Here is a 144,179-nt window from a genome sequence, read left to right as displayed (position 1 = left end):
TAATTTTCCAACTCTGTAATTTAACCAATAGTTCCAATTATATTCCAATATCCTGATAACTAAGGGTCACCCAGCAAGGACACAATGCAGTGGCTGAGAGCTGATGGTCTCCATAACCATGCCATGTGGGTGAATTAAAACACCCCTGGATATCAAGAATCTGAACCCATATTTTAAAAAAAAAGTTGGCTCCAGCTTTTTAGTTACAATGCCAACAGCTAGAAAGTTGCTAAGTCCTTCATCATCTGCTACTCTAATTACAGAGTTCTCTGCTCCCTGGAAGATAAAGCCATTTTAAGCAGGAAACTGTGCAGACAGACAATCTTCTGAAGCAGCAAGCTTGGGGTTTGGTTGGTTGAGGGTGCATCTATTTTTACACAAATTTCTAACGTTCTCTTATGCACATAGAAAAAAGAAAAGCTATTATGTTTTGGCAAGTGCCAAGGAGCTGAAGGCTTTTCAGATTGCCAATGGCAGGAGTTCTCACAAAGAACAACTGTGAGACCCTACAGAGAGATTCAAGCCATAGAACTGTGGGAATCTCTCTAAGATTCAAGAGATCTTTAGACCCCTAGAAGTTATAAGCAAACCAGTGAAGTGTGTGTGTGTGTGTGTGTGTGTGTCTGCATGCAAAAGTCCATAGCTTTCATCAGATTATCAAAAGTCTAGTTTGGGTTTTGCCAAGTCTTTGGACCTTTCATCATGTAGAATCTTAAGAGAAATAGGCAAGGAGAAAGTAAAAGGTGTATGAATTAAGAACATAGGAAAGGGTTTGGCACAAGCCTGGGACCAAGGGATTTTGGAAAACTGTGGTATGTGAGGGAAGATGTGGCAAAGGAAAAAGGAGATTTAAGAAATATTTCTATGGACTATTAGTCCCCTTCATAGTGTGAAATAATTACAAGTGACTGTGAGTTACTTTGAAATTATTGCCAGGATTATTAGGCTGTGTTCTTATGATCTTCACAGCTCTCTAGACTGGGCAAAATGGTTCCCCCTACTATAAGTATTATGTAGACACATTTTATCAGGTGTCATCTCTCCTACCTGATGCTAACCTCCCAGAGGGTAGGAAATTCAACATCATATCCTCCTCCACCACTAATGCTGACACTCAATAAATACTTGCTGAAGGAATGATTGTGCCTGCCTTCAGCAGGGGCTTTGCATCCACGTGAGCATGGATTCAAACTATTATCTCCATCACACAGTCAGAATGTTATCTTCATCACATAGTCAGAATGTTTTGGGGACAAGTTACTTATAATGTTCATCCTCAGTTTCCCATCTGATAAGTGGGTGTGAAGATTCATTCCGATTTTATATGGTTATTGAGATGATTAAATGAGTTATTGGGTTTCATTTGCTTAATCCTATTCCCAACACATATAAGACATGCAGAAAATCACAGAAATGCAATTTCTTTATTGCTTTTAAAGAAATTTGTTTGCAAAACTAATCCTACTTAATTGTTTAAAAATAATTTAGGGTCAGCAACATAAATCTCAAGCTGCCACTAACTTCAACAAAACACCATTTAGTAAAATATTTTCTGAGAGTGTTGTATGTGATTTCTGATGATATTCTTGCCTTCCTTGAGCTCAAGAAGTGGCAAGCTCAATGCCTGCTACTAAGAGGAAGACCTAGATGCCATGGGAGAGAATAACAAGGAAAATGACCTAGATGTGGGGTCATAGAAGGCTTCCAAGATGAAAAGGCATTGAATAGGGAGCTTTAAAAAAATAATTGGAGTTAGCTAAATAAAGTAGGTGAAAGAGTATTGCAGGTGGGAGGACACCATATCAGAAGCCCTGGGGAAAGAAAGTGCTTGGTGAGTTAGAAGAATAGGTAAGTATCCCAGTGTTGTAGGACTGGACTTCTTCAGTAGTCTCCTACGTGGTCTCCTTATTACTGATCTTGGACCTCTCTTCTCATTTTCCTGTGGCATTCAGACAGATCACTGAAAAATACTTGGATGCTGTCACTCCATTTTATGGTTCTCTGCTGCCATTAGGATAAAGTTCAAGTTCCTATTCTTGCCCTAACAATACTCTCTACTAAGCCCTGTCCAACCTCTCTGCCCTACCAGCCCCCCCAACCCCCTGCCCTGTGTTCAAAAGCACTTTGCTTCTGCCTCAACTGCATTGTTTCTGTTCTTCATCTATGCCTTGCACATTCCCACCCCAGCACTGTCAGCACCTGGAATGCTCTTCTTCCGAGTGCTGTGCTTGCTACATCCTCCTAACTACAAGCAACTCAGCTCTGCGGTCATCCCCTCAGACAGGTATTCCCTGACTATTTTCTCTACACAGATCCCACTGCTGCCCTCTGACATACCACCCATGATTCCTTTATGTTACTTACGATTTTCTAAAAATAATTTCTCTTATTGGTCTCCTTACTTCTTTTATTTCCCTATTAGAATGCAAACCACAGAGGAAGAACATTGGCTAATTCACCATCTTGGGCTTACAACATTGGTTTTCATTGTGGGTTCTCAATAAATCCCAAATGAATGAATGAAAAAATGAATGAATGGTTGCTATGAAAACAAATGAATATTGACCAAATCTGAGGGGTGCCACTGGTGAGGATCTTCAGCTGCACAGTGAGTCTATTACCTTTGACAAGGGCTCAGCTGAATGTGCCCCACCCCACACCTTTCCCCTGCTCTGCTTCCCTCAACAAAGCAGCTCACTTCTCCATTCACATGGGCTATACCGGGGCTAGACCTTGATAAGTTCACCTCTCAATAAAAAGAAATGGGTCTATTGAAATGGGAATGTGGGACCTGTTAACTTAGGTTTACACCCTCATAACCAGCAAAATGCAAGTCAGAGCCCTCACTCTGGAGCAGATAGCACACACAAGTGAAAAATCTTAAAACTCTGGTCATTGGCACATACTCTGGTCTGTTGAGAATTTTGCACTGCACTCATGCATAACACAGAGCTGTTTACTGAAAAGGACATTTATTGTTGATCTAATAATGTTGATCTAAATGTTGATCTAAATGTCGATCCCCTTGATATCTCTCCCAAGCAGCTAGAAAAGAAAACCAAAGTCAGAAAGAGGAAGAGAGAAAAGGGAGAAATATTTTGCCAATGTTTTGAGGTCATCGATTCCATGCTGGCTCAGGAGTGTGAATGAGCAGTTCACTCCTACTGTGTTTGAGTGAAGTACCTGATTCACATTCACAATTTTTAAAAAGCATGCTATCATTATCCTATTAATAGAAACTTTGCTTTTCTGACTCCTAATAAATAGATGATAGGTAAATACTTAAGAATAATTACATGAAGGATGCCAAAGTATGAGCCTACCCAGGTAACCCACAGGTCTCAGTGGGCTCACTAGGATTACCTGTGACAAGGTCTGAATAACTGTGAGCAGCTATTGTTACTTCAATAGTAGTGATGGTGGCTGTCTGCCCACCCCCATGAGTCTTTCTCTGTATTTAAAAGGAATAAGTCCTGTGTCCACAGATCCAATTTCTTCAGCCCATGTGAGCCAATGGAGAAAGTGCAGCAGGGGCACAAATACAGAGGCTGCTTCTCACTAAGCAACTCTTGTCCCGTTTTTAAATTGAAAATACTTAAGTGTTCTGAACCAGACCTTGGTTTAACAACACAGCACAACTTTCTTCTGTAAATTATGGTTGCTTCACTTCTTCAGCAGCATCAGGGAAGCCATGGCACTTGCCCCAGTTGCCATGGAAAACTTGACCTTTCTAATCCAAAAAATCCTTGACTAATCAATCTTAAGGTCAAGGAATTGGAGATTTTGAAGAATTGAATTTTCCAGTCAATTACACTCTAATCAGAAAGTCTTTGGTTTCTTAATCCCTTTGGTTGGTTATCTTTCAGGGAGTGTAATGGTTCCCTCTTGTTATGAATCCAGCTCTATCACTGAGGACTTATACAGCCTTGGGCTAACTACTTAATGTCATAGTTATCTATTGCCACACAACAAGTTACCTCAAACTTAATAGCTTAAAATAATACATAATAATGACCTCATGGTTTCCATGAGTCACAAGTCTAAGCATGGCTCTGCTGTGTCTTCTCAGTGTCACATAACACCATAACCAAGATGTCAGTGGGCTGCTTCCTGACCTCAGGATCCCCTTTCATGCTCACATGGCTATTAACACTGCACTTCCTTACAGTTGTAGGAACGAGGCTCCCATTGTCTTGTTGGTTGTCAGCTGGGATTGCTCTAGGATGCTAGCAAACATCCGCAGTTATTTATTTTTTGTTTTTTTGTTTGTTTTTTGTTTTCTGTTTTTCTTCTTTTGTTGTTGTTGTTTTTGAGACAGAGTCTCACTATGTTGCCCTTGCTAGAGTACTGTGGCATCACAGCTCAAAGCAACCTCAAATTCTTGGGCTTAAGCAATTCTCTTTCCTCAGTCCCTCCAAGTAGCTGGGACTACAAGCACCCGCCACAATGCCTGGCTATTTTTTTTTTGTTGTTGTTGTTGCAGTATTTTAGCTGACCCAGGCTGGGTTCGAACCCGCCACCCTAGGTGTATGTGGCTGGCACCATAACCAATGTGCTACAGGCACCAAGCCCCAGAGTTCTTTGTTAATGTGCCCCCTCACAAGATGTTAACTTACTTAGCATTAACTTTTGCGTTCACCATGATCTTCTGCAGTAGATGCAATTATGATTGCAACTTAGCAGATGGGGAAGCTGATGCTTAATGAAGTATTGTGAACAGTACAAGGACCTCTGTCTAACAAGTTGCAGAGACCAAATCAAACTTAAATAGGTCTGGATTCAAAGCACATCTGCGTAACCACTATGAGATGCTGCTTCCCATTTGTCAGGTCTTATGAAAATTTTGTTGAGTTTTATTTTGTCTTTATTTCAGAGTATATCACTCATTCACTCTGGACATGAAGGCTCTTGGGAAAAGGAGGAACTTCTTAGGCATGTGTGTTCCAGGTCCATTGCACAAGCTCTGGAATGTAATGAGTAATTAGTACATGTTTGCTTAATGGATGAATGGAGGAGATGGGTGGTGAATGTTTGAATGAATGGATGTGTAGATGGGTGCCTGTGTAGAGAATGGTGAATGAATGCTGAGTGGATGGGATTGGAGGTTGAAGGTTAGTGGATGGATGGGTAGAGTGAATGGATGATGTATAAGGAACATGTGGATGTCTGGAAGACTAAGTGGTAGATGGTGAATGGAAATTTCGCATATGGGATAGGTAGCTGGATGGATGGAAATGGATGGAATGGAGGTTTCATAGTTGATGTGTAGGTAGTGAATGGATGGGGTTAGTGGGTGGTTTCAAAGGGGAATGAGGTGGATGGAAGAATAAATAGATGAAGAATGGGGTGCCAAATAGGGTAGGTGGTGGGTGGAGGCATGAATGAGTAGCGAGCTTGGTGGTGGATAGGGATGGGTGTGAAAAGTGGGTGGAAACAAACACTAGGTCCTCTTCTGTTTGAATACCTTCCTAGATAGTCTCTACTTTTCTTCTGCAATCATCATATATTGTACACATCATTTATCTGCAAGAATCAGGCATTCTAAGTTCACCATTGAATTGATACACACAAATGCACATTCAGATTTAAGAATTCATAAATCTCAGGCTATTACAGAGATTGTAAAATATCATTTTCTCCAGAAGGGAGTGAACTGAGTATCCATTTAATAGTTTGATAACACCAGAGCAGAAACCACCAATAGGCTAATCTTAGGATAAATCCCCTCCCCAGTATAATCCAGTGTCCTAGAAGGCTGAGGGATGGCTTAGTTTCTGCCTGCCTGAGAAGAAGAATTCCACTGACAGAATGATGCACAACCTTCCCAATACCAGGCTGCTGAGGCATCAGTTAGAGCATTCTGAGCCACTCCAGCACCATTCTAGATTCAGTCTTTCCCCTAACCTCATTTGGGAAATGTAAAATAATGAGTTTATTGAAAATTAACAAAGAACCATGCTAAGGGCATTAAAGCATACCCCACTTAATTCTCAAAAGTGGCCCCAGGATCTGGTTCTAAGATTATGTGCACTGGTTAAAGAATTACATAAGGTCATCTGCTCGAGGTCATTCAGCTGCTAAGAGAAAAAGTTGGGCTTTACAACTCACTTCAGTCTTGCTTCAAAACTCTTGCTCTATACCGTTGTGCTGAACTGGTCCTTTCCAGATCCCTTGACTAATTATATACAGGTGAGCAAAGAATGGAGCTGGGGTTCTTGTGAACAATACCCTAGAAGATATGGCTTTGCTAAAGACACTGGGAAACAACAGGAGGAGAAAGTAAAGGGAACAGATTGAAGAGAGTATTCCCTAAATCTCCCTCTCAGCCATGATTATTTTGAGAAGATCTCCTGTTTGGCTGATGGATGGGGGCCAGGGGACAAAACTCTGAAATAATTATAGGGTGACTCAAGGAGGTCCTGCTGGATAACTCCACTGAGATTCAGACCTGAAATAATGTTCCCAATGACAAGTGAGAACTAAAGAGAACCAGGAGTTCAAGGCAAGAGTCAGGCAAAAAATGCTGGAGGGCTATTGATGGTGCCCCTGTGCAAAGCTCTTAGTGCAGCGAATTGTTAATACAAAGGTCCCACGTACCCTCCTTCCTTCTTAACTGAACTGGTTGATTCCCATTTACCCCTCTGCAACCACTCTCCATCCTTCTCCACCATGTGCTGAGACCCAAGGGGCTGTGTTCATTTTGATCTTAGGGACACTATCAGACTCTCCCTCCTTCAGCTAGTGAAAAGCAGCAACAGCACAGAGAAGGGAGGGAATGAAATATGGGGGTGCTATTTACTCCCCTCTATGGAAGGCCACACCTCCTTTCAAATAGCCCAATGCAGTAACTGCATAGCCCTCCACCTCTTCCCATCTGCCTCTTTTAATTCTCAAAAGTGGCCCTAGGATCTAGCAGGTGTTAGTTTTCACCATGTTACAACCTCAAAATCTCAGTGCCTACAGGAGCAAACATTTGGTATTTTGCTCAAGGATCACTAGCTGGGTTTGGTGTTGTTGGTCTCAGGTGATCTTGTTCAGGGCTGCCAGCTGAGTTCAGATCTACCCTGTAGGTTTCCTCATTCTGGGGCCATCAGATACTAGGAATGTTTTTTGCATGGAAAAAATGACAGAAGTACAAAAGGGTGCGCCAAGCCATGCAAACATATTTCTAAACCCTGCTGGGATCATTTCCTAATTCATATCCTATTGACCTAAGGAAGTCACATGGTCAAGTCCCAGACAAATGAGATGGGAATGGGAGATGTTCACTCTTCCTGTTCTACTGGGAGGCATTGCAAGGTCATGTGGTTCAGAAAGAAAGTGCTGAAACAAATATCTACTCCACGTGGTAATGGCTCCCTTCTGACATAGCTCTGACATTCAGCACCATCCATGTTGGTTATACAATGTCCCATCCACACATTTGTAAGCAATTTATGTAACTTCAATTTTCTTGGCTATTTTACTATTTAAATATGTCTTGGCATCATTAATTTTTTATTAAACTCTTCTCAAATTACCCAATTGGGATAGTCATCTGTTTTCTGAAGAACACATTAACCCTGCAGGCATGTGAGTCAATGTTCACCAACAGCCTTCTCTGTGCCCAGCTTGGGACGGGTGAGAATAAGATTGATAAAATAATGCCCTCTTCTTGCTGACACTGTGTTCTGTGCACTATGCTAATTTATTTTTATGTGCATTATCTAATTTAATTATAACAACCACCCTGGACAGCAGCTTCTATTATTATCCTACTGTAAGGAAAGTGAGACTCAAAGTGTTGAACCTTACCCAAGATTACTCAGCTAGCAGGTGGAAGAGGCAGCATTTGACCCCAGGTCCACCTGACTCCACCACCCTTTTGGATTAAATGGACTTGTCAGCCTCACACTGCAATGAAACAAGAACTTTGCGGATACTGCAGTATCTTCCTCTTTTGCCCATTTTACAGATGAGAAAATAGAATCTCAAGAAATTGAGCTCAATTCCCTATGGTAGAGGTTACTGGAGGCATCAGTGAACAGCATAACCAGCAGATTTCACGGCCTGCCTCTGACGAGAAAGAAGATGAGGAAGAGAAAGATGAAAGTGACTCCACACGTCAAGATGCCCACTATGAAACAACTGCAGAATCTGGGAAGGATGGCAGTTAAAAACATACAAAAAAAGAAATGTAAGGTTACACCTGTCTCAGTGTTTTTAGCAATGTTTGCACTTCTGGTTACCACAGCCAGAGGGAAGGAGTATCATTACTGGACCTGTGTCCCTAATCCACTGTTACTGCGAAGGGTTAGTTCAGGGGTCCTCAAACTACGGCCTGCGGGCCACATGCGGCCTACCAAGGACATTTATCCAGCCCGCTGGGTGTTTTTACCACAGCTGCCTGTCCTGCTTAGCAGCCGACTTGTCCGGGCCCACTGGGTATTTTTGCCGCCCTACCTGTCCCACTCATCAGGGCAGCAGTGCGCATGTGTGGAATGTGTGCCAACTCTCCACCTCTGCTCCTTCTCTCTGTCTCTCCCTGCCCCTCCTTCTCTCTGTCTCTCCCCACTGGGTGTTTTTGCTGCCCTGCTTAGCAGCCCATTCATCCTGGGCTGCAGTGCATATGTGTGAAATATGCCCCAAACTCTCCCACTCCCCTCCTTCGGTATGTCTTTCAACTCCTCCTCTCAGTTTCTGATGTAATCGGAGGAGTCACCAGGTTGCCTTGCAAAGCTTGCTGCTGCCTAAGGACCGAGGTAAGAACAAGTTAGGATTTCTTTTTTTTTTTTAATTTTCTATTTGTGTGTGTGTGGTTAAGAGGGGCCTTTTTTTCCTGAAGTTAGGAGGTCCCCTTTTTTGTGGATAGGGGGCGCCTTTTTTTTTGAAGTTAGAAGAGCCTTTTTTTGAAGTTAGGAGACCCTTCTTTTTTTTAAGTTGGCTAGTTGGTTGGGGATGGTTTCTAGGGGAGTTGCATCACAGTGATAATGCAAATAGCGCTCAGTGCTAATGCAAATTGTCAGTGCTCAGAGGTAATGCAAATGGTCAGAGCTCAGAGGTAATGATAATTCTAAGCACTCAGTGTTAAAGCAAATTGTCAGCAGTCAGTGTTATCGCAAATGGTCAGCAGTCAGTGTTAATGCAAATGGTCAGTGCTCAGTGTTATCACAAATGGTGAGTGGTCAGTGTTATTGCATGGGGGCCCCATGGGAACTTAATCAGGCTCTACAGACAGCTGAGGAGTAGGAAACCCAATTTAATTGACAGTAAGTGCATTTATATTCTGATTGCTATTCAGTTGTGTATGATGTTGTATGTTGTGTGCTGTGTAAGCCCCAGTTCACACTGTTATGATCTCTGAGCAGTGCGAGTTCAGCTATGGCCATACTCGTACTGCTCAGAGATGGGTGAGAAGACCCATGCAGATTCCACTGCAGGAAAAGGGAAGGCACATATGCCTTTTTTCTTCTGAAAAAAAGGAAGTCTTCTCACTCATACGATCAGATTCCTGTGAGAGTTCACAGATTGCAGTGCAGTTCGCACAGAGTAGTGTGAACTGGAAAAGTGGTGGAGGAACAGGCTCTGTAATCATGCCTGTTCCCACACTGCACCAGTGTGAGCCTGAGTTAAAAGTGGAGTTCCACCATATGGGCACTGGCAAGGCTGATATGATGTGGACTGGCAAGACTGCATTGATGGACACTGATCAGACTGCATTGATGGGCAGTGCAGTTTATATGTCTCTGTGTGGGCAAAGTTATTGGTGGTATATTGTTTTTGCAGGGCTGTATATATATATTGGTATTTTACTAATAGCAATTTGGAATCCCTAGGAAACAATGATATCAAGAAAGAGAAAAATTGACTCGGAGTATAGGATATTCAAAGAACAGTGGACTTATGATTACTTTTTCATGCAGTACAAGGAAAGAGCTGTGTGTTTGATATGCCAGAATATAGTGTCTGTGTTCAAAGAATACAATTTGCGTCCACACTATCAAACTCAACATAAAGATAAATATGATTGTTTGGTCAGAGAAGTGAGAAAAGATAAAATATTAAAACTGAAATATACATTGACAACTCAGCAAAATACTTTTGTGAAGCAGAAATGGCTAAATACTTCATCACTGAGAGCAAGTTTTCAAGTTGCCAAGCTAATAGCATGCACTGGCAGAACATTCGTGGAGGGAGAATTTGTTAAAGAATGCCTTCTTTCTGTTGCCAGAGATGTGTCCAGAGAAGGCCAATTTATTTAGTACAGTGAGTCTTTCAGGACCCTCAATTACAGGAAGGATTGAAGAAATGGGAGACAATTTGCATCAGCATTTGCAAAACTCCACAAAAAATCTTTCCTATTTTTCCTTGGCACGCAATGAAAGTAAGGATGTTTGTGATTCTGCATAACTTCTAATTTTTATTCATGGGATGAATGACTATTTTGAAGTCACAGAAGAGCTTGCTGCACTGCAAAGCATCAAAGGAACAACTACAAGAGAGGGTATCTATGAAAAGGTTTGCCAAACTATGAATAGTTTGGAGCTGAACTGGGCAAAACTAGCCAGTGTGACAACTGATGGTGTTCTGAGCATGGTGGGGTCTAAGAAAGGAGTAGTTGCTTGCATTAACCAAGAGATGGACAAACATAACCATTCTCATCCAATAGCCATACACTGCCTTATCCACCAACAAGCGCTGTGTAGTAAATCACTGAAGTGGGACTCTGTTATGAAAACTGTGGTATCTTGTGTTAATTTCATTAGAGGTAATGCACTAAACCACAGACAATTTCAGGAATTTCTGTCTGAGCTAAATGTTACCTGTGAAGATGTCCCATACCACACAGAAGTCTGTTGCCTGAGTCAAGGGAGAGTTTTGAAACATTTCTATGACTTACTTCCATAGATTACAGTTTTTCTGCTTTCAAAAAACAAAGAAGTAGCAGAGCTCAATGATGCAGAATGGAAATGGCACCTTGCCTTTCTGACAGAGGTAACAGAGCTACTCAACAGTTTCAATGTGCAAATTCAAGGAATGGGGAAGCTTATGTGTGATATGCAATCACATATGAAAGCATTTGAAGTAAAATTAGGCCTCCCCATCAAACAAGTGAAGGAGGAAAATTTCTGCCATCTTCCCACAGCTCAAAATCTGTTAGCAGAAAATCCATTGGTTGCATTCCCAAATAAAACGTGTGGATTCACTGGAAAAGTTGCAAAAGGAGTTACAATTTAGATTTAAAGAGCTTCATCTCCATGAGCAGGACATACAACTTTTCCATAACCCATTTTCTATTGACATTGAAAATGTGGATATGATTTACCAAGTGAAACTGGCTGAACTGCAGAATTGTGACTCTGAAAGATGCATTCAAGTCAAGCAGCCTTCCTAATTTCTATGCATCTCTCCTCTCTGAGACATATCCTAATTTCAGGAACCATGCTTTCAAAATGGCAACCATCTTTGGCAGCATTTATGTCTGTGAACAGACTTTTTCCAGAATGAAACATCTGAAATCTCCAACCAAATCTAGACTAACTGACACACATTTGCATCACTTGTTGTAACTAGCAGTGACAAATACAGAACCAGACGTTGACCATCTCATTAGCCAAAAGCAGGCCCATAGTTCCCATTGAAATACTTGTAAGTTTGTCAATTTAACTTTATTTATTCTTCATTTTAAATATTGTATTTATTCCCCCTTTTTTTTTACTTCAAAATAAGATATGTGCAGTGTGCATAGGAATTTGTTCATAGTTTTTTTTGTTTTTTTTTTTTTAACTATAGTCCGGCCCTCCAACGGTCTGAGGGACAGTGAACTGGCCCCCTTTTTAAAAAGTTTGAGGACCCCTGATCTAGAAACGACAGTTTTAGTACCATCCTTCCAGCCTTTCAGTCCCCCTGGTCTAGGTCCCTGGTTTAAGTCGCTCTGGTTTGAATCCCTGGTCTGGGTACCTCTGGTTTAAGTTTCTGGTTTGAGTCCCTCTGGTTAATCTGGTTAATTTCTCTGATTATCAGTTTAGCTTTTATTGGTCCATTGTGGTGTTGTAATTGTGCCTTTTTGTGCTTCTCTGTGCTTCACAGATGATTTTTGTCCTTTTAAAAATAAGTTCCTCCTCTTCTAAAGCAAATACCCCACTGGGTTATTTATTAAGAAATTTGAAAGACATTTTCTCTAATAAAAAAGAAGTTCAGACTGACAATTGAGCAGCATAAGAAATATCCCAAACCAATAGAAAAATCTGTGTTAAAGAATAAGCTTACTTTCCCTTTAAAACCTCCCAGTAATTGATTAATAAAAGAGAGAGAAGGTTGAAATTGTGTACATGTGATTACTTAAACACTGACTGAAACAATAATAATAGGTGGGCTTTTGCTCCCTCATCCTTCACAGAGGGTGAAACGATTGTGTTGAGTGGTGCCTGTCTGTATCTCAGTTTTTATCCCAGCTAGAACTTATCTGTGATTTATCTGAGGATAGAGAATAGAAGACACAGGGAAACTGTACTAAAACATTTTAGAGAAGAGCTTATAGGAAACTGCTGTAACTGTGTCTCCAGAAAAATAGAAAACTTTGAACAGAAATAACTCAAAAAACTTATTGTTCAAGCAACTATAGTTTCCTTTAAAATAAAATTAGTTTTGAGCCTGTTATTAAAATCCAAATGTTTAAAGATTATAAAACTTTCACCTCTGTAATATTTCTAAGGTTACTAGATTCAACTGTGAACTTATCTAAAGAATATGGTCTGCAGGGTACAGCCCACTTGTGACTAAAAATAAATTCTTAAAAAGAAACAAAGAGTCAAATGTCTGAGTTCACCTGAGCCTAAAAATGAGAAAGATCTCTGTCTAGCCCTAAACAAGAAAATCCTGATGCCATAAACTGTCCCTCATTTGTAAAATGTAGTAGTTTAACTGTTTAACTTGTTTGAGAAACTCAATCTTTACCTCACCACCCCCCAACCCAAAAGAAAATCATGCCTTTTAAACTTTTAAAATGTTGGTCTGGTCAAGTAAATAAGTAACTTCATAATACATTGTAATCCCCTGTTTTGTAAAAAATGAGTTTTTGAGAATGAAAGAAACTTTGATATTTAACAAACCTTCCATGATCAAAATTCTAAATTCAGTCTTTTTAAAGACATATTAGGCTTATTTAGTATATTTAAAGGTATAGGAAACATTATCAAATATAAAAAAATAATTAACTTTATAAAATATTAGTCTGTCTTAGTGTATATTAAGAAAAACTGAAGCAAACATCTAGAACTTTAATTTAAAAATTAACATGTTTATGAGTATTGCTAACCTAATTTCAAGCAAAATAGAAGTAAATGACATGAAAATGAGTTAATTTGTTATGGCTTTTTGTTTGAAATATTGCCAATTTTTCTTATGGTCTGTTTTCTAGAAATTAAGAAAACTATTTTCTATCTTTTAAACTATTTGTAGCTTTTCAAGCAATGTATATACTTATGAGCAGAATTTGAAATATGTATTTTTTTCTCCTTGATCTCTCCAGAATTTGAAAGGCATTTGTAAGTATTCTTAATTTCTAACAACACAGGTATTTGCATAAGTTCAATAAGAATCTGTTTTGTCTATTGGACATGATAAAAGCACTGGTTATGTTACCAAGGCTTTAGCCGGAATAGCAATTCCAGAAGTGTCCAGACTGTGTTAAGGAATTCAGGTTGACTTTATAAAGCCAATAAAAAATCCCTTTAGAAAAACTGGCCAGGTACCCATCAATAATATTTCCTGATCTGTTGTAAGTGACAAAAGTTGCTTTCTGACAGGTCTAGGAATTGAAATGTGCTTGGGGACCTCAGGAAGAGAGAAATTTGTCCAATGCATACAGGTACCTAATGGCACAGATGAAACTTGGGCTCATGAAAGACTTAGTCTTAAGTCTTAGACTTAAACTTAAGTCTAACCTGAAAATTCCTTATAGAAAGTTCCAGCAAGCCAATTTTTTTTTAAAAAAGAGCCTAAATAACTAATAATTAATCATTCTTACTACACTTTATGCAAATAATTAGGCCCAGTATACTGGCAGTACAGTTTATTTTGGTAACTAACTTAGTTCTGCTATAATTTATCTTTAGTAACAAGAAAAATTGGAGACAGAAATGATTTAAAAAAAAAAAAAGGCTGTGGCTCACCTGTATTAAATTCCAGCCTTGTTTGTAATGTCAACTCATAAAACATAACTATTTTACTAAACTAATCTATTAAATGGAATTAGGAAACTGGCCAAGAAGTATAGAATTATAGACAATAATCATATTTGCTCTGAAACCCTGAAACTCAACAAAAATTACCTACAGGCCACACTAGAAAATTTCTGCAGTATTAAATATTATCGATTATGTAAAAACTCTTAAAACTATGTATTATCTTAAAAACTGTGCTAAGTTTATAAGAATACTAATATTCTCATTATGTAAACCTTAGCCTCGAAATCCAGAACTTGTAAATATTTGTAAATAACTACTAAATAGTTTCATAATCTTAAAACAATCAACATGCCCTGCTCCCGCCACATACTGGAAGCTGGCTGGTCCATGCACAGCTGAACCCTGAGTAAATTCCTCATGGGACTTATCTTAATTAAGTTTTAAACTTTAAGAAAAGAGAAAAAATGTAATCTATGAGTCCACACCACTCCACTGCCTCCTCCTCCTCCTGGCAGTAGGCCCCTGCATTTTACATCAACTTACTGCTTATGTTGAAAAGCAAATAAGCATTGTCAAACTTATGATAATTAAGAAATCAATATGACCTTTTGCCCAACCTTATACCCACCCATCAGTCAATGATTTGACTAATTAAGAAGAAAAGGGGGGACTTGTTAGTTCTAGGCTAAAGTAGAAATATACCCGTTAACTCCTGACAAATTCTGAGGCTGCAAGCCCTCAACAAAATGGAGTAAGTCTGGTTCACTCCCCAGGTAGATGAGAAAGTACTCACTAACTTCTTGCTTGACTAACTCCTGGGCCTGGGAAATGAACTGACTATCCCCAGACTGACCTTTAAACAATGCCAGGTGGAGAGACTACTGAGACAAAGATGTATGGAGAAAAGTACTGGAACTAAAATGTATGGGAAATATTAAAACAAAAAATGTATGACGTATGGCTAACTAACTGCAAAATTCTGCTTCTGTACAATGCTTACTTGCTGTCCCCCCACCCCACCCCCAAAATGCAACTGGACAGCCTGCATGCCAACCAAGATGCAGACCAAGCCTTAAAAACCTGACTCCTTAAGCACTCGGGGCTGGTCTCAGAAACCCCACGTTGGGACACTGAGCCAGTTGCCAGCTGGCTTTTCAATAAAAGGACTCTCCTATAAATTTGGCTTGTTTAGCAGTGTGGTCTTTGTGGAACTCCTGGGCACTACACCCAGACTTATCTCTAAAAATCCAAAACTTATAAATGTTTGTAAATAACCTAAATTCCTCACAACTGAATAAAGAGAATTTCACTACCCTGTAGAAAGCAAAATGGTCAACATGCCCTGCTCCAGATACACACTGGAAGCTGGCTGGTCCACGCACGGCTGAAGCCTGAGGAAACTCCTTGCAGGACTTCTCTTAATTACTTAAAAAAAAAAGTAATCTATGTACCCACACCACTAAAATAGACAGATAACAAGCAACCCACATTCAAGTTAAAATTAATGATTTAATTTATATCCTAGACAAGGGGGTAGTTGTTAGGCCCAGTGGGCCCAAGGGAAAGTAGAAAAATACCTGTTAACTCCTGCCAAATGTCTGGCCCTTAACAAAATGGAGTAAGTCTGGTTCACTCCCAAGATGGATGGGAAAGCACTCACTAACTTCTTGCTTGACTAACTCCCCTGAGAAATGAACCAGGAATGCCTTTATCCCCAGACTGACCTTTAAACAATACCAGGCAGAGAAGGTACTGGAACTAAGATGTATGAGAGAAAGTACTGAAAACAACAATGTATGACATATAGCTAACTATCCACAAAAGTCTGCTTTTGTACAATGTTTGCTTGCTACGGCCTGCAACCAGGATGTAAACCAATCCTTAAAAACCCAACCCCTTAAAAGCACTCAGGCTGCTCTCAGAAACCCCATGTTGGGACACTGAAGCAGTTGCCAGCTGGCACTTCAATAAAAGGACTGTGCTGTAAATGTGGCTTGTTTGGCAGTGTGGTCTTTGTGGAACTGCCAGGCCCAATACCTGGCTACTTCCATTAATCTTATAAACAAAATGACAATAATTTTTACATTTTCCTGCATATAGAGAAGTTATTTCTTTAAAGATTCCAGCAGATAACCTTCAATTTGTTCATACAAAAGGACATATGCCCATCCTGCTAGGAACACATTACAGGAAAACCCCCACTAGTAGCAAAATCCTACTTGGCACATTTGCTGAAATCATTCAGAAGCATCAATTACTCCAGGGCTCAGTAGGCCAAAAATGTTCCCTCAGCCTGCAGCCACCACAGGAAGACTCCAAAATGTCCCACCAGAGAAAGGACATGTTCCATTTAAGTTGCTGCTCTATGGCAGGCACTTTTTAATGTAAAGGAGATCAAATGGGTTATTTAATAGAAAAAGGCAAGTAAGATAGATGAGACAAAAATCCTACAATCAACTATAAATGGCAATTTTAACAACAAAAAAGTTTTCAGTTGGAAATGTAACATAAACCTACATAGAATACAATTTTTTTTTTTGATACAGTGTCTTGTTCTATGGCACTGGCTACAGTGCAATGGTGTCATCATAGCTCACTGCAACCTCAGAATACTGGGCTCAAGGGATCCTCCTGCCTCAGCCTCCCAATTATCTGAGACTATAGACAGCATTCACCAATTTTTCCGGTTTTTTCTCTTGCTTAGGTTGGTTATAAACTCCTGGCCTCAATCAATCCTCCCACCTCAGCCTCCCAAAGTGTTTGGATTACAGCATGAGGCACCACACCCAGCTGAGAATGCAGTTTCATAACAAAGTAGATCCCAAAGCAAATATGGAAACTACTCAGATTAAATACAGAAATTAAGTATTTATCATTTCAAGGTAGGATATGGCTGAATTTTTTCTAATTTTCTTAAATGAAAAATCCACCAGTAATACCCTTATATTTCATTTTTTTTAAATCACACATTTCTTACCACATCCTCTTCCTCAACTAACAGATTTACAAATGTGACATTTCAACAAAGGGGACTACCTGATTTACTTACTTGAATAGAAGCTATTTAAAAGGAAGAAAATAATACCATATTCAGAAAGTCATATACACAACAAACATCCTCACACACAGCAGCTGTGGATACACTGAAATTAGAGTGCTGTTAAAAAATTTTTCTTCTAGAAAACTTGCTGACTAATTGAAATAACAGACTGCAATTATGGCATCACTAGATATTAGTTAAATTTATCTGAACACCAAAGATGGTAAGAGTAAGAAAAAGAATTCATATGCATTATATCCTTTGAAGTAGTTTCACCCCATTATTCATCCAGGTAATAAGTAAAATGCCAAAAATGAGGCACACCAATAAAAAATGCAATTTGTTTCCTTTCAATAAGCCAGTATCATTTAGTTTCAAAATATCTCTAGAATAGGGCAGCACCTGTCGCTCAGTCGGTAGGGCGCCAGCCCCATATACGGAAGGTGGCGGGTTCATACCTGGCCCTGGCCAAACTGCAACCAAAAAATAGCCGGGCGTTGTGGCAGGCACCTGTAGTCCCAGCTACTTGGGAGGGTGAGGCAAGAGAATGGCTTGAGCCCAGGAGTTGGAGGTTGCTGTGAGCTGTGTGAGGCCACGGCACTCTACCGAGTGCCATAAAGTGAGACTCTGTCTCTACAAAATATATATATATATATATATATATATATATATATCTAGAATAAAGAGGAAATGCAAATGAGATCTACCAGGAAGCATCCAGGCTTGGGCCTTATGGAAGCCTAGAGTGGAAAGGGTTCCCAAGCTCATCAATTCTAGGCCAGGTTTTTCAGCCTGGAGACATCATCTGACTCCCACAAAGATAAACAACTGACAGAAATGCACTAACCTCCAACCTCAATGTGCAGGGCAGTGCAACAGTCTGCTTCCTGAAATTTCATACTTTTCAAATGACAAATTCCACATCATACATACAATTCAGCTTCCCTGTATCAACCAACGGTACTCAGAGCTCTGCCATGGGGGTGCTGACTCAACAGCACACGAGTCCACTTGGCCAGTTTGCATAATTATTAAATACATAATTGAATTTGCCTATACTTTATAAATGTAAGTTAATAATGAAAGCAAAACATTTTTTAAAGCAGGAACTAGTTGTGAATATTCAAAAATGCTGAGACAAACATTGGAGAGAATTAGTTATTCCAGAGAAAACAAATCTTTACTTGTTTGAAAACTCTCAGGCTTAAGGCAGAGGGCTAAGTGCTCAATTGTCCCTAAAGAAAACAATATTAAAGAACATGCATAAACACTATACTCAGAGGGTGCAAAATATATGTATACACATATTAGGAGCTGTTATCTATGTATTACTTTTTTTTTTTGAGACAGAGTCTCAAGCTGTTGCCCTGGGTAGAGTGCGTGGTGTCACAGCTCACAGCAACCTCACACTCTTGGGCTTAAGCAATTCTCTTGCCTCAGCCTCCCAAAGTAGCTGGGACTATAGGCGCTCACCACAATGCCTGGCTATTTTTCGTTTGTAGTTGTCATTGTTGTTTGGTGGGCCTGGGCTGGATTCGAACCCACCAGCTTTGGTGTATGTGTCTGGTGCCCCAGCCACTTGAGCTACAGACGCAGAGCCTACCTATTACTTCTTGAAGTTGAATTCAATTACCACAGCAAGGCATAATATGAGGTTTGCAGCGCCTCTAGTAACTGCAGAAGACAAATGTGAGTTGTATTCATCTTGTGTTATGAGTATATTAAGCATTACAATCTTAATACAGTTTTTCTTTCTTAAAATGTGCATACATTTCTGGGCACCCTCTGTATATATACAAATACATTACTATATACCTTGCTATATATCACAATCTATGCCATTAGATATTACTAGATATCACAATATATATCACCATCTCTATAAATCACAAATATATATCACAATGTGCAATAGAACCTCCGTAGTTGACCACCTCCTTAAGTTGACTTAATTTTCACAGACCAGACATGCACCCCATGTATGTATCAGTACAGAGAGCCTCGTTCTTTCTGTTGACCACCTCTTTATTCTGAGCAGTTTGTTACAGTCCGTTGGGGGGGTCAGCTTACAGAGGTTCTACTATATATCAGTCTCTACATAGCAGAGGTCTCTCCCTCTCTGTCTCTCTCTCACATGGACATGTCCTCCTCCAGGAAAGAGGCAAGCAGTGATGCTGTCCAGTCAGTGCATCAAAGGATGAGGAACAAGAAGCGTCTGGTTCACTCCTTGGCACACCTTACCTCTGGCCAACATCCCTAGGAACCATCTCCTCACTATGTGAAGGTGTCTGAGGAGGCAACCTAAGGCCATGGAAAATCATGCCAAGAATACTGCAGGCGCCTCCAAACTGCCGCCACAGGAAAGAATGCTTTGGAAGCCATCACCCCGTCCCCAACAGGGCCAGACGGTGAGAGGTGAACACACCCACTCTCCAGAGGCTGGCGGCACCCCGCCTACCTCCGAGCCCTGCCCACAGCGCACCCCTTGGCAGCTACCTGCCTACCCCCAGCACCACCCACAGTGGCGCCCTCTGACAGTGCTGAGCTATTCAGGTGAGGGGGGGAAGTAGACGGTGCTCAAGTACGTGCTGCACTCTCAGGTTGTGGGTCTGGTTGAAGGGGCACTCTGGTGGGTGGGGAGGGATAGAGCCACACCAACTCCAATAATTTGGCAAAGTTCTTAGAGCACTGCCCACTGAACCACTAGGCTCTGCAGGAGCAAGCTCTCCAGCTTCACAAGGATTCCTCCAGAATTTGTTAGAACCCCTCAAAACTCCAACCCCAGCTCCTCTGAGCCCCGCCCACTGTCCATCCAAGCCCTTAAATCAGGCTCTGGGTCTCCACCCGCTCCTCAGAAAGTACCCACTGGTCCTGCAAAACCCCACCCTATTCCAGACGTCCCACACAGGGACCTGTAGTCCTGTTTTCAGCGTCTCAGGGCCAGCTATTGCCCATATAAAATCTGTAATTCCACTATTATTGACTCCTCACCTGTGACTCCCAAAAGTTTGTCTTTTCTCCCTTTACACCCTCCTGCCACTTCACCTCCAGGCTGTTCTCTCAAAAGTTCATAACCCCAGTCTACTTACAAGAAAAACCCACACGGAGGCACATTTTACAGCTTACCTGATCAGTAAGTACCCTTCAAAACTGCTAAGGTCTGAAAAAACAAGGAATAGGGAAAACTGTCTCAGATCAGAGGAGACCTTGCAGGCCTGACAATTTATGCAATCTGGTGCACTGGGTTGGACCTAGCCAAAGGAAATCAATTAACATTAATAGAATGTATGGTAAAATCTGAATCAAGCCTGGAGTTTAGTTAATTATAAACGTACCCAGTGATGTTTCTTAGTTGTGACAAATATACAATAGTAAAGTGAGATGATGGTAGTAGGGAAACCAGGTGAGGGGTTCAGGGAAGCTCTCTGTATTATCACAGCAATTTTTCCTGTAATTCTAAAATCATTTGAAAACAAAAAGTTTATTAAAAAGAAAAAAGTAATTATATGCCTTATATTACAAAGATTTTTAATATACTTAAGTCTCTAAAAACCAGAAGAAAGAAACTACCAATAAGCCCGTGGAAGCTTGTTAGAGACATAAACCAACAGTTAAAAGAGAAAAAAAAAAAAAAAGACAAACAGCTCTTCATCTCATTCAAAAAAGAAAAATTTAAATTAACTCTACTGAGATACCATATCAGTGACAAAATATCAGAAGTTTCACATCTAACTGCTTGTGTTTGTGCTCAGTGTTGCTAACAAAGTGTGACTCAAACGTTATGAGGACAAACTGGGCAATACTTAAAATACTGAAGAGGCACTTTGACTCGCAACCCAACAGGTCCAAATCCATCCCAAAGGTAGACTGCAAACTATGGAAAGGCTCCCCCACAAGGCCATTTGGTACAACATCAGAGATTTAAAGTATACTTCTAAAGTTAAATGTCTATAAAAATGGTAATGAAAAGTAGTCAATACTTACTGATAAGGAACATTGTGCAAATTGACATTTGGGAGATGCAGCAAAGAGCATTATATGAGAACAATCTATGGTAATTGTTGCATGACCAGAGACGCAAACAAATAGCAGCTTTGCCGTGGGTATAAACTCGCTCCTGTAATTATTAAGTCAAGAAACAGACTACACAGTATGGGATGGCATGTAGCAAAGTTCTTTCTTCAGGGTTTTGATTTTATACCTTTTTAGTCATGTACACACTTAATCTATCATCTGTTAGTTTCAACATTACCTCATTTTACCTATCTGCAATTAACTTGTAAGGAAATATCCTGTTACCATATCAACACAATCACTTCTGCAGTAAACATTCTCTTCTAGACACTGACTAATCTCTGGGCAGGTATCTAAATAAAGATCACAAAGAAGAAAGTAGTCACAGGAGAACAGAGTTAATGGAAGAGTATCTTCAAGCAACAAGCATTCACTCAGTTTACTCAGTATGAAGTAATGACTGTATCTTTCCTCAGGACAGAGCAGATATAGACCTCTCACAATATGTTGTTAACATACGTCAACCCTCTGGCCCATGCCTCTGAGGAAGGGCGGCATGTCCTTTGATCTCAGGCTTCATGGGATGCACAGCTTCAGAGAAGTGGCTTGTGGAATTTTTAACTCCAGGCAACCTCACTCTGCATGTGTCCCAGGGGGGCCCAGGTCCCTTAAGCCTCTGGAAGAATAGAAAGTCATTTTAAACTCACACTGAGTTCACTTTGTGTGCTTGATGTAGGATATGTTTATTTCTAAATATTATCCTACATTTCCCCTTTCTGTTTTTTGACATATATTATTCATATCCGTCATCATTAAAGCAAACACTTGCGTGTAACGTTCATTTTCTCTTTGGGCATGCTTCATTTTCTTACAAATTAAATACAAAATGAATCCAATAATTAAAAATAATGCTAATGATCCTACTGAACTTCCTACAAGTCCCTGTATTTTTGGAATAGGATTCATTTGTTCAATTCCATCAGCTATGCCTTGTAAAATCTGATCTCCATCTATTTTTTGTAACTTATTTTCAAAAGTAGAATATACCTCATGTTGTAAATTTGCAATTTCCTTAGTCTAATTATCATGGTTTAACAAATGCTTTTTAACATTCTCCCAAGGAAATTTGCTCTCATTATATTTAACAGGGGTTATACAAAAAGTAGTTACATTCCAATCACATTTTAACTTCATTTATTTCTTTAAACTAACTAACTCATCCCCCAACGTAACAACAGATTGTTCTAAATTATCAATTTCATTATATAATTCAGTGTCAGTCTGTTTTTGAGTAGTCCATAATTGTTCAGAGTCCTTATGCCAGTCAGCCACAATATTATGTGTTCTGATTCCTTGAGTTAAAGTCACCCCAGAAGTGGCAGCAGAAGCTGTCACTGCAATAATTCCTAGAATGGCAGCATCAAAAGTCCAATAAATCTCTTGGTTCTTTTCAAGACTCAATCAGCCAGAAGTTGAAGGACTGTCAGGGCAGGAGATTCTTGCCACGGCTTGGTTAAATTCACTGGCATTCACACACCTGTCCTGGCTCTCAACAAATATAGCTGTTCCTTTTGAGGATCAAAACTTAGAGAACTATTAATACAAGTAAACAGTTGACACACAGGACAAAACAAGTCTCCTGTTTTTTCATTCCACTTTATGATGCCCTTAAGCCACACAAAGGGTAATTGAACACAAGCTTGAATGTATCTTTCATCATGGAATGTAAATTCCCTACTATAAGTATGGGGTGTGGTGGTTTGATGATAAAACAATACACCAGTCCAACCTTTCATAGGTTTTAGGGCTGCTGCTACTTTCCACAAATGATTTTGTTTAGGAAAGCTATAAATTCCAGGTGCGGGAAGTGTAAACCCTACATCTGTCCAACTCATAGGTGTTATCATATTAATATTAATTTTATTTTTACTTATAGGATAGATAGTCTCATCTCTTGGCAACTAAATGTTAATAGGTATTTTATTACTGTCAAGTAAAGTTGCCTTTGGATTCCAGTCCACTATAGGACCTTTAGAAGTATAAGTTAAGAAAAAAGTTTGATCTCCTTTACATCGAGTTCAATGCACCCATTCTTTTTGTAATGTAAAACTGTGCTCCTTACAAGAAGGAGCGTCTACATCTATATGAGTTAAACCCAGGATAAAACGAGAGATGGAATTAGCACTTAGCATAAACATCTCACGTTTGAAGTCATTCCAGATACCGGCCGGTCATAATGACTTAGCCAGTACTGTACAGTCATATTTAAACACTGATATTGTTGCCCAAAACAAATAGGAGGGCTGGTGACCCCAGAAGTATAATTAGCAAGCTTCATTCCCTCTTCAGATTTAAATGGTCCTCTGGTATCATAGGGTCCAGGGAGCCATACAGATTCATTTGTAAATATGGGGACTGTGGGTTCCATCCAACTAACCCCTTGCAGCAGTGGTGAATTAGGGACATAAGTCCAATAATGAAATTCCTTTCCTTCTACAATTGACATAAGGAAAGCAAACATTGCTAAAAAAATATTCATAGGTGTTACCTTACGCTTTTGTCTGCGTAGGCTTGTCACAGTGGCTTTCCCCAGTTTCTGTATTTGTTGCATGGTCACCATTTCTGGGTGCACTGCCGTCATCTTCTTGCACTTCCCGTTTTTGTGGGTCAAGGTTAGGAGCTGGAATCTCGTGGCTAATTTGTTCACTCGAAATTCCATCAGGGTTCTCTGCTGTTGTTTCTATATGGTAACACTTCTGAGTTTAATATTTTTATCTGGAACCTAAGAGTTACGGTCTCCTGTAGAAATATAAGCAAATTCCCTTCCTCATTTTACCACAGTGGCAGGGATCCACTGATTATTTAGGTTGTCCTTGTAATATACTTGTTGGTCAGTAGATGTTGATGTGACCACACTCCAGTGCTTAGATGCTGGAGTTTCATTTTCATCATTCAAATTTAAAAAATTTAAAGTAAATAGAGCTGAAGATAATCTGTTTCTTGGGGAGGTATACTGTCCCTCCCCTTTCTGTTTTGGCATATCTTTTAATGTTCTATTTCGTCTTTCAATTATAGCCTGACCCTGGCTGTTCTGAAGAATACCTGTTAGATGATTTATTTGATGAAGATTTAAAAATTCTTTGCATTTATTTGAAATATTTGCTGATCCATTATCTGTTTTTATAGTTTCAGGTTTACTCATAATAGCAAAGCATTCCAAAAGATATGTGATAACAGCATCTGCCTTTTCAGATGATAATGCTATTGCCCATGAAAAATGAGAATAAGTATCCACAGTATGATGTATATATTTTGTTTTTCCAAACTCTGGAAATTGAGTCACATCCATTTGCCATAGTTGATTAGATTTCAATCCTCTAGGATTAACTCCCTTGGGTAAAGGATGTGCTACTAAAGGTTGGCAAGTGGGGCAAGATCGGACTATGGCTCTGGCAGAGTGCCAAGTGATGCCATGTCTCTGTTTTAATGATCTTTGATTAGAAGGATGAATATTATGTTCCTGTCGGGCAGTAAGTACTGACCCTATTAATTGATCTATCATATGATATCTATCCTTCTGATAAAGGTCCAGGTAATCCTATATGGGCTCTAATATGTGTGATATAAATACCTTTAACTCAGGCTCTTAAATTTTGTATTTTTTGAAACAACAAATTTAATTCTGAATTATTTTCAGTTAAAGTAACAGTCTCGATAATTTGTACTACAATTGTGCTAAAAATTGAATCACTAATTATGTTTAGCTCTCTATCTGGATAATCACTTAATAGCATTAGTATAGCAAATAACTCAACTTTCTGGACAGATTGATAAGGAGACTGTTTGACCTTTTGTATTTCTTCTCCTCAATATCCTGATATTCCTTTTTTGTTAGCATCAGTATAAAAAGTGACAGCATTATCTAAAGGATGTTCTTTAGTAATTTTTGGTAATATCCAATTAGTTCTTTTAAGAAATTGAATTCTTTTATCTTTAGTATAATGGTTGCCTATAAGTCCTAGGTAATCAGAAAGAGCGATTTGCCATTCAATGTTGAAGATAAATAAATTATTAAATTGAGAATTAGTAAGAGGCACAAATATTTTTTCAGGGTCTTTACCAATTAATTCTCTAAATCTTTGATGTCCTTTTAAAATTATTGTGGCCATTATATCTATATCTATATCTATATCTATATATGTGTTTCCCTTTTCTTAACTGTCTTATTAGGTAGAAAACACCATTCTATGAAATTATTTTCCTGTGTTAACAGTCCAGTAGGGGAATGACTGGAAGGAAACACATATAAATAAAAATGACCAATTTCGTCAATTCTATCTATTTGAGATTGCTGGATATGCTGTTCTATCCATTGTAATTCTTTTTATGCCCCAGCAGTTAATACTCTAGGGCTTTTTAAATCAGCTGGCCCTTCTAAAGTTGCAAAGAAATTTTTTAGAGCATACGTGAGAATTCCCAAACTAGGTCTAATCCAATTTATATCTCCTAATAGTTTTTGAAAATCATTCAGAGTTTTTAAAGTATCCCTTCTAATAGTTACTTTTTGTGGAATTATTTTTTGTCTAGTTATTTTGTATCCTAAATACTCCCAAGGATCTGTATACTGTGTTTTGTCCTCAGAAATTATGAGTCCAAACTGTTGGCAATTTTCTTTTACAGCTTTAAACATCTGTTGTAACTTTTCCTTATCAGGGTGTGCTATTAAGATGTCATCCATATAATGTAAGCACATACCCTCCGGGAAAAGTGTTCATACTATTTCTAAAGGCTGATTTACAAAAAGTTGACACAAGGTGGGGCTATTCAACATTCCTTGAGGAAGGAACCTCCAATGGAAACGTTTTGCAGGTTTTTCTGAGTTCAAAGCAGGAATAGTAAAAGCAAATTTTTCAGCATCCTCAGGATGAAGAGGAATGGTAAAGAAACAATCCTTGAAATCAATTGTGATAATAGAATAAGTTTTAGGAATTAGAGATGGGTTAGGTATACCTGATTGTAAGGTTCCTGTCGGAGAAATAACTGTATTAATTCGTCTTAAATCAGTTATCATTCTCCATTTTCCATATTTCTTTTTTATTAAATGTACTGGACTTGTCCAGAAGATGTTACTGTGTACAATATGGCCTGCTTTTGACTGTTCGTGAACTATATTATTAAGCGCTTCTAATTTTTCATAAGGGAGCTGCCAATGTTCAACCCATATTGGTTTATCTGTTAACCGTTTCAACGGCAGGGCAAAGCGCTGAACAGGAGCCTCTATATAAAACCCTCGTGAAGAGCAGGCAAGCCTAGTCCAGTTTTGTCATTCCCTATTCTTAGAATTTCAGGTTTTAAAGTAGGAGTGGGGTCAATGGGATTATAACCCATATTCATCATTATAGTCTTGGCTGGTTTGGAAATAGTTGAAAGAGTAATCATGGCTCCCCACTGTTGTAAAAGATCTCTGCCCCATATAGATAATGCAATAGGAGCCACATAGGGGCGCAGTTGAGCTTTCTGACCCTCAGGGCCAGAACAGTCTAAAGTATTAACACTTTGTTCAGTATCAGTTCAGGTTCCCACCAACAAATGTGGCCTCAATTTTCTTTTTTGGCCAGCCCCTAGGCCACATGAAAGAAGCAATTATCGAAACATCGGCTCCTGAATCTACTAGTCCAGTAATTGCCATTTTATCAGCAAAAGTTACTGTATACTGAGGTCTAGAGTCATTAAGGAAAGTATGCCAAAAAAACTGTTTTCCAGTGCTGCCAAAGCCACCCTCCTGCTTTATGGGAGCAGCCTGTCCTTTATGATAAGGCAGTATTAAAATTTGTGCAATTCTTTGACCAGCTTTTAATTTTATATTCTGGGTAGGAGAAGCCATAAGCATAATTTTCCCCTTGAAAATCAGAATCAATAACTTCAGGATGTATGTTTAAACCTTCCATTTTTAAACTGCTTCTACCTAAAATAAGCCCCACAGAGTCTGGTGGAATAGGGCCATAAATTCTAGTCTGAAGTTTTCTAGGCTTTTGTCCAGCTAAGATTTCTTCCTCAGATAGTATTGGTATGTCTAAAGCTGCACTTCCTTGAGTTGCATGAAAGAGATCCTGAACATGTAATTTCACAGGCTCTATTTCATTAGTTGTTCTGATTCACCTGTGCATGTGTTACCCCATTGTCCACTGGAAATTGACCTTGAGTGCTTTTATTGTTCATTATCAGGCCCCGAGCTGGGCCCTGTACCCCGTTTTTTGGGAACAAAATTCTACTTTGGGGGGCAGGAGTTTGCCATCTTTATCTTTAACAGATCTGCATTCATTAGCCCAATGTTTGCTTTTTCCGCAGTGGCGGCAGAAGCCAGGTGCTTGTGCCTTGGTATCCTGAGCTGCAGCAGCTGGAGCACTTTAAGTTTTAGCCTTGCAACATTTAGAATGCAGGTGCCCCCATTTTTCCACAATTAAAACATTTTGCTTTCTTTTTAATCCCATTAAGTACCTCTGCCAAGGCTGCAGCCTTAAGCTTTGCCGGAAATGTTCCAGAGCTAATATCCCAACAAGTGCGGAGATATTGTTCAATGGAAACATTGTCCTGATTTTTGACAGGTGTCAGGGCCAACTTACAATCTGAATTGGCATTCTTGAATGCTAATTGTAATAAATGCATCTGTCTGGCCTGTTCTCCAGGAACAGACCTTTCAATAGCTGTCTGAAGTCTAGCCACAAATTCAGAATATGGTTCATTGTTTGCTTGCATGATTCTTGTGAAAAACTGTTTAACCCCATCTTTTTCCTCTAGTCTTTGCCAAGCTCTAATACAAACATCTTTAACCTGCATTAATAAGTCTTGTGTTAATTGCAGCTGTTGTTGAATGTCAGCTGCAGGGCCAGTACCCATTATAGAGTTAACTGGAGTTCCCCGAGCTCAGTTTTGCAAAGTTGCCTCTTCCAGCCACCAAGCCTTAAATTGTAAAAATTGACCAGGGCTCAAGGTAGAATGAGTTAAAGTTTCACAGTCAGCGGAATAAAAATATGAATTGTGCAATATGAATTTAAAATGCCAATCACAAAAGGAAAAGTAGGTCCACAAGCATAAATGGCATCTTTCATTGTTCTTAAAATTTTTTCTTCTATAGGAGCATGTTGAGCAGCTCCTAATTGACAATTCTCTTGAATTTCCTAGAAAACAGAATATGCTTGTATAACAGGTTCTTTATTATTACCCAGTTCTGAAATTTGAACTGAGTTCTCATTAGATATACCCAATTCAGAAACATCTAAAGGAAAGTGATACCGTGCAGTGAAGCGAGTATCTGGGGGATTAGACCACATAGGATAGATTCCTGGTGGAGCATTATGATGTAAGGGACCTTCCCTCCAGACCATAGGACCTGCTGGTGCAGAAGGAGTTAAAGGCTTGTAAGGTGGAAGTACATCTTTACAAGAACCTGCTTTAGAGTTGCTCTAGAGGAGAGTATTTCAGCTCCCTTCTTTTCTTTCTTTCTTTTTTTTTTGTGTGATTTTTGGCCGGGGCTGGGTTTGAACCCACCACCTCCAGCATATGGGACCGGCACCCTACTCCTTGAGCCACAGGCGTCACCCTCAGCTCCCTTCTTTTCTAAGAAGGCAATTCTTTGATTCATTGTTTGAAAATTTTCAGCCATAACCTTTTTAAGATGTTCAAACTCAGACTCTTCTTGAGCTGATTCATCAGCCATTTCCACTAATTCCGGACAGCTCTCTGCATCACTCTCTAGACTAATTAAGTCACCCACATATTTCTTTGTAGGCTTATTAGGCTTGGGATCAGAATAGGACTGTGGCATATCATATTCATGCTCTGATTCTCTGGGACTTTCTGCAGCCTGCTTTGGCTGGTCTAACTGACCCAGCTCGGGAAAAGGAGGCAGGGGTGGCAATAGTCAGCACCAATATCCTTGGTCTCAGAGGTTTCCTCAGAACATGTTTGAAATGGCTCCAATGCAATATGAACCAGCTGATATGTTGCCCATATTTCTCTGCATATAAAATTGCCTTTTTGGTGGGTACAATGTAGAGCCTGACCCACTTTATTCCAGACTTTCAAATTAACCTGGAGTTTCTGGTCAGGCATGAACCAGTGGCAATGCTTAACAACCACATGGAAAAGTTCCCACGGATTACTGGTTTTTACTGGAATTTTAGTGGTACAAATCAGAGTTTTTAAAATGGCAATATACTGGTCCTCCAAAGAGGAAGAGAGCTGAAGACTCATATTATTTCTTCCCATGTTTCTTGCTATGCTGGAGATGTCCCACATACTCTGCATGGCAATTGCACCATCCCAGTTACAGGGTTCTCAAGCTTACCTCAAGAGGCTTCAGCAAAGATCTCTCCGAGGTGTCCTGGTGAAGATGGCTGTCCTCCAGCCCAGTGTCCAGAAAGGCTTTCTGCTCCTTTGCGATCCCCTTATCCTGCCAACTACACCAATATGTTGCATGACAAAGACGTGAACAAACAGCAGCTTTGCTATGGGTATAAACTCGCTCCTGTAATTATTAAGTCAAGAAAAAGACTGCATAGTATGGGACAGCGTGTAGCAAAGTTCTTTCTTCAGGTTTTGATTTTATACCTTTCTAGTCATGTACACACTTAATGTATCATCTGTTAGTTTTACCATTACCTCATTTTACCTATCTGAAATTAACTTGTAAGGAAATACCCTGTTACCATATCAACACAATCACTTCTGCAGAATTAAATGAAATTGAAAGCAAAAGACTTATTCAGAAGATCAGTGAAACAAAAAGTTGGTTTTTTGAAAAGATACATAAAATTAAAAAAAATAAAAAATAAAAAAAAAGAAAGAAAAGATAAATAAAATTGATAAAGCCTTGGCTAGACTAACCAGCAATAGAAAAACAAGATCTTTAATAACTACAATCAGAAATGATGAAGGGGAAATAACAACAGATGCCACAGAAATATAAATAATTCTCAACAATTATTATTAAAAACAAACCCTATTTTCAGCAATATGAAAATGTGGAGGAGATGGAACAAATCTGGACGCACCATACCTTCCAAAACTCAGCCAGAAAGATTTAGAAATCTTGAATAGACCAATATCAAGGACTGAAATAGCATTTTTTGTTGTACAAAGCCTACAAAAAACAAAAACCCCTAGACCAGATGGTTTCACACAAGAATTCTATTAAACCTTCACAAAGGAACTAATTCCTATAATGCATAAACTTTTCCAAAATATAGAGAAAGAAGGAATCCTCCACCAACACATTCTATGAAGCAAATATCACCCTGATCCCAAAATCAGAAAAGGACCCCCCAAAAATTAAAGGTATAGACCAATATCATTAATAAATATCAATGCAAAAATATCCAACAAGACATTAGCAAACAGAATACAATACATTAAAAAGGTTATTTGGGCAGCACCTGTGGCTGAGTGAGTAGGGCGCCGGCCCCATATGCTGAGGGTGGCGGGTTCAAACCCAGCCCCGGCCAAACTGCAACAAAAAAATAGCCAGGCGCTGTGGCGGGCGCCTGTAGTCCCAGCTGCTCGGGAAGCTGAAGCAAGAGAATTGCATAAGCCCAAGAGTTAGAGGTTGCTGTGAGCCGTGTGACGCCATGGCACTCTACCCAAGGGTGGTACAGTGAGACTCTGTCTCTGCAAAAAAAAAAAAAAAAAAGTTATACACCATGATCAACTGGGTTTTATTCCAGAGACACAAGGTTTGTTCAACATACACAGATCTATAAATATAATATCATACAGCACATAAATAGAATCAAAAGCAAAGACCATATGATCCTTTCAATGAATGCAGAAAAGGCTTTTGACAATGTCCAACGTCTTTTCATGATAAAAATGCTCAAGAAAATAGGCTTAGAAGGAACATTCCTTAAGCTGATGGAGGATATCTACAGCAAACCCACACAGCCAGTATCATAGTGAATGGAGTAAAACTGAATGCATTCCTGCTCAAGTCTGGAACCAGACAAAGATGCCCACTGTCTCCATTGCTATTTAACATAGTTGGAAGTCCTAGCCATTGCAATTAGGCAAGAGAAGGAGATCAAAGGAATCCAAATAGAGGCAGAAGAGGTCAAACTCTCCCTCTTTGCAGATGACATGATCTTATATCTGGAAAACCCCAGGAACTCAACTACAAAGCTCTTAGAAGTGATCAATGCCAGGGTGCTCCCCTGGGGTAGGGTCTGTCAAGACCTGTGGATCTGGTGGCAACTGACTGAAGAAATATAAAGTTACCAAAAAAAAAAAAAATGAGAAAGAAAGAAACAAGACACACAGAATAGAATTTTCAGAGGTGGGAACTGAGGGTACCACCACCCTCGTGTGGGGTTCTGATGGTGGTCCGAAGTGTCAGTTCCACTCAGCTTTTATTGAAGGCTATTTGCTCATTAGCCTAAAGGGTAAGCTGAAGAAGGGAACAAAGATGTCAGCAGTTTCTTTGAGTGAACACATTAGCTCCTATTGTTTGAATAATCATTAACTTTAAGGGTTTGAGTAGTCTTGAGAAATCTGGAACCTGAGTCTTGTGTGAGAACAGCCTGTTGTCTGAAGTCACACATGCATATTTTAGGGGGGTGTTAATAAAACTAGTTCACTGTGCAGTAAAATGCCACTGGTGTCAATCTCCTCTGAAGAATCAGAAGGAGAGAAGAATTATCCTCTCATCACCACCACAGAGGGCCTTCCTCTGCAATAAGGGATATAAGCCCTCCTACCTATATTTCAGGGCTCGAGATGTTATCTTGATCTCTGCCTCAATCTAATACAAATCTCCACAATGGGCATTTGCTTTGACTGTTTATTGGGTGAAAATGGCCTAGTTAATGTATCTTGCTACAGCATCTTCTGTGGCCATTATTTTCTCCAGTGTTTACAGATCCAGCAAGGGTGTTTGAAAGCTGTATCCTTAATAGGCCAAAGTTGTAGGAAAGGTAGGAAACTAGTTCAGATAAAATGTTTAGGCTCAGTGCCTGTGGCTCAAGCTGCTAGGGCACCAGCCACATACACCTCAGCTGGCGGATTTGAACCCAGCCTGCTCAGCACAAACAACATTGACAGCTGTACTCAAAAAATAGCCCAGTGTTGTGGTGGGCACCTGTAGTCCCAGCTACTTGGCCAGTGGAGGCAGGAGAATTTCTTGAGCTCAGGAGTTGGAGGTTGCTGTGAGCTGTGATGCCACGGCACGCTACCCAGGGTAAAAGCTTGAGGCTCTGTCTCCAAAAAAATAAATAAATAAATAACAATACCTGGTTTAAAGGCAAATTAACTGACTTTTCTTTGTTCTGATTCACTAATCTTACTTTTTTTTTTTTTTTTAGAGACAGAGTCTCACTTTATCACCCTTGGTAGAGTGCCATAGCATCACAGCTCACAGCAATCTCCAGCTGTTGGGCTTAGGCAATTCCCTTGCCTCAGCCTCCCCAGTAGCTGGGACTACAGGCACCCACCACAACACCTGGCTATTTTTTTGTTGCAGTTTGGCCAGGGCTGGGTTTGAACCCTTCACTCTCAGTATATGGGGCCAGCAACCTACTCACTGAGCCAAAGGCACTGCCCTCACTAAGTTTACTTTTTAATTTTTCCCTTTCTCTGGGGGTGTTTTCTCTTGCCAAGAATGAGGTCTTCAGTCCCCATTCTTCCAACAGATCAAGGAATATAGCAGCATCTCAGGTTGCAAAAGCAATACCCACAAATCAGTAGCCTTCATATATGCCAACAATGTCAAGCCAAGAACTAAATCAAAGACTCTATTCCCTTTATAATGGCACCAAAGAAGATGAAATATCTGAGAATATATCTTTAAAAAGACGTGAAAGATCTCTATAAAGAGAATTATTAAACTATGAGGCAGGAAATAGCAGAAAATGTCAACAAATGGAAGAACATACCATACTCATGGCTGGGAAGAAGTAACATCACTAAAATGTCCATACTACCCTAAATTTAATAAAATCCCCATCAAAGCAACACTGTCATACTTTAAATATCTTGAAAAAATAGTACTTTTATTTATACAGAACTAGAAAAAAAACTGAATAGAAAATACAGTTCTTAGAAATAAAAACGAATCTGTAGGTATCATGTTGCCAGACTTTAGGCTATATGACAAAGGTATTGTGATCAAAACTGCATAGTACGGGCACAAAAATAAAGATACAGGTCTATGGAATATAGAAACTAGAGATGAATCCAGCCACATATCATCATTTAATCTTTGATAAGCCTAACAGAAATGTGCAATGAGGAAAAGAATCCTTATTTAATAAATGGTGCTGGGACAACAGGTTATCCACATGCAGAAGACTGCAACTGGACCCACACCTCTCACCACTGATAAAAATTGATTTTTGTTGGATAAAAGATTTTTTAAGGGTGACTATTTAAACTAAAAACAATAATATACAAATTGTCTTACTCATTTGATTGAAAGGGCTATAAAATTCAACATACTGACAAAGGAAGCAACATAATCACATAGATAATACCTCTGCTAATTGCTTTTAACCTTACTTCTTCCTTAAAAGACCTGCATATTTAGCTATTCAATTTTCTAGACTGCATGATGGCTGTGAGGCTGGCCTACCATAAGTGACTGAAAGAAAGTCACGTTGGTAAGCTGACACTGGCTTGTGTATTTTTAAAAACGGAGAGAAAGTGGCAAATTGTGCCACATGGAGGGGGGTGGAGACAAGATGGCTGACTGAAGCCAGCTTTCCACAGAGGCTTCCATCCAGAAGGAGAGTTAAAGGACAGAAATTTAGCAAGTAACCTGGTGGATTAGAGCTGCAAGAAGAGAGAAGGTTGAAGAACACACCTCAACCCCGCTGAGGTGAGCTGCGACCCCAAGGATACAAATGAAAGGTACAAAATCCATCACCAAGTGGATGGGAGTCCCCTCCATGAGAACAGCTGGGAGTGCCCCACAAACAAATGAGCAGAGTTTAAAGGTTGTCTCACTACACTCCACAGGACAGACCCTCTAAAAAGAGGACCTACCTCCCCTACTAGGGTGGCACGGCATTCTTCTGCCAGGCATAAAACTGTATAAAACTGTATATATTCTCTACCCGCAATTCTGACCTCCCAGCACTCCCTGATATCTGGAGGCCTGTCCCCGAGGAGTCCAGCTTCTTGGGTGATTTCTCGAGGGGTGTGGACAGGGCCTAGACTGCAGCTAGTCAGTGCTGATTCTGTGGCATGGGAGTGAGGAGAGGACAGTCGGCTGAGAGGAAATCACACCGGAACTGCAGTGCCCCGAGGCTCACTCCCAGATATTCTGAAGCCACACCCCCTGTCTCCCTGGGCAACCAGTGTAGGCCGGGCATCTTATCAGGTGGCAACCACCACGGAACAGATCTGGGATGGAAACTCATGTCCATGAGTAAAGGGTTTGCCTGAGGTGGGACCAGCCTGGGTGGATCCCGGGGACTAGAAAACGGACGTGCACAGCCAGGAAATTCCCAGGGCGGGGCTGACTCAGAGGACTGCTTTACTGAGCCTAAGATGGACCCGGCCCTCCAAGGATCATCAGCCTATAGACAAAGGAAGGCAGGAGGCTAGAACTGACAGCTAACTGAATACAAACCTGCAAGAGCAAAACAGGGCCCTAGGCGCAGGCTCTGGGAACTCATAACACCTTCTCTTCTGCAGTGGAATTTAGCAGCGACAGAAACAAATTCCCACAAAGTTGTTCTGTTCTGTCAGTAATATCAATCAGGGGTGGGGCTGGAACTGAGTGAACATCCCCCAGCCTCCATCAAGTGCCCAAGGTTGTCGGCCTTACCTCCCCCTGCTGGACAGAGGCAGAGTTCAGTGGCCTGGCTGAGCCGATATAGATTTCCTTGTGATTCAGGCAGGTTCAAACCCCTGGAGTATCTGTTCACTAGAGGCAACGGGGTCACAGCCCTCTGGAGCTACAGTGACTGGGTGTGACAGAGGTGCAAGGTGGGGAAGGAGGCATCAACCTTCCCAGGCTAATCTATTTGCTGGGTGGATCCTCATGAATTTACAGAGCACTGAAGCAAGTCATATCTGAGTTGTCACCAGAACCCTGTGATGCAGTTGCCACAGACCTTTTAAACTCTCCCACCTGAGACAGGTACTGACTGAGACAAATGATTTGGACATTTTGAACTGAGCCAGTCGCCTGAGGACTATTCAAGTGGTGCCTTGGGTGTGCGGTTTTAGGACGGTTTGATTTTCCTTTTCCAATTGTTGCCTGTGGGGAGCGGTGTGACTAAATTGCTGGTATTTCTCCATAGCTGAGACTTCAACCCAGAGTAACTCCTTCACTAGGGTTGAACAGAGACCAGCTAAAAACAAGACAGAACCACTTAGCCCCACCACACCAAACAGGTCCCCAGTTTCTCAGGCTATAGCACTGTACAGGTCATCGACAAAGCTCCAGGGGAAAAATCAAATGGTGTAAAATAATCAAAGGGTGGAATCAGCGGAAAAATTCTGGTAGCAAGAATAACCAGAATAGATCAACCACCCCAAGAACAGATACGGCAGATGTAACTGAAGATCCCATTCATAAACAGCTGGCTGAGATATCAGAAATCAAATTCAGAATTTGGATTGAAAACAAGATTAATAGAATGGTGGAAAATTTGGAATTAGAAATTTGAGGAGCAATTCAAAAGTTGTCTCAAAAATTTAATGAATTTAAAGACAAAACCACCAAAGATTTTGACATACTGAAGCAAGAAGTTGCAGCCCTCAACCATCTGAAAAATACAGGAGAATCCCTCAGTAATAGAGTGGAGCAAGGAGAAGAAAGGATTTCTGATACCGAAGACAAAGCCTTTGAATGCTCCCAAACACTCAAAGAGGAAGAGAAATGGAGAGCAAAAATGGATCATTCTCTCCAAGAGCTCTGGGATAATTCAAAGAAGGCAAATAGCCACCTCATTGGAATCCCTGAAGTGATGAAGTGGCCTTGCAAGAGAATTTTCCAGACATGCCAAGAGATTCTGAAATTCAGATACCAGACAGTTTCAGTACCCCAGAATGACTCAATCCAAATAAACATCCCCCAGGCATATCATAATTAACTTCACTAAAGTTAATATGAAGGAGAAAATTCTCAAAGCAGCCAGACACAAGAAATCCATTACCTACAAAGGGAAGAATATTAGAATGACTGCAGATCTCTCTGCTGAAACTTTTCAAGCCAGACTAGGGTGGTCATCAATGTTTAATCTCCTAAAGCAAAATAACTTTCAACCCCAGACCCAGTATCCAGCTAAACTGAGTTTCATTTATGATAGAGAAATTAAATACTTTTATGACATTCATATGTTGAAGAAATTTGCCATAACCAAACCAGCTCTTCAGAATATTCTCAGACACATCCTCCACAATGACCAGCCCAATCCTCTACCACAAAAGTAAACTCACTCAGAAACTTTTGATCAAATTCCAACTTCCACAGTGGCAAAAGGATTAAAAATGTCCACTGGACTTTTGAAAAACTCAATACTCAAAATTTTACCACACTTATCAATATTATTCATTAATGTGAACGGCTTAAACTGTCCTCTAAGGAGGCACAGATTAGGTAACTGGATACAAAAACTCAGGAGATATTTGCTGCATACAAGAGTCACATCTTACCTTAAAAGATAATATAGACTCAGGGTGAAAGGATGGTCATCCATATTTCAGGCAAATGGTAATCAGAAAAAAAGCAGGTGTTGCAAACTATTTCCAGGCAGTAGGCTTTAAACCAACAAAAGTAAGGAAGGATATGAATGGTCACTTCATATTTGTTAAGGGTAATACTCAATATGATGAGATTTCAATTATTAATGTTTATGCACTCAACCAGAATGCACCTCAATTTATTAGAGAAATTCTAACAGACATGAGCAACTTTATTTCCTCCAGCTCCATAATAGTCGGAGATTTCAACACTCCTTTGGCAGTGTTGGATAGATCCTCCAATAAGAATCTGAGCAAAGAAATTTTAGATTTATACCTAACCATCCAACGTTTGGATTTAGCAGACATCTACAGAACATTTCATCCCAAGAAAACTGAATACACATACTTCTCATAAGCCCATGGAACATATTCCAAAATTGATCACATCTTAGGTCACAAGTCTAACCTCAGCAAATTAAAAGGAATAGAAATTATTCCTTGCATCTTCTCGGACCACCATGGAATAAAAGTTGAACTCAGTAACAACAGGAATCTGCATATTCATACAAAAACATGGAAGTTAAATAACCTTGTGCTGAATGATAGCTGGGTTAGAGATGAGATTAAGAAGGAAATTGCCAAATTTTTGGAACAAAACCACAATGAAGACACAAATTATAAGAACCTCAGGGATACCGCAAAAGCAGTCCTAAGAGAGAAATTTATAGCACTACAAGCCTTCCTCAAGAGAACAGAAAGAGACAAAGTTAATAACTTAATGGGACATCTCAAGCAACTGGAAAAGGGAAAACATTCCAACCCAAAACCCAGTAGAAGAAAAAAAATAACCAAAATTGGAGCAGAATTAAATGAAATTGAAAACAAAAGAATTATACAGCAGATCAATAAATCAAAAAGTTTGTTTTTTGAAAAGGTCAATAAAATAGATAAAACTTTGGCTAACCTAACCAGGAAAAAAAAAAGTAAAATCTCTAATCTCATCAATCAGAAATGACAAAGATGAAATAACAGACTCCTCAGAAATTCAAAAAATCCTTTATGAATATTACAAGAAACTTTGTTCTCAGAAATATGAAGATCTGAAGGAAATCTACCAATAATTGGAATGTAACCTTCCAAGAGCCAGAATCAAGTGGAAATTTTAATCAGGCAAATATCAAGTTCTAAAATAGCATCAACCATATAAAATCTCCCTAAAAAGAAAAGCCCGGGACCAGATGGCTTCACATCAGAATTCTACCAAACCTTTAAAGAGCAACTAGTAGCTATATTACTCAACCTGTTCCAAAATGTAGAAAAAGAAGGAAGACTACCAAACACGTTCTATGAAGCAAACACCACCCTGATCCCAAACCACGAAAAGCCCCAACAAATAAAGAAAATTATAGACCAATATCACTAATGAATATAGATGCAAAAATATTCAACAAGATCCTAACAAACAGAATCAGCAACGCATCAAACAAATTATACATCATGACCTAGTGGGTTTTATCCCAGGATCTCAAGGCTGGTTCAATATATGTAAATCTATAAGTATAATTCATCACATAAACAAATTAAAAACAAAGACCATACGATTCTCTCAACTGATGCAGAAAAAGCTTTTGATAATATCCAGTATTCCTTCATGATCAGAACACTTAAGAAAATTGGTATAGAAGGGACATTTCTTAAAACTGATAGAGGCCATCTACAGTAAACCCACAGCCAATATCATATGGAATAGAGTTAAACTGAAATCATTTCCATTCAGATCAAGAACCAGACAAGGCCGCCCATTGTCTCCACTGCTCTTTGACATTGTAATGGAAGTTTTAGCCACTGCAATTAGGGAAGAATAGGTGATCAAGGGTATCCATATAGGGTCAGAAGAGATCAAACTTTCACTCTTCGCAGATGATATGATTGTATATCTGGAAAAGACCAGGGATTCTACTACAAAACTCTGAGAAGTGAACAAGGAATGCAGCAGCACCTCAGGTGACAAAATCAACATTCATAAATCAGTAGCCTTTATAAATATTAACAATAGTAAGCTGGAAAAACAGTTAAGGACTCTATTCCATTCACAGTAGTGCCAAAGAAGATGAAATATTTGGGAGTTTATCTAACAAAGGACGTGAAAGATCTCTATAAAGAGAACTATGAAACTATAAGACAAAAATAGCTGAAAATGTTAACAAATGGAAAAACATACCATGCTCGTGGCTGGGAAGAATCAACATTGTTAAAATGTCCATACTACCCAAAGCAATATACAATTTTAATGCAATCCCTATTAAAGCTCCACTGTCATACTTTGAAGATCTTGAAAAAATAATACTTCGCGTTATATGGAATCAGAAAAAACCTCGAATAACCAAGACATTACTCAGAAATAAAAACAAAGCAGGAGGAACCACGCTACCAGACCTCAGACTATACTATAAATCGATAGTGATCAAAACAGCATGGTACTGGCACAAAAACAGAGAAGTATTTATCTGGAACAGAATAGAGAACCAAGAGATGAATCCAGCTACTTACCATTATTTGATCTTTAACAAGCCAAGTAAAAACATTCAGTGTGGAAAAGATTCCCTATTTAACAAATGGTGCTGGGTGAACTGGCTGGCAACCTGCAGAACTGAAACTGGACCCACACCTTTCACCATTAACTAAGATAGACTCTCACTGGATAAAAGATTTAAACTTAAGACATGAAACTTTAGTTTCATGAGTGCAGGGAAAAACCTTGAAGAAATCCGTCTGGGCGAGTATTTTATGAGGAGGACCCCCCAGGCAATTGAAGCAGCTTCCAATATACATCAAACTAAAAAGCTTCTGCACATCCAAGAACACAGTAAGTGAAGCAAGCAAACAGCCCTCAGAATGGGAGAAGATATTTGCAGGTTATGTCTCTGACAAAGGTTTAATAACCAGAATCCACAGAGAACTCAAACGTACAAGCAAGAAAAGAACAAGTGATCCCATCACAGGCTGGGCAAGGGACTTGAAGAGAAACTTCTCTGAAGAAGACAGGCACACTGCCTACAGACATATGAAAAAATGCTCATCATCTTTAATCATCCGAGAAATGCAAATCAAAACTACTTTGAGATATCATCTAACTCCAGTAAGATTAGCCCATATCACAAAATCCCAAGACCAGAGATGTTGGTGTGGATGTGGAGAAAAGGGAACACTTCTACACTGCTGGTGGGAATGCAAATTAATACATTCCTTTTGGAAAGATGTTTGGAGAACACTTAGAGATCTAAAAATAGACCTGCCATTCAATCCTATAATTCCTCTACTAGGTATATACCCAGAAGACCAAAAATCACATTATAAGAAAGATATTTGTACCAGAATGTTTATTGCAGCCCAATTCATAAGTGGTAAGCCATGGAAAAAGCCCAAGTCCCCATCGATCCATCAATGGATTAATAAATTGTGGTATATGTACACCATGGAATATTATGCAGTCTGAACAAAAGATGGAGATTTTACCTCTTTCATATTTACATGGATGGAGCTAGAACATATTCTTCTTAGTGAAGTATCTCAAGAATGGAAGAAAAAGTATCCAATGAAACTAATTTATGGCTTTCACATGAAAGCTATAACCCAGATATAACCTAAGAATAGGGGGAAGGAGGAGAGGGTGAGGATGGATGAGGGAGAATGGGCAGAGGGACAGTGATTGGTGGGATTACACCTGTGGTGCATCTTACAAGGGTACATGTGAAACTTCGTAAGTGTGAAGTATAGATGTCTTAACACATAACTAGGAGGGTGCCAGGAGGGCTGTGTTGACCAGTGTGATGAAAATGTGTCAAACGGTCTATAGAACCAGTGTATGGTACCGCATGATCTCATTAATGTACACAGCTATGATTTAATAATTAACAAAAAAAGAAAAAAAATGTGCCACATGTACTTACAGAATCCAAAGGATCATTCTGAATAAATGTGAAAGAAATAACTGATCCTTGAGTAAATACAATCTCTTGGCTGACTTAAAACTAGGAGAGTGAGTCTGTGAGCACTAACAATGCCACATAGAAATGCCTAGAAACGTCATTTTTTAGTACTCAGTTTAGTAGACCATATCTTGCCTGAATATGTTCATTATTTACAAAATATTCCCTTTTGGCCTCTGAAATTTAGCCATTTATTTTGGCTGTTAGCTGCTTCTTTCCAAATGCTAGCCAATACTGCAGTTATATCTAATATTAAAATACTCTTACACATGAATTACAAATATTAATAATGTAACTCTGCATGTATAAATATCTCAATATTTCTAGACTCAGCATTCAGAATGTACCTAAAAGTGGGGTTTTTTGGTACCGATGGTATTTTGTTTTAATTATCATTGTTTCAAAAGTGCTCTGTACATAGCAAAGCCCCAAACTGCAAAAACAGTAGCACCAAAACTTGCTCAAAGCCAAAATGTAGAGCTCTTGAGGTTGTGTCAGGTGCGGGTACATGGCCATTGTTGTCAATTTAACAAAGATATCCTTACTGGATGCATCAGCAGTATTGCAAGTGAAGGCTTGTGGTGGAGGCATTTTGTGTTTCCTGCAGAAATCAGTAGGTGAAATACTATATTCTTGCTTAACTTCATGTAGGTCTGACTTTGCAGCTACGATTAAGCAGGGCATTCTGCTGTCCATAAAGTGTTGCTTAAAAAACCTGGCACAGTATTCAAAGGATTTGGGATTACTGACATCATATACCAGGCACACAACACCACAAATGATCTCAGCCTCAGTTAGAAATTCCAATTATGAGATATCATGCAACAACAAGTATTTCTCTTGTCCATATACATAAACAGTGTTAATTGCATAGTAGGATTTATGATCATCATGAATTTTCTTCTGCCTCATTAAGTTTCTTCCAAGAAGAGCCTGAAGAACTCCACTTTTCCCACAGTTTTTCATTCCAATTAAGTTACATCTGAACACACTTCTTTTTCTTTTATTAGTATTATATCATAGCTGTGTACATTAATGCGATCATGGGGCACCATGCACTGGTTTTATAAACAGTTTGGCACATTTTCATCACACTGGTTAACATAGCATTTCTGGCATTTTCTTAGTAATTGTGTTAAGACAATCATATTCTGCATTCACTAAGTTTCACATGTACCCTTGTAAAGAGGAAGAGAAATGGAGAGCAAAAACAGATCATTCCCTCAGAGAGCTTTGGGATAATTCAAAGAAGGCTAATATCCACCTCATTGGAATCCCTGAAAGTGATGAAGTGGCCTTGCAAGGCACAGAGATCCTTCTCCATGAAATTATGAAAGAGAATTTTCCAGACATGCCAAGAGATTCTGAAACTTGGATAGCAGACAGTTTCAGAATGCCAGCACAACTCAATCCAAATAAGACATCCCCCAGGCATATTATAATTAAATTCACTAGTGTAAATATGGAAAAGATTAACACACTCCTTTGAGTCTGTTTTTTTCTTTAGGTCGACCTTTTTATCTCTTGTTACCGTAATGCCTAAAGCTTGAGACTCTTGTTCAGTCAATATTGAATAGCCTAGGTAGCCCAAATACTACAGGCATGGCTGTACATCTAAATAGGTTGTGAGGATCCACTGGGAAAGGAATCCCTGGTAGGTTATCCAGCTTCTTTCTTGGTACAAACTGTGTTATTCACATCTGGCCCCCAAGGTATATAAGGGAAAACTTTGAATAAATTTTTAAGCTCATCAGGTGACAAAGCATAGTTTCTATCCAAATCATGCTTGTCAAAGGTGCTCTGGAGAAACAAATATGCATGATGATTTAATTCAGTAGGGCAATCAGGAGGTATTTTTAGCAGGGGAAATAAACATTCAGGCATCAAATTCAGATTATCATCCTAACCGAATTATCGAAGCACAGTCCAAGTAGTTCTGTGTCTCCCTCTCTGGATAAAAAGTGTGTGTAAAAAGAGAAAACCTTTCAGTGTCAATCCACTATCAGCCACACCATCACTTATGTGCTTCCTTACTACATTCTTGACATCTTCCAAAGCTTGAGGAGCTAATGAAGTGTTGAAACAAATTTTCTGAAAGAAGTTGAGGTTGAGCTCAGCATCATTGAGGGTACCATCATTATCTTGGTCAGATATTTTAAATATACGAATAAGGGCTTTTATACAAGCTGGTTTCATCTCCTTCTCCTCTGGGAAATACAGGGGTCCCGTAGGAAGAAGAACAGCTTTCTGTGCATGATAAAATAGCTCTGATATGTTCTTCAGGTTTTTTGCTGAACACTCCACACAGGTTTCTATTTCTGTATACTGGATCATAATAGGAAGGATGGTCTCCATACTACTATATTCCACCAGATCAGATTTTTTCCCAACTAACATTAAAGGCAGCCTGCTGCTATCTTTGTCTATTCTCTCATTTATGAGAGGAATTCATCAACTCGATACCTTATCAATAGAATGCTTATTGTTAACAGCATACACTATGCAAATGACATTAGCCTGTGATATTTCTTGATGAAGTTGTTCATGACTTTGTTCTGCTTCTGAGTAATCTACAACATGTGTTGGAACTCTCTCAGGGGTGACATCAGCTGTAATGGTGATTTCTTCAGCTCGAGGAAGAATCTCTTCTGGGAATTCTTCACTGACCAGAGACATAATCAGTGATGTCTTCCCAACTCTAGGTTCTGGCACCAGCAGGATCCGCAGGTCTTTCTTCATGTCTGCTGCCCACACGCTTGGAGTGGACTCCTTTCACCAGGTGCACCCACTCCACGGTGCTGGTCTCCCCACACTACTGGCACCACCTGCCAGCCTCTTCAGCTGCCCAGGCCCACCACACGGCCTCCTCAGTTACTTCAGAGCACCTGAGCCAGGACAGCCCAGCGGGACTGGATAAAAGATTTAAATTTAATACACAAATAAAAATTCTAGAAGAGAGTGTGGGGAAAACACTTGAAGATATTGGCCTGGGGAAAAACTTTATGAAGAAGACCACCTACCCACCCACCCACCCCCTGCAATTGCAGCAACACCAAAAATAAATAACTCGGACTTGATCAAGCTAAAGAGCTTTTGCACAGCTAAGAGTACCACAGAGCAAACAGATAGCCCTCAGAATGGGAGAAGATTTTTGCAGGCTACGAATCTGACTAAGGCCTGATAACTAGAATCTACAGAGAACTCAAAATGAACAATAAGAATAGTGCAAACAACCAGCTCTATAAGCAGACAAGAGATGTGAATAGAAACCTCTCTGAGCATAACAGACAAATAACCAACAAACACATGAAAAAATGCTCATTGTCTTTAATCATCAGAGAAATGCTAATCAAAACCACTCTATTATATCACCTAACCCCAGCGAGATTAGCCCACGTCACAAAGTCACAAAACACCAGATGCTGGTGTAGATGTGGAAAGAAGGGAATACTGCTCATGGGACTGCAAACTAATACAGCCCCTTTGGAGAGAAGTATGGAGAATCCTCAAAGATCTAAAAGTAGACCTTCCATTTGACCCTACCATCCCAGTACTAGGTATCTACCCAGAAGAACAAAAATCATTTTACCACAAAGACATTTACACTAGCATGTTTATTGCAGCTCAATTCATAATTGCCAAGTCGTGGAAGCAACCTAAGTGCCCATCAACCCATGAATGATCAACAAACTGTGGTATATGTACACCATGGAATGTTATTGAGCCATGAGAAAAGATGGAGACTTTACATCTTTTACATTTACCTGGATGGAGTTGAAATACATTCTTCTTAGTACAGTATCGCAAGAATAGAAAAATAAATATCCAATGTATTCCATACTAATATGAAATCAATATATAAACAATCGCATGTTCCTAAGAACAATAAAACACTATTATAGTCCAGTTCAGGGGTAGAGGGAAGTGGGAGAGGGGAGGATGTATGGCGGAAGGAGGGAGGGCATCTGGTAGGATCTCACCTAATGTGCACATTGTGAGGGTACATAACACACCACCTGGGTGATGGGCTCTTCTACAAATGGAACTTTATCCTGGAAGTGACAACAATGTAACCTAAATATTGTACCCTCATATTAATTTGAATAAAGTTAAAAAAATAAAAAAGAGATCTTAACAAAACATCAATAAACCAAAGTTAGCAACCCAATAAATGTTGCCATAACCATGCAACATTCATCCCTAGGAGCCAAAGATGGTTCAAAAAATACAAATCATTAGATTTGATATCACATATTAACAGATGGAAAAAAAATGAGGATTCACCTCAAAAGATGTGAGAAAAGCAACAGAAGAAATGCAATTCTTTTCATGATAAAAATGTTCAACAGACTAGGTACAGGAGGAATTTACCTTGACACAGCAATGGCCATAAATGAAAAGCCCAGCACTAATGTCAGTCAGTCTTGAAATACTGAAAGTATTAAATCTAAAATCAGGAGCACCATGATGTAGTCCACGCTTCCAAATTCTACTCAAGATAGTTATGGAAGTCCTAACCAGAACAATTAAACAAGAAAGAAAAAAGTCACCTAGCTTGGAAAGTAAAAGTTAAGATCAAACTAATTGCAGATTGATAAACAAGCAAAACACAAGACTACACTTGAAACTATTTCAAAATTCAGTTGTTCACATACCCAGAACAGGATCTCAGGAGACAGGACCCCCATGGAGGTTTCAGACCCCACTTAGGCAAACAGGGCCATGGGCCCAGAAGGACCATGGGGCTTGTACCTGATGACCCAGCTCATTCCTTAACTCCCTCTCAGCAGGGACCCAGGCTCACAGGGAGCGAGGCCGGGTCTCCTCTCACCTCCTTTGGGAGCAGCTCTCCCAGTCTCAGTGGCCTCCCGGGTCTTTCCGTTAGACTTCCCTGGGGGGTGTGGCTCCAAGAACCTGCCTCACCTCCTGGCCTCCCAGGACTGCTGTCAGTACAATCCCAGCTGGCACCTGCATCCACTGGGCATCTCTCGGCCCTGGGCAGCGAGAGAAGGGGTGAGCCTTTGCAAGTGAACAACCTGAGCCCGCGGAAACAGGCTCACGCCTGTGGGGGTTGTGAAGCGGTGTCCAGGCACTCGGGGACAGCGGCCCTCACAGGCCTCCCCGTGCCCACTGTAGCTGCACTCGGGCTCCGGACAGGGGCTGAGTGGGCTACCCCAGCGCCTATGCGCCCACCGCCAGCCTCAGCGGAGGCCGTGGGAGGCTCCAGGGCCCATAGCGTGGGAAGACCAGAGCGTAGGGCGGCGTCCTCCGCAGCTGGGAGCTGCCTGGGCCTCCCTGGCCTGGTCCAGGAACCGCCTGGTCTCCACATCCCCTAGGGGCCCCCAGCCCCTAGGACACACACCCTTCTCCACGTGCAGAGGATCGGAGTCAGGACTGCTCCCTGATGCCGGCTGACCTTGAGGCAGGACACCGCCTCCCGCAGACTCCTGCAGTCGAGATCATCTCCCCTCTCCCCGCCTCAGCCCACGGCTGACCCGGAGGTTGGCAGAGGCGGCTCTGGGGGGAGCAGATGGTCTGGGCTGGCGGCTGGGGCAGCACCTCCACCAGTTCTGAGGGGTCGGAGCTAGTGTAAGAGGGAAGGTACTGGGGGCGGTGCAGGCACCACGGGGTGCACAGAGGACACAGGGACTGCCAGGGGAGCAGACCAGGGATGCCCAGCGCCTGGCTCAGAGCTACTGAGGGCTCAGAAGCAGCGGGGCCAGGACCCTGGTGGACAGAAGGTGGCAAAACGGTGCTCACCTCCCAGGCCCTGCACGGAGGATACACTGAGAGGTGGTCCAGGCGCCTACGCCCCTGTCGCAGAAGGTGTTGGGGGCGAGGGGGGTCGCAGCTAGTATCCTGCATGTGCTGGCGGACTACCTGAGGCTCACAGCATAGGAAGTCGCGCTCCCCACACAGGGCAAGAAAAAGAAGCTCACCAGCGCCTGCCGTAGTTGGGTCTCAGGTGGAAGTGACCAGGAACTGCAGGTCAGGGGCTTGAGGGGCAGGGCTGCCCATGGCACTGCGTGCCCAAGACTTCCCGCGCTGGACGTACCCAGCACTGGCTCCAGCCGTCCAGGGATCACCCGGCCTCTGAGCTGGGCTCCTGGGAACAAGACAGCCGCCCAGGTGCATTGGTGGCGGGGGTGCTTGTGGGGCAGCTCCAGGAATGCCCTGAAAGAGGGAAGGGGGGGCATGGCAGTGCCTTTGAAGCAGGTGGTGAAATACATGTCAGCATCAGCCAGGAAAAGGTGCAGACCCGGGGCAGGCGATGGCGCATTACTCTCAGTGGGCAGGTCGGGGTAGGGAAGCTTGGTTGGTCCCCAGCCCTGGCCCTGTTTAAATCCAGTCAGTGCACACAGTCTGGAGAGGGGTGCCTGGGAGACAAATGTGAGGCCTCTGTCTGCCAGCGGCCAGCAGCCAGCAGCCAAAGAGGAGCCGGCGGGAGAAGCGCTGGCCCCGGGAGAGCCCCACTGCGCCCACCTGCAAGCGCAGCGCATGGACTGGCTGGAAGAGCAGCGGCCATTATGCGCACAGGCGGAGACACTGTCTGGGGCGCGTGCACAGGAACCCAACGGGTTTGCTCGGCCTGTACCGTCTGGGACCTTGGAGGGCGCGGAGTGCAGATGCTGGCGATTGCGATTGCGGACAAAGCGAGCTGGCTGGGCTCTGGGGGGTGGAGGGGAGGTGAAGCCCAGCGGGGAGTCGAGGTGTGTGTGAGCACATAGCCCCCTCTATGAAGAAGATCTTCAGCCCCTGGAGTAAGCAGCGGCAGCCGGCCCCAGGCTTTGTCACCAGCCTGCGGAAGATCAGGGGCAGCGTCGCCTGTGACACTGGCAGCATTGATGAGACCTTCACGCAGCCCAGGTACCACATCCGAGCCCAAGATCTGGGCAAGATCCACAAAGCTGCCAGCGGGGGTCAAGTGGGCAAAGTACAGCAGCTCCTCTTCCTCGGGAAAAGCGACGTGAACGAGAGAGACAAGAAGAGAAGGTGATGGGACAGTGCCCAGAGGTGGGGCGGGCTGGGAGCTGTGGCAGGGGAGCCACCGCCTGGGCAGGCCAGGGGACCCCCAACCCTCCTGTCACCGAGGGCTCCCGGCTTTCTTCCCTGCACAGGCCCCCAGCTCCTGGCCGTGAAAACGTTGGTGAGGAGTCCCCACGCCACCTGGGAGCAGCCATGCACATCTCTAGCTGGCTTTCCATCCATGTACAATTCCTCTTACAGAGCACTTTGGTGACAATTTTCAAGTGATTTAAGTAACAAAATTGAATATATACAGCTTTTTTTTTTTAATTTCAATAGCTCTAGGGATACAAGTGTTTTCTGGTACGTGGATGAATTGTATAATGCTGAAGACAAAACTTTCACTGTACCTGTGGCCAGAATGTGTACACTGTACCTGTAGGTAGAGGTTTGTCTATCACCCCCACCACATTCTGTGATTGTAGTGTCCATTACACCACTTTATGACCATATGTACCCCCTGTTTAACTCCCTCCTGCAAGATGAGGTGGTGTTTGTTTTTCCCTTCCTGAGATACTTCACCCAGGATAATAGTCTTGAGTTTCATTTAAGATGCTGAAAAAGACATTATTTCCCTTCTATGTAAGGCTGAGTAGATGCCATCATTATACAGAGGATGCAAAAAATGTGTACACATTTTAAGAAAGGAAAAATCTGTATTAAATTGTAATACTCAAGTGACATTAGACTTCTGCAATTACAAGAAGGCCTCAAATGTGATTTTTATTCATCTTTTGTTATCAGTACATATTGGGTATTGCAATTTTAATACAGTTTTTTCCTTTCTTAAAATGCATAAACATTTTTGGGCACCCTTTGTATATAAGATCTGACAACTAATTTCATGGGCTTGCCCTAGAAAAAGTGCTACATACCTCATTGCTGAATATCACTCTGTTCACCTTCAAAGTACTCTTGAGAAGCTATGCAGCGACACCACCACACTTCAAAAGAATTGTGGAGCTCTTCTTCTGGAATCACCATCAGAGATGTCCTCATACAAGAGTCTGACAATTAAGTTCACAAACTTGCCGCCATGCACTTACGTTGGCAGCAACATCCAAACAACTCATCAAGATTTCATAACTTTGGTATATCAGTGTGTCCCAGCTGTGTTCAGGTCTATGTGTGGCAGTGTCTTGCTGAGTGGCATTCATTCTTGTGGGTGCATGTTTTTACATGCCATACAAAAAACAGCTTTAATTTAATGAAGTCTTCTTTATTCGTTTTTGTTGTTGTCATTACTGTCTTTGGGGTGTTGGTCATAAATTATTTCCCTAGACCAACATTTAAAGGAGCCTTTTCCTACATTTGATGTAGTCGATGCTACTTCAGAACTTGATATAGGCCTGTTCAACATTTCCACTTCGTTCTGGCTAAGTCTTGGTAGGTGGGTACTTCCAGGTATTGGTCGATTTCTTTCAGATTTTCATATTTCTGAGAGTAAAGTTTCTTGTAATATTCGTTAAGGATTTTTTGAATTTCTGAGGGGTCTGTTGTTATTTCATCGTTACCATTTCTGATTGATGAAATTAGAGATTTTACTCTTTTTTTCTTATATACCTTAGGTTAACCAAAGGTTTATCTATTTTATTGACCTTTTCAAAAAACCAACTTTTGGATTTATTGATCTGTTGTATAATTCTTTTCTTTTCAATTGCATTTAATTGTGCTCTGATTTTGGTTATTTCTTTTCTTCTGCTGGGTTTGGGGTTGGAATGTTCTTCCTTCTCCAGTTCCTTGAGATGTCTCATTAAGTTATTAACTTCCTCTTTCTCTTTTCTTGAGGAATGCTCGCAGTGCTATAAATTTCCCTCTTAGAACTGCCTTTGCAGTATCCAAGGGGTTCTGATAATTCGTGTCTTGATTGCTGCTTTGTTCCAAAAATTTTGTGATTTCCTTCTTAATCTTGTCTATAATACATCTATGCTTCAGCATAAGATTATTTAGCTTCCATGTTCTTGTATGGGTATGCAGATTCCTGTTGTTATTGAGTTCAACTTTTATTCCATGGTGGTCCAAGAAGATGCAAGGGATAATTTCTGTTTTTTTTTTTTTAATTTGCTGAGGTTAAACTTGTGGCCCAGGATGTGGTCGATTTTGGAGTATTTTCCGTGGGCCGATGAGAAGAATGCGTATTCTGTTTTTTTGGGATGAAATGTTCTGTAGATGTCTGTTAAGTCCAGATGTTGAATGGTTAAGTTTAAATCTAAAATTTCCTTGCTTAGCTTCTTTTTGGAGGATCTATCCAGCACTGCTAAAGGGGTGTTAAAATCTCCAACCACTATGGAACTGGAGGAAATCAAGTTGCTCATGTCTGTTAGAATTTCTCTTAGAAATTGAGGTGCGTTCTGGTTGGGTGCATAAATATTAATAATTGAAATCTCATCATATTGAGTATTACCTTTAACAAATATGAAGTGTCCATCCTTATCCTTCCTTATTTTAGTTGGTTTAAAGCCTATTGCATCTGCAAATAGGATTGCAACACCTGCTTTTTTCTGCTTTCCATTTGCCTGGAGTATAGATGACCGCCCCTTCACCTTGAGTCTATATTTGTCTTTTAATGTAAGATGAGATTGTTGCATGCAGCAGATATCTGGCTTGAGTTTTTATATCCAGTCAGCCAACCCGTGCCTCTTTAGAGGACAATTTAAACCATTCACATTACTTGAGAATATTGAGAAGCCTTTTGAGAGTCCAGTGCACATTTTTAATCCTTTTGCAACTGTGGAAGTTGGAATTTTATCAAAATTTTCTGGGTGGGTTTACTTTTGTGAGGATTACACTGCTCTTTATGGAGGATAGGTCTGAGAATATCATCCAGAGCTCGTTTAGTTGTGGCAAATTTCTTCAACATGTGAATGTCGTTAAAGTATTTAATTTCTCCATCATAAATGAAACTCATTTTAGCTGGGTGCAGGATCCTGGGTTAAAGTTATTTTGTTTTAGAAGATTAAAAGTCGATGGCCATCCTTTTCTAGCTTGAAAGGTTGCAGCAGAGAGATCTACAGTTATTTTAACATTCTTCCCCTTGTAGGTGATGGTTTTCTTTCATCTGGCTGCTTTCAAAATTTTCTCCTTCATATTAACTTCAGTGAAATTGATTATGATGTGTCTGGGAGACGTCTTATTTGGGTTGAGTTGTGCTGGAGTTCTGAAACTGTCTGCTATCTGAATTTCAGAATCTCTTGGCATGTCTGGAAAGTTCTCATTCATAATCTCATGGAGAAGAGACTCTGTGTCATGTGAAGCCACTTCATCACTTTCGTGGATCCCTATAAGACGAATATTGTTTTTTTTTTAATTATCCCAGAGCTCTCTGAGAGAGTGATCTGTTTTTGCCCTCCATTTCTCTAACTCTCTGAGAGTTTGGAAGCATTCGAAAGATTTGTCTTCAATGTCAGGAATCCTTTCTTCTGCTTGCTCCATTCTGTTACTGAGGAATTCTACTGTGTTTCTCAGATCTCTGAGGGCTGCAACTTCTTGTCTCAATGTGTCAAAATCTTTGGTCATTTGGTCTTTGAATTTGTTCAATCCCTGAGACATCTTTTGGGTTACTGCTTGGAATTCTAATTTGATCTTATTTGCTATCCAGATTCTGAATTCGATTTCTGACATCTCAGCTATTTGTTTGTGCGTGGGATCTTGTGCTGTATCTGCCCCATTGATCCTTGGGGGAGTTGATCTACTCTGATTATTCATATTGCCAGAGTTTTTCCTTTGATTTCATCTGATGATTGTTTTTCACTGTTGCCTCTGGCCGTCCTCAGAGTTGGGATGGTGTCTCTCCGAGATTAGACGTGGGGATCACTCTATTGTTGCTGGATCTTTGTAGGGAGTGACCCTGTGTAGCTCTTCTGGGGCTGCCCCAGCCAGGGAGTTCTGGTTGTTGGAGCAGCTCCAGAGTGTAACACCCCCGGATCCAGCAACAAGGCAGGAGGTGACGCACACGGTTCTGGGAATTTCTGGCGCCCAGTGACCTTGGCACAGAGGGCCCAAGGCTCTAGCAGTCTCTGGCCAGAAGAAGGGCTCCATGCAGAGGCAGGGAGGGCTCTGGAGGGCACATGGTACCAGAGTCCCTGGCCAGATGAGTGGGAGGTTTGGAGGCAGGGAAGGAACAAGAGGGAAGATGTGGGTTTGTGCAGCTCCTGGACTTCCTGGTCAGGACGTGGGGAGGCCTGATGGGTGGGGTAGCAAGTCCCTGTGCAGCTCTTACCAGGGTCTGGGAGGGTGCTGGCACAGCTCTTACTGGGGTCCGGGAGGGTGCTGATTGTGGGTCCTGGCACAACTCTTCCAGAGGTCCAAGAGTGTCTCTTTCCTGGCTTTGACATCAAGATGATATTGGCTTCATAGAATGAGTTAGTGACAAGTCCCTCCTTCTTGATGTTATGGAATAATTTCTGCAGTATGGGTGACAGCTCCTCTTGGTAGGTTGGGTATAGTTTGGCTGTGAATCCATCTTGTCTGTGGTTCTTAGTTTTGTGAGATACTCTCCATGGAGGATGGCACTGTGGGGATTGCTCTCCCTGGCTCTCCCCACAGAGTTGGCAGTCTCACCTAGGAAGGGCTATTTATATTTAGGCAGAGGTCATGAGTTCCCAGAGTGTGGGTATTTGCTCAAACTGGGTCCTGGTGTATTGGTGGCTCAAGTCTAGGGTTCCCTGTGAGGGGCTATACCTTGAAAGATGCACTAGCTGAACAGCAGTGGTGGAGACTCATGGGTGGGTCATGGGCCCAGGTGCAGTACTAGAATCTCAGTGGTGATGTCCTGTGCCCAGAAGGAGCTCTGGAGCCAGAGGGGCAGAGGCTCTGTCTCTGGCATGAAAGCCTCAGAGCCAGAATGGGGATAACCATTTTTCTCAAAATGTGAAGTCTTCCTATGTTTATTGATTTTACATAAACCAAATAAACATTAACAATTTTCCAATTTTAAAGTTGTATATACTATCTCTTACTACTGTGATAATATTAAATTAAGAAAATATTTGTAATGGAGTGAAAAAAGATTTTCCCTTCTTAATATCAACATGTGGTATTAATTTTTACAAATTCATCATTTATTAATAGCTGAAAAAAGATGTATGAATGGAACAGAATAGAAAATCCAGACATTCAAATATATGTAAGAATTTTGAATAATAGCAACACTTTGTATTAGTTGGAAAAGATAAACTATTATACTTTGGAGAAAACTACCTCGATTTTTATGTCACAAAACAAGGTCCTAATTGAATATAGATTAAAATTTTTAAGTATACAAAATAAGAAACGTATTAGAAATACACACAAATGCCTCTTTATACAGATACATTTTTATGGTGACAAAGACCTTCCTTAGAATGACCTCACAAGCAAGCATTCTCCTGGTTTATTTAGCAAAATTAAAATTAAAGCCTACTGTAAAAGTGTTCAATTTTCTCCATATCCACACCAGCATCTGCAGTTTTGAGATTTTGTGATCTGGGTCGTTCTCACTGGGGTTAGATGATATCTCAAAGTGGTTTTGATTTGCATTTCTCTAAAACTTGTATAACATTTTTGGAAGGAACCCTCAAAGAACTCAAACTAGACCTCTCATTTGATTCTGCAATCCCATTACTAGGCTTTTCTTTGAGTGTTTTAAGAATATGGAACTTGCCAACTATATTTGTCCATTCTTTTAATCTGTTTATACATTGAGCTTCCCTGAATACCTATCATATAGCAGACATATTTTATTTTTTTAGTGATCCTTTCATCCTTAAAAAGTTCATGTTTCCTTGACCAGCTAGAGAAAATTCAGAGATTTAAAAGTGGAATATTAGGCTCAGCACCTATAGCTCAGAGGCTAGGGCACCAGCCACATACACCAGAGCTGGTGGGTTCAAACCCGGCCCAGGCCTGCCAAACTACAACAACAACAAGGCAAAATAGCCAGGCATTGTGGCAAGTGCCTGTAGTCCCAGCTACTTGGAGGCTGAGGCAAGAGAATCACTTAAGCCCAAGAGTTTGAGGTTGCTGTGAGCTGTGATGCCATGGCACTCTACCGAGGGCAACATAGTGAAAATGTCTCAAAAAAACGTGGAATAGTAGGAGTTAATCTCAAATGAAACTTTTGCTCCCTCTTGTCAAACTAAAATATGTCTGAAGCTAGAAAATTGTAAAAGATTATCTTGAACTCCCCTTTGAAAGATGTAACAGTCAAATATTAATCATTCAAAATATTTGATTTGTTTACATTTGATAAATCAATATATTGAATAGATGAGCCACACTTCTTCATTTGAATCATGAGTTTCTTTTGACTTAAAGTAAGAATTAGTTTCTTTTAAAACTTTTTTTTTTTTTTTTTTTTTTGTAGAGACAGAGTCTCACTTTACTGCCCTCGGTAGAGTGCCGTGGCATCACACGGCTCACAGCAACCTCCAGCTCTTGGGCTTACGTGATTCTCTTGCCTCAGCCTCCTGAGCAGCTGGGACTACAGGCGCCCACCACAACGCCCAGCTATTTTTTTGTTGCAGTTTGGCAGGGGCTGGGTTTGAACCCGCCACCCTCAGTATATGGGGCCGGCGCCCTACTCACTGAGCCACAGGCGCGGCCCTGTTTTAAAACCTTTTATTACTTCCTCCCTCTTTCCTCATAGTACTGTTAAGAACTAAAGTTTGTTTAAATGTGAATCATACAGCTAGACTGCCATAGACCTATTTTACATACTGTATTCCACTGAACAGAAGGCACAATGGATTGTGTGATGCTCCATTATATTAAGTATTGATAAGAGATTTTTTTAAAATACTGCTTATAGTTGTAATAATTTGTGAATTACAAGTGGAATTCCACTATCAGACATGTTAAAATGTGAGAAAATAAGCATCTCAGAATTATTGATATACAATGCTATCTCTGATTATTCAAACATACCACAGGTAGGTATAATTGTATCATTTTACTTGATTTAAATGTTGTCTTTGTTACATAGTAGTAGCTAATAATTACGATATCTAATATTATCAATATGTTATCTGTGTTAGGAATACTTTGCATAGATTCTCATTGGAGCATCAGAGTGGTGACCTGTGAGACAGCTACTACTTTTGTGCCTATTTTATTGATAAGGAAATTGAGGTCTAAGCAATAGCTAATAAGGGATAGAGCTTAAAGTAGGATCCAAACCCAAGTTGAACTGAATCCAAGGCCATACGCACTCTATTCAAATAGGCTGCTCTTTTATTAATGGAAGGGGGTGATATGTGCTAATCAATACTGTACTTTCTTTACAAGAAAATGAAATATGCATTCAAAAGCAGAGGAATAACTTACTATGTAATATGTACAATTAAATAAGTGTATGTTTTGAGATAGTGCACCACAATTTCCTCAAAAATCCTCTTCCTTCCACAGGACTGCTCTGCATTTGGCCTGTGCCAATGGCCATATAGAAGTGGTAAAGTTCCTGCTGAGCAGAAAATGTGAAGTTGACATGGGTGATAATGAAGACAGGACACCTTTGATGAAGGTATATAGTAGCCAACTAGTTCAGCATGAGCTGGATCTGACTTAAATGCATAAAATACATAGAATAAAATTGAAGTTATCTCCTTTAAATATAATGACTTGGTGAAACCTGTGGAATACTTACTTTGAATTCTTAAAAGCTACCATCTATTTCTTGATCTAATACTTACAGGCTATACAACACCAGGAAACAGAATGTGCATTTAATCTGCTAGACTATGGAGCAGATCCAAATATAACGGATGACTACGGCAACACTGCTCTCCACTATGCTGTGTACAGTGGGAATATAGTTTTAATAACAAAACTGCTTTCATGTGGTGCAAATATCGAAACCAAAAACAAGGTATAGCTCAACTGCCTTTATTTTCAAAATCTGTTAATATGTAAAGGCATTTGTTTTAATATTGTCATATGTAACGGTCAGTTTTCCATAATTGGAAGTTCAGGCATTCCCTGAATGAAAATAAAGAAGGTATCCCAAAAATGGATATGTATTTTAAGAAAGGAAAATACTGTATTAAAATTGTAATGCTCAGGTGAGGTAAAATGACTAACTGGAGCCAGCTTTCAACAGAAGCTCCAATCCAGAGGGAGAGATAACAGCCAAAATAAACCTAATAAAGCTGAAGGTCAGGAACTGAGCTGAGAGAGATTTTTGTCTTGTTTTGTTTTGTTTTTGTGAAACAGAGTCTCAAGCTGTTGCCCTGGTTAGAGTGCCATGGTATCACAGCTCACAGCAACCTCAAACTCTTGCACCCAAGTGATTCTCCTGCCTCAGCCTCCCAAGTAGCTGGGACTACAGGTGCCCACCACAATGCCCAGCTATTTTTTTGATGCAGTTGTCATTGTTGTTTAGCAGGCCCTGGGCCAGGCTGGAACCTGCCAGCCTCAGTGTATGTGGACGGCGCCCTACCCACTGAGGTATGGGCACCACCCATGAGAGAGAAGATTGTTAAGTGCATGTCATCCCTCCTGAGGCAAGTTGCGACCCCAAGGAAGCAAATTTCAGGTACAAAACCATCCCAAAGAGGACAAAAGTCTGTCTCTGCCCCCAAGAGAGTGGCTTGCTGTGTGCTCTGTACAAGCAAGCAGTGAGCAGAAGACCTCGTATTTCATCACAGGGGAGACAGCTGCTGAAGGCCAGGACTTCTTCTCCAGAGACATCTTGTTGTGAGCTGTGGCATTCTCTTGTCCAGCATAATAGTTGAAAAAATATTTTCCCTGCCTTTCTGAACTCCTATTCCACCCTTCCCCCCCTCTCCTGGCAGTTGGAAGCTTACCCCCTGCAGAGCCCAGAGTATCTGGCAGTTCCTTGCTAGGGCTGGGCATTGTATCGGCCACAGGACAGCTGTGCTCAAACTATGACTCAAGTAGAAGCAGAGAGACACAAGGGGAGGGGGACTGGCCTGGAGCTATGAAATGCATAGTGGGGACACATGAGGTAGCACCTCCAACCATGGAGGCACCCCCAACTATGGAGGCACCCCTATCCATGGAGTCTTTGGTGGCATCTTCAACATGGTGGTGCACTCCTGCTGGGGTCAAATTTGGGACAGACACCTCCCCAATTCTGTGGACCACTGGAGGGAGCCAGACCTTGCCCTGCAGGGGTACCAGAGGATGAGTGCCTCCAGGGCAGAGGAGCAGTTTCTGAGGGAAAGAATCATGAGCAGCAACATTCACCCCCAACTTGGAACAGACTCAGGTGGCACACTCACCAGTTTCCAAAGAGCAGTGGAAGGAGTCAGGCTTCAGCTCCACCTGCCTGCTGGTGGAAGAGTGCAGTGGCCTGGCCAAAGAAGAATTGACTCCCCTTTGACTCTGGCAGGCACAGATTCCTGATGCATTTCATCATTGGAGGGAACTGGGCCACAGCCCCATGGACTTATCAGTGACTGGGCATGGTGGAGGTGCAAGGTGGGGAAGAAGGTGCCAATCCTCCTGGACTAACTCTTTTGCTGGAGCAAGTCACACTTCAGCTGCCAGTGGACCCCTACTGTCTCATTGCTGGAGACCTTTTGTACTCTTCCACTTGAACAGCAATTGTGCTGCCAAGGACAATGGGTTTGGAACTCTGGACCTGGGCTGGCCACCTGTGGACCCTACAAGGTTGAGCCTTGGTTGTGTTGTAGTGATAGAGACTGATCCTCCTCTTCCAGTTGTTGCCAATGGCGAGCAGGGTGCTTTAGTTGCTTGTATCTCTCCCCAGCTGAGGTTTCACCCTAAGCCACTGATTCACTAGGATTGGACAGAGGCTGGCTGAATACAAGATGGAACCACCTAGCCCCATCACACCAAACAGGTCGCCAGAGTCTCAGGCTGCAGGATTGAAAGGTATCTTTGTAAAGTGGTAGGAGAAAAGCCACAGTCACCAGTCTCAGCTCTTTGGTAAAGTGCTGATTGACTACAACTCTGGGAGTCCTCAATACAATTTTACCTTACCAGCTTCTCTAGCCAAAGGGTGGAACCAAAGAAAAACTATGGCAACATGAATAATCAGAGTAGATCAACTCCCCAAAGAATGACAAAGAAGACACAACAGAAGATACTATTCATTAAAAAAAATGGCTGAAATGTCAGAAATAGAGTTCAGAATATGGATGTCAAATAAGATTAATACAATGGAAGTAAAGTTTGAATTAGAAATTCAAGGAGTAGTTCAAAAGTTGTCTCAAAAAATCAATGAATTCACAGACTTGCCCTGCAGGGGTACCAGAGGATGAGTGCCTCCAGGGCAGAGGAGCAGTCTCTGAGGGATTTAGACAAATGCAAAAATAAATCTCCAAGGATTTAGACAAATGCAAAAATAAATTGCAGACCTCAAAGAATTGAAAAATAGAGTAGAATCCCTCAGTAATAGAATCAAGCAGGTAGAAGAGAGGATCTCTTGACGTCGAAGACAAAACTTTTTTTTTTCTTTTTGAGACAAGAGTCTCACTTTGCACACTTGGTAGAGGGCCATGGCATCATAGCTCACAGCAACCTCAAACTCTTGGGCTCAAGCGATTCTCTTGCCTCAGCCTCCCAAGTAGCAGAGACTACAAACGTCTGCCACAACACCCAGCTATATTTTTTTAGAGACAGGGTCTCGCTGTGGCTAAGGCTGATCTCGAACCTGTGATTTCAGGAAATCCACTTGCCTCAGCCTCCCAGAGTGCTAGGATTACAGGCATGAGCCACCTTGCCCAGTCTGAAGACAAAACTTTTGGATGCTCCCAAATGCTCAAAGAGGCAGAGAAGTGGAAAGCAAAAATGGATCACTCCCTGTAAGAGTTATGGGGCAACTCCAAAATAGTAAACATTCACCTTATGGGAATTCATGAAGGACAAGAGGATGGTCCTAAAGGCACTGATACTCTACTCCAAAATGCAATGGAGGAGAATCTCCCAAGCATGGCAAGAGATACAGGACAGATAGAGGACAGTTTCAGAACCACAGCATGACTCAATACAAATAAAACATTTCCTAGACACATGTAATTAATTTTGCCAAAGTTAATATGAAGGAGAAAATTCTGCAAGCAGCCAGACAGAAGAAAATCATAACCTACAAGAGGAAGAATATTGGAATAATTGCAGATCTCTCAGCTGAAACTTTTCAAGCCAGAAGAAGATAGTCATCAACCTTCAAGCTCCTATAACAAAAAAACTTCCAGCCCAGGATCCTATATCCAGCTAAGCTGAGTTTCATTTGTGATGAAGAAATCAAATACTTTATGAATTACACATGTTGAAGAAATTTGCCATAACTAAACCAGCTTTCCAGAATACTCTCAGACCCATCCTCCATAATGACCAGCTTAATGGTCTACCACCAAAGTAAATTCACCCAGAAACCCGTGAACAAAACCTAACATCTATAATGGTGAAAGGATTAAAAATATCCCCTGGAAACTTGAAAAACATGACAACCAAAACACTACCAGGCTTATCAATACTCTCAATTAATGTGAATGGCTTAAATTGTCCCCTAAAGAGGCACAGGTTGGCTGACTGGATACAAAAACTCAGGCCAGATACTCATTGTTGCATACAAAAAACTCATCTTACCTTAAAGGATAAAAATAGACTGAGGGTGAAGGAATGGACATCCGTAATTCAGGCAAGTAGAAATCAGAAAAAAGCAGATATAATAGGCTTTAAACCAATAAAGGTTTAAAGGTTTAAACCAATAAAGAAACGATAAGGATGGTCACTTCATATCTGTCAAGGGAAACATTCAAAATGAATAGATTTTAATTATTAACATGTGTCCAACCAGAAGGCTCCTCAATTTATAAAAGAAACCGTGATAGACATGAACAATTTATTTTTTATTTTTTTAGTTATTTATTTTATATTTAATACATATATTATTATTATTTATTTATTTATTTTTTTTTTAGAGACAGAGTCTCACTTTATCACCCTTGGTAGGATGCCATGGTGTCACAGCTCACAGCAACCTCCAATTCCTGAGCCTAGGTGATTCTCTTGCCTCAGCCTCCCAATTAGCTGGGACTACAGGCACTTGCCACAGTGTCTGGCTATTTTTGTTGTTGTTGTTCTTGCAGTTGGCCAGAGCTAAGTTTGAACCTGCTACCCTCAGTATATGGGGCTGGCGCCTTACCCACTGAGCCACAGGCACTGGCCCAGACATGAACAATTTGATATTTTCCTGCACTGTAATAGTTGGAGATTTTATCACCACTTTGGCAGTGTTGGATAGATCCTACAAGAAGAAACTAAACAAAAAATTATTGGACTTAAACTTGACCCTACAACAATGGACTTAACAGATATCAACAGAACGTTTCATCCTAATAAAACTGAATGCACATTGTTTGTATCAGCTCATGGAACATCCTCCAGAATTGATCACATCTTAGGTTACAAGTCTAACCTCACCAAATTTAAAAGAATAGAAATTGTTCTTTGTATTTTCTCAAACCACCATGGAATAAAAGTTGAACTCAACAACAACAGGAATCTTCATACTCAAACAAAGTCATGGAAACTTAATAACCTTATGCTGAATTATAGCTGGGTCATAGATGAGATTAAGAAGGAAATTACCAAATTTCTGGAAGAAAATGATAATGAAGACACAAATTATCAAAACCTGCGGCATACGGCAAAGGCAGTCCTAAGAGGGAAATTTATAGCATTGCAAGCCTTCCTCAAAAGAATGGAAAGAGAAGAAGTCAACAACTTAATGGGACATCTCAAGCAACTGGAAAAAGAAGAACATTCCAACCCCAAACTCAGAAGAAGAAAAGAAATAACCAAAATTAGAGCAGAATTAAATGAAATTAAAAACGAACCATTCAGAAGATTGAAAAATCAAAAACTTTATTTTTTGAAAAGATTAATAAAATTGACAAAACTTTAGCTAACCTAACCAGAAAAAGAAAAGTAAAATCCCTAATTCATCAATCAAAAATGATAAAGGTGAAACAACAACAGACATGTCAGAAAATAAAAAAATCCTTAATGAACACTATCAAAACCTCTATTCTCAGAAATATGAAAATCTGGAGGAAATAGACCAATACCTGCAAGCATGCCACCTTGCTAGACTCAGCCACAAAGAATTAGAAGTGTTGAAGAGACCTATATAAAGTACTGAAATAGCATCAAACATAAGAAATCTCCCCCAAAAGAAAAGTCCAGGACAGATGGCTTCACATCAGAATTCTACCAAACCTTTAAAGAGGAATTAGGGGAGGGTGGAGCAAGATGGCGGCCGAGTAACATCGTCCCTGCAACTGGGCACAGTGAGTCTGGGGAGATAAGACTCCAGGCATCTCTGGCTGGTGGGATCTGCCTATAATAATCCCCTGAGGATATAGGAAGTCACCAAGGGACTTCTGGATCACAAGAGGAGGACAAAAACAATGGAAAACTGGCAAGTGGTTGCGTGTGTTCGATCGACCTAATCCTGCCAGCAACCGTGAGTACAGGCAGCATTGAGACTACAAACCAGAAATGCCTTACCTGTGAACTGTTTTGCTGTTTTTGGACTTGGCACTCAGTTGAGCTGCCTTGGGGAGAACTTGAGCAGGAGTGTGGAGAACTTTGGGCATTGTCTAGGGCCCCACACTGAGCCAATGAGCTGGGCCACAGGGAGCCATTGTCAGAGAACTGCCCCAGCAAGCTCTGCCCTCGGGGTCCCAGAGCAAGTATCGGGCGGAAGGTAGTAACCTAGTAACTGAGCAGCATAATTGTGTTGACTGAGCTGCCTTACAGCCTTAAGCCTTAGGGCAGAGTGAGACTGGTTTTGGCACACTAGAGCCTCGGGCTGCTGCCCTGGGTAGAGTGCCATGGCGTCACAGCTCATAGCAACCTCAAACTCCTGGGCTAGGTGCCACCTGGACCTCCATAAAAGCTGTACCGCAACCCCTGACCTGTGATGTGTGCCTGCTGGGCTTCCACACAGCTGACCGTGCAACCCCATGTCCTCCCTCCTTTATCCTCCCTGCCACCACACTGGCCCACCTGTCTGGCCAGGGATACTGGTAGCCACGTACCTTCTGGAGCCCTCCCTGCCCCTGCGCAGAGCCCTTCTCCTGGCCAGAGACTGCTGGAGCATTGGGCACTCTGTGCCAAAGTCACTGAGTGCCAGGCACTCCCAGAACCGTGCCCATCACCTCCCGCTCTGTTGCTGAATCCAGGTGTGTCACTCGCCAGAGGTGCTTCCACAAACAGAACTCCCTAGCAGGGTCAGCCCCAGAGGAACGACACAGGATCACTCACTACACAGATCCAGCAAAAATAGAGTGATCCCACAGGGGTCTAATCTTGGAGAGACACCTCCCCAACTTAGGACGGCCAGAGGCAACAGTGAAAAACAATCATGAGGCGAAATCAACAGAAAAGCTCTGGCAATATTAATAATCAGAGTAGATCAACTACCCCAAGGATAAATGGGGCAGACACAGCACAAGATCCTATGCACAAACAAATAGCTGAGATGTCAGAAATCGAATTCAGAATCTGGATAGCAAATAAGATCAAATTAGAATTCCAAGCAATAACCCAAAAGGTATCTCAAGAATTCAATGAATTCAAAGAACAAATGACCAAAGATTTTGAAACATTGAGACAAGAAGTTGCAGCCCTCAGAGATCTGAGAAACACAGTAGAATCCCTCAGTAACAGAACGGAGCAAGCAGAAGAAAGGATTTTTGACATTGAAGACAAAGCTTTCGAATGCTCCTAAACTCTCAAAGAGGAAGAGAAATGGAAGGCAAAAACAGATCACTCTCTCAGAGAGCTCTGGGATAATTCGAGGAAAACCAATATTTGTATTACAGGGATCCCTGAAAGTGACAAAGTGGCTTCACAAGGACAGAGTCTCTTCTCCATGACATTATGAAGGAGAACTTTCCAGACCTGCCAAGAGATTCTGAAATTCAGATAGCAGACAGTTTCAGAACTCCAGCATGACTCAACCCAAATAAAACATCCCCCAGACACATCATAATCAATTTCACTAAAATTAATATGAAGGAGAAAATTCTGAAAGCTGCCAGATGAAAGAAAACCATTACCTACAAGGGTAAGAATATCAGAATAACTGCAGATCTCTCTGCTGAAACCTTTCAAGTTAGAAGAGGATGGTCATTGACTTTTAATCTCCTAAAACAAAATAACTTTCAACCCAGGACGCTGCACTCAGCTAAACTGAGCTTCATTTATGACGGAGAAAGTAAATACTTTAACGACATTCACATGTTGAAGAAATTTGCCACAACTAAACCAGCTCTCCAGGACATTCTCAGACCTATCCTCCATAAAGACCAGCGTAATTCTCCACCACAAAAGTAAACTCACCCAAAAATTTTTTGATCGAATTCCAACTTCCACAGTCGCAAAAGGATTAAAAATGTCCACTGGTCTCTCAAAAGGCTTATCAATACTCTCAATTAATGTGAATGGTTTAAATTGTCCTCTAAAGAGGCATAGGTTGGCAGACTGGATACAAAAACTCAAGCCAGATAACTGCTGCATCCAAGAATCGAATCTTACATTAAAAGACAGATTTGGAATCAAGGTGAAGGGATGGTCATCTATATTCCAGGCAAATGGAAAGCACAAAAAAGCAGGCATTGCAATGCTGTTCACAGACGCAATAGGCTTTAAACCAACCAAAATAAGGAAGGATAAGGATGGACACTTCATATTTGTTAAAGGTAATACTCAATATGATGAGATCTCAATTATTAATATTTATGCACCCAACCAGAATTGCACCGCAATTCATAAGAGAAACTCTAACAGACACGAGCAACTCAATTTCCTCCAGTTCCATAGTAGTTGGAGATTTTAACACCCCTTTAGCAGTCCTGGATAGATCCTCCAAAAAGAAGCTAAGCAAAGAAATTTTAGATTTAAACTCAACCATTCAACATCTGGACTTAACAGACATCTACAGAACATTTCATCCCAAAAAAACTGAATACACATTCTTCTCATCAGCCCACAGAATGTACTCCAAAATCAACCACATCCTAGGCCACAAATCTAACTTCAGCAAATTTAAAAAAATAGAAATTATTCCTTGCATCTTCTCAGACCATCCTGGAATAAAAGTTGAACTAAATAACAACAGGAACCTGCATACCCATACAAAAACATGGAAGCTAAACAACCTTATGCTGAAGGATACATGGGTTATAGATGAGATTAAGAAGGAAATCACCGTATTTCTGGAACAAAACAACAATCAAGACATGAATTACCAGAACCTCTGGGATACTGCAAAGGCAATCCTAAGAGGGAAATTTATAGCACTGTAAGCCTTCCTCAAGAAAACGGAAAGAGAGGACGTCAATAACTTAATGGAACATCTCAAGCAACTGGAGAAAGAAGGACACTTCAACCCCAAATGTAGCAGAAGAAAAGAAATAACCAAAATCAGAGCAGAATTAAATGAAATTGAAAACAAAAGAATTATACAAAAGATCAATAAATCCAAAAGCTGGTTTTTTGAAAAGATCAATAAAATAGATAAACCTTCGGCCAACCTAACCAGGAAAAAAAGACTAAAATCTCTAATTTCATCAATCAGAATGAAATGGTAATGATGAAATAACAACAGACCCCACAGAAATTCAAAAAATCCTCAACGAATACTACAAGAAACTCTACTCTCACAAATATGAAAATCTGAAAGAAATCAACCAATACCTGGAAGCATGACACCTACCAAGACTTAGCCAGAACGAAGTGGAAATGTTGAACAGGCCTATATCAAGTTCTGAAATAGCATCAACTATACAAAATCTCCCTAAAAAGAAAAGCCCAGGACCAGATGGCTTTACGTCAGAATTCTACCAAACATTTAAAGAAGAACTAGTTCCTATACTACTAAACCTCTTCCCAAATATAGAAAAAGAAGGAACATTACCCAGCACATTCTACGAAGCAATCATCACCTTGATCCCCAAACCAGGGAAAGACCCAACAAGAAAAGAAAATTATAGACCAATATCACTAATGAATACAGATGCTAAAATACTCAATAAGATCCTAACAAACAGAATCCAACAACACATCAAAAAAATTATACACCATGACCAAGTCGGATTTATCCCAGATCTCAAGGCTGGTTCAATATATGTAAATCTATAAATGTAATTCAACACATAAACAAACTTAAAAATAAAGACCATATGATTGTTTCAATTGATGCAGAAAAAGCTTTTGATAATATCTAGCATCCCTTCATGATCAGAGCACTTAAGAAAATTGGTATAGAAGGGACATTTCTTAAACTAATAGAGGCCATCTACAGCAATCCCACAGCCAATATCGTATTGAATGGAGTTAAATTGAAATCATTTCCACTTAGATCAGGAACCAGGCAAGGTTGCCCATTGTCTCCATTGCTCTTTAACATTGTAATGGAAGTTTTAGCCATTGCAATTAGGGAAGAAAAGGCGATCAAGGGTATCCACATAGGGTCAGAAGAGATCAAACTTTCACTCTTCGCAGATGATATGATCGTATATCTATAAAACACTAGGGATTCTACTACAAAACTTTTAGAAGTGATCAAAGAATATAGCAATGTCTCAGGCTACAAAATCAACACCCATAAATCTGTAGCCTTTAAAATATACCAACAATAGCCAAGCCGAACAAACAGTCAAGGACTCTATTCCTTTCACAGTAGTGCCAAAGAAGATGAAATATTTGGGAGTATACCTAACAAAGAATGTGAAAGATCTCTACAAAGAGAAGTATGAAACTCTAAGAAAAGAAATAGCCAAAGATGTTAACAGATGGAAAAACATACCATGCTCATGGCTGGGAAGAATCAACATTGTTAAAATGTCCATACTGCCCAAAGCAATATATAACTTTAATGCAATTCCTATTAAAGCTCCATTGTCATACTTTAAAGATCTTGAAAAAATAATACTTCGTTTTATATGGAATCAGAAAAAGCCTCGAATAGCCAAAACATTACTGAGCAATAAAAACACAGCAGGAGGAATCACGCTACCAGACCTGAGACTGTACTATAAATCAATAGTGATCAAAACAGCATAGTACTGGCACAAAAGCAGAGAAGTAGATGTCTGGAACAGAATAAAGAACCACGATATGGATCCAGCTACTTACCATTATTTGATCTTTGACAAGCCAAGTGAAAACATTCAGTGGGGAAAAGATTCCCTATTTAACAAATGGTGCTGGGTAAACTGGCTGGCAACCTGTAGAAGATTGAAACTGGACCCACACTTTTCACCATTAACTAAGATAGACTCTCACTGGATAAAAGATTTAAATTTATGACATGAAACTATAAAAATACTTGAAGAAAGTGCAGGGAAAACTCTTGAAGGAATCGGCCTGGGTGAATATTTTATGAGGAGGACTCCCCAGGCAATTGAAGTAGTATCAAAAATACACTCCTGGGACCTGATCAAACTAAAAAGCTTCTGCACAGCCAAGAACATAGTAAGTAAAGCAAGCAGACAGCCCTCAGAATTTGAGAAAATATTTGCAGGTTACACCTCCGATAAAGGTCTAATAACCAGAATCCACAGAGAACTCAAATGTATTAAGAAGAAGAGAACATGTGACCCCATCTCAGGGTGGGCAAGGGACTTGAAGAGAAAATTCTCTAAAGAAGACCGATGCAAGATCTACAAACACATGAAAAAAAGCTCATCATCCTTAATCATCAGACAAATGCAAATCAAAACTACTCTGAGATATCACCTAACCCCAGTAAGAGTAGCCCACATAACAAAATCCCAAAACCAGAAATGTTGGCGTGGACGTGGAGGAAAGTGCACACTTCTACACTGCTGGTGGGAATTCCCACTAATACGTTCCTTCTGGAAGGATGTTTGGAGAATATTTAGAGACCTAAAAATAGACCTGTCATTCGATCCTATAATTCCTTTACTAGGTTTATACCCAGAAGACCAAAAGTCACAATATAACAAAGACATCTGTACCAGAATGTTTATTGCAGCCCAATTCATAATTGCTAAGTCATGGAAGAAGCCCAAATGGCCATCGACCCACGAATGGACTAGTAAATTGTGGTGCATGTATACCATGGAATATTATGCAGCCTTAAAGGAAGATGGAGACTTTACCTCTCTCAAGTTTACATGGATGGAGCTGGAACATATTCTTCTTAGCAAAGTATCTCAGGAATGGAAGAAAAAGTATCCAATGTACTCAGCCCTACTAATGAAGCTAAATTACAGCTTCCACATGAAGACTATAACCCAACTATAGCCCAAGACTATGGGGAAAGTGCCAAGGAAGGGGAAGGGAGGGGGGAGGTTTTGGTGGAGGGAGGGTAATCGGTGGGGCCACATCTATGGTGCATCTTAGAATAGGTACAGGCGATTGCACTAATGTACACAACTATGATTTAACAATAAAAAAATAAAAATAAATAAAAATGTTAAGAGAAAAAATAAAATATACATAGGTAAAAAAAGTGTAATACTCAAGTCACATTTGACTTCTGGAATTATAAGAGACACAAGATACAAAATACAGGGTGTCCATAAAGTTTGTGTACGGCTATTGTAAATTGCACATGAACTTTGTGGTCACCCTGTATAAGATAACAAATATTATCAGTATATGTGTGTACATTGACTATTACAATTTTAATACAGTTTTTCCCTTTCTTTCTTTTTTTTTTGAGACAGCGTCTCAAGCTGTCGTCCTGGGTAGAGTACTATGGCGTCATAGCTCACAGCAACCTCCAACTCTTGGGATTAAGCAATTCTCTTGCTTCATCCTCCCAAGTAACTGGGACAACAGGCCCCCACCACAATACCTGGCTATTTTCTGGTTGTAGTTGTCATGGTTGTTTGGCAGACCTGGGCTGGATTCGAACCCGCCAGCTCCGTTGTATGTGGCTGGCCACCTAGCCACTTGAGCAATAAGTACTGAGCCAGTATTTCCCTTTCTTAAAATGTGTGCATACATTTTGGGGTACATTCTACATTTTTAAATAATTACCTATCATTAAACTTTAACTATTGATACTTTTAAAGAAGCAGTAGGGGATACAGCTTTGTTATAAGGATTTATGGTAAACTAAATTTGTTAAATTTAAAACTTTTTCCTTATCAAATATTTTTCTCACCCAAGGTGTTTTTTTTTTTTAATTAGTGTAAAACACCACAAGAACGCAAAATTTACTCTCTAAATAGGCTTTACCATAAAACTTTTCTGAAACAAATTTATTCTATCAATACAATAATTGGAAATCTTACTGTTCACAAATTCCTAAAACATAAATCTCCATGAGAAAGAGACTTATCTCAGTGGCAAGGCTTAAGAGTGAAAAATGGAAAGAAAAAGGAAAGCGATTAGAAATATGCAGGTCGCATGCTGGAGGTGGCGGGTTCAAACCCAGCCCCGGCCAAAAACCACAAAAAAAAAAAAAAAAGAAATATGCAGGTCAGGTGGCGCTTGTGGCTCAGTGGGTAGGGCACCTACCCCATATACTGAGGGTGGCATCTTCAAACTCAGCCCGGCCGAAATGCAACCAAAAAATAGCCAGGCAAAGTGCTGGCCCCATATACTGAGGGTGGTGGATTCAAACCCCGCCCTGGCCAAACTGCAACAAAAAAAATAGCTAGGCGTTGTGGCCAGCCCCTATAGTACCAGCTACTTGGGAGGTTGAGGCAAGAGAATCGCCTAACCCCAGAAGTTGGAGGTTGCTGTGAGCGGTGTGACGCCCCGGCACTCTACCGAGGGCTATAAAGTGAAACTCTGTATCTACCAAAAAAAAAAAAAAAAAAAAAGAAGAAGAAGAAGAAGAAAAGAAAAAAGAAATATGCAAGTCATTTGGAAATTAGGTAATTGAGGAAAAATACCAAGATGTCATTTATTGTCTATATTATTTTTTCTATTGTTTTTCCAGCTTATACGTTTAAACCAGGTTCTCTTCAGTTTGGGGGATGATCATTCTCTAGTTTGGAAAGAGAGTTAATGAGTACTAAACTTGCCTAGAGATCAGTTGTAAGAGGACTCCGATGAACCTAGATTGGCAGCAAGTCAGTGGTGATCAATTAGGAAGCAAGAGAGAAGAAGAAACACTTAAACAACTTCTCTTATCCCGGCAGAAACGGCTACTCACATAAGTCTGGACACTGCTTTCAAATCTGAAATGTCTGGGTAGGAAGATGGGAGAAAAGGAGCTTATAAAAAGGAAAATCAGATTGCGTTTTGAGTTTGCTAATCACTGCTCTCTGCCTATCTGGAAAATTAAATGTAATTTTCAGTAAATTACTCCACCTGTTATTCTTTCTGGCCAGATTCCCCAATAATAAAGGGAATCGTCTATATGGATGAGAGATGAGACTGAAGTGATGGTCAGCTCCACTAGATTGCTTAAGCATAGGAATCTGAACTCAATCTGGGGCTGAGTGACAAGCAAGACCTGCCTCTAACAACAATAATAAAAAAACTTCCTTGAGATTCTGCTACACCCCGGTTAATAACCACTAAATACATAAATGCACTATATGAATTCCCATATCTCAAAAACTTAAGAAGACTCTAGAAGAGTTGGAGTTTAATAGGTGGCACTTGCTTAAAATCTCTCCTTTCCAATGACATTAGCCTGCCTTTTCTTTTCTTTTTCTTTTTTTTTTTTTGTTAGAGACAGAGTCTCACTTTATCACCCTTAGTAGAGTGTCGTGGCAGCACACAGCTCACAGCAACCTCCAACTCCTGGGCTTAGGCGATTCTCTTGCCTCAGCCTCCCAGGAAGCTGGGACTACAGGTGCCCATCACAATGCCCAGCTAATTTTTTTTTTTTTTGTACTTATCATTGTTGTTTGGCAGGCCCGGGCTGGATTCAAACCTGCCAGCTCCAGTGTATGTGGCTGGCACCGTGGCCACTGAGTTACAGGTGCTGAGCCATTAGCCTGTCTTTTATCTGTCTTTCTCTACCTCTGTGGTTGAGAAGCTAAAAGGAATATTATTGATAATGTCTGTCAGTTTACAGATAACACTGTGTTCCTTCCAACTACCAATCATTCACTACCATGAAGTGCTTGATTTGAAATTAGATTATGTTCAGTCTTTCAGTAGTAGAGGTTGCATTTTTAAGGGTCTTCTCTCTGTTATTCAGGTACTTAGGTTAACAAATGTTTATTACAAGTAGGGTTACCTCAACTGGAATAAGTAGCAAATATTGAACAAGTTTGTTAGTCAAAGCTGAATTATGGACTAACTTAGTATGTTACGTTCATACAGCTTTGGCACAATCAGGATGGCAATTTTAAGCATTGAAAACTATGAATTTAGTAAGAATACAGATAGGAATTTCAAGAACAACTTAGTTCCAGCAGTACAATGAACTAACCATCAATTTGGTTAATAATGAGGGAAAATTCAATACCAATAGCTTATAAATGAATGTTGGAATAATTCTTGAAGTGTTTATTATGAGTTTTAATAGCAATATTTATTACATGTTGGGGCTTGATTTTTTTTGTTTTAGTAAAACATATTATACCAAAGAACGGAAAGATTTTACATAGAAATAAATACTTGCTTCACACATAGTGACCAATTGGAAATCATGGTACATCCATAGCGAATAGGAAAATGCAAGGGCTAAGTGTGGCCCATAGGTAGGTTTAGTCTGTGTCCATAAAGTGAGCCAACATGTGACCTTAGGAGACTCATGCAGAAGTCTTGAATTCAGGCTTCTCTTCAGAATGAAACCTGCTATCCCTGAGCCATAATACTGTTGGGTGTGCTGTGCAGAGATTGCCCCTTTATGTGAAGCACAGTTTCCCCACTTTAATGCTGTGCATACCTGAGTACGTACCAGATCACCTACTTTGTCTCTGTAAGTATTTTAGTTTACAACTCCTACTTTAGGGTGTATTTTGATAAAGATTTGAAAGTTTCAGGACAGTTTACATTTCTTTACAATGGATTATCTATATTTTATATAAATCCTTTATTAATAGAGTTGAGTTGTAGAATTTAAAATTTATTTTTTAACAATTCTTTCTCTTTCTCTCCTTTCTTCCTTTCTTTCTTCCCTTCTTTCTTTCTTTCTTCCTTCCTTTCCCACCCTTCTCTCCTCTCCCTCCCTTCTTTCCATTCTTTTCTTTTTTTCTTTTCTCCTTCCCTCCCTCCCTTCCTTCCTTCCTTTCTTTTTTTCTTCTTTTTTATTGGGGGGGGAGAAAGTGTCACTCTGTCACCCCAGCTCTAGAGCATGGTGGCATCATTGTAGCTCACTGTAACCTCAAACTCCTGGGCTCAAGCAATCCTCTTGCCCCAGCTTGCTCAGTAACTGGGACTACAGGCATGTGCCCCCAAGCCTGGGTAAATTTTTTCTTTTTTTGGTAAAGATGGGATCTGCCTCTTCTTTGGGCTGGTCTCAAACTCCTGATCTCAAGCAATCCTCTTCTCTCAGCCTCCAGGGTGCTGGGATTACAGGTGTGAGACACTGCACCTGCCCTCGTTTTCTTTACATATGCCAGAAATAGTTACCTTCACATTAGAATGTCTTTTTAGGTCCCTTATGGTTATAGTTGCATAGGTTATGCATACTGTAGACAACACTAGATCTTTCTCCTTAGAGAAATACCAGTCATATGTAGTCATTATGCTGAAAAGAAATCCCTATGGATCTGTACTAGAATTTTTGTTGATAAGGCATTTTATTTTTATTTCTAATTTTTATTTTACCTAAAATAAAAAGCAGTTTGTAAATGAATTTTAAAAAGGAAATATATATATCAGGGTCCCAGTATTATCATTACAATTGCAAATAAAATTTCATCCCAGGCTTTCTAACAGCTAAGATAAACTATCGTTTATAACAAGAGAAACCCCATAGACCATTTAATAATTGGCTAGTAATCATTAATGCAAGCACTACTTTAATTGGTAATTAAAGTTTGTTTCAGCCGGGCGCGGTGGCTCACGCCTGTAATCCCAGCACTGTGGGAGGCTGAGGAGGGAGAATCGCTTGAGCTCAGGAGTTCGAGACTCGCCTGAGCTACAGTGAGACCCCACTCCTGAAAAAAAAAAAAATTGAAAAACCCAGCCGGGCGCCGCGATGAGCGCCTGTAATCCCAGCGGCTTCAGGAGGCTGAGGCAGCCGGGTGCCCACAGCCCGAGTCTGAGGTTGTGGTGAGCTACCATGCCAACTGCACCCTGCTCAGGGGCATAGGGTGGGACCCTGTCTCAACAACAAAAAAAAAAAGTAAAGAAATAAAAATAAGCAACGAAATAAAATTAAAAAGCCAAAAATAAAATAAAATAAAATAAAAAGTTTGTTTCAAGCCCAGCTCTTCTAATTCAGAGTCCATTTCCTTAGTCATCCGTCTGGAGCAGGAGTGCCTGACTTTTGGATCTAGGATCCTGATGTCACTGACAGAAGAAATCCAAGCAAGTTAGTGAAACCAGGAAGAAAGCTCCCCCTTTGTTGGAAAGCTCTCAAAACTTTATTTCTCAAACTTGAATTCCTCACATGCTAACATCTGTTATAAAAAGGTGTTGTAAAACAGGGATCAGGCAAAGTTTAAGAGATTTCTTGATGCTGGATATATATTGCATAGTTTTGTGATCTTTCTCAAACATGGATTATCCAATCTTTCTCATGGGGTATTCGCGGGTACCGGCCCCAACACGCTATGGGTTCCCTTCCAGTGAAGGCTTGGTGGGGCAGAAGGCCATCGCAAAATTGGAAAATAGGAAGAAATAGACAAGCAAGAGATAAATAAATAGTTTTTAAAGCAGCGGGGATTCGGGAGATCGCATACCTATTTTCGGGAGGCTTCCAGTATGCCACCCCGAATACCAGGCTAGTTCTGTACTTACTTCGTACACAAGTGTTTGAAATTATAATGATGTTTCAATCATAAATTTCATGAAAGCAAGACAAACAATCCCGTCATGGTTCTTGCTGCACTTGCATTTCTTTAACTATACTATTTCTTGAACTATGTTAATTGTATGGATTTACTTGTTACTTTTATTGTCTTAAGGTATTTATAATCCTAATACAGAGTTTGGATAGTGAAACAGTCCAGGAGCAGATGTCATAGAAATACCCTAATTAGACCAAGTTTGCAAATCACAAAAGTGATTTTTTAATACCCCCAAATCCTTATGTCCAAACAGACAGACTCCTCTAGCCAAACCAAGGTGACAGAAAAAAAGAGATATTTCACATCCGTCTCTGCTCCAGAGCAATTCTTGCTGTGTTCAACAAAGTTTGAACATCCTACATTCCCAACTCCCTAAAATCACTCTCCCAGAGTGAGCAGCTCTGCCCTGGCAGAAAACCTCTGCAGCAACTTGCAGTGCAGTGCTGTAGGGGTAGGGGGAAGTTCCAGCAAGACAGCCTTCAGAATCTTTGGTTGTTTTTTTTTTTTTTTTTTTTTTTGAGACAAGAGTCTCACTTTGTCACCCGCAGCAGATTACTGTGACATCACAGCTCACAGCAACCTCCAGCTCTTGGGCTTAGGTGATTCTCTTGCCTCAGCGTCCAGAGTAGCTGGGGCTACAGGCTCCCACCACAACGCCCAGCTATTTTTGTTGTTGTTGTTGCATTTTGGCAGGGGTGGGTTCGAACACGCCGCCCCTCACTGAGCCACAAGAGCCACCCCAGCCTTCAGAATTTTAAAGGGTCAGGTCTCCACAGTGCTTTGTACTGAAATCAAGGTTCCTCTCCAATCACTTACCTCCTTTTTCTGTTTTCCTTTTGTCCATCCTCTGTAATCATATTCCTAACTTAATTCCTAATCTACTTACAACTAATAACTGAATATTGGTTTTAAACTTATAAAATCATTATTACTAGTAATGCAAGCACATCAAGATATGACTCTTCCCTTAAGTATTCCCACATGCACCCTGTATCTTATAATCTTCAACTTATAGTGGTGTAAATATTCCTTGGGATAGAGTTTATAAACACTACTCTAGAGAAAATGATTTAGATCATTAATTCAATAAAAATATTTAAAGCATTTACTACTGTGTCTTACTGTTTCAGAATATAGGGATAAAAGAGACAGCCCCCGGCACAGTGCTGGTGGCACAGTGGTTATGGCATTATGGCACCAGCCACATGCACCAAGGCTGCCCCGTTTGAACCCTGCCTAGGCCAGCTAAACAACAATGACAATTGCAACAACAATAACAACAACAAATAGCTGGGCATTGTGGCAGGTGCCTGTAGTCCCAGCTACTTGGGAGGCTGAGGCAAGGGAATCGCTTAAGCCCAAGAGTTTGAGGTTGTTGTGAGCTGTGATGCTACAGCACTGTACTGAGGGCAACATAGTGAGAGACTCTGTCTCAAAAAAAGAGAGAGAGACAGCCCTTGCCCTCAAGGAGCTCCTGATTTCAATGGGAGACAATAAAGTAATTATACTACACCATGATAAATTCCATGATAGAAGCAGAGTCTTCAAAGTGGTAAATGTGTTAAGTGAGCTTTAGAGATGGCCAAAGTTAATGTGGTGAGGCAGAGGAGGGGTGATTCAAGGTGAAGGAGCAGTGCCTGGAAAGCACAGAAGGAAGGAAGGGCTTTCTATTACTTTCTACATTACATGTGTACGTTCATGAAATCTTATGTGAGGTTTTCACTTGAGTTGAGGAATATGTGATTTTGTGAATTATAAATTGTTTTTCCTGTTTTACAGAAGCAACTTACCCCACTGTTACTTGCCATAAATGGAAAAAATCTTAAAATGGTGGAATTCTTGGTAAAGAATAAAGCAGATATAAATGCAGTTGATAAATATGAAAGGTACAGTAGGTTTTTTTATTCCAGAATATAACAAGGGTACATACGATTTGGTTACATATTTTGCTTTTATACATTTTAAGTCAAAGTTATATGTGTACCCTTCACCCAGAAAATGTGCAATGTACCCCTGGGGTACAATGTACCCACGGGGTGGGAATCTACACATCTCTTTCTCCCCCCCCACTTAAGTTTGTTGATTTTTGCTTTCATATGAGCACATAGATGTTGATCTAGTTCCAGTTTGGTATTGAGTACATGTGGTATTTGTTTTTCCATTCTTGTGATACTCACTTAGAATAATCTCCAATTCCATCCATGTTGTTACAAAAGATGTTCGACCACCATCTTTTTTGTGGCTGAATAGTATCCAATGGTGCACATATGTATGTTTAGGTACACACACATAAAATATATATCACATTTTATTAATCCATCCATGTGTTGATGGTCACTGGGTTGTTTCCATGTCTTTGCAATTGTGAATTGTGCTGCTATCAAGACTCAAGTGAAAGTGTCTTTGTTATAAAATGTCTTTTTTTTTCCTTTGGGTAAATTCCTAGTAGAGGGATTGTAAGATCAGATGGCAGGTCTACTTTAGGTTTTCTAAGTAATATCTGTATTTTTCATAGAGGTTGGACTAGTCTGCTGTCCCACCAAGAGTGTAGGACTATTCCTTTCTCTCCACATGCATGCCAGCATCTGCTGCTTTGGGATTTTATCATGTGAGCCATTCTCCCTAAGGGCTAATTGATATTTTCAATATCATTTTGATTTGCATTTCCCTGACGATTAGGGATGTTCAACATTTTTTCATGTGTTTGTTAGCCATTAGTCTATCTTCATGAGAAAAGTTTGTTCATAACTCTTTCCCAACTTTCATTGATATTGTTTGATCTTTTCTTGTTAATGTACTTGAGTTCTTTGTAGATTCTCATTATCAGCACTTTATTAGATGTGTAGTATGCAAATGTCTTCTTCAAATCTGTGGGTTATCCATTTACTTTGTGGATTATGTCCTTGGCTGGGCAGAAACTGTTAAACTTGACCAGGTTCCATTTACTTATTTTTGCCATAGGGGTCTTATTTCCCTAGGCTGATATCTATAAGAGTTTTTCCAACACTTTCTTATAGATTTCTTGTAGTTTAGAAATTAAGTTTAAATATTTTATCTATCGTGAGTTAATTATTTTTTATTTAGGGATCTAAAATAAAATTTAAATCTTTCATCTATCATGAGTTAATTTTTTTATTAAATCATAGCTGTGTACATTAATGTAATTATGGGGTACAATATGCTGGGTTTTTTGTTTTCTTTTTGTGTTTTTTTTGGCTGGGGCTGGGTTTGAACCTGCCACCTCTGGCATATGGGACCGGCGCCCTACTCCTTGAGCCACAGGCGCCGCCCCAATGTGCTGGTTTTATATACAACTTGAAATACTTTAATCAAACTGGTTAACATAGTCTTCACCACATTTTTTTAGTTATTGTGTTAAGACATATATATTCTACACTTAGTAGATTTAACGTGTACCCTTGTAAAATGCACCATAGGTGTGGTCCCACCAATTACCCTCCCTCCACTCATCCTCCCCCTAGCCTTCCCTCCCCATCCTCTTCCCCCTTCATCTTGGGCTGTAGTTGGGTTATAGCTTTCATATGGAAGTGTGGGTATTTATAAATTGGTTTCACAGTAGAGCTGAGTACATTGGATACTTTTTCTTCCATTCTTGAGATACTTTACTAAGAATATGTTCCAGCACCATCCATGTAAACATGAAAGAGGTAAAGACTCTGTCCTTTTTTTTTTTAATGCAATTATGGGGTACAATGTGCTTGTTTTATATACCATTGGAATTATTTTCATTAAACTGGTTAATATAGCTTTCACTGAATTTTCTTAGTTATTGCATTAAGACATTTATACTCTACAATTAGTAAATTTAACATGTACCCTTGTAAAATGCACTGTAGTTGTGTTCCAACCAATTACCCTCCCTCCACTAGCCTTTCCCCCTCCCCTCCCACTCCTCTTTCCTTTCTTCTTGGGCTATAGTTGGATTATAGCTGGCTATATATAAATTGGTTTCATAGTAGGGCTGAGAACATTGGATACTTTTTCTTCCATTCTTGAGATACTTTGCTAAGAAGAATATGTTCCAGCTCCATCCATGTAATCATGAAAGAGGTAAAGTCTCCATCTTTTTTAAGGCTGCATAATATTCCATAGTGTACATATACTACATTTTTATTGATCCATTCATGTGTCAGTGGGCACTTGGCCTTCTTCCATGACTTAGCAATTATGAACTGGGCTGCAATAAACATTCTGGTACAAAGGTCTTTGTTATAAAGTTATTTTTGGTCTTCTGGATATATACCTAATAGAGGAATTGTAGGATCGAATAGCAGGTCTATTTTTAGATCCCTAAGTGATCTCCCAACATCTTTCCAAAAGGAATATAGTTTGCATTCCCACCAGCAGTGCAGAAGTGTTCCCTTTTCTCCACATCCACGCCAACATCTCTGGTCTTGGGATTTTGTGATGTGGGCTAATCTTACTGGGCTTAGATGATATCTCAAAGCAGTTTTGATTTGCATTTCTCTGATGATTAAAGATGATGAGCATTTTTTCATGTGTCTGTAGGCCTCATGTCTGTCTTCTACAGAGAAGTTTCTCTTCAAATCCCTTGCCCACCCTGAGATGGGATCACTTGTTCTTTTCTTGCTAATACGTTTGAGTTCTCTATGGATTTTGGTTATTAAACCTTTGTTGGAGACATATCCTGCAAATATCTTCTCCCATTCTGAGAGCTGGCTGTTTGCTTTACTTACTGTGTTTTTGGCTGTGCAGAAGTTTTTAGTTTGATCAGATCCCAGTAATGTATTTTTGGTGTTGCTTCAATTGCCCAGGGGGTCTTCCTCATAAAATATTCACCCAGGCTGATTTATTCTAGTGTTTTCCCTGCACTTCTAGTATTTTTATAGTTTCATGTTTTAAGATTACATCTTTAATCCAGTGAGAGTCTATCTTACTTAATGGTGAAAGGTGTGGGTCCAGTTTCAGTCTTCTACAGGTTGCCAGCCAGTTCACTCAGCACCATTTGTTAAATAGGGACTCTTTTCCCCACTGAATGTTTTTAATTGGCTTATCAGAGATCAAATAACGGTAAGTAGCTGGGTTCATCTTGTGGTTCTGCATTCTGTTCCCCACATCTACCTCTCTGTTTTTGTGCCAGTACCAGGCAGTTTTGATCACTATCGATTTATAGTATAATCTGAGGTCAGGTCTGGTAGCATGACTCCTCCTGCTTTGTTTTTATTTCTGAGTAATGTCTTGTCTATTCGAGGTTTTTTACTTCCATATAAAACAAAGTATTTTTCTTTTCTTGAGATCTTTAAAGTATGACAGTGGAGCTTTAATAGGGTTTGCATTAAAACTGTATATTGCTTTGGTAATATGGACATTTTAACAATGTTGATTCTTCCCTGCCATGAGCTTGGTATGTTTTTCCAATTGTTAACATCTTCAGCTATTTCTTTTCTTAGAGTTTTATAGTTCTCTTTATAGAGATCTTTCATGTCCTTTGTTAGGTAAACTCCAAAATATTTCATCTTCTTTGGCACTACTGTAAAAGCTGTTTTTTCAGCTTGACTGTTGTTGGTATATATAAAGACTACAGAATTATGACTGTTGATTTTATAACCTGAGATGCTGCTGTATTCCTTGATCACTTCTAAGAGTTTTGTAGTAGAATCCCTGGTGTTTGCAGATACACAAACATATCATCTGCAAAGAGTGAAAGTTTGATCTCTTCTGTCCCTATATGGATACCCTTGATCACCTTTTCTTCCCCAATTGCAATGGCTAAGACTTCCATTACAAAGTTGAAAAGCAGTGGAGACAATGGGGAACCTTGCCTGGTTCCTGATCTGAGTGGATGAGTTCAATTTAATGCCATTCAATATGATTTTGGCTGTGGATTTGCTGTACATGGCCTCTATCAGTTTAAGAAATGTTCCTTCTGGGCGGCGCCTGTGGCTTAGTGAGCAGGGCGCCGGCCCCATATGCCAAGGGTGGCGGGTTCAAACCCAGCCCCGGCCAAACTGCAACAACAACAAAAAAATAGCTGGGCGTTGTGGCAGGCCCCTGTAGTCCCAGCTACTCAGGAGGCTGAGGCAGTAGAATTGCCTAAGCCCAGGAGTTGGATGTTGCGTGAGCTGTGTGATGCCATGGCACTCTACCGAGGGCAATAAAGTGAAACTCTGTCTCTACAAAAAAAAAAGAAATGTTCCTTCTCTGCCAATTTTCTTAAGTGTTCTGATCATGAAAGGATGCTGGATATAATTAAAAGCTTTTTCTGCATCAATTGAGAGAATCATATGGTCTTTGTTTTTTATTTTGTTTAACGTAATGAATTATATTTATAGATTTATGTATATTGAACCAGCCTTGAGATCCTGGGATAAAACCCACTTAGTCATGGTGTATAATTTATTTCATGTGTTGCTGGATTCTGTTTGCTATGATCTTGTTGAATATTTTTGCATCAATATTCATTAGTGATATTGGTCTATAATGTTCTTTTCTTGTTGGGTCTTTTCCTGGTTTGGGGATCAAGGTGATGTTTGCTTAGAATAGAATGTGTTGGGTAGTATTCCTACTTTTTCTATATTTTGGAAAAGGTTGAGTAATATAGGTCCTAGTACCTCTTTAAAGTTTTGGTAGAATTCTGATGTGAGTCCAACTGGTCCCAGGCTTTTGTTTTTAGGGAGATTTTGTATGGTTGGTGCTATTTCAGAACTTGATATAGGCCTGTTCAACATTTCCACTTCTTTCTGGATAAGTCTAGAAAGATGGCATGCTTCCAAGTATTGGTCTATTTCCTTCAAATTGCCATATTTCTAAGAATAGAGTTTTTGTAATATTCATTAAGGATTTTTTGAATTCCTGAGGAGTCTGTTGTTATTTCATCTTTGCCATTTCTGATCCATGAAATTAGAGATTTTAATTTTCTTTTTCTGGTTAGGCTAGCCAAACATTTAACTATTTTTTTTGACATCTTCAAAAAACAAACTTTTTGATTCATTGATTTGTTGTATGATTCTTTTGTTTTAAAATTCATTTAATTCTGCTCTAATTTTGATTATCTCTTTTCTTCTACTGGGTTTGGGGTTGGAATGTTCTTCCTTTTCCAGTTGCTTGAGATGTCCCATTAAGTTGTTAACTTCCTCTCTTTCCATTCTCTTGAGGAAGGCTTGCAGTGCTATAAAATTTCCTCATAGGATTGTCTTTGTGGTATCCCAGACGTTCTGGTAATTCATGTCTTCATTATCATTTTTTTCCAAAAATTTGGTAATTTTCTTCTTAATCTTGTCTATGACCCAGCTGTTGTTCAGCATAAGGTTATGTAATTTCCATGTTTTTGTATGAGTATGCAGATTCCTGTTGTTACTGAGTTCAACTTTTATTCCATGATGATCTGAGAAGATGCAAGGAATAGTTTCTATTCTTTTAAATTTACTGAGGTTAGGCTTGTGACCTAAGATGTGATCAATTTTGGAGGATGTTCCATGGGCTGATGAGAAGAATGTGTATTCAATTTTGTTAAGATGAAATGTTCTATTGATGTCTGTTAAATCCGATTGTTGAATTGTTAAGTTTAAATCTAAAATTTCTCTGCTCAGTTTCTTATTGGAGGATCTATTTAACACTGCCAGAGAAGTGTTAAAATCTCCAACTATAATGGTGCTGGAGGAAATCAAGTTGCTCGTGTCTGCTAGAGTCTCTCTTATAAATTGAGGCACATTCTGGTTGGGTGCATAAATGTTGAGTGTTACCCTTAACAAATATGGGTATCTTTCCTTACTTGTGTTGGTTTAAAGTTTATTGTACCTGTGAATAAAATTGCAACACCTGCTTTTTCTGATTTCCATTTGCCTGAAATATAGATGACCATTCCTTTACCCTGAGTCTATATTTATCTTTTAAGGTAAGATGAGATTCTTGTATGCAGCAGACATCTGGCCTGAGTTTTTGTATCCAGTCAGCTAACCTCTGCCTCTTTAGAGGACAATTTAAACCATTCACATTAATTGAAAATATTGATAAGCCTGGTAGAATTTTGTGTATTGAGTTTTACAAAAGTCCAGTGGATATTTTTAATCTTTTCACCACTGTGGAAGTTGAAATTTGATCAAAAATTTCTTAGGGAGTTTCCTTTGGTGGTAAAGGATTGCACTGTTCATTATGGGGGATAGGTCTGAGAATATCCTGAAGAGCAGGTTTAGTTATGGCAAATTTCTTCACCATGTGTATGTCATTAAAGTATTTAATTTCTCCATCATAAATGAAACTCAGTTTAGCTGGATACAGAATCCTGGGTTGAAAATTATTTTGTTTTAGGAGATTAAAGGTTGATGACCACCCTCTTCTAGCTTGAAAGTTTTCAGCAGAGAGATCTGTAGTCATTCTAATATTCTTCCCTTTGTAGGTTATGGTTTTCTTACATCTGGCTGCTTGCAGAATTTTCTCCTTCATATTAACTTTAGCGAAGTTAATTATAATGTGTCTAGGAGATGTCTTACTCAGATTGAGTCGTGCTGGGGTTCTGAAACTGTCTGCTATCTGAATTTCAGATTCTCTTGGTGTTTCTGGAAAGTTCTCTTTGATTATTCCATGGAGTAGAGCATCTGAGCCTTTCCAAGCCACCTTGTCTCCTTCAGAAATTCCTCTAAGGCAAATATCAGTTTTCTTCGAATTATCCCAGAGCTCTCTGAGAGAATGATCTGTTTTTGCTCTCCACATCTCTTCCTCTTTGAGCATTTGGGAACCTTCAAAAGCTTTGTCTTCAGTGTCAGAAATCCTTTCTTCTGCCTGCTCCATTCTATTACTGAGGGATTCTACTGTATTTCTCAGATATTTGAGGGCTTCAAATTCTTGTCTCAATGTGTGAAAATCTTTGGTGATTTTGTCTTTGAATTCATTGAATTCTTGAGACAACTTTTGAATTGTTCCTTGAATTTCTAATTCCAACTTTACCTCCATTCTATTAATCTTATTTGCAATCCAAATTATGAATTCAATTTCTGACATCTCAGCCATTTTTTTATGAATGGGATCTTCTGTGTATCCACCATGTTGTTCCTTCTGGGAGTTGATCTACTCTGATTATTCATGTTGCCGGAGTTTTTCCGCTGATTCTGCCCCATGATTATTTTACACCATTGGCTAGATGAGTAGATAAGGTGAAGTTGGGTTGGGTGCTCTTGGAGTAGGTATTAACCACCCTTTTGCCCAAGAGCTAGGACTGGTGTCTGTACCTTTTCCCCTAGAGCTTTTTAAAGGACCCATATAGTGCTATGGCCTGAGACACTGGGGACCTGCTTGATGTGGTGGGGCTAAGTGGCTCTGTCTTGTTTTCAGCTGGTCTCTGTCCACTCCTAGTGAATCAGTAACTCTGGGTTGAATCTCAGCTGTGGAGAAATACCAGCAATTAATTCCCCCCAGCCCCCATGGGCAGCAATTAGAAAAGAAAAATCAAACCTTCCCACAACCACACACCTAGGGTATCACTTTGGATAGTCCTCGGGTGATTGGCCGAGGTCAAGAATTCCAGATCAATTGTCCCAGTCAGCACCCAGTCTCAAGTGGGAGAGTTCAAAAGGTCTCCAGCAATTGGAAAGCAGGAATCCGCTGGCAACTTGAGTATGACTCACTCCAGTGTTCCATGGAGTCAGAAAGACCCACCCAGCAAATGAATTAGTCCAGGAAGGTTGATGCCTCCTTTCCCACCTTACATCTCTGTCACACCCAGTCACTGGTAACCCCTCATGGCTGTAACCCAGTTCCCCCCAATGAGCAGATGCTTGAGGGGTTTGTGCCTGCCTGAGTCACAGGGAAATCTATGTCTCCTCAGCCAGACCACCACACTCTACCACCAGCCAGCAGGGGGAGCTGAAACCTGACAACCTTGGGTGCTTAATGGAAGCTGGGGTAGTTCACTCAGTTCCAGCCTCACCCCAGATAGATGTTGCAGCCACTTATATTCTGCCAGAATTAGCAATTCTGTCCCAGCTATATTCCCCTGTGGGCCAGGCTCTGTTTGAGTTCACAGAAACTGTGGCTCAGCCCCATCCTGCTGGTGCCATTGTGCCAATTCTCACGGAGCTGGCATCTCTGTGTTGGCTGCACTCTGTGTTGGGGCAGGTGTGATTAGAGCTCACACTCAGCTCTCAATTCTTGCCTCTCCTTGGACTTGTGAAGTTGCCGCACCTGCTTTTGTCTCAGCTATATTCCCCTGAGGGCTGGGTGCTTTTTAGGGTCACTAAAGCAGCACTTCTGACTCAGCTCCACCCTGGGAGTATGCCATCTCTGCACATGCATATTCTAGTCTCCATCCATGCCATGCCCAACCTGGGCAGGTACCTCCACAGGCATACCCTTTACTTATGAGGCCTGTGTTTCCATCTTAGATCTGTTCTACCAGTGGCTGCCACTGGTTGCCAAGAAAGGCAGGGAGTGTCTCTCCAAAATGTCCCCAGGGGTATTTTTCCTGCAGCTGCCACTGCTGCTCTGTGCCACAGGGCACCACTTGTCACTCTCCCTCTCAGTGCCTAGTCCTCAATTTACCCCCATGTCACGGAATCAGCACAGACCTGCAACAGCCCATGTCTTGTCCACACCTCTTGAGAAAATGCCCCAGAATCTGGACTCCATGGGGGACAGACTTCCAGACCTTGAGGGTGGTGAGAGTGGAGGGGAATGCTGGAAGTTCAGAACTGCAGGTAGAGAATTTATACAATTTTATGCCTGGTGGGAGAGTGCCACTAGTGTTAGTGGGTCCTCTCTGGGGTAGGAGTTCTGGTTTTTAGAGGGTCTCTCCCATGGGATAAAATAGGAGGATATCAGAACTCTGATCACTTGTTTGTAGAAAGTATACTGTGAGCCATTTTTATGGGGGAGGGGACCCCCATCTGCTTGGTGATAGATTTTGTACCTATTGTTTGTTTGTTTCCTTGGGGTTGCAGCTCACCTCAGCAGAGTTGATGTGCATTCTTCAACTTCTCTCTTGGCTCAGCTCCAAACCATCAGCTTACTTGCTAAACTTCTGTCCTTAAACTCTCCTTCTGGATGGGAGCCTCTGTGGAAAGCTGGCTCCAATCAGCCATCTTGCCTCCACCCTCCAAGTCTCCATCTTTCTTAAGGCTGCATAATAGTCCATGGTGTACATATACCACAATTTATTAATCCATTCATGGGTTGTTGGGCACTTGGGTTTCTTCCATGACTTAGCAATTATAAATTGGGCTGCAATAAACATTCTGGTGCAAATATGTTTGTTATAAAGTTATTTTTTAGGGGATTGGTGGGATTACACCAGCAGTGAATCTTACAAGGGTATATGTGAAACTTTGTAAACGGTCTGTGAAGCTAGTGAATGATGCCCCATGAATATATCAATGTACACAGCTATGATTTAATAAAAAAAAATAAAAATAAATAAAGTTATTTTTTGTCTTCTAGATATATACCTAGAAGAGGAATTGAAGGGTCGAATGGCAGGTCTATTTTTTAGATCCCTAAGTGATCTCCCAACATTTTTCCAAAAGGAACGTATTAGTTTGCATTCCTACCAGCAGTGCAGAAGTGTTTCCTTTTCTCCACATCCATGCCAACATCTCTGGTTTGGTGATTTTGTGATGTGGGCTAATCTTATTGGGCTTAGATGATATCTCAAAGTGGTCTTGATTTGCATTTCTCTGATGATTAAGGATGATGAGCAATTTTTCATCTGTCTGTAGGCCTTGCACTTGTCTTCTTCAGAGAAGTTTCTCTTCAAGTCCCTTGTCCACCCTGATGGGATCACTTGTTCTTTTCTTGCTAATACTTTTTAGTTTTCTATGGATTTTGGTTATTAAACCTTTGTTGGAGACATAACCTGCAAATATCTCCTCCCATTCTGAGAGCTGTTTGCTTGCTTTAATTACTGTGTTCTTGGCTGTGCAGAAGCTTTTTTAGTTTTATCAGAGCTAATTTTTGAGGAAGGTGAGAGGTGTGGGTCCTGTTTCCATCTCTTACATGTGTCTATACACTTCTCCCAGTACCATGTATTGAATAGAGATTCTTTTCCCCAGTGTATACTTTTGTTTGCTGTTCAAAGATCAGGTGGAAAGATAAGGATGGTTTCACAGCTGGATCCTTTGTTCTGATCCATAGGTCTATATCTTTATATTCTTATGATAATACTATGATGTTTTGATTATTATAGCCTTGTAATATTGCCTGAGTTCTGATAAAGTGATGCATCCATATTTGTTCTTATTACATAAGATTGCATTGGCTATTCATATATTTTCTGACTTCCATATGAAGTGTAGAACTATTATTTTAGTACTTCAAAATATGGCATTGGTATTTTTAATGGGAATTGCATTGAGTCCATAAATCACTTTGGGTAGTATAGACATTTTAACAATGTTGATTCTGCCAATCCACGAACATAAAGTGCTTTTCTATCTCTTTAAATCCTCTGTGATGGCTTGGTGCCTGTGCCTCAAGTGGCTAAGGTGCCAGCCACATACACCTGAGCTGACGGGTTCAAATCCAGCCCGGCCCACCAAACAACAATGATGACTGCAACAAAGAAATAGCTGGGCATTGTGGCGGGTGCCTGTAGTCCCAGCTACTTGGGAGGCGGAGGCAGGAGAATCACTTGAGCCCAGGAGTTTGAGGTTGCTGTGAGCTGTGATGCCATGGCACTCTACTGAGGGTGACAACTTGAGGCTCTGTCTCAAAATAAATAAGTAAATAAATCCTCTGTGATTTCTTTTCTCGGTGTTTCATAGTTATCCCTATAGAGAAACTTCACCTTTTTAAAAAAATATATTCTAAAGTATTTCATTTTATTTGATACTATTGTGTCTTTGATTTGATTAAATGGTTCACTCTCGTTGGCATATATGAAAGCAACCGTTTTGTGTACATTGATTTTTTACCTGAGATAGTGCTGTATTTATTTATTAATTCCAGAAGTCTCTTGGTTGAGTCTTTGGGAGGTTCTAGGTATAAGATCATTTCATCAGCAAAGAGCAATAGTTTGACTTCTTTTTCTTTTCCATTTGGATACCCTTGATCTTCTGTCTGATTGGTCTGGCCAGGACTTTCAGCACCATGTTGAATAGTAGTGGCAATAGTGGGTATCCATGTCTGGTTCCAGTTCTAAGCAGGAATGCTTCCATTTTGTTTTCCATTTAATATGATGTTAGCAGTGACATTGTCATAGACAGACTCTACTATTTTGAGTAATGTCCCATCTATGCCAATTTTCTTAATGTTCTTATTTTTAAAGGGTGTTGAACTTTGCCAGATATCTTTTCTACATTTATTGCAATGATCATAGGGTCTTTGTTTTTACTTCCATGTGGTAAAATCATTTATATATTTGCATATTTGAACCAACCTTGCATCCCTAGGATGAGGCCTACTGAGTTGTGATGATTTTTATTTGTTTGTTTTGATCTGCAGATGAATTCTGTTTGCTAAAATTTTGTTGAGAGGGCCATGTGCAGTGGCTGATGCCTGTAATCCCAGCACTCCGGGAGGCTGAGGTGGGTGAATTGCTTGAGCTCAGGCATTTGAGACTAGCCTGAGCAAGAGGGAGACCCCATCTCAAAAAATAGCTGAACATCATGGCAGATACCTATAGTTCCTACTACAGCTACTTGGGAGGCTGAAGCAAGAGGATTGCTTGAGCCCAAGACTTTGAGGTTTCTATGAGCTATGACACCACAGCACTCTACATAGGATGACAAAGTGAGACTCTGTCTCAAAAATAAATAAATAAATAAAATTTTATTGAGAACTTTGGCCTCTATATTCATTAGAGATAGTAGTGTATAATTTTCTATTTTTGTTATGTCTTTTTCTATCTTTGGTACCAGGTGTTAGCCTTTGTTCATACAATGAGTTGAGGGGGATTCCTTTCTTCTCAATGTTGGAATAATTTCTGCAATATAGGTACTAGTTCTTCCTTGAAGATTTGGTAGAATTCTGATATGAAACCCTATGGTCTGGGACTTTTTTTGTTGGAATATTTTTTGTTGCTTCAATTTCATTGCTTGATATTGGTCAGCTGAGAAGTTGTGTTTCTTTCTGGTTAAGTCTAAGAAAGTAGTGTGATTCTAAGAATTTGTCCATTTTCTTCACATTTTCAAATTTATAGGCATAGAGATGTTTTACTCAATGATGATGTTTTGTATTTTTGTAAAAATCTGTTGTTTTTCATCTTTTTCATTTTTGATTGAGATTATTAGACACCTTACTTTTTTGTGCCTGATTAATCTGACCAAAACCTTGTCAGATAAAGAACCAACTTTTTGGTTCATTGCACCAACTGTATAATGGTTCCTTTGTTCTTATTTTCATTTAGTTCTGGTCTGATCTGGGTTATTTCTTCTGCTGTGTTTGGGATTGGTTTCATCTTAATTTTCACGTTCCTTGAGATGTTCTATTAGATGTTTTAATTTATTATCTTTCTGATCTTTGGATGTGGGTGTTTAAGTCAATGAGTTTCCCTCTCAAGACGGTTGCACGAATCAGTGCCGCAGAGGAAAAGTCTGCACTGAAATGTCTGTAAGAGGGGAGACTGCCGCTTGCCCAGGCAGACAGCCCCTAAATGTCTGTAAGAGGGGAGACTGCCACTTGCCCAGGCAGACAGCCCCTAACTTTATTTCTTGCAGGCTTATATACTCTTAAAAACACTAAGTTCTGCACGTACACATTCTAATAATAAAACTAATTGGCAGCCAATGGTTTATATTATAAGAGTACAAAGAAACCATACAGAGCAACCACAAAAACTTATTCAGCTGTTTGTCTGAGAAAGCAGGTGCAACATGTAACTGAGATGTACATTAACTTATCTTGTTTTCCACTTCTAAGGTCCCTTCCAGGACATTCCACAGAGAGCCAGACTCTGCCTGCAGAGTCTGCCTCCCCATAAGACTAGCTTGCTAATCAGTTCTGAGGGTCTTAAAGAAACATCCCTTCATATGGACTCTTAGAAAGCTTCTTCAAACATAAGTCAATGGCACTTGAAGTTACATTGAGGCTACACAAGACTGCTTTTGCAGTATCCCCTAGATTTTGATAGCTTTTGGCCCCATAGCCATTTAGTTCAAAGAATCTTCTGATTTTTCTATATATATATTCCTTGACCTAATGATCACTCAGCAAATATTGTTTCAGTTTCCAAGATGTTTTGTGGGGATGAGTGTTTCTGTTAGAATTGATTTATAAAAAAAAAAATATATATATATATATAAAAAAGAATTGATTTATAATTTTATTCCAGAATAGTGTGTGAAGATACACACTACAATTTCTGGATGCAGCCCTGGAGATTTGGGGGGTTGTCCCAGGTTTGGGGGAGTGTTGGGGAGAGGGCTGAATACCTAGGGGTGGCACAAGTTCTACAGTGAAAGCCTTGGGGCCTGGGCTGTGAAGGGGACTGAGACAAAGTGACTAAACAGAACCTATAATCCAGAATTAGATCCATGTGCATGGGTGGGTGGGCCTCTGATCTGGAGCACTGAGCCGGGAACCAGCTTGGAGGTGGCTGTTAAGGCCTAGAGGGCAGACTTTTAGCTGGCCACATATTGGGATGTACTGTACGATTTTAGGGATGCTGCCATGTCAAGTGAGGCTGACCTGGGTACTTCTAGCTCCAGTGTCATGAAGGCATCTGCACTGTCCCACTAAATTGGAGCGGTGGCTTTTTGTCTCTCCGATCATTGGTAGCCCACTAGGCCCCACGCCCATCAGTTCACATGCCCAGATTCTTTTGAGCTCCGTGGGGGAAGCTCTTAATTTTTTTTTTTTTAATTTGGCCGGGGCTGGGTTTGAACCCGCCACCTCCGGCATATGGGACCGGCGCCCTACCCGCTGAGCCACAGGCGCCGCCCAAGCTCTTAATTTTAAGTCACGTCTATGGCTTGGAGGATCCATGAGACAGTTTGCTCCCTCCCCATCCCACTGCAGGCTTGATGTAGTGCATCCAATACCACCGGATGGCCTCAGCTGCTGCCTATTATTCTCTGTGCCCTAGTGAGATAGCTCTGGACAGAATCCAGGTTGGGTTCCAGTAGGAAGCTGGGGGATGGTACTGGCCACCTGGCAGCTCCAATCACACAGTGATGCCTGCACAGAATCTTTACTTTTGTAACTGTATCTCCCTGTCACCTGTTTCTTTTTTTACATTTTTTTCTTTGCTGCTTCTGGTGTCCCACGTTGTCTCTCTGTGATTTCACAATTCTGTTTCTGAGCAAAGAGTCAGAATGGTGTCTTCTGCCTGCACTTCTCCCTGCTTTTCCTTGGAGACGCTGTCAGGAGCCTGCTTCTTGCCTGTCATATTCCCCCTTCTCCTTTTGGTGGGGGGGGGATTTAAACATGAGTGTTATTCAAGAGTGGTAACAGTCATTGATATAAAAAGTATTACATTAATAAGAAGATTAACTTATAATATTGGGGATATAATGAAAATATCAACACTAATGATCAGATAGATTTGAAAAAGTCACAAACAGCAGTATAAGTCATCTTTCCTTATAACATTGACCCATGTTTACTTTTTGTAATCTGATGTTTTTGGTCATAGGACCTTGTGTTAGCTAAAGGTTGGGTTCATATTCATTTTGTTAGTTTTGTAATGTGTGGACTTAAACTTTTAGTTGACTTTTGACTCAATATTGCATTTCTTAACCATTCTGTAATAGTGTTTTGTCTAACCTCTGCCTACATTATGGTTTTGCTTTTCTTTTCTTTATTTTTTTGAAACAGAGTCTCACTCTGTAGCCCTGGGTAGTGTCATAGCATCATAGCTCACAGCAAAATCAAACTCCTGGGCTCAAGTGATCCTCTTCCTCAGCCTCTCAAGCAGCTGGGACTATAGGCACACACTACCACACCGAGCTGCTTTTTCCATTTTTGCTGGAGACAGGGTCTCTCTTGATCCTGCTGGTCTCGAACTTTTGAACTCAAGTGATCTACCCACTTCGGCTTCTCAGAATGCTACAATTACAGGCATGAGCCACTGCACCCACCCTGGTTTTTCTTTTAAAATAATATATCAAACACACCTAGGAGCAGAATATCATTTTGACTTTTGGATGACTCTTTGCTTTCAGCTGCTTTCTTTAAAGAATATTAATATTGGGCGGCACCTGTGGCTCAAGGAGTAGGGCGCCGGTCCCATATGCCAGAGGTGGCGGGTTCAAACCCAGCCCCGGCCAAAATAAATAAATAAATAAATAAACTTTAAAAAAAAAAGAAGAAGAATATTAATATTAGGTTACTTCTGAGTACTTTTTAATTGGTATTACCAGATACTATGGGTTAATCAGGTTATTTTCCTGTTTCATTTCTACTGTATTTTGATATTTTAATTTTTATTTGGTGTGGGCAGAGCAAAGAAAGATAGCTTTAATGAGATTAATGTTTCCTTTATTTAAGACAAGCCACAGATGGGTAATAAAGAGAAAAAGGAATAACATTAGATGCTTGCAAGACTGTTGAATTCAGAGCTTCCCCGCTTGGTAGGTGTGTGACTTGGGAACACTCCTTGCCACCAAGTATGTGTTCTGACATGAAAAGTAGGATAACAATAGGTCCTTTAGGGATCATTTTGTGTAAGTAAGATTATGTATGTAACATTTAATTTCTTATCACATGATCATCAGCATCATTAACTGAAACTGCTATGACTATTGTTATTACTATTTTTGCTATTATTGTTTTAAGCCTATGGATAGCGCTTACTTATCTGACCTATAGCTGACTTGGAATTTACAACATATATGATATTAGGGAAGAAACAGAGAATTCCTCACTTAAATCTTTGTGTACTTTAGATAAGTGACCTTAGCATAGTTTCTTGCCAATCAAAGAACTTTAAATTAGCAACTGGTACTTTGTAATACCCCAGTGGGATGGGAGGCCTCCTTCTGGGGCTCCTTCCTTATAGCTGTGGTAGCAATTTGCAAAGATGAACACTTGAGTATACACGAAGCTTATGGTTGTTAGTACAGGACGTGGTTAATTCCACACACAGAAAATGTTATGTTGGTAAAGTATATCAAATTAATTGTTTAAATAAATTTTTTAAAGTTCATAATACTGATGTTATCTCTTTGTTATTTTAGAAGTTCCCTCATAGTTGCAGTACGTTCTCAGTCAGAGGTTATAGTCCAGTTTCTTCTTCAGCAAAGTATTGATGTCTTTTATCAAGATCTCTTTCGATTGACTGCAGAAGACTATGCCATTAATAGTGGTTATAAAGCGTAAGTGCTTACATTAAAAGATTAGTTAATCCTGGGCGACGCCTGTGGCTCAAGGAGTAGGGAGCTGGTCCCATATGCCGGAGGTGGTGGGTTCAAACCCAGCCCGGGCCAAAAAAAAAGAAAAGATGTTTAAAAAAAAAAAAAAAGATTAGTTAATCCTATATTGAGGTTTAAAATAAATGTATGTATCTCATCTTTCTTACACATCAGGTGAGATTTCATAGTTTGCTTTATGGTATTTAGGAATGGTTGTGAATTAGTCGATTTCATCAACCAGAAATCAAGATAAGGCTAGACTAGTTAGAAAGAGCAATGAGTACAGGATTCTTTGTCTCAGGACCTTTAATAGCTTTATCCTTAGAGCTGCCTATGCTGTTCATTTCAATCTGTGTATAACCTTTATGGAGGAGATAAAAGTAGTGTCACATCTCTGATTTTTCTAATTACTTTTTTGGTTCTGAAATGCTCACTTAAGAAGAAAAATCTACAATGTCCCCTGGAGGCTATCTTTTATAAGCTCCTCTTTGAATTTTTCAAGATGGTAAGGGGTTCCAAAGTGCAAGGCATAGATAGGGTCCTCTTTTACAAGTCAGAAGAGGAGGAAAAAGGACATTCTACTCACTCTGTGGTTTCCACTGGTAAGTGTTGCTATTGAAAGTGGTCCTGCAATGTGGTAATGACTGACCTTTGCTACCAGGATGCCCTTGTGCTGAACCAGATCCGCCAGTGGTCATGGGCCCATTCTTAGATTTCAAAGTATTTGTTTGTTTGTTTTTTGTCCACATGCTTATTTGCTCAGCCATTGTTCCCAAGGTGTCACTAACCAGCACGGCAAAGGGGAGTGAACCAGAGTGGAATTGGTGGGGAATGAGGGAAATACAGCACAAGAGAAGACACGGAAACAAAGGATGGGACCCGGAGGACTGACTGAGCTGATGACTACAGCCGGCCCCAAAGCACAAAATCAGCTTTATTTTATAGTATCTGTACGGGGTTGTCCAGGGGGGAGTAGCATACACAAAATGGGGAAACAGCATAAACAAAAGACACAGTTTTGGTCTTAAGGTACAATAGGAAAATGTAAATGACTTTAACAAAGAAAAACCATCTTGTTAATGGTTTCTGCTCAACTTCATTAGCACATGACAAGGAGAAAGAAGGGAGAGATCTCAAGGATCTCTACATAGTTAACTAAACAAAGAATGGACCATGTGACTTCTGGCAGAGGGAGCATGAAGAAAGGAAAATAGCTGTTTCAGAATCCAGGAGAAGCAGTTGGGGGTTCATTCTCTACACCAAGGCACCGTCCCCCTGCTCTGGCAGCTGGGCCTCCTAGGTTCAGCCACACACAGTGTGAGGAAAGTTGCTCTTCTCTACACTGAACACCTTATGAGGACCCTGCTTGGTAGCTTAGACTTTGCCTTGATGTTCATGATAAATTATCCTTTGAGGCCCCTGTTCTTCCTTTCTCAAGTGAATATTAGCTGGAATTGTTCACCATCAGAGAGGGTCAATTAATGTCGCAAGAAGAGATGAGAGTTTCCTTTCTTCTTTGCTAGCAAATCTGTAGCCTGAGGACTCTTTATAAACTGTGTATCACCTTTCTTTACGTGGTGGAAGGTCCTGTATTGTTCTTCCCCAGGGTAGTGGGAAGGAACTTGGGTTTGAGTCCTCAAGTGAACTGTGTTGTTAATAATGGAAATCTCCCAAGTTACTTGCATTTCCACCTCAAGTTTTAAAATATTTCCATGTTATACCTCACCAGGAAGCCACTCCACAGAATTCTCTGAATGTAAAGTAGGTTAGTTGGATTTAACAGACCTAAGCCTCATCCATACCGTATCAATATACACATGTCAATCAAATAGCTGTTGGTTGCAGGGCCAACACTTCTTTTAAGTTCAAGACACTTCCCATTATGTCAAGCCGGGGCTAGTTAATTTACTGAACTATACTGCCCCATATTCATGGCTACTTCACTTTTCTTTCTTTTTTAATAAGAAGTTTAATAAGTTTGAAGAGCTTACAGTTTTGCAGTGTACATTATAATTAAAGTTGTGATGTTAGCTCTGATATTGTCTGCAATACTCTAAGAATTTCAGATATTTCCTAAGTGTTTCTCATGTCAATATTAAAACATTAATTTTATTTATTACTTTTTTTTATACATAGCATTCACCGATTACTTTCTGAATATAAACAAAAAAAGAAAGATCCTTCTCAAAATATCAATCCAGGTAAGATTGCTGACAGTGAATTACTTGTGGTATTTGTACCATAGAGAAAAAGGTAAAGATAAGGAAGTTTTTTGTCACAGATGAACACGTAAAAGTCAATGTGCAAATTGTGTATTTTTTCTTAATTTCTTTTTTAGTAGTCTACAACTCAGAATTATTTATATATATAAAATATATATATATGAAGTACATATATAAAGTTACTTGTAGGTGATTTGTAATCTCAAATATTAGTGTCTTAAAAAATGTTTACTTACGTAATTATGGTCAGAGGAATCTCTTTGGAAACCAGGAAGGAGGTGAGAGGAGGATAGGAAGGACAGAGACCTACCTAATAGGTACAGTGATCACTAGTTGGGTGATGGATACACTGATAATCCTGACTCAAGAGTTATAAAATCATTCATGTAACAAAAACATTATACCCTCTTAATATTTGGGGGGGTAAAAAGAATGCCCAGGTTTTATTCACATTGTGTTAAACCCCTGTTCATAATCATGAAAGAAAGTTAAATGCTCAGTCATTGTTATCATTTGCTTTATTGCCTAAGTATGCAATGAAATTTCACTTTGTGTTTAAATCTATGAGAAAATACCCATAATCTATTACTTCATATTTAATTATCTTCAATTTTTAAGGTGACTATAGTCTGCTATAATATAGTATAATAGCATGTTCAGTGAATATATTTTTTAAATTAATAACTTTATATTTTAGAATAATTTTAAGTTCACAGCAAAATGTTTTTTTTTTTGTTTTTTTTTTTCTTTGAGACAGACTCACTATGTTGCCCTCAGTAGAGTGCTATGGTGTCATGGCTCACAGCAACCTAAAACTCTTGGGCTTACAAGATTCTCTTGCCTCAGCCTCCCAAGTAACTGGGACTACAGGCCCCCACTATAATGCCTGGCTATTTTTTGGTTGCAGTTGTCATTGTTGTTTAGCAAGCCCCAGCTTGGCTTGAACCCCCCATCCTCGGTGTATGTGGCTGGCTCCCTTACTCACTGAGCTACGGGTGCCAAGCCAGGTTCACAGCAAAACTGAGAAGAAGGTACAGAGAGTCCCCATAAATATACTCCCTGACCCTCCCCCCACATAGGCACAGCCTCCCCCATTATCAACATCCCCACCAGAGTGGGACAATTGCTATGGCTGATGAACTACATTGACACATCAGGGCAGGGCCTGTGGCTCAAGGAGGAGGGTGCCGGCCCCATATACCATTTATCTCTGTGGGAGGTAAAATGGCAGGGGAATTTGAACCTTTTTAGCACCATAGATAGTGCAGAGACAATAGCTGTAACTAAGTAAACACACCAGCATCTTCTCCTGAAGAGGATCAGTGAGAGGAAGTGCACTTGTCTCTTGAGAGCTCTTCTCCACTGGCAGCCACAGTGTCTCTCAAAGATCCTTGCCCTTGGCCTGTTCCTTATGTTTGCCCTGAAAACAGAGAGCAGTGCCTAGCTTCCGGTGATGGGGAGTTTTGTACTAAACTGGACACTCTTAACTTAAGAGCTGTGGAAGCTGAGTTGTGTCACAGCAACGTAAGTACAGCTGCCCCCCTCATCTGAGGGGGAGACATTCCAATACCCCCAGTGAATCCCTGAACCTGCAGGTCTAACAAAGCCCTGTGTGTACAAGGGTTTTCTATGTACAAATATCTGTGATTGAGTTTGATTTATAAATGAGGCACATAGTAAAAGAGAATGATTATAACACTATACTGTAAAAAATGTTATGTGAATATTGTCTCTCAAAACATCTCAGTGTGCTGTTCTCACACTACTTCTTATGATGTTGTGAGATGACACAGGCTTCTGGGTGAGAAGAAGTGACAGGAAGGATGTAGGCATTGTGGTGTTGCGTTAGGCTACTGTTGGCCTTCTCACTGCAGTTGATAGGAGATCATCTCCTTCAGCTGCTCTGTGTCACGGAGCCGTGATGATGTTGAGGGCTGGACATGATGGCAGACCATGTTGATGCCTAGGGGGAGTAGCACAGATGGTGTGGGTACACCTGCAAGGGCAGGGTTCACATGCTAGGTGACGTGAGGCTCAAGGTTTTATCACACCGTTCAGAACATGCGGAATTTAAAAGTTAGGAATTGTTTATTTCTGAAGTTTTCTATTTAGTAGTTTTGGTCCTTGATTGACCCTAGGTAACCAAGATCCCAGAAAACAAAACCAAAGGTACTTGCTCTTTGGCCTCGCTTCCTGTCATGCAACTCCTAAACTCCTTTGACTCTCCAAAGCGATGTCTTTTTGTGTGGTAATCATTGGCTGATGGCTGGCAAACCCTAGGTAGCTTCAGGATTGGGGATGGTCAACAGGAAAAACCAAGGCAAGATCCTCCAGAGAGGAAAGAGACTCCATAGGTTTGGTTGAACATCAGTGGTGAATGATTTAATCAGTCATGCCCAGTAATTAAGTTACCAAACCCAAAGGACAGGATTCAGAGAGCCTCCAGGTAGCTGAATATGAGGAGGTTCCTGGAGCTCTGCACCCCTTCCCTATACTGTGCCTTGTGCCTCTCCCCGTCTGTATCGTATGTAATATCCTTCATAATAAGCCAGTTAGCAGAAGTGTTTGCCAGAGTTCTGTGAGATCCTGTAGCAAGTTAACTGAACCCAAACAGTGGGTTGTGGGAAGCTGGTTTGTCAGAACCTCCAACCAGAAGTGTGGGAGGGACGTCTTTTGGATCTGATGCTGAGGACAGCCAGCTGAAGTCTACTGCAGAACTGGCTGCCTGCTTGTTGGAGGGAAAAACTCCCCCACATTTAGTCACATAAGCCTTTTGTGTTGATTGAGAGGAGAGAAAAAACACACGAAGCTATCTTTCACACCTGCACCAGATGAGAAAGGATTACTGTATACTCTGTGCTAACTGCTCCATTCCTACAGAAATCATGCTCTTTAAGTTTGATTCTGTCCTAAAGTGATGCTGAATCTGCTCATGACATCATTTTCTGTCTGTCTAGTAGAGTTTGGTTAGGATTGTGATTATAGTACACAAAAGTTCACTTATACATATCAAAATATGATGAATCCTGTTCTTCCTTGTATTGATAAATACAAAGGAAGGGAAGTAAAAGTTCTTGATGCATTAATTTTAATAATTATAATGCATTAATAATTAATTCTAGTGTATGTACTATCCACGTATGGCCCCAAAAGGATACTTTGTAACAAAGCCTCAGAGTCTTATTTTTTTAACAAGGTTTAAAGCAGGAGTTCTCAACCTGTGGGTTGCAACCCCTTTTAGGGGCGGTGCCTGTGGCTCAGCGAGTAGGGTGCCGGCCGGCCCCATATACCGAGGGTGGCGGGTTCAAACCCAGCCCCAGCCAAACTACAACAAAAAAATAGCCGGGCGTTGTGGCGGGCACCTGTAGTTCCAGCTGCTCGAGAGGCTGAGGCAAGAGAATCGCGTAAGCCCAAGAGCTGGAGGTTGCTGTGAGCCCTGTGACATCATGGCATTCTACTGAAGGCAGTAAAGTGAGACTCTGTCTCTACAAAAAAAAAAAAAAAAACAATGAAAATACATTGTGGCATTAGGAAGGTTGCGAACCACTGGTTTAAAGATGCACAAAACTGTGCATGATTTGTTTTTCTGAATGTGGAAGCTATGTTGTTTAAGTTCATCTCAAACTTCCAGCTCCTCAAGTGATCTTCCCTCTTCATTCTCCTGAGTAGCTAGGATTAAGGCACATGCCACCATGCCCTCTTCTAATACTGAATAGTTTTCTATTGGTTTTCGATTACTTCTAATAACCCTATATTTTTCTATTGTTGATTTAAAATGTTTTGCTTTTTTTCTTTAATAGTGGGTGAGACTACTGAACACTCTGTAACCAGGTAGGATTTTATAGGTTTAAAAAATTATATATTAATCAAGAGAATACAGAGCAAAGAAACTGGTGTTTGTTGAGTGCTCTCCTCTGGGCTAGACTGTGTGTTGTGTGCTGAGCATCTGTCACCTCCTGTGGTCATGCTAACAGCTCTGTAATGTGTCTGCACTATTATAACTTACTTTTTTACTAACTGGGTGAGTGTGGTTCAGAGAGGTTGATTAATTGGCCCAAGATCCCACAGTTAATAAGTAGCTGACTCACGATTTGACCAGTAACCTGTGTGGCTCCCGAATCCCTGGTGTTGCCCGGCAGCCCAGGTCACTACACCCTGCCCTGTCCTGGGAGTGAGGAACCAGGCCCGGGTCTGATCAGGTCAAACAATCACACTTGGTTCCATGTTAATTCTCAGACTTCTCCTCAGAAGTCTGGTTAGTCCAAGTTTGTCTTCATGTGTCTGACAGTGGCAGTGGTGATCAGTACCTTGCTTTTATCCTCAAAAGTTTTAGAGCAGATCTCACTTAGCTGTGCCCACAGCACTATAGGTTTTACATAAGCAAGACCAGGCAGGTTCTAGAGAGGAATTATTATTACTGCAAACAAAGGATATCTGTGTATAAATCATGTTATGCTAATTAACATTCAGCATCCATTGAGAGGCTGTTTCTTTTTTTTATTTATTTTATTAAATCATAACTTTGTACAATGATGTATTTATGGGGTTCAGGATACTAATTCAATATACAATGTGAAATGCTTACATTGAACTAAGTAACACTTCCATCACAATTATACTCATTTCTTAATAGTTTTGAAATGTACCATTGCATCATGCACATTAGGTGAGGTCCCCCGGAATACTCTGACTCCTCCCATATCCCCCGTCTCTCTCCTCTTTCCTTCTACTTTCTGGACTATAGTTATGTTTTGCCATTCATATGAGTATGTAGGTAGTTATAAATTGATTTCATAGTAGTATTGAGTACATTGGATACTTTTTTTTCCATTCTTGAGATAGTTTACTAAGAAGAATGTGTTCCAGCTCCATCCAGGTAAACATAAAAGGTGTGAAGTCTCCTTTTTTATGGCTGCATAGTATTCCATGGTGTACATATGCCACAATTTGTTAATCCATTCATGGGTCGATGGGCACTTGAGCTGTTTCCATGTCTTGGCTATTATGAATTGGGCTGCAATAAACATTCTGGTGCAAATGTCTTTGTTGTAAAATAATTTTTGATCATCTGGATATATACCTAGTAGAGGAATTGCAGGATTGAACGGTAGGTATACCTTTAGTTCCTTAATGAGAGGCTGTTTCTAATTGATTTCACTACTTACTGACTTCCAGTTCGGTTTTCTCTTTAGACTTTTTTACTTTTCCTACTTCCATGAAGCCTTTTCTTTTTCATGAGGTCTTTCTTCTTCCTCCATGAGTTCTCTATAATTGTTCTCTCTTTTTCAACTTTCTTCTCTGCTTTATGGGATGTTTCCTTTGTTCTATTATTTTTCCCATTTCTGCTCACTGAGTGGGCCCCATTTCTCCTCACTGAGTGGGCCCCATTTCTCTATAGACACAATCAAAAGCTTATAGAATTTCAGTGTTTTAAGAAATCTTGGAGACTAATGAAAGTCCCTTCTAGTGCTTCATCTGTGTTTGACATACTAGTCAAGTGCTTGTTCAATGGAGAACCTGAAACTCAAAGAGATTATAGTGACTTATTTGGATATCGTAATTATTGGCAGAAATAAAATTTGAACTCAGGTTCCTTAATTCATAGCCCAGTGCTCTTCTTCCGTCATCCTGGCTATGAGTGTTTTAGGAAAGGGGAGTGGTCTAGTGAAGCCAATGGAATAAGAGAAGAACGGAATCAGCTGGAGACTCCTGTGGAAGTGGACACCCATGGGATTAGCAAGGGAGTGCCGGGCTGGAAAAGAAGCAGCAGTGGGTTGTTCAGGAATGAGGGTTTTAGGAAAGAGATCATATTGGGGCTTATGACAAGTTTGGTAAAGATAAATCACAGGAATGAAGGACACAGTATGTTGGGAGCTTATATATCAAATAAGAGGTTCAAGGGAGCCCTGAATAGGTTGCTGCTTTTTTTGTTTGGTTAATTGGAGAGACAGACAAACTTGGTTGCTGTTGAAAGATGGTAAAAGAATGTGAGCCACTGGGAAGAGTCTCTACAGCAGATAGAATTGTGATGCCAGCTACTTGTATCCCAGCTTACAGAGGGGTGGCTTAGAGCCCCTTGACTTCTAGGGGACTGGACGCTGCTGAACGACATGGATCCATGGCCCTGAGAAGGTGTCCCCTCACCTCTACTCTTTTCCAATTGACTGATGTCCTTGGCACGTACATGGAGTATAGTTCAGGGTTAGGACTGGCTGCTGAGTCAGTCACGGAGGTTCAGGCGGGATGCTGGTGACACACCTGTGCTGGGGGTGGATGGCCGAGACCCCACGTAGCTTGTTTCCTGGAGCAGCAGAGCAGATAGCTCCTACTCTGAGTCAGTTGGGCCCACACCTCAGGGGCTGTGCTTTCCAGGCTGAAGATTTAAAGGTTGGACATTGTCCTGGAGACCTACATATGAGGTACCTGGAAGTGGGAGCCCCTAGGAAAGAAGATGATTACATAGTATGTAGGGAAGTAGAAGTGTAGCTGCTGAGACTCTGGTCTCCATCAGTCTGTGTTCTTCTGACTCTGAGTGCCTGTGAAGACCTTTAGGGGCTTTCTGGTGCATAGTGACCTGAATAAGGCAGGACCTACCTAGGGAAAATAATTGGATTTTTAATTTTTTTTATTGTTGTGGTGGATTTTTAAATTTTTAATGTTTTGATCTTTCTGGGAGGAGTATCCCTAACAACAACGTATACATTTGCTCTTTGAGTTTCGTACATGTAGCTTTCAGACCTCTCAAATGTTTCACAGGATTCCTTGCACTATTTTAGGCCAAGGGGAAGCAGTGGGGCTTTCTTAAGTGGTTTCCATGCTGAAGAACCATCCCTGCCATTTTCAAGTGGCACAGATTAGTCTTTGAACCAGAGATAGATAATAAAGGAGGAACACTGTATCTTTCTACCTTATTTGAGCTCATCAGATTTGTTTCCTGATCAGATAACAAAAATTATGTCAGTCGTTATTGGGTTTTCAGTTTAGCCTTTAAGACAGGATTTGTGCAGACAGAGTATTCTCAGGTACTGCCAATATATTGCCTGTCACTTTGGGTTGTGGAACTCAGGGTGTCTCTTTGAATATTTCATAGATTGGGAGAGATAGAGGCAGAAATAGATAACTGAAATATTTTTATGAAACAAAAAGCCACCTTTAACTGTATTCAGAGACAGATTCAATGTGTACAGGTGGCCTTTCCCCTGTGTGTTTGGTTTTTGTGTTTTGTTTTGTTTTTGAGGGAACATCCATATAAGAACTGGAAGATTTTTGTTTTTAAAGAAATGATCTCATTCACTTTTGTGGTCTGTTTCTGCTCTAAAGCATTTCTGGCACTCTGGATGTTGATGACGACTTACGGCATACTCCAGAGCATGAAGACTTTGACTCTGACACCAAGGTAGACTTGTCTCTTATAATACTAATTTTCTCACTCTGAATCGAGTTTTGTGTAGTATTTTCTGTTAAAATTTAAGTGGTCTAACTCTTATTTTATGTTTGCCATGAAATGTTGATTACAGAAAACCATCTAGTAGAAATATGACTGGTTGAATTTTTTTTTTCTATTTGTTTACATAACAAATGATTGATACTTTGAGAAGGTTGAGATGGAACAAATGAATGGGCTGAAAATGTCATAGTGACAGAGCATTTTTTAATTCCACCAATTCAATTGATCTTTCAAATATTTACCTTCTTCACAGCATATGCTTTTCCAGAGTAAGGTCATCTGCTTCTATTCCACATGTAATTATCCAGATATGTCTTCTTAGTACTCTGTGCACCTCAAATTTAATAAGTGCCAAACAAAAGACACTGCCCTTGTCCCTTCCCTGCCTCTTTCCTGTCGTCTGGGTTCCCCATCCGAGTAACACCCCACAGAGAGCACTGACGCACTGAAGTGTGAAGAACCCTACACTCCAGCCCTCCCTCAAGTCACCACTCCAGTCACTCGCCGAGTTCTGTGTTTTTCCACCTGCCTTCAATTTTCATGTCTTGTTACTGTAATTTAGTCTCTGAAGTCTTCTGTTCTAGTTTTGCCCCTTCTGTGTTTGTCTGTGTTTAATTTGCTGCCAGGGTGACATTTCTGTAATATGTTAGTGATGGTCTAACGCATCTGCTTGTTGAGTACACCCCATTACATGAAGGAGAAAGCTCACATTCTAGCTTGACACATGCAGTTTTTCATTTGGCCTGGTTCTCCTAGTTTCTCTCTTTGTCTCCTGTCCTGTCACTGTCCCGGTGTGACCACATTACTTTGTTGGGGTGCTGTTTTGTGCCTTCTGCTCACGCTCCCGTCTAGACACCCTCCGGCTCTCATGCTGCACGTGTGTCTGTCACGCTTTGGCCCCATCTTTCCTGAGCTTCCCCAGCAGAGCTGACTGTGCTCTCCTTGTGCCTTTGCTCTGCTCACTCACCATGACTGTAGGACAGTGACTCAGACCCTCCTTACCTGTCCTGGGTGTCTCTCTGCCCACAGAGCACAGCTGCCTTCTATTTCTTTTTTCAGATTCTCCCAGGATAGTGCCAGGGTTGCATAAACACAGTGAATGTTTATTGTCTCAAAGACCGAATCAGTGTTTGACTGAATAAATACATTTTCTGAAGTTTTATTTATTTATTTTTTTCGAATAGGAGGGAACGAGAAAACAAGTCACGGGAAAAAAGCAAACTAGTGTTGGTATTGTTGAATGTGCCTCACACAAGCAAACAAGTAATGACAATTTTATTTTTGTGTATAAAAATAGTAGAGGTGGTAAGTTAGAAAATAACTCTGAAAAATGTTTAATGCTAAAATGCTATTGTAAAAAATTAGCAGGTTTAGACACAAATGTATCCATTTCTTTTAAATCTTCTTTTTGCTATCTTTTTTTATGCTACCAACATCTTCCTGAAAATATTTAAACCCTCTGAGATTGGTTTAAGCTATTATTTTTATTGCACTGAAATATTTATAAATGGAAATAGAGTTGTATATGTATTTAAATTTCATAGTAAAAAATGTTCTTACCGATATATCTGTAAATAACATTTTATAGATGTGGTGTCTGTGTGGGAATCAGAACAAGTGATAGCTAGAGAACCAAGTTTGCATTTGCAGGTATCATCTCTAGTTATTTTAAAACATAAATGTTGAAACTTACTAAATGTAGAATATAAATGTCTTAACACAATAACTGAGAAAATGCCAGGAAGGGTATGTTAATCAGTGTGATGAAAATATTTAAAATTGTATATAAAATCAGCGCCTGGTACCCCATGATTGTATTAATGTACACAGCTATGATTTAATAATAAAAAAAGAAATAAATAAAAAAACATAAACACTGAGGGGTGTTAAAACATAAAAGTAGCTGTTTTGACTTTATCATCTCTTGATTATGCCCATAGGAATTATTTTCTTGCATTTTTCAGAACATAATTAATTTAAAGTAATTATGTGTGAAGTATGTTACGGCTGCATAGTACAATTCTGCCAATTTTCAAGTTTCATTTAAGAAGCCACAATAGTATAGTACAAAATAATAAGGCTTCATAACTTCCTTTAACTCGTAAGAAATCAGTTTGAGTTCTGAAGTTAAGTTTATCTAAAAACTAAAGAATTCTTTTAGGTCAATCTAGAGCCAAATGTATGATTCTGTGGTATAAATATATTTGGAATGGATGTGTAAAAGTCCTAATGAGATTTGGAGAGAAGCATTTTGGACTATACTTTTTTAATACCTTGGAATTTGAAAGGATAATGCCTGAGACTGGAAACTATTACCATAGATGAACTGTCAGTATAGACCTGCAAGGAACGTTTCAGGACGAAAAATCACGGGGAATAGTGACTCTGGGACCGTAACAGCAATGGTTTGGTGCAGTGGTGTTTCAGTCCGCAGCAATCACGGTCGGACACATCCAGCGCCTCGGTGCAGCCTGGGTGCAGCCTCAGTGCAGCGGTAACACAGCAAGGAAGGACCAGGACGTATCTGCACTGAAAACCGTGGAAAGAAGCACCAAGTGCCTGACCCCTTAGCAGCCCCTGCAGCACAGAGGCACCAGCAGCGGGTGGGGGCAAAAGACGTGTTAGTGGCCTGGCTCTGTCCCTAACTAGGAGCTATGGCCTGAAATCAATCCTTGTTAGTGAGTACTGTGGGCTAAGTGCGTGATAGTGAATATACAAGCGGAAGGGCTACGCCATAGCGGCAGGAACAGAAAAGGAAAAGAAGGCTTGGTGGGAAGACAGTACGGAGGACGTTTGAGTTAGGATGGTTGTAGGGCTGGGAGATGTTTCTGAGGGTGACATCAAGCTGCCACCTGAAGGATGAGAAGCAGCAGCACGTGAGCGTCCAGGAGAAGGACCTTCTGGAGAGAGAGCAACGGATCGAGTCTGTTCTTCATCTCACTCTGAACATCCTGGAAAGACCAGAAAACAGGAAGTGGGTAGCCATCTTCAGCATCTTTTACATTTTTATTGTTACAATGTATAGAAAATGTATTTAAAAGGGCCTGGCCTGGTTAAATGCTTCAAAAATAAATGTTCTGATTCTTCCCTTCTCATGAAGGCTTGCTATACTTGATTGAACTGTTTTTTTGTTGTTGTTGTTTGTTTGTTTTTTGAGACAGAGCCTCAAGCTGTCACCCTGGGTAGAGTGCGGTGGCATCACAGCTCACAGCAACCTCCAACTCCTGGGCTCAAGTGATTCTTCTGCCTCCACCTCCTGAGTAGCTGGGACTATAGGCGACTGCCACAAAGCCCCACTATTTTTTTGTCACAGCCGGCATTGTTGTTTGGCAGGCCCAGGCTGGATTCGAACCTGCCAGCTCAGGTTTATGTGGCTGGCGCCTTAGCCACTTGAGCCACAGGTGCCAAGCCTGAACTGATTTCTTAATGGTGAAAGAGTTGAATACTATGTCTAATATTTGCTTGCTATTATTTAAACATAGCCAAAGGAAAGTGTTTTTTTTTTACTACTATGCCATTTTATTTCACCACTTTCCTATCAGTGGAAATTTTATCAAAAATATTTTATATCTTCAAGCCCTTGTTTACCTAAATAAAGCAGCTGTGGCAGTTTTCAGTCTACAGTCAGCGTGATGTACCCCCAAGGTTTCTTATTGTGCCAGGTATAGCATTTTAAAGATTTCTGTAATTATTTCTGTGATCATTAATAGAACAATTAAATTAATTAATAATTAAACTTTAGATGTTTAATACTTTAGGATTTGCACCACCTATATTGTATATTTTTTAAATGTTCTGTTGTTTTTAGTGGGAGATACAAGACAGAGGTATTTTAAAGTTACTTTTTGTTGAACTATGCCTATAAGGTCATGTTATGTCTGTGAGTGTAATTCTTTGGCCTTCCCTGCTCAGTTTAAAAAATCAGTAGCTACATGCAGATAAAAGATAAACTTGGTATCATGCAAATATATGAAATCATCTTTTGAAATATTTTTATTTTCAAGGCATGCTTCTCTTATATATAGATACAATTATAATTGTTTTAAAAGGAAATGCAGACATTTTTAAAGAAGGTGATTAGGAAATATTGATGTAACATTATTTTTAACTGAAACTCATCATTGATATGAATATTAACAGAGTTCCTCTGAGGATTTTGATGACCCAGCTAGAGCTGCAGATCCAGAAGGAGAAAGTGCCGTCAATGAACAAGGAGAAGGTGAGAACTTGATTTTATTTAAAAAGTCATTTGCCCAATATTTATTTTAAAACATGATTACCAATAAATCCTAGTAGCCAAGGAACGTCACTTACAAAATGTATAATAAAAAAGAGAAGTGAAGGGGCGGTGCCTGTGGCTCAAGGAGTAGGGCGCCAGCCCCATATACCAGAGGTGGCAGGTTCAAACCCGGCCCCAGCCAAAAATCTGCAAAAAAAAGAAAAAACAGAAGTGAAATGGTGATAAGTTGTACAACTTATTAGATACGAGCAACAGATTAAATGGAGATTAAATCGAAGGAGCTGACCTTTTAATTCCATTTCAAGTATTGTGTGACCTGAGGAAAGTTAGGAAATTAGGAAAAGGAAAGGAGTAAAGAGAAGCTGCAGAATGAGTGGGGCAGAGAGTACCGGGAGGATGACATGAAGGGACAGGAAGCAGGTGTCTGTGATGCAGGGTGGTCCAGTGAGATACCTCCTTAATAAAAGGAAGATCAGGGTGTCAGCACGGTGGGAAGAACGTGAAGTGAGCTTTCAGTGCAGAAACATGTCGGAGAAGTAGAGCAGAATTTCTCTTCTCTTCCTGTCCTCCTCACTGCTGGGGCGGCACTGAGGATTGAGGTCCCTAATCCTGCAGAGCTATCTACCATGGACGAATGTGCACATACAGGGCGAGACATACACAGATAAAATTCAGTATCATCTAAAATGATGTCACTTCAAAGGACAGTCGCATAAAGGCCTGAATAAGGGAAACAGAGTGAAGAGAGTAGGTTAGTTATAAAGAGATGAGGCAAGCTATAGCCTGATAAAAAGTCCAAAAGAGGGCAGCGCCTGTGGCTCAGTCAGTAAGGCGCCGGCCCCATATACCGAGGGTGGCGGGTTCAAACCCAGCCCTGGCCAAACTGCAACCAAAAAATAGCCCGGCGTTGTAGCGGGCGCCTGTAGTCCCAGCTGCTCGGGAGGCTGAGGCAAGAGAATCGCTTAAGCCCAGGAGTTGGAGGTTGCTGTGAGCTGTGTGAGTTCACAGCACTCTACAGAGGGCCATAAAGTGAGACTCTGTCTCTACAAAAAAAAAAAAAAGTCCAAAAGAAACTTTGTGATCGGCAATGCAATTTCAAATTCAAATATGTGAAAGGGAGGATCTTGAGACTATATGTCAGAAGGGGAAGTTTAGGTAAGGGAATGTGGAAGCACCCTCGGTATAAAGCAGAGCTTCTCGGATGGTAAGAAATCTGCAGGGAAGCTTGTTAAAAGTGCACATTGTAACTCAACACATCTAGGGAGTTGCACTGCTATGAAACAATCAGGGGATGCCTGTGCTGCCGGTCCCTGGAACACACACTGAGGAGCAAGGGGACAGACTGCCCTGCAGGGAAAGCTGGAAGACGAGCCTTGGGATTAGTTCAAAGATGCCACATGTTTCTAGCTAGAGAGGGACAAGCAAAGAGAAAAAGAAATCAAAATTACAGGTATATTATTGCTAAATAAAGAGGAAACAATTCTTAGAAATTATTTATCAAAAGAATGCTGAAGTAACAAGCATGATCTCAACATGGGTTTTGCAAAAGAAGACATACTATGAGTGGAGTAGAACAGAAAAGAAAAGAAATCGGTGAGGTAATTCTGCAGGTGATGATAGGAAACTGGAGAGAAGTTACTGTGATCATGTCAAATACATTTCAGTATTTTTGCACCCATGCGGAAAATTAGATTATTGCCTGCCTAGACATTACCGGGAGAAAAAAGAGCTAAAATTGGGGCAAACCACCCCGATTTTTTCTCTCCATTACCTACAGGTATCACAGGGTTTTCTGTTTTGATAAATATTTAAATACTGACAGCTTAGCAAACATCATTTCTTAGGTGAATATTATATACGTTCTTGAATGAGTGGATGAAGAAACTTTAATATGGCTAAACTATAGGATACAAAATTATAGGAATTCCAGTAGCTCAAGTAGGTATGGAAAAAACATGAATATTTTTATTAACTTAATACTCTACAAGTATGTGTGCAAACAGATGGATTCAGACCACTTTCTTTCATAATAAATTGATTACACACGCACCAAAACTGTCTTCACAAATGTGTACACCCCAAATTAGAGGACTAACTGAAAAAAAAATGACAAATATGGTAGTACAACAGTAAACTGATTCTGATGTGCTGTAGCATTCTGCCATTGGCTTTAACATTGATCCTCTCCGTCATGATTTGCTTCTCAGAATGAGGAACACTGTACTCCTCATCAGTCAGCATCTGCAGATTGGAGGAGGTGCACATTTCTCTTTTAGTCACTATAATCATTTGTAACACAACCTCAATTTGGAAATCATAACTGCATATTTTAGAACACCGAAATTCCTATTTTTCTAAATGTTGCTCTCCTATTTTCAAAATAATAAAATCATTTTAAAAGCCAAGCTTCAGGATTTACCTTGAGACTCACACCCCCATCAATACAGGTTTGAGTTTGTCCTATTGATGTTTATATAATCATTAACATCAATTCGTGTCTCTCTTGCTTTCTTAGGGTCTCCTGGAAAACATCCTCCCTTGAAGGTAATAATGTTTCTCTTTTTGTTTTGAATTATTCACTGCATATTGTATGAAATACACATGATTTGTGAAATATTTTGTTTCCAAGACCACCCAGCCAACCATTGAAATAAAAGGATCCATTCCAGAGAAGGCAGTAAGAATATACAGTCATCCACATCAGGTAATTTTTTTTTTTTTTTACAGATAGAATCCTCCTCTTTTACCCAAGCTGAAGTGCAGTTGTGTGACCGTAGCTCAATGCAACTATGAAGTCCTGTCCCCAAATGATTATCCTCTCTGCCTGCTGAGTAATTGAGAGACAATACAGGCTCTTGCCACCAAACCAAGCTACTTTTTATTTATTTTCTTCTGTAGCGACCTGGTCTCACTGTGTTTGTAAGGATGGTAACAAACTCCTGAACTCAAGGGGATTGTTCCCTACTGACTCCCATGGTGCTGGGAGGCCTGAGTCAGGGTGCTGGGCCTCAATCAGATAAATTTTTCAATACAAAATTTAGTCTGGAAATAATTATATTAAAATAGTTGAAGTGATCTTTTCATTCCTGAAGAGGTTTGGGGTCACCAGATGAGGGGGTCTTGGCATGAAGAGGGAAGAGGCTTGACACAAACTCTGTGTGTGGGGACTGAGGAACTCTGGGAGGAGCCCTCCTGAGCTAACCTTGGGTCTATATTTATTATCACAAAGCAGGAAAAAGTAGTTAAAAGTTATTTATCAGACATCAGCACTAAAAGGGGGGAACATGGAAAGTGTCAGACAGAATTTCTTCAATTTGTTTTTGCAAAACCTCAGACCATAAGCAAGAGCTCTGCCTCTAGTGTCAAGAGACCTTTGGAATCCAGACAATCTTTACCATAACCGTTAGGCCTGGCATTGCCACAACTCACATATACATTCTCTTTTGGAAGCCTGTTTTCTTACCTCTTGCATGTACACGACTCACATGCCATTCTTGGGACTCTCCAGATCTCTCAAGCAGAAAGTGAGTCTTATGCTAAAGATCAGGACTCAGTTTTCCCTATATATCCCCCTATTTTGTTATTTTAACATCATTAAGTGAACATAAGCAAATATTTTGCCTGTTTCTTCTGTCTTAGGGTCAGATGACACATCTATCATCCAAACCTGATGATGATGAAGAGGAGGATCAGATCAAAAACCCACATTCGTAAATTTAATCCTGAAAACCAATGAGAAGGAGAAAACCATTGACAATCTTTTTCTAAAGTGTCAAAAACAGAGTATTGGCTGGCCTTTTGGATGCTTGCTCATGTAGCTGGCTGGATAAGTCAGCTGTATCTTGAGCCACAGTGTCATCCAAGGCACTATGTAAATAATTCTTAACTTGTTACCACGGATAAAGGGAACTGTTATAAGGAACTGCTGTAACATAAATGTTGGTGCTATTAAAGTCACACTGAAGAGCAGTTCTTCTTTGTAAAGCTTGTTGTTTTTTACCAAGCCTTTCACAGCAGCCTTGAGGGCATCAAGTCTTTGCATAACTTTTTTTTTTTTTTTTTGTAGAGACAGAGTCTCACTTTATGGCTCTCGGTAGAGTGCCGTGGCCTCACACAGCTCACAGCAATCTCCAATTCCTGGGCTTAAGCGATTCTCTTGCCTCAGCCTCCCGAGCAGCTGGGACTACAGGCGCCCGCCACAACGCCCGGCTATTTTTTGGTTGCAATTTGGCCGGGGCCGGGTTTGAACCCGCCACCCTCGGTATATGGGGCCGGCGCCTTACCGACTGAGCCACAGGCGCCGCCCCAAGTCTTTGCATAACTTGATTGTCAATCTTAGCTTGTTTTATGAGCTCTTGTGTGTTGTCAACCATCATATTATCAACAAAATGAGCAGTTTGAACAGACTCAGCTAAGGCAGCTACAGCCACCGATGCAAAATAACAAAACTGGAAAAGCTATAAGGCTCACAAGGAACCTTTTTGGTCTTAGTTCTTCTAATACACCAGTTAAAATATGTAAAGTGGAATCTGCTTGTCAGAGTCATTTATAAGATAAACTGGAACCCAGGCATCCACTTTTCATATTACAATGGTGATGTTCAAACTAGAACATTGTGATGGGAAAAGCAAGTACTAAACCAAGCAGTAGAGAATGAGAGGGCAGAAGAATAAATTGTGTTATGAAATGAAAAAGAAGGAGCTAATGAGAATACATATGGGCAAAAAAAAAAATTAAAAAAAAACAATACATATGGGCTAGTATTATATACGAAGATTTCATCAGACAGAGAGGTTGTTAAATTTACTGTAAACGTGCCTATAGCCCTGGTACGGATAACACCATATTTTTAAATTTGGGGTAAAAAGGGGGAGGGTAACTCACCAGAGTTTAGAATAACAGAGGAACATTGATCATTCTGAAGGTTTTGAAGCACAGGACCTCAAAGGGACATGTCATTCCAGACAGGTTTGTTTTGCAAACTTCAGTGGTTTACCTCTTGCAGTTAAATGGCCATGGGTCACCAGTTAAGAAGGCAAACTTGTTAGCCTTACAGGGTTATAGCCTAACAAGATTAGCCCTGTAAGGTTGTTGTGTTGTACAGGGCAAGGGTCCCAACAAGTGTTGTCAGGAGGAGAGGAGGAGTAAAGTTGAGGCACAACCTTAGCGTAGGGTTGAAATGAGTGGAAGGAAAAACACGGAGAAGTTTTATCAATAAAGAAAGAGACCCTGGGGTAATAAAGCCAGTCAGTCTGGTTTAGCAAGGATCACCCTAAGAGGATAAAAAGACCTCTAGTCCAAGATTCAGAATCTCCCCCAAATACAGGCTGGACTAAAGGTGGTTCTATTAAGTGAGCCCAATAAATGTGTTCTGTTTTAGTGGTAGGGAAAAACACAATAAAAAGGAAAAGGACATTTTGACAGCGTTCTGAGTAACCACCGTGAGGTAAGTCAAGAACTTGTTCACAGGAGTAGGAGGAGCTGAGCTGTCTCATAAGAGAGTTGGCATCTTGAAATAATTTAAGTGACCCCCATGTCACCAGGGTGCCCCTTGTCTTCGGGGCAGGGGTACTTGGAGATTCTGCTGAAGACTCATCCATTGAAAGAGATCCTGGATTGGCTGTGGGTTGAAGTGCTCCTTCCAGCCTTGTTTCGTCCTTTTCCTTGGGAACTACGCAGGTACTGCTGGTGCACAAACACATACATACTCTCTTCGCTATGTTAAGACCAAATATAGTCCTTCCTATTGAGTCAAGTCTAAGGATCCAGGAACATACGCTGATCCTTTGGCCATGTTGGATTGAGGCATTTTGAAGGTGCTGTTGAAATGCAGAAATGCCGCGGACCACCCTGTCGGTGGGCTTCAGTCCGAGGGAAAGCAGGGAAACGGAGTCAGGTTGGTTGAAAGGTCGACGCAGGAATGACAGTCTGCCACACAGCACTTGGTGAAGTATGCAGCAGCTGTACTTTACTGAGTTTTAAGTACGGTTTTTATACAATTTACACAAAGCATTACAGGTTACACAAAGTATTTTTACAACTTGCTGACTTTTACAAGTTATATTTTAAGTTTGTAAACGTGGGTAGTTATCCATTACTATTTTTCAATATCCTGCCCTTAAGGAGAACAAAGGTTAGTGGTTATCAGCGAAAACTACTTGCTTCCTCTTGCTTCCTCTTATCTGTGGAATGTTAGTATAGTGTAATTCTTTACATTTGTGTTTAAGTAATAGTAAAGGCATAATTTGTTTTAAGGCTCTTATTAGATATATAAATTTTAAGTTAATGTTGGTTATATATACTTTTATTATGTGCTTATTCTATTGTGATTTGATTGATTAGAAATGTAGTGAAGTAAGATGTTTTTTAAGGAAAGTCTTACTGTGGGTGGTGATGGTGCATGTCGTGTTGGAACATCTTGTTTAAACATCTTGTTTGCTGTGCCTGCATTGTCTTAGCCCACTGGCGTTTATGGTGGGGACTTGCTTTTGTGCAGGCTTACTTGGAGCCACTGAGTCTGGCACAGTTATACTTCTTGTGCTGTTTCTGAATCAGCTATTATTGTGTTCATACTGACAAGACTTATTGCTTACTTATCAGGACAAACAGACATTCAGCTTAACATACACTTACACTGTAACAGAAAGCCATACCCTTAGATTAATGCGATAAAAAACAGCATGCTGGGCAACATCTCTGTCGCTGCGCACACTGGGGGTGCTGGGGGCTTCGCTCCGGGGAGCACAGACCTCCTTTCCGTCGTTTTACAACGCGGACAGCGCCACCTCGCTGCGGCTTGGTGCCGAGGGTGCGGCACAGAAAAATTATCAATTCCAATTGAAAAGATTGATAGTTATAAGGACTTTGTTGATAACATCTTTGGGGTGAGCAATACGGGGTCATATCTCCTTTTTGGTTTTTTTTAAGGTGTGATTAGCACATTTGACAATGGCTTGTTTTGTTGGGTTGTGGGGTATTTTTGAAATGTGTTGAATTTGTTAATGAGAAGAAAGGTTTAAAAAGTATTACTTGTATAACATAAGCCACTGTCTGTTTTAGGTAATTTGAATTGATATGTTAATGTTTTGGCATCTTGATGATGAAAAGCATGGGAGACTGAAGTCTGTTGTATTGGCACAGTAAATATTTCTTTTTGAGAAACTGGTGGCCATTATCTAAGGCCAGAGTGCCTAGTAGTTTAGTATTTAAGAGAACCTGTCAATTTTTTCATTATCTTTTTAGGTTTGTTTGTTTTTTGCTTTTTTTGAGACAGAGTCTCAAGCTGTTGCCCTGGGTAGACTATCATGGTATCATAGCTCACAGCAACCTCCAACTCTTGGGCTCAAGCAATCCTCTTGCCTCAGTTTTTCTGTTTTTTGTACAGACAGGGTCTCACTTTTGCTCAGACTGGTCTCAAATTCATGAGCTCAAGCAATCCACCCACCTCAGTCTCCCAGAGTACTAGAATTACAGGCATAAGCCACCGCACCCTGCCCATTGTATAATTTTTTGGTTTCTTTGGTGTTCTATGACTAAAATCTATCCATATTCACAAAAAAAATCTAGCTTAATAAATCAATTAATTAGAGAGTGAGTCTGGCTGTGTTTGCCAGGTTGAGGTGCAGTGGCTTCAACGAGAAATCCTTGCAACCTTGAAATTCTAGGCTATAGTGGTCCTTCTGTGAAGCTCAGCCACTTGAGGACCTCTGACTGTTGTTGGACACGTCCATGCCACACTAATTTTTTTTATTTTTTGTATAGGTGGGATGTTGCTATGTTGCCAAGGCTTGTCTCCATCTGGTTGTAAATGCCATGCCTGCCTTGGCCCCCCACATATGCCAGGAGGAGATGTGTGAGCCTTCATGATTCTTCATCATTTGTGATAAAGAATTCAATATTCAGAGCTTAGTATACATTACTTTTATATATGTTTTACATATGTCCTTATATAAGTAGATGAAGACATTTCAAGATGGCTAAACGAGAAGATACAAAATGTAGGCATACCAGTACCCCACTTTGGTATTATTAACTAACAATGTAGTCATGTATGTCATAACTGCTCAAGTCAGGCCACTTTCTTTCAGTATGAATTGATTATACATTCACCTGAGCTGTCTTCACAAGTGTGTACATCCTAAATTACAGTTCTAACTGAAGAAAATGACAAACATTACTAACATAATAATAAAATGGTTCTGATGTGTTGCATGAGATATGCCGTGTCTTTCTGCCTTTGGTTTTTCCATTTAACCCTCAGGGTCATGTGTCCCGTCAGAATAGAGATGACTGTTCTCTTCATCAATCAGAGTGTTCAGATCGTCAGAGGTGTACACTTCTATTTTGGCTATTATAGCTATTTGGGTTATGATCTCAATTTTCAAATCTTAGCTGTATTCTTATTTTTCTTCAGCATATTTCCGTCATGTTGCGTCCTTATATAAAAGTCTAATCATTTGAATGCCCCACATGAAGGTTCATGTTGAGACTCGCTCTCCATGAATATAAGGTTGTTTTTGCCATATTTACATTTACGTAATTTTCAGTATTCATTGCCCTTTTTGCTTTCTAGTGTCTTCTTGGGAACCTTTCTTTAAGGTAATAACATTTCTCTATTTGTCTGCAATTATTCACTGTATATTGTGTGAAATATACAAGATTTATGAAATATCTTATTTCTAAACCCATTCAGCCAGCCAGTGATATGAAAGAATCTGTTCCAGAGAAGTCAGTAAGAATGAAGAATATATGGACATCCATAATAAGTAATGTTTTTAAGGGAAAAGATCTCATTTTTTATCAATGCTGAAGTGCAATTGTGTGGTCATACCTCACTGCAACTTCAAAGTCCTATGCTCAATGACCTTGGTACTTCACCCTGCCAAGGAGCTGAGACTAGAGTCTCATGTTCCTCAATGAGCTAATTTTTAATTTTTTTTTTCAATTTCTTCTGGAAAGACCTGCTCTTGCTATGTTACCCAGGCTGATGAGAAATTCCTGCATTCAAGAAATCCTTCCTTAGTGGCCTCCCCAAGTGCTGGTATTGCAAACATAAGCCATGGTTCTGGGCACAGAACTGGTAAATTTTTCAATACAAACTTCAGTAAGTAAAGAATTACTTTAAAATATTTAAAATGCTCTCAGTCTTCTTAATTCTAATTCTCTTTCCCAAACTTAATCCCATTTGACACAAAGGATCCTTCTCTGCTGATTCCCACAAATGTTATTGTTAGTATATACATTTGAAATGAATTATTGATAAGCATGAGAAAAAGAAATTTTAAAATCCTAAGTTTTCATCCATATCTTCTACTTTTACGTACTAACTCTTGAAACTTCCCATTTTGGAGTCTCTCTACTATTTGCTACAAAGTCACAGAGTAAAATATGAGACGTTGCAATTTTTCCAGGGTTTCTAATGCTTTTTGGAATTCTGATCTTTCCTACAGGAAAGCTTTAATTGTCAGGTGCCCACTGTGGCACCCCGTCACTGCACAAATAATAACGACTGGAACACTCTATACATGCTTGCAGGAATATAGATTCGGGGAAGCCTTGCGTAAACTCTGCCTTGGCCTTTTATTGAAACATTATACAACAGGTGTGGGGGGCCCACATACTAGGATCACATGCTTAATGATCACTAAGTGCTCTTTCCCCATGGGCTTGACTCCCACCCTATTGCACCACAAATGTCCAAGGTTCCACACTTGCTCGCTAATGAGTTCCACACTTGCTCGCTAATGAGTGATCTTAACTCACTAATGCCTGCAGTTGCTTGAGGGCTTGTCTCCAGGCTGCAAAACATCTCCTTCCTGGCTCCAAGACTGTCCCACTCCCAGCAACTCCCTCAAGAACCAGTGACCGCTTCTACAAAGCTGGGGCTCCGTCTCCTACATTTAATGTGTTTTAACTTTCTTTGTTTCATCATAGCATTATTATGTTGTTTTAACTTTCATTATTTTAACAACTGTGTTTTAACTTTCATTATTTCATCATAGTGTTCCTATGCTGATGACTTTACTCCAATCAGATATTTTGATTAGGAGGTGGGGTGTGTGTGTGTGTGTGTGTTTATTTTGAGGAAATAAATTATTAAATTTCAGGAAAGTATTTAATTTAATTTAATTGATTAAAATTGAGGAAAGTAACTAATCTTCATACCATAATAACACTTTGTGGACACAGTCAAAAGAGTTATTTTGAAATGTTTTGGCTTTTGTGTCCTTTTCTACTATTAAAATTTTTCCATAGACATCAAAAAATACAGTAATGTTTCAGGATATAAAATCAATGTCCACAAGTCAGTAGCCTTTGTGTACACCAATAACAGTCAAGATGAGAAGCTAATTAAGGACACAACTCCCTTCACCATAGTCTCAAAGAAAATCAAATACCTAGGAATATACCTAACGAAGGAGGTGAAGGACCTGTATAAAGAAAACTATGAAATCCTCAGAAAGGAAATAGCAGAGGATATTAACAAATGGAAGAACATACTATGCTCATGGATGGGAAGAATCAACATTGTTAAAATGTCCATACTTCCCAAAGCACTCTACCTATTCAATGCCATTCCTATCAAAATACCAACATCATACTTTCAAGATTTGGAAAAAATGATTCTGCGTTTTGTATGGAACTGGAAAAAACCCCGTATAGCTAAGGCAGTTCTCTGTAATAAAAATAAAGCTGGGGGCATCAGCATACCAGATTTTAGTCTGTACTACAAAGCCATAGTGCTCAAGACAGCATGGTACTGGCACAAAAACAGAGACATAGACACTTGGAATCGAATGGAAAACCAAGAAATGAAACTAACATCTTACAACCACCTAATCTTTGATACACCAAACAAGAATATACCTTGGGGGAAAGACTCCCTATTCAATAAATGGTGTTGGGAGAACTGGATGTCTACATGTAAAAGACTGAAACTGGACCCACACCTTTCCCCACTCACAAAAATTGATTCAAGATGGATAAAGGACTTAAACTTAAGGCATGAAACAATAAAAACCCTCCAAGAAAGCATAGGAAAAACACTGGAAGATATTGGCCTGGGGAAAGACTTCATGAAAAAGACTGCCATGGCAATTGCAACAACAACAAAAATAAACAAATGGGACTTCATTAAACTGAAAAGCTTCTGTACAGCTAAGGAGACAATAACCAAAGCAAAGAGACAACCTACACAATGGGAAAGGATATTTGCATATTTTCAATCAGACAAAAGCTTGATAACTAGGATCTATAGAGAACTCAAATTAATCCACATGAAAAAAGCCAACAATCCCTTACATCAATGGGCAAGAGACATGAATAGAACTTTCTCTAAAGACGACAGACGAATGGCTAACAAACACATGAAAAAATGTTCATCATCTCTATATATTAGAGAAATGCAAATCAAAACAACCCTGAGATATCATCTAACCCCAGTGAGAATGGCCCACATCACAAAATCTCAAAAGTGCAGATGCTGGCGTGGATGTGGAGAGAAGGGAACACTTTTACACTGCTGGTGGGACTGCAAACTAGTACAACCTTTCTGGAAGGAAGTATGGAGAACCCTCAAAGCACTCAAGCTAGACCTCCCATTTGATCCTGCAATCCCATTACTGGGCATCTACCCAGAAGGAAAGAAATCCTTTTATCATAAGGACACTTGTACTAGACTGTTTATTGCAGCTCAATTTACAATCGCCAAAATGTGGAAACAGCCTAAATGCCCACCAACCCAGGAATGGATTAACAAGCTGTGGTATATGTATACCATGGAATACTATTCAGCCATTAAAAAAATGGAGACTTTACATCCTTCGTATTAACCTGGATGGACGTGGAAGATATTATTCTTAGTAAAGCATCACAAGAATGGAGAAGCATGAATCTTATGTACTCAATTTTGATATGAGGACAATTAATGACAATTATGGTTATGGCGGGGGAAACAGAAAGAGGGAAGGAGGGAGGAGGGTGGGGCCTTTGTGTGTGTCACACTTTATGGGGGCAAGTCATGATTGCAAGAGGGACTTTACCTAACAATTGCAATCAGTGTAACCTGGCTTATTGTACCCTCAATGAATCCCCAACAATAAAAAAAAAAAAAAAAAAAAATTTTCCATAGACATAACCAACATTCAGATTAGGTGTTCATTTTCAGTTACTTTCAATGCTTTTTACTACATATATGTGTGGTTATAAATATCATGTAGGATTTGTTTTTCTGTCATAATTTTTTCTATAAGTGGTAGTGTAGTGTCCATAACTTCATATAATTTGTTTTGTTTACTCAGCATTGTTTGTTTGTTCGTTTTTTGTTGTTTGTTTGTTTTTTGTTTTGTAGAGACAGAGTTACACTTTATCTCCCATGGTAGAGTGCCATGGCGTCACACAGCTCACAGCAACCTCCAACTCCCAGGCTTAGGCGATTCCCTTGCCTCAGACTCCTGAGTAGCTGGGACTACAGGCGCCCGCCACAACACCTGGCTATTTTTTTGTTGCAGTTTGGCCGGCGCTGGGTTTAAACCCGCCACCCTTGGTATATGGGGCTGACGCCTTGCCCACTGAGCCACAGGAGCCACCCTGTTTGCTCAGCATTATATGACTGAGATCTATCCATATTGACACAAGAAGCTGTTGTTTAATTGATTGATTAATTTAATTAGAGACAGGATCTGTTTCTGTTTAGCAGGCTGGAGTATAGTGGTGCTGGGTTCCTGCCCTGATGTCCTTTAAGGCCTGTGGAGCTGGTTGCCATCGACTGAACAAAAGTAAAGTTAGAAGCAGCAAGAGACAAAGAGAACATAGAATGGAATATCAATGGTGGGAAACACAGGGGGCCACCACCTGTTAGTGGGGTTCCAGCCAATGGCCCTGAGTGTTAGTTCCACTCAGCTTTTATTGAAGACTATTTGCTCATTAACCCAGAGGGTAAACTGAAGAAGGGAACAAAGATGTCAGTAGTTTCTTTGAGTAAACATGTCAGCTCCTATTGTTTCTACAACCATTAACTTTAAGGGTCTGAGCAGTCTTGAGAAATCTGAAACATGAGCCTATGTGGGGGCAGCTTCCTGTCTGTGGTCACACAGATTCCTTGAGGTCAGGTTAATCCCCACTAGTTCACTGTGGAGCAAAATGCCACTGGGGGTGGTGTCAGTCTCCACTGAAGAATCAGTGGGACAGAAGGATTTTCTTCTACCCAGAGGCATCTTCCTCTGTGATAAGGGTACACAACCCTCCTGCCCATATTTCAGTGCTTGAGCCAAAAAAAAAAATTCCCTTGATCTCTGCCCTGGCCAATTACAAATCTCCGCAATGGGTGGTATTTGCTTTGACTGGGCAGGAGACAGCTGGGTTAATCTTTCTACTCAGGCTTTGCAAGCAGCTTCCTCTGTGGCCATTGTTTCTTTAGTGTGTTTGCAGGCCCAGCAGAGTGTTTGCTTCTAGGAAAAGCAGGAAACTGCTCAGATAAGAAATTTAGCAGGGGCTCGGCGCCTGTGGCTCAAGCAGCTAAGGCGCTAGCCACATACACGTGAGCTGGCGGGTTCGAATGCAGCCTGGGCCATCAAACAACAATAATGGCTGCAACCAAGAAAATAGCCAGGCATTGTGGGGGGCGCCTGTGGTCCCAGCTACTTGGGAGGTGGAGGCAGGAGAATCGCTTGAGCCCAGGAGTTGGAGGTTGCTGTGAGCTGTGATGCCAAGCCCACAGCTTGAGGCTCTGTCTCAAAAAAAAAAAAAAGAAAAGAAAAGAAAAAGAAATTTACCAGCTGGTTTAGCTGACCTGTTTTTATTCCGCCTTGCTCAGCTTATTTCTCTGTTTATCCCTTTTTCTGAAGATGTTTTCCCTTGCCAAAAATGGGGTCTTTGGTCCCCATTTTCCCTGCATCTCCCCCTTTATTTTTATTCTGCAAAATGGCAAGGGCCATCATCACTTCTTCACAGGGATTGGCTTCTCTTCAGAGGCTTCAGATGCATCTGCAGTCTAAGAACAAGCAGCACAGTAATACCAAAAGCAATGCAACCATTCCCACTAATGCCCCTCCAAGAGTTTTAACCCACTTCAATGGGTTAAAGTGTGCTAAATTCATTGTTAAACTTTCTAAGGTATTAGATCCTGGAAGCAAGTTCAAATGTGCCCTTCAGGCTTCAAAGATTTGTTCTTTTATTTTTGAAATATCAAGAAATAAATTATTGTCCAATCCTATTAAATGTCTTTTTATTTTATCCCAGTCATGTTCAATGCAATTAAATTCAAATGGAATAATACAGAAATCTGTAGTGTTCCAATCACATTGTAGCTGGGTATGGTGTTCCAAACTCATTACTCTATCTCCAAGCCAAATTGTGCTTTGTCTGAGATCATTGATTTGATTAACCACTTTTTGAATAATTTCAGACTGTGAATTCCATAACTGAGTGGAATTCTTTTGCCAGTTATTGACAAAGTATGCTGTTTGAAGGGATTTATGAATGGCAATTTCAGCAATGGCCACAGTAGCTTTGACTGCTATCAATCCCATGATGACTGCTATTAAGGTAAAAATAAATCTTTTAGACCTTTTCAAAATAGTTTTGAGCACATCAGTAATAATACGAGTAGGAGAGGAAGCTTCCCAGGGGTGTTGCGGGTGCCTAGGGACCAAAATACCTTCCCAAGATATGACTGATATATATATATATATATATATATATATATATATATATATATATGAGACAAAGTTTCACTTTGTTACCCTTGGTAGAGTGCTGTGGCATCATAGCTCACAGCAATCTCAAACTCTTGGGCTCAAGCAATCCTCTTGCCTCATTCTCCTGAGTAGCCGCCACATTGCCAAGCTATTTTAGAGATGAGGTCTTGCTCTGGCTCAGGCTGGTCTTGAACCTGTGAGCTCAGGCAATCCACCCACCTTGGCTTCCCAGAGTGCTAGGACTACAGGCGTGAGCCACAGCACCCAGCCCCTGACTAATAAATTATGAATATTTGAATTGAAAGTGGAGACTGTACAAGTAAACAATTGGCAACCTTTACAGCTTATGGTCTGAGAGTCAGGAAGAATAATTAATTTCCCAACAACAAGCATGTAAAGATGCTCAACACAAGCTTATAAGGCAATTTCATAATCAACTTTGATATATTCTTCATAGTAAACAGAGTGAAAGCAATATTTAGAAGAGATCTTAGTATTATGGCCTTGCCATACTCTCAATCCAGAAATTGTCATTACTAACTTCCATAACTCAGGATGTTCTGGCCCCAGATGAGGATGCAACATTTTTGGTCTTAGGGTGGCTGGACCTGGGTTATTCCACTTTGTTGAGAAGGAAAAGGTGCATTTAAGGAACCATGGGTGAGGAGAGGCATGAGGCCTATAAGTCATAATTATTGGTTTCTCCTCACACATTATTTTTTTTTTTTGCCATCCTCTGTATATGGGGCCAGCACCATACCCACTGAGCCACAGGTGCCGCCCTTATTTATTTAAATGTAGTAAACAAATGAAATTCTAACACATGCTACAACATACATGAATCTCGAGAACCCTATGCTAAGTGAAATAAGCCAGTCACAAAAGAACAAATACAGTATCATTCCACCTATTGACATCCAGAGTAGTCAAATTCATAGAGACAAAAAGTAGAATGATGGTTTCTAGGAGATGGGGGAGAGGAAAACATGAATTTGTTGTTTAATGGGTATAGAGTTTCAATTTTGCAAGATGAAAAAGTTCTAGAGATTGGTTGTCCAACAAAACAAACTGAACTAAACCATACATTCAAAAGTGGTTAAGATGGGGCTCGAAGCATCACCAGAACACAGCAGTTACAGTGCCGGCCACATGCACCAAGGGTGGCGGGTTCAAACCTGGCCCAGGCCAGCTAAACAACAATGACAATTTCAACAAAAAATAGCTGGGTGTTGTGGTGGGTGCCTGTAGTCCCATCTACTTTGGAGGCTTAGGCAAAAGAAGCACTTAAGCCAAAGAGTTTGAGGTTGCTGTGAGCTGTGATTCATTCTACCCAGGGTAACATAGTAAGACTCTGTCTCAAAAAAAAAAAAAAAGTGGTTAAGAGGGGCTGGGCTCAGTGGCTCATGTCTATAAGCCTAGCATATTGGGATGCCAAGGCAGGAGTGTTGCCCAAGGCCAGGAGTCTGAGACCACCCTGAGCAAGAGACAGACCCCCACCTCCACAAAAAAAATAGGAAAACTAGGCAGGTGTGGTGGCACATGTCTGTAGTCCCAGCCACCCAGAAGGCTGAGGCAGGAGGATCACTTGAGCCCAGGAGTTTGAGGTCGCAGAGAGCTAGGCTAACATCACTGAACTCTAGCCCAGGCAACAGAGTAAGAGACCACCTCAAAAAAAAAAAAAAAAGTGGTTATGTGTATTACACCACAATTAATGTTTTATGTTATGGGTATTACACCACAATTAATGTTTTATGTTATGTGTATTATACCACAATTAAAAGATATAAATTTAAATAAATGTTTTATGTTATGTGTATTAAACCACAATTAATGTTTTATGTTATGTGTATTATACCACAATTAATAGATATAAATTAAATAATGCAAAAACTATAATAATCATAATTGTTCTATAATCAGATATTACTGCAGTTCTGTTTCTGCTATGTATTGTTTCAGACAGTTCTCATACTGCCTTATTCCTTATGTGCTGGGTTATTTTTTTACTAAGTTCTGGTCATTGTCCCTGAAAAATTGCTGATGGAGATACTTTTAGGGTGAGGATCAGCATAAAGGTTCAATCCTCCAGAGATTTGTTTTTTGCTTCTGCCAGGCACTTAGAGACACTTCTATTTAAGACTCACTAAATGAGATTTATGACATAAAGTTTTTTTAATACTTCGTGTAATTTGAGGTATAAATTCACACACACACACAAAAAAGCTAACTGTGGTTGCAATGTCTCAAAGAGAGTTTTCTCCCTATTTACTCAGTGTAGTTAGTACTAAGTCAACTTTCTTTAGAGTCCCCTGGCAGAAAGATGTTGGGACAGGTTTACTTGCAATTCATCATTACACAATCATAGCCTTTTAGGGATCCATGATTAAGACAGGATGCTACCCTAATAGACTACCCACCTTGAAAGACTCTAAACTCCTCAGACTATACTATAAATTTTGATAGTGATCAAAACAGCATGGTACTGGCACAAAAACAGAAGTAGATGTCTGGAACAGAATAGAGAACCAAGAGATGAATCCAGCTACTTACCGTTATTTGATCTTTGACAAACCAATTAAAAACATTCAGTGGGGAAAAGATTCCCTATTTAACAAATGGTGCTGGGTGAACTGACTGGCAACCTGTAGAAGACTGAAACTAGACCAACACCTTTCACCATTAACTAAGATAGACTCTCACTGGATAAAAGATTTAAACTTAAGACATGAAACTATAAAAATACTAGAAGAGAGTGCAGGGAAAACCCTTGAAGAAATCAGTCTGGGCGAGTATTTTATGAGGAAGAACCCCCAGGCAATTGAAGCAGCTTCAAAAATACACTACTGGGACCTGATCAAACTAAAAAGCTTCTGCACAGCCAAGAACACAATAAGTAAAGCAAGCAAACAGCCCTCAGAATGGGAGAAGATATTTGCAGGTTATGTCTCCGACAAAGGTTTAATAACCAGAATCCATAGAGAACTCAAACGTATAAGTAAGAAAAGAACAAGAGATCCCATCGCAGGCTGGGCAAGGGACTTGAAGAGAAACTTCTATGAAGAAGACAGGTGCATGGCCTACAGACATATGAAAAAATGCTCATCATCTTCAATCATCAGAGAAATGCAAATCAAAACTACTTTGAGATATCATCTAACTCCAATGAGACTAGCCCATATCACAAAATCTCAAGAACAGAGATGTTGGCGTGGATGCGGAGAAAAGGGAACACTTCTACACTGCTGGTGGGAATGCAAATTAATACATTCCTTTTGGAAAGATGTTTGGAGAACACTTAGAGATCTAAAAATAGACCTGCCATTCAATCCTGTAATTCCTTTACTAGGCATATACCCAGAAGACCAAAAATCACATCATAACAAAGATATTTGCACCAGAATGTTTATTGCAGCCCAATTCATAATTGCTAAGTCATGGAAAAAGCTCAAGTGCCCATCGATCCACAAATGGATTAATAAATTGTGGTATATGTACACCATGGAATATTATGCAGCCTTAAAGAAAGATGGAGACTTTACCTCTTTCATGTTTACATGGATGGAGCTGGAACATATTCTTCTTAGTAAAGTATCACAAGAATGGAAGAAAAAGTATCCAATGTATTCAGCCCTACTATGAAACTAATTTATGGCTTTCACATGAAAGCTATAACCCAGTTATAACCTAAGAATATGGGGAAGGGGGAGATGGAGGTGAGGGAGGGGGGAGGATGATTGGTGGGATTACACCTGCGGTGCATCTTACAAGGGTACATGTGAAACTTAGTAAATGTAGAATATAAACGTCTTAGCACAATAACTAAGAAAATGCCAGAAAGGGTATGTAAACCAGTGTGATGAAAATGTGTCAAACGGTCTATAAAACCAGTGTTTGGTGCCCCATGATTGCATTACTGTACACAGCTATGATTTAATAATAATAATAAAAAAGAAAGACCCTAAACTTTGATTTTATTCCTCTTTATCCTACAAGGCTGTCATAATAAAATTCGTGTTTTCCTAGATTGGCAAATACCCCCAGAGCAAAATCAATTTCCTCCCACCTGGTTCTCACACATTTCCTGCCTAGAACAGTTATTTTATAGATAACTTCTGGGGGCCCAGTCTATGGTAAAATCAGATTTATCCTTGGTGATTACCACTACCCATAAACATTACAATCCTACCATTCCATATTATGCAAGTGACTAGGACCATCAGGCATTTTAGCAGGACAGGGTCTTAGTCCCTTAGTTCTATTACTAAAATTCTTTGAAGGATAAATATATTTCTCTGTAACAAGGTTATATTGATCACTTAGGTAATTTAAAGTAAGACCAGAGACAACATAGGAACTTTTATAAGTGTCATTAGAGTAAGCAGGGTTTTCAGTTCTCCATGCCTGAGTGCCCATGGGTATGAAGCCTTTAACAGTTCCAAGGCAAATATGAGGGTACTTATAACCTAGGGTTAAGTTAATTTTCATACCCTCTTCTGATGCCTGTGTGGGGTATTGGTCATCAATAGGACCGAGCATCCAAGCACTGTTATTTAAATTAACTTAAACATCTGACTCTACCCAAGAAATAGATCTCACTAATGGTGGAAAAAGGGACATAAGCCAAATAAGTGAAATTTGTCAGACTAGTAGCGGTGGTGAGAACCGTGACTACAGGACTACTCACCACTACCTCCAGTACCACCAGGAACCCCAGAATATAATTTTCTGGAGTCAACTGGAGCTGGGTCTTGCACAGGTACATCTGGGTCTGGTCGGCCAAAGCCTTGATTTGTCCCCATGTTGGTCACTGGGAACCACAGATCTTCTTCAGGGGAGTGGCCATCATTGTGTGCAGTTTTTTGAGCTGCCTTGGAGAGTATGCCTGTTGTTGCCCTCGGAACTAGATGCTCGGAGACGCAAAGGAAAGCACTGCAGACAAAATGAATATTATGAAAGGGAGCCTGAGGCTTGCTTGGGCACTCAGTGACTACGCACATTTATTGGGTGTTTTTTATACACAACACTAGTAAAAAAAAAAAGGTATATAAATAGAAAAGGGAACAAATAATGGTGAAATCATAGAGACTGCCAAAAAATTCTTTGTTCAGCACATATGCTGCTAGACACATACATAGTTAATCTAAATCCAGAACACTTTGCTCAACACTTTGCACAAGGCTTAACCACAAAGGTGCCTTGCTGTCTGTTCTGTTTGATTAGTTCCCTATAACTTAAGAAAGGATAATTTGCTAAAAGAAGAATAGAACAGAGCACTTCTTCCCGTAACCTCCGCAGATGCCCAGCCCCCAGCTGCAACCGTGCAAAGCCCTCAGGTAACTTTCCTTTTTGTGAACATTTAACTGATTATTCTTACTAGCCCAGCATGTCCACAGAAAAAGAAGATTTTCTGGGAGGGAGGTGGGGCCTTAGTGTGTGTCACACTTTATGGGGGCAAGACATGATTGCAAGAGGGACTTTACCTAACAATTGCAATCAGTGTAACTGACTTATTGTACCCTCAATGAATCCCCAACAATAAAAAAAAAGAGAAGATTTTCCATCTTAGGCCAGTGTTCCTCAGGGAGCACATGAGGCCATGTCACTTGCTTTGGTTGGGGGGCCGGTACCCCTCCATATGCCAACCTCTTTTTTTCCTGGCAGTCTTCTGCTCTTTCTGATCTGGTTTCCTGATTGAGCTTAATAAATCTTGATGGAACCCAGTCAGGTCAGGGTCATCTCCTGTGGAAATACAAGCAAAGCCCCTTCCTCATAGAACAATTTCTTTCACCTTTCTTCCATTTCTAAGTTCTAACATCTTTCGACCACACCAAAGATTTTTCCTTTGGCCTCAATTGATTCCCTGAAAAATGCTGCTCTTCAGCTGTAACTGGCTAGTTTTCAGGGTAATTTAAGAAATTTAAAGTTAAAAGTGCTTAATTGTATTTGTGGGGAGTCATGTAATTCTTCATTCCTATCTCCCCCTTTTTTATTTGTTTTTGTTTTTGTAACTGATCTTTTAAGGTTCTATTAGCTCTTTCAATAATAGCCTATCCTTGAGAATTATATGGGATTCCAGTAATGTGGATAATCTTCCATTCTTAAAAGAATTTAGCCATAGTTTTGTTACAGTAGCCTGGTCCATTATCTGTTTTAATCTGCAAAGGTTTTGCCATTATCGCAAAACAGGAAAAGAAATGCCTTTTAACATAAGTGGCACTCTCTCCAGATTGGAATGTAGCCTAAATGAAGTGAGAGAATGTATCTATTATCACATGAACATAAAGTTTACCAAAACTAGGTACATGCATTGCAACCATCTGCCACATTTGATCAGCATTCAGTCCTTGAGGATTGACTCCTACTAGTTGAGTAGGCATGACAATCATTTGACATTGGGGGCATTGATGAGCAATGCTTTTTGTTTCTCTCCAGGTTAATTAGAATTTATTCTTTAAGCCTTTAGCATTAACATAAGTCAAGGAATGTAGCTGTTTGGCTTCTGTGAAGGCAGAGGCCACTGAGGTATCAACTCTGCTATTGACCTCTACTAAAGGAGCAGGTAGATTTGTATGAGCTCGAAAATGGGTAATATAAAATGGCTGATCTCTAGGTCTAATTAAGGACTGTAAGGTACTGAAGAGATAATATAATTGAAAATCAGATAGCTATTAAGGCTGTTTCAATATGTCTATCACAAAAACTGCATAGGTAGGACCAGAAATTATGTTTAGAAGTCCAGAATAATCTTTAAAAACTTCCATTATGGCAGCCAATTTGCCTCTTTGGACAGAAGTATAAGGAGTATTAATTACATTTTCCCTAGGACCTGTGTATTACGCTTTCCCCTTGCTAGAAGCATTAGTAAATAACATAATGGCTCCCTCTAGCGGCAGAATCCAGTGAGTGAGCTTTTTTTTAATTTTTTTTTTTATTAAATCATAGCTGGTACATTAGTATGATCATGGGGGCACCATACACTTGGTTCATAGACCGTTTGACACATTTTCATCACACTAGTTAACATAGCTTTCGTGGCATTTTCTTAGTTATTTTGCTAAGACCTTTACATTCCACATTTACTAGGATTCACATATTCCCTTGTAAAATGCACCACAGGTGTAATCCCATTAATCCCCCTCCCTCCACCTACCTCCCCCTCCCTCCCCTCACTCCCCTCCCTTTCCCCCTTCTCCCTATTCTTAGGTTGTAACTACATCACAAAATCCCAAGACCAGAGATGTTGGCGTGGATGTGGAGAAAAGGGAACACTTTTGCACCGCTGGTGGGAATGCAAATTAATACATTCCTTTTGGAAAGAGATATGGAGAACACTTAGAGATCTAAAAATAGATCTGCCATTCAATCCTATAATTCCTCTACTGGGCATATACCCAGAAGACCAAAAATCACATCATAACAAAGATATTTGTATTAGAATATTTATCGCAGCCCTATTCATAATTGCTAAGACATGGAAAAAGCTCAAGTGCCCATCGATCCACGAATGGATTAATAAATTGTGGTATGTATACCATGGAATATTATGCAGCCTTAAAAAAAGATGGAGACTTTACCTCTTTCATGTTTACATGGATGGAGCTGGAACATATTCTTCTTAGTAAAGTGTCTCAAGAATGGAAGAAAAAGTACCCAATGTACTCACCCTTATTATGAAACTAATGTAGGACCTTCACATGAAAGTTAATTTTTATTTTATTGGGCAGCACCTTGACTCAAAGGAGTAGGGAGCCGGCCCCATATGCCAGAGGTAGCGCGTTCAAACCCAGACCCAGCCAAAAAAAATGCAAAAAATAAATAAATAAAATAAAATAAATTTTATTTTATTTTTATTTTTATTTATTTATTAATTTTGAGGCAGATTCTCACAATACCGCCCTCAGTAGAGTGCTGTAGCATCACAGCTCACAGCAACCTCAAACTCTTGGGCTTAAGCGACTCTCTTGCCTCATTGTCCCAAGTAGCTGGGGACACCCAGGCTCCTGCCACAATGCCTGGCTATTTTTTGGTTGCAGTTGCCATTGTTGATTTTAGCTGGCCTGGGCTGGGTTCCAACCCACCAGCCTCGGTGTACGTGACTGCACCCTACCCATTGAGCTACAGGTGCTGCCCATTAGTGAACTTTAAGAATTGAAATAGGCATATGGTGCCCCATGATCATACTAATGTACACAGCTATGATTTAATTAAAAAAAAAAAGAATTGAAATAGACACCTGTGTGGTGGCTCATGCCTATAATCCTAGCACTCTGGGAGGCTGAGTCAGGTGGATTGCTTGAGCTCACCAGCTTGAGACCAGCCTGAGCCAAAAAGAGACCCTGTCTCTTCTAAAAATAGAAAAACAGAGGCAAGAATATCACTTGAGCCCAAGAATTAGAGGTTGCTGTAAGCTATGACCCTGCAACACTCCATCCAGGGTGACAGCTTGAGACTCTGTCTCAAAAAAAAAAAAAAAAAAAAAAAAGAATTTAAATAGGTTGTTTTATGGATGATGACTATCAATTGTGCCCACAAGGTCAGCTAAATTTATCTGCCACTTGACTGAATTCATAAAAAGCTTTTTGACTTCATCACAGGTGAGGGGACAATTATATAATTGGGATCAAATTCAGTAAGCTTAACAACCCGTGTTCTGGCTTGACGTTGGGAAATGAGGTCCAATTAAATAGCAAGAGTTTTTGAGGCATTATTTGGAAGAAAAAGCCATTCTAAACTGTGGGTATCCTGCACAATTATTCCTATAGGAAAATGGGAAGTAGGAAAAATAAGAACTATTACAGGTTCATTTAAATTTATTCCACTAAACTCAGCTTCATGAATTTGTTTTTCTTTTTTTCTTTTTTTTTTTTTTGTTAAATCATAGCTGTGTACATTAGTGCAATCAAGGGGTACAATGTGCTGGTTTCATATACAATCTGAAATATTCTCATCAAACTGTTCAATGTAGCCTTCATGGCATTTTCTTAGTTATTGTATGTAGACATTTGTATTCTGCCTTTAATAGGTTTCGCCTGTCCCCATTCTAAGATGCACTGTAAGTGTGGCCCCACCCATTACCTCCCTCCACCTTAACCTCACCCCTCCCTTTCCCTTCCTTGGCCCTTTCCTCATAGTTTTGTGCTATAGTTAGGTTATAGCCTTCATGTGAAAGCTATAATTTAGCTTCATAGTAGGGCTGAGTACACTGGGTACTTTTTCTTCCATTCCTGAGATAATTTGCTAAGAAGAATATGTTCCAGCTCCATCCATGTAAACATGAAAGAGGTAAAGTCTCCATCTTTCTTGAAGGCTGCATAATATTCCATGGTATACATGTACCACAATTTGCTAGTCCATTCATGGGTCAATGGGCACTTGGGCTTCTTCCATGACTTAGCGATTATGAATTGGGCTGCAATAAACATTCTGGTACAGATGTCTTTGTTATAGTGATTTTGGGTCTTCTGGGTATAAACCTAGTAAAGGAATTATAGGATCGAATGGCAGGTCTATTTTCCAGTCTCTAAGTGTTCTCCAAACATCCTTCCAGAAGGAACGTATTAGTGTGCATTCCCACCAGCAGTGTAGAGGTGTGCCCTTTTCTCCACATCCACGCCAACATCTCTGGTTTTGGGATTTTGTTATGTGGGCTACTCTTACTGGGGTTAGGTGATATCTCAAAGTAGTTTCGATTTGCATTTTTCTGATGATGAGCTTTTTCTCATGTGTGTGTAGATTGTGCGTCTGTCTTCTTTAGAGAAGTTTCTCTTCAAGTCCCTTGCCCACCCTGAGATGGGATCACGTGTTCTTTTCTGGCTAATACTTTTGAGTTCTCTGTGGATTCTGGTTATTAGACCTTTATCGGAGGTATAACCTGCAAATATTTTCTCCCATTCTGAGGGCTGTCTGCTTGCTTTACTTACTCTGTTCTTGGCTGTGCAGAAGCTTTTTAGTTTGATCAGGTCCCAGTAGTGTATTTTTGATACTGCTTCGATTGCCTGGGGAATGCTCCTCAAAAAATATTCACCCAGGCTGATTCCTTCAAGAGTTTTCCCTGCACTTTCTTCAAGTACTTTTACAGTTTCATGTCATAAGTTTAAATCTTTTATCCAGTGAGGGTCTATCTTAGTTAATGGTGAACGGTGTGGGTCCAGTTTCAATCTTCTACAGGTTGTCAGCCAGTTTACCCAGCACCATTTGTTAAATAGGGAATCTTTTCCCCACTGCATGTTTTTAATTGGCTTGTCAAAGATCAAATAATGGTAAGTAGCTGGATCCATCTCTTGGTTCTCTATTCTGTTCCAGACATCTACTTCTCTGCTTTTGTGCCAATACCATGCTGTTTTGATCACTACTGATTTATAGTACAGTCTCAGGTCTGGTAGCATGATTCCTCATGCTGTGTTTTTATTGCTGAGCAATGTTTTGGCTATTCGAGGTTTTTTCTGGTTCCATATAAAATGAAGTATAATTTTTTCAAGATCTTTAAAATATGACAATGGAGGGGCAGCGCCTGTGGCTCAGTGAGTAGGGCACCCGCCCCATATGCCGAGGGTGGCGGGTTCAAACCCAGCCCCGGCCAAACTGCAACAAAAAAATAGCCAGGCGTTGTGGCGGGCGCCTGTAGTTCCAGCTGCTCGGGAGGCTGAGGCAAGAGAATCGCGTAAGCCCAAGAGTTAGAGGTTGCTGTGAGCCGTGTGATGCCACGGCACTCTATCCGAGGGCGGTACAGTGAGACTCTGTCTCTACAAAAAAAAAAAAAAATATGACAATGGATCTTTAATAGGAATTGCATTAAAACAATACATTGCTTTGGGTAGTATGGACATTTTAACAATGTTGATTCTTCCCAGCCATGAGCATGGTATGTTTTTCCATTTTTTAACATCTTCAGCTATTTCTTTTCTTAAAGTTTCACAGTTCTCTTTGTAGAGATCTTTCACATCCTTTGTTAGGTATACTCCCAAATATTTCATCTTCTTCGGCACTACTGTGAAAGGAAGAGTCCTTGACTGTTTTTTCAGCTTGATTATTGTTGGTATATATAAAGGCTACAGATTTATGGGTGTTGATTTTGTAGCCTGAGACATTGCTGTATTCCTTGATCACCTCTAAAAGTTCTGTGGTAGAATCCCTAGTGTTTTCCAGATATACGGTCATATCATCTGCAAAGAGCGAAATTTTTATCTCTACTGACCCTATGTGGATATCCTTTATCACTTTTTCTTCCCTAATTGCAATGGCTAAAACTTCCATTACAATGTTAAAGAGCAATGGAGACGATGGGCAACCTTGCAGGTTCCTGATCTAAGTGGAAATGATTTCAATTTAACTCCATTCAATACGATATTGGCTGTGGGATTGCTGTAGATGGCCTCTATTAGTTTAAGATATGTCCCTTCTGGGCAGCACCTGTGGCTCAATTGGTAAGGTGCTGGCCCCATATACCAAGAGTGGCGGGTTCAAACCCGGCCCCAGCTGAACTGCAACCAAAAAATAGCTGGGCATAGTCCCAGCAACTTGGGAGGCTGAGGCAAGAGAATCGCTTAAGCCCAGGAGTTGGAGGTTGCTGTGAGTTGTGTGATGCCATGGCACTCTACTAAGGGCCATAAAGTGAGACTCTGTCTCTCCAAAAAAAAAAAAAAAAAAAAAAAAAAGAAATGTCCCTTCTATAACAATTTTCTTAAGTGTTCTGATCATGAAGGGATGCTGGATATTATCAAAAGCTTTTTCTGCATCAATTGAAAGAATCATATGGTCCTTATTTTTTAGTTTGTTTATGCACTGAATTACATTTATAGATTTACTTGCTCGTGTTGTATAATTTTTCTGATGTGTTGTTGGATTCTGTTTGTTAGGATCTCATTTAGCATCAATATTCATTAGTGATATTGGTCTATAATTTTCTCTTCTTGTTGGGTCATTCCCTGGTTTGGGGATCAATGTGATGTTTGCTTCATAGAATGTGTTGGGTAATATTCCTTCTTTTTCTATATTTTGGAAGAGGTTTAGTAATATAGGTACTAGTTCTTCAAAGGTTTGGTAGAATTCTGATGTATAGCCATCTGGTCCTGGGCTTTTCTTTTTAGGGAGATTTTGTATAGTTGATGCTATCTCAGAACTTGATATAGGCCTGTTCAACATTTCCACTTCATTCTGGCTAAGTCTTGGTAGGTGGCGTATTTCCAGTTATTGGTCAATTTCTTTCAGATTTTCATATTTCCAAGAGTAAAGTTTCTTGCAATATTCGTTAAGGATTTTTTGAATTTCTGAGGGGTCTGTTGTTATTTCATCTTTACCATTTCTGATTGATGAAATTAGAGATTTTACTCTTTTTTTCCTGGTTAGGTTGGCCAAAAGTTTATCTATTTTATTGATCTTTTCAAAAAAACCAACATTTGGATTTATTGATCCGTTGTATAATTCTTTTGTTTTCAATTGCATTTAATTCTGCTCTGATTTTCGTTATTTCTTTTCTTCTGCTGGGTTTGGGGTTGGAGTCTTCCTTCTCTAGTTGCTTGAGATTTCCCATTAAGTTATTAACTTCCTCTCTTTCCGTTTTCTTGAGGAAGGCTTGTAGTGCTATAAATTTCCCTCTTAGGACTACCTTTGCAGTATCCCAGAGGTTCTGGTAATTTGTGTCTTGATTGTTGTTTTGTTCCAAAAATTTGGTGATTTCCCTCTTAATCTCGTCTATAACCCATCTATCCTTCAGCATGTTTAGCTTCCAAGTTTTTGTATGGGTATGCAGGTTCCTATTGTTATTGAGTTCAACTTTCATTCCATGATGGTCTGAGAAGATGCAAGGAATAATTTCTATTTTTTTCAATTTGCTGAGGTTAGATTTGTGGCCTAGGATGTGGTCGATTTTGGAGTGTGTTCCGTGGGCTGATGAGAACAATGTGTATTCAGTTTTGTTGGGATGAAATGTTCTGTACGTGTCTGTTAAGTCCAGATGTTAAATGGTTAAGTTTAAATCTAAGATTTCTTTGCTTAGCTTCTTTTTGGAGGATCTATCCAGCACTGCTAAAGGGGCGTTAAAATTTCCAACTACTATGGAACTGGAGGAAATCAAGTTGCTCATGTCTGTTAGAGTTTCTCTTATAAATTGAGTTGCGTCCTGGTTGGGTGCATAAATATTAATAATTGAAATCTCATCATATTGAGTATTACCTTTAACAAATATGAAGTGTCCATCCTTATCCTTCCTTATTTTGGTTGGTTTAAAGCCTATTGCGTCTGTGAATAGGATTGCAACGCCTGCTGTTTTCTGCTTTCCATTTGCCTGGAGTATAGATGACCATCTCTTCACCCTGAGTCTATATTTGTCTTTTAATGTAAGATGTGATTCTTGTATGCAGCAGATATCTGGCTTGAGTTTTTGTATTCAGTCAGCCAATCTGTGCCTCTTTAGAGGACAATGTAAACCATTCACATTAATTAAGAATATTGATAAGGCTTTCAAGACTCCGGTGGACATTTTTAATCCTTTTGCAACTGTGGAAGTTGGAATTTTATCAAAATTTTCTGGGTGGGTTTCCTTTTGTGGTGAAGGATTACGCTAGTCTTTATGGTGGATAGATCTGAGAATATCCTGGAGAGCTGGTTTAGTTATGGCAAATTTCTTCAACGTGTGAATGTCATTGAAGTATTTAATTACTCTGTCATAAATGAAACTCAGTTTAGCTGGGTTCAGGATCCTGGGTTGAAAGTTATTTTGTTTTAGAAGATTAAAAGTTGATGACCATCCTTTTCTAGCTTGAAAGATTTCAGCAGAGAGATCTGCAGTTATTCTAATATTCTCTCCCTTGCAGGTGATGGTTTTCTTTCGTTTGGCAGCTTTTGGAATTTTCTCCTTCATATTAACTTTAGTGAAATTGATTATGATGTGTCTGGGGGATGTCTTATTTGGGTTGATTCATGCTGGGGTTCTGAAACTGTCTGCTATCTGAATTTCAGAATCTCTTGGCATGTCTGGAAAGTTCTCTTTCATAATCTCATGGAGAAGAGACTCTGTGCCTTGTGAAGCCACTTCATCACTTTCGGGGATCCCTATAAGATGAATATTAGTTTTTTTCAAATTATCCCAGAGCTCTCCGAGAGAGTGATCTGTTTTTGCCTTCCATTTGTCTTCCTCTTTGAGAGTTTGGGAGCATTCGAAAGCTTTTTCTTCAATGTCACAAATCCTTTCTTCTGCTTGCTCCCTTCTGTTACTAAGGGATTCTACTGTGTTTCTCAGATCTTTGAGGGCTGAAACTTCTTGTCTCAATGTGTCAAAATCTTTGGTCATTTGTTCTTTGAATTCATTGAATTCTTGAGATATCTTTTGGGTTACTGGGTTAGAATTCTGATTTGATCTTATTTGCTATCCCGATTCTGAATTTGATTTCTGACATCTCAGTTATTTGTTTGTGCATGGGATCTTGTGCTGTGTCTTCCCCATTGATCCTTGGGGGAGTTGATCTACTCTGATTATTCATATTGCCAGAGTTTTTCATTTCACCTCATGATTGTTTTTCACCATTGCCACTGGCCTTTCTCAAAGTTGGGGAGGTGTCTCTCCAAGATTAGACCCCAGCGGGATCACTCTATTGTTGCTGGATCTTTGCAGGGAGTGACCCTGTGTAGTTCCTCTGGGACTTCCCCAGCCAGGGAGTTCTGGTTGTGGAAGCAGCTCTGGAGTGTGACACACCCGGATCCAGCAACAGGGCGGGAGGTGGTGTGCACGGTTCTGGGAGTGCCTGGCACCCAGTGACTTTGGCACAGAAAGCCCAAGGCTACAGCAGTCTCTGGCCAGGAGAAGGGCTCTGCACAGAAGCAGGGAGGGCTCTGGAGGGCACGTGGCTACCAGAGTCCCTGGCCAGACTAGCAGGACGGGGGTTGTGTCGCAGCTCTTATGGAGGTCTGGGCGGCACCAGGCCCAGGAGTTTCAGGTTGCTATGAGCTGTGATGCCATGGCACTCTACCTAGGGCAATAGCCCAAGGCTCCAGTGTGCCCAAACCAGTCTAACTCTGCCCCTGAGGGTTAAGGCTGTAAGGCAGTTCAGTCCCCACCTTTAGGCTGCTCAGTCACTAGGTTACTAGCTCCTGCCCAATTTTTGCTCTGTGACCCTGAGGCAGTCCTCTCACAATGGCACCCTGTGGCCCACAGCCGAACACTATTAGCTCCATCCGGCTCAGTGGATCAGTCTGGGGCCCTAGACAATGCCCAAAGTTCTCCTTGCTCATGCTCAAGCTCTTCCCAAGGCAGCTCAACTGAGGGCCAAGTCCAAAAACACCAAAACAGTTCACAGGTAAGGCCTTTCCGGTTTGCAGTCTCACTGCTGCTTGTACTTATGGCTGTCGGCGGGATTAGGTCGATCGAACACACACAACCACTTGCCAGTTTTCCACTGGTTTTGTCCTCCTCTTGTCATCCAGAAGTACCTTGATGACTGCCTATATCCTCAGAGGGATGATTATGGGAAGATCCCACCAGCCAGTGATGCCTGGATTCTTATTTCCCCAGACTCACCATGCCCAGTTGCAGGGAAGCATTTACTCGGCCACCATCTTTCTTCACCTCCATGAATTCTTTTTTCCATGAGTTAATAGTTCATTAGCAGCTTCTCGAGTTAATTTACAAGGACTTTTCAAATCAGGAGGTCCCCTTAAGATAGCATTTAAATGAGTCAAAGAATTGGTTGGAATACCTAAGGCTGGACGAATCCAATTTATATCACCTAATAATTTTTTATTTTTTTGGTAGAGACAGTCTCACTTTATTGCCCTTGGTAGAGTGCCATCTCATCACCCTGCTCACAGCAACGTCCAACTCCTGGGTTTAGGCGATTCTCTTGCCTCAGCCTCCTGAGTAGCTGGGACTACAGGCACCCGCCACAACACACAGTTTTTTTTTTTTTTTTTGGTTTTTGCAGTTTGACAAGGGCCAGGTTCGAGCTGGGCACCTTTGGTATATGGGGCCAGCGCCCTACTCACTGAGCCACAGGCGCCACCCAATTTTTGTTTTTTTGGTTTTTTTCACCTAATAATTTTTGAAAATCAGTAAGAGTGTTAAGTTTGATTTTCAAATTTCTACCTTTTGAGGTCTTACAGAATCATCTTCAAGCCTCATTCCAAGATACTGATACAGAGAGGCAGTCTGAATTTTATCACTAGCAATAATCAACCCTACCTGGGTAATAGCTGTTTGTAAGTCCTCAAAACATGCAATTAATTTAGAGCGAGTAGGTGCACTACAAAGGATGTCATGCATATAGTGACTAATACAACACTGAGTATGCTACTGTCTGATAGGGGCAAGAATTTGATACACATATAGTTGACAAACAGCAGGGCTATTGAGCATCCCTTGTTACATTTAGGACACATTCTGGGTGGTTCTGTGTAGCAGAATTAACTCATTTTTTTCTTTGAAAGAGGATCATTGACACTGCTTTATCGTATGTCCCATTTGGCCACAAGAGTAGCACTTTACTTCAAAGGGCCTCCCACCTTCAAGCCAGCTAAGGCTTGGGCAGTAAGTTTTGCATTGTAAAGAGGACTTCCTATATCAGCACATGCTTCTATATACACAGAAATTCTGTCTCTTCCTGGAGGAACTTTATTTTTTACTGGCTAAATGGCTGCCTGGCATTCAGCATTTGCTTGTCCATATGCCATGAATTCCACAATCATTTTTCTGCCTGCCTCATCAGGCATGGACTTTTTGGCCACATCTTGTAGGCATATTATGAAACCTGGATAGGGCCCAGTGACTTTCTGTCTTACTTCCGTAAAGGAAAGACAGGTTTCTCTCTCATTTTGGATCTTGCTGCAGGCATCTAAGCAACGTTGGCATAATTGTTCAATGGCCTAAGAAGTCATTTCAGCTTGGTGGCTAACATTATTAAATTCTCAAGTCCCCAATAGTTCATCCTCAGTGATCAGGATATTTGTCTATTATTATGCACTATAATTTGCACAGCATCTGACCACCAAGTGCAGAATTGCAGAAACTGGGATTTGCTCAAGCTAGTTCTTTTCAGGTTCCCAATCATAAGGCACTGGTCTTTGATCTTTGGTTATAGATCTTAAAGAATTCTGAATGAAAGTGGAATTGAGACCATATGGTGATACTGCAGGTTCAAGATCTTTAAGAAATTTAAAAGAGGGCTTGGCACTCATAGCACAGTGGTTACGGTGCCAGCCACATATACCAAAGTTGGTGGGTTCTAATCCAGCCCAGGCCAGCTAAAAACAATGACAACTGCTACAAAATATAGCCAGGCGTTGTGGCAGGTGCCTGTAATCCAGCTACTTGAGAGGTTGAGGCAAGAGAATTGCTTAAGCCCAAGAGTTTGAGGTTGCTGTGAGCTGTGATGCCATGGCACTCTACCAAGGGTGATATAGGAGGACTCTGTCAAAGAAAGGAAGGAAGGAAGGAAGGAAGGAAGGAAGGAAGGAAGGAAGAAAGAAAGAAAGAAAGAAAGAAAGAAAGAAAGAAAGAAAGAAAGAAAGAAAGAAAGAAAGAAAGAAAGAAAGAAAGAAAGAAAGAAATTTAAAGGAAAAGTCTTCCCACTGTGCCCCACGGGAGTAGGGGAGCCTTCCGGTCCCACCTGATCATCAGGCAATGGGTCAAGATAGATTAAGATAACCAGACGATCCCACTCTTTCTCCTCCTCTAAAGCCCTCTCTCATGATGCCACAGTTGACACAAGAATCCACAAGTGGGTAAGATGCCCAGTCAGGGGAATGTCTGTGTGACTATCCCTGCATGGGGAAATCAGCAGTGCAGGCAGATGTGACCATCAACTAGTAGCTTAGGCTAGAGAAGCTGAGATGTCTGTCTGAGGAGATGAGATTTGCTCTCCCCCCTCTCTCTCCCAGTTGCATTGTTATCTGGGCACTTCAGATGTTCCATTACCCTATGTCCTTGCCTACCCTTTACTCAACCTTCCTGGGGGCTGTAATCCACCCTCTCCTTCTTCTTTTTTTTTTTTTTTGGGACAGAGTCTCACTTTGTCACCCTTGGTGGTGTGCCGTTGTGTCAAAGCTCACAGCAACCTCAAGACCCTTGGGCTTGGGCGATTCTCTTGCCTCAGCCCCCAGAGTATCTGGGACTCACAGGCACCCACCACAATGCCCAGCTATTTTTAATGATGGGGTGGGATGGGGGGGTCTCCCTCTTGCTTAGGCTGGTCAGGCAATCCACCCGCCCTCGGCCTCCCAGAGTGCTGTAATTACAGGCATGAGCCATCATGCCTGGCCCTCCATGTCCAGCCCTTCTCTCATTCTTACTCTTGAGTGCTGACTACTGACTACTGTGCATTCTTGCATTTATACTCTGTTATGTACCAAATTAAAAGACTCCAGGAAACAGGACAGGTGCTGCATTGTTCTCATGCTGCCACCAGGCACATGAAACAGTGTATTCCCTTACAGGCTTCCGGTTTTATGCACTAAGGAAAAAAAAAAAAAGAATCCACAAGTGGGTGGTTTCTCAACTTGGGCTGAGAAAGTTGTTGAGGAGCCTGAGGGTCTTTTCTGGGCTTATTATATTATTTAATCAGATATTTTATGGGGCGTTCAGCTGAAGCACTGTGCAGCTCTGCAGCCAGCGCTCCATCCAAAACAAGTGGGTGAGAAACCAAGGATGGTCTCCTAGAAAGCACCATCTCAGCTTTATCATAATGAATGCCTAGAGACAGGTCCCTTAGGGTCATGGTAAGCTCTGGAGGTGGGGGGCTTTGCAGGCAGCAGCTGTGGTGGCCACAGCAGCATCAGGGCCATTTTCTGAAAGGAAGGAGCAGATGGCCCTGAGGGCGGGGGAGGTGCAACTCCTTCAGTATCAAAATCAACGAGTGACTCTGCACAGGGATGAAGGCAAGGGAAATGACTCATGTAACATTCCCTCAACATCTTCAACTGAAACCTTACTAAAAGAATCTTCTGAAGCTCCCAGATTTTCATGAGGGCTATTTACAGATTCTGCAAGGTGAGCAATTCCTCAGCACAAGGCAGTGGCATAAGTACTGCATGAATAGCAGCCCAAACTGACCAAGTTGAAACAGGGAATGACCCAATTCCTGAGCTTAAACAAGCTCTCTGCCTACCCTTTCCCAATCATTAATGTTTAAACTCCCGCTATTGTAAACCAGGGACAGAGATTTGAGAGCACATCAAACAGGGAACACAGAATCTCTGAACTGACAGAACCCCTCCTTTCTTTAAAAGCAAGCATAGTAGTTCCAAATTTGGGGGGTAATGAGATCTGGAATTTCCCATTGTTACCTTGTAATGTTTTCGGACATCTGGGGACTTACCAAAGCTGAGAAGGCTCATCTTCAGAAACAATCACTGAGAAAAAAAAATCCCCCCTCCCAAATGTTGCTCAGGCAAACTTCAGGATCCATAGGAACCCATTGGATGCCAAATGCCAGGGTCCCATCCCAGGGGCAGGGTCCTTTAAGACCTGTGGAGCTGGTGGCCATCAACTGAACAAAAGTAAAGTTAGAAGCAGCAAGAGACAAAAAGACAGGACACACAGAATGGAATTTCAATGGTGGGAAACTTGGGGGGCCATCACCTGTTAGTGGGGTTCCAGAGAATGGCCCTGTCAGTTTCACTCAGCTTTTATTGAAGACTACTTGCTCATTAGCCCACAGCAGGGGTCCTCAAACTTTTTAAACAGGGGGCCAATTCACTGTCCCTCAGACTGTTGGAGGGCAGGACTATAGTTTAAAAAAAAACAAAAACTATGAACAAATTCCTATGCACACTGCACATATCTTATTTTGAAGTAAAAAAGAAAATGGAAACAAATACAATTCATACCGCTTCATGTGGCCTGTGGGCCACAATTTGAGGACACCTGGTCCAGAGGGTAAGCTGAAGAAGGGAATAAAAACATCAGCAGTTTTGAGTAAGCATGTCAGCTCCTATTGTTTCTACAATCTTTAACTTTAAGTGTCTGAGCAGTCTTAAGAAGTCTGAAACCTGGGTGACGCCTGTGGCTCAGTGAGTAGGGTGCCGGTCCCATATGCCGAGGGTGGCGGGTTCAAACCCATCCCGACCAAACTGCAACAACAACAAAAAAAATAGCCGGGCGTTGTGGCAGGCGCCTGTAGTCTCAGCTGCTCTGGAGGCTGAGGCAAGAGAATCGCGTAAGCCCAAGGGTTAGAGGTTGCTGTGAGCCGTGTGATGCCACGGCACTCTACCCCAGGGCAGTACAGTGAGACTCTGCCTCTACAAAAAAAAAAAAAAGAAGAATAAATCTGAAACCTGAGCCTGTGTGGGGGCAGCCTCCTGTCTGTGGTCACACAAACAGGTTCCTTGAGGTCAGGTTAATCCCCACTAGTTCACTGTGGAGCAAAATGCCACTGGGTGTGGTGTCAGTCTCCTCTGAAGAATCAGTGGGACAGAAGGATTTTCTTCCACCCAGAGGCATCTTCCTCTGTGATAAGGGTGCATAAGTCCTCCTGCCCATACTTCAGAGCTTGAGCTGTTCCCTTGATCTCTGTCCTAGCCAATTACAAATCTCCACAAAGGGTATTTGCTTTAACTGTTGGCTGGGCAGAGGATGTCCTGGTTAATCTTTCCATTCAGCCCTTGCAGGCAACTTTCTCTGTAGGCATTGTTTCTTAAGAGTGTTCACAGGAGGGCAGTGCCTATGGCTCAAAGGAGTAGGGCACCAGCCCATATACTGGAGGTGGTGGGTTCAAACCTGGACCCCGGCCAAAAAAAAAACTGCCAATAAAAAAAAAAAAAAAAGTGTTCACAGGCCCAGCAGGGTGTTTGCAAGCTCTATTCTCTACAGGCCAGGCTTCTAGGAAAAGTAGGAAACTGCTCAGATAAGAAATTTAGCAGCTGATTTAGCTGACCTGTTTTTATTTCACCTTGCTCAGTTTATTTATCTATTCTTTCCTTTTTCTGGAGGTGTTTTCCCTTGCTAAAAATGGGGTCTTCAGTCCAGATTTTCCCCTGCATAGTGGCTTCATCACATATCCTTGCAACCTTGAAATTCTAGGCTATAGACAGCCCTTCCTCAGCCTCTTGAGGACCTGTGACTATGGGCAGAATACTAATACTTATACCATTTTTTTTTTTATTTTTTGTAGAGGTGAGGACTTGCTGTGTTGCCCAGGCTTAACTCCCCAGCCACTAATGATACTTCTGCTTTGCCCTTCACACATGCCAAAATGACAGGTGTGAGCCACTGCACTCATTATAATTTTACACTGAAGAGCTATTTTGTAAAAGTTCTTTTTTTTATTTTTTAGAGATAAAGTTTCACTATGTCACCCTTGGTAGAGTGCTGTGGTGTCATAGCTCACAGCAACCTCCATCTCAAGGGCTTAGGTGATTCTCTTGCCTCAGCCTCCCAAGTAGCTGGGGCTACAGGTGCCCGCCACAACATCCAGCTATTTCTTGGTTGCAATTGCCATTGTTGATTTTAGCTGGCCTGGGCTACATTTGAACCTGCCAGCCTCCATGTATGTGGCTGACACCGTAACCACTGTGCTACAGGTGCTGTGGCAGGAAGTTCAATTTTTTATAGTGAAACATTGCAATGTTGATTACTTAGCATGCATTATTTCTTACATGTGTTTTATATATATCCTTATATGAGTGGATGCTGAAACTTTAAGATGGCTAAACTAGAGGACACACAAGTGTAGGCACACCTGTACCTACATGTGTATGGAATAAATGAATATTTTTATTAACTAATATTCTACAAGTGTGTGTTCAAACTTATCAAGTCAGATCACTTATTGTCATAAGAAATTCATTATAAGCTCATCACCCGTAACACAGCGGTTACGTCACCAGCCACATACACCGAGGCTGGTGGGTTCAAACCCAGCCCCAGCCAGGTAAACAACAATGACAACTGCAACAAAAAATAACTGGGCATTGGGCGGCACCTGTGGCTCAGTCGGTAAGGTGCTGGCCCCATATACCGAGGGTGGCGGGTTCAAACCCGGCCCCGGCCAAACTGCAACCAAAAAATAGCCGGGCATTGTGGCGGGCGCCTGTAGTCCCAGCTACTCGGGAGGCTGAGGCAAGAGAATCGCTTAGGCCCAGGAGTTGGAGGTTGCTGTGAGCTGTGTGAGGCCACGGCACTCTACCGAGGGCCATGGAGTGAGACTCTGTCTCTACAAAAAAATAAAATAAAAAATAACTGGGCATTGTGGCGGGCACCTGTAGTCCCAGCTACTTGGGAGGTTGAGGCAAGAGAATCGCTTAAGCCCAAGAGTTTGAGGTTGCTGTGAGCTGTGACACCACAGGACTCTACCCAGGGTGAAATAGTGAGATTCTGTCTCAAAAAAAAAAAAAAAAAAAAAACTGATTGTATGTACTTTCACCTGAACTGTCTTCACAACTGTGTAGTTCCTAAATTACAGGACTAACTGAACAACATGACAAATACTTGTAGTATAATGGTAGAAAGACAATTAAGTGTTGCATTAAAAATATACTATCCCATTCTACCATTGGCTTTGACATTGACCCTTTCAGCAACATCATTTGCTTCTCAGAATAAAGATCACTGTTTTCTTCATCAAGCAACAACTTCACTTTCACAGAGAGGTAGGCATTTCTATTTTACTCATTGTCATTTAAAACAATTTCACTTTTGAAATCCAAGATGAATGTGGAGAACACCTATATGTTTACTTTTCTTTAGCATATCTATCATGTTCCTGATTAATTTTTTTTTTTTTTTTTTTTTTGTAGAGACAGAGTCTCACTTTCTGGCCCTCGGTAGAGTGCCGTGGCCTCTGGGCTTAAGCAATTCTCTTGCCTCAGCCTCCCCAGTAGCTGATTAATTTTTTTTAAAAAATGAACCCAAAGCCTAATCACTTTTTTGTTGTTGTTGGGGATTTATTGAGGGTACAAGAAACCAGGTTACACTGATTACATTTGTTAGGTAAAGTCCCTCTTATACTTGTGTCTTGTCACCAAAAGATATAAGTTGTGTCACACACTGAGATCCTCATCCCCCCTTTCTTCCCACTCTCTGCTCTTCCAGTCCCCCACCTCCCTCCCTCCTTCTCTCTCCTTCTGTTCTCCCCTTCCCCCACCCCCCATCATGTACTGGTCATTAATTGTCCTTATATCAAAATTGAGTACATAGGATTCATGTTTCTCCATTCTTGTGATGCTTTACTAGGAATAATGTTTTCCGCTTCCATCCAGGTTAATAAAAGGATGTAAAGTCTCCATCTTTATTTTCCTTTTATTTACTCATATACACATAGATCATGAATACATTTATGCATTTGTGGGGTACAATGTGTTGATTTTTTATACAATTTGGAGTGCTTACATCAAACTAATTAATATAGATTTCACCTCATTTACTCAATTATTGTGTTAAGACATTTATGTTCTATACTTAATAGATTTGACTTGTACACTTGCAATATGCTCCATAGGTGTGGTCCCACCATTTGCCCTCCCTCTGTCAAGCCTCCCCCCTCCGCCCCTTCCTCCTCCACTTCTCCTCTTAATCCTGGGCTATAGTTGCAATCTATGTTTCATAAGAAAGTGTGAGTAATTATACATTGGTTTCATAGAAGTACTGAGTACATTGTATACTTTTTCTTCCATTCTTGAGATACTTTACTAAAAAGAATATGTTCCAGCTCCTGTTGCTGTCCACTGGCTAGTCAGAGACACAGAGGCAGACACTGCAGATGAAATGAATGATTTATTAAGGGATGGCTGGTGCTCGCTCAGGCACAGCAGCAAATGGCCGTTCTCATTTACATTTTTTTTTGTGTGTGTGTGCAGTTTTTGGCCGGGGCTGGGTTTGAACCTGCCATCTCTGGCATATGGGGCCAGTGCCCTACTCCGTTGAGCCACAGGTGCTGCTCCCATCATTCACATTCTTATATACCCAAAATCATCAGATAGAAATAATCCAAGAATAAGGAAGACAAAAGGTAAAGATGCCTTATCAGAGTTAATCCAATAAAGTACATGCACACCTTTCTAAACCAAAAATATCCTGTTTAGAGATAAACAATGGAGATGAACCACAAAGGGCTGGGTTGTCTGCTCTGTATGCCTACTTCTATATGTGATTAACTGAAAGTTTTTGTGTAAATAGAGATAGGGGATTAAGTGCAACAGTCCATTGCCCGAGGCAGATGTTCTGTCTCCAGCTACAACCTGGTGAGAGCCCTTCAGGATATTCTTTCCTTTAAGGTGTGACTGCTTGCATTTTTCAGCAAAGCTGCTTATGTGAGCTGGGGAAGAATATCCCCCAAAATTCACATCTAGCCCAAGTACTGGAAATGTCCCTTCTCAGGGTCTCGTAACTTCAAGGAGCACAAATGAGACTGATTCACCTACAAGGGTGCAGTGGACTGTGCTCCTTCAGCTTTATCCATGTAAACATAAATGGGTAAAGTCTCCATCTTTTTTTAATGCTGGGTAGTATTCCATGGAGTACATATATCACAATTTATTAATCCATTCATGGGTTGATGGGCACTTGGACGTCTTCCATGACTTGGCAATTATGAATTGAGCTG

At 40.5% G+C, this 144,179-nt stretch overlaps 1 protein-coding gene and 1 pseudogene across 1 annotated transcript; one reads left to right on the top strand and one right to left on the bottom strand.

The window, feature by feature from the left end:
• Positions 1-41,284: 41,284 nt before the first annotated feature.
• LOC128570582 (mitochondrial Rho GTPase 1-like) lies at positions 41,285-43,646 on the bottom strand (annotated as a pseudogene).
• A 3,982-nt stretch (positions 43,647-47,628) lies between these two features.
• Positions 47,629-103,290, top strand: LOC128570196 (putative ankyrin repeat domain-containing protein 30B-like). Its single transcript, XM_053569150.1, has 6 exons — positions 47,629-47,885; positions 55,302-55,416; positions 55,588-55,761; positions 74,573-74,679; positions 100,593-100,668; positions 103,120-103,290. The coding sequence occupies exons 1-6, from the start codon at positions 47,629-47,631 to the stop codon at positions 103,288-103,290; spliced, it is 900 nt and encodes a 299-aa protein (XP_053425125.1).
• Positions 103,291-144,179: the final 40,889 nt, after the last annotated feature.

The sequence above is a fragment of the Nycticebus coucang genome, chromosome 18 (genome assembly GCF_027406575.1).
Source record: "Nycticebus coucang isolate mNycCou1 chromosome 18, mNycCou1.pri, whole genome shotgun sequence".
In the NCBI taxonomy this organism is placed as follows: Eukaryota; Metazoa; Chordata; class Mammalia; order Primates; family Lorisidae; genus Nycticebus; species Nycticebus coucang.
The sequence above is the reverse complement of the archived record's forward strand: the minus strand, read 5'-3'. Positions and strand labels throughout refer to the sequence as shown.

Coding starts and splice junctions, on each gene's coding strand:
- LOC128570196 (XM_053569150.1), top strand. CDS start 47,629: ATGAAGAAGATCTTCAGCCCCTGGAGTAAGCAGCGGCAGCCGGCCCCA. Junction 47,886..55,301: donor GAGAGAGACAAGAAGAGAAG/GTGATGGGACAG, acceptor TTCCTTCCACAG/GACTGCTCTGCATTTGGCCT. Junction 55,417..55,587: donor ACAGGACACCTTTGATGAAG/GTATATAGTAGC, acceptor TAATACTTACAG/GCTATACAACACCAGGAAAC.